This window comes from Silene latifolia, chromosome Y (genome assembly GCF_048544455.1).
Source record: "Silene latifolia isolate original U9 population chromosome Y, ASM4854445v1, whole genome shotgun sequence".
Classification (NCBI taxonomy): Eukaryota; Viridiplantae; Streptophyta; class Magnoliopsida; order Caryophyllales; family Caryophyllaceae; genus Silene; species Silene latifolia.
The window spans coordinates 323,990,908-324,135,086 of NC_133538.1; the positions used below are offsets into that span (position 1 = coordinate 323,990,908).

At 39.2% G+C, this 144,179-nt stretch overlaps 2 protein-coding genes, 1 long non-coding RNA gene and 1 pseudogene across 3 annotated transcripts; 1 reads left to right on the forward strand and 3 right to left on the reverse strand.

The window, feature by feature from the left end:
• The first annotated feature begins 15,231 nt into the window (after positions 1–15,231).
• On the forward strand, positions 15,232–28,530 carry LOC141634052 (uncharacterized). Its single transcript, XR_012538795.1, has 3 exons — positions 15,232–15,829; positions 28,089–28,117; positions 28,240–28,530. It is a non-coding gene; the product is annotated as an uncharacterized LOC141634052 (long non-coding RNA).
• Positions 28,531–51,202: 22,672 nt separating this feature from the next.
• On the reverse strand, positions 51,203–51,643 carry LOC141631318 (uncharacterized). The gene has a single exon (XM_074444006.1). It carries the CDS (start codon positions 51,641–51,643, stop codon positions 51,203–51,205), a length of 441 nt encoding a protein of 146 aa, XP_074300107.1.
• A 4,693-nt stretch (positions 51,644–56,336) lies between these two features.
• LOC141631319 (uncharacterized) lies at positions 56,337–56,669 on the reverse strand. Its single transcript, XM_074444007.1, has one exon. It carries the CDS (start codon positions 56,667–56,669, stop codon positions 56,337–56,339), a length of 333 nt encoding a protein of 110 aa, XP_074300108.1.
• A 12,687-nt stretch (positions 56,670–69,356) lies between these two features.
• LOC141631321 (uncharacterized) lies at positions 69,357–111,361 on the reverse strand (annotated as a pseudogene).
• Between the last annotated feature and the right edge of the window lie 32,818 nt (positions 111,362–144,179).

A 144,179-nucleotide genomic window follows, 5' to 3' on the forward strand; every position in this document is an offset into this window, starting at 1 on the left:
CCGCGTCAGTTTTCAAAATATCATTTCTACTTCATCATTCTTACGTAACCCTAATCTCTCCCTAATTACTCCTTAATCACCCCTTTGCTTTGTTGATTGCGAAACCTTCGGAGTCCTTACGTACATTTCCTCATCCTACTGTTGGTAAGTGTTATTCTATGTTGTTTGTATTCGTTGGGGTTACTGTGTGTTTACGGAATTGGGGAAATATGGGGATTGTGCAATGTGTAATTGTGTGATATGATTATGTTATAGGAGAAGACTTCGTAGAGGAGCCTTTACGAGTGTTCAAGTCCTTTCCCACCGTTGATTGCTAAGGTAGGGTTTCCCTACTCGCCATCACAATTGATTTGAGATTGTGCTTGTTGTAATTGTTGTTATTTGCTGATCATCGGAGTATGGGGATTGTTGTGACGATGTTGGTATGAGCGGATTGAGATGGATGTGATGTCATGTGATTGTGATTGTGGTGGAGTCACTTGCGGGAGTGGCTTCACACCCTAGTTCGCCCTCCGTGGAACCCGCCACGGGAGGGGATGTGCACATTAAGGGACAGGGATTGTTAGTCGCTCGTTGATGAGCCGGACTAGGTGGGGATGGGCATGGTCACCCATCGGCGGCGAGGATTACCTGTTGCGATGGGTAATCTGGCGGGGCTACACACTTCGGTGTGTAGTCGATTCTTGTGTGAGATCGATGATCACCGGGTTGTATTGTTGTTGTCTTGTATTGATTGAGTAGTACCGACCCGTGTTGTTGTTTTTGTAAAACCTGCGGTGATCCATTCGGGGATGGTGAGCGGATTGTGACAGACAGTAATGCGGATGTTTAGCTATGGGACATCATGGGAGTCACCACGTCAAGTCTAGCTTCCGTTGTTATGAGTTTAGATGTCTTGGATTTCATTTATATCGAGACCTTGTACGTTTATTTTGAGTTGGTCTGAGATAATGTAATCTTTAACTTATATACTTTGATAAATGTTGTTTGGAAATTGTAACTTTGATATACTAACCTCGGGAAACCGAGATGGTAACGGCCTTTCATGCTAGGGTAGTCCTTGGTAAGGTACCTTGGTATGAGGGGGTGTTACAAAGTGGTATCAGAGCCGACGATTCCGGCACCTAAAACTAATGAACTCAATGAACTTAGGGAGTCTAAATAAAATGAACCCGGGAGAGTTGTTTGGAGCTACCGCAAAGACTTGGGAGACGTCCCTGAGTCGCACTAAGGCCCTTACGATCTCAAGCCGGTCACATGGGGGGAAACTGTTGTATGTTTGAGTTATGTGTGTTTGATATCTGTAGTTTGAATCTTGTGCATGGTTGGATTAAATGAGGAAAGAAGTGGAATATGGTAGTAGTTGAAAGATGTATCGACGATTTGTTGATGTTGAAACTTTGAGCATGGAATATGTTGGCATGTTAAGTGTTGGAACATGGTAAAAGATGAAAAGTGAATTGTGAAATTGTATCTGGTTGATATTGAGCATGAAGAATGTGATCATGTTACCTGTTTAATACAATGTTGAGCATAAAGTATGGTAGTGGTACATGTGCATATGAATATGATGATTTTAATGCTTGATTGTTGGTAGAAGCATGTGATTAAGGTCATGCGTCTGTATATGTAAATGTGGTGTTTAATTTTAATGTGAATATGATAAATGTTCAACTATGTACTGGTTTTTAGAAGCATTGGGTCGTTATTGCTTGTTTTATGCATGTTAAAGTTGTTTTGAAAAGAAATTTTTGATTTGTATACAAATCGATTTTGGAAGGGTTGTCTTAAAACTGTCATAAGTCGAGTTCTAGAAAAGATATTGCTGTGATTCCAAGTTGAGGTGATAGCTTGTCCTCTTACGATTCTAACGATAGGTCACACGCCCAGATTGACCAAGTAACGAGTGAGATATGATTGTTTTACGAAAACTGGACGGTCTGAGAAACTGCGCCTATACTCGACCGAGTAGTCCCTACTCGGCCGAGTGTCTTTTATACTCGACCGAGTATTCCATATTCGGCCGAGTAATCTTTCTGTGATAATACTGTTTAGCGTCTGGAGTCGTGAACTCGGCCGAGTAGTCTTATACTCGACCGAGTAAGGTCTACTCGGCCGAGTATTCCCAATACTCGACCGAGTAATCCTTCTGCGGCAATTGAGTTGCTTCTGGAGTCGAAAACTCGACCGAGTAATATAGTTACTCGACCGAGTACCTTGTACTTGACCTAGTATGTTATGTACTCGACCGAGTACCTCGTTGGGCGGCCACTTTGAGTCGGTGGCTATGTTCTTACTTTTGTTTTGAGTCGGTGGCTATGTTTTTACTTTTGTTTTGAGCCGGTGGCTATGTTTTTCATTGTTTTGAGTCATAGGGTATATACACATGTATGTTTTGAGTCTTAACGCATTCTTTTATATTAGAGACGGTCTTGATACGTAAGTTACCTAAGGTATGACAGGAGAATGCCGGGTTATGAGAGATAAGTGTTGGATAAGGAAGACATGTGTTAATGTGGTTGTGAGAGATAGTGAAAAAAAAAAAAAAAAAAAAAAAAAAAAAATGATGAGCTAATCGAGGTAAAGAGCATGTTTTGTGAGATATGATGAGTGAAATAGTCGTGTATTGAGTAGTATAAAAGTAAGTGTATATGGGCAAGGGTGATGTAAGTGCAAAGAAGCATGAGAATGAAAGATTGAGATGAGAGATACGAATAGTGACATTTCGGGATGTGTAAGGACCTATAGAGGGAGACGGTTAGCATTGTGTTGCTTAAGGATATATGTAATGAAAGGTTGCTTTAGAGGGATGGAGAAGAGGGTTATATAGTGAACTTAGATAGAGTTATGTCGCGACGTGGATTTGTAGATGGTGACCAAGTTTGGGAATTTGGAATTTTCACGATGTGAGCCTAGTGAGTAATTCTTTGGGCAGCTAACGTTATGAGATGAATTTTGGTTTCCTAGTGATGTAAAAAGGGAGATGCAATTGTTTGAACCTTAAACGTTGATTTTATGGATAGATTAGTGACAATTGGGAGTTATAGTATAATGAGAGAAGACCCATGGTAAGAAAGAGTGAGATGATATCGACATAAAATAATGGGGATTGAGTTTGGAGCAATGTGAAGGTAACCGGAGCACTTAAGAGTTAGACAGAAATAATGAAGAGTTGAATCATTAAGGGAGTTTGTCGAGGGTAAAAGAAAAGAATAGGGGAGTAAAACTAGGAACATGTTCACTGAGGATATGTGATATAAAAGTAAGGAATCGTAGAGATGTATGATACTATCATGAGGATTTGAGTTACAATTATATAGAAGTTCCAGGACAACATGATAATCATGAGTTTCGAGGAATTAAAGAAAGCAAAAGTTGGGTAAAGAATTTGCACGATATGAGATTTTGGTGGTGAGTCGGGTGACGATACGATTACGGATGAAATTGGAAATAGTGTTGAGGTGATTTTTGTTGATATATTTGATGTTTGTCGTTTGGGATGAGAACCAAAGGGAGGAAAAGGATTGTTATATTAAGAAGTGATAGTAAGAGAGTAGTCACATGAAAAATGTTGGTGTCATAGTATTGTCACTAGTGGTTGAGGATGATGTTATTTTGGGAAGTTAGTTGTTCTAATGAGGTTGATTTTGTGAAGGTGATTAATGTTTGGTTGTGAGGGATTTTAAGGTATGGATATATGAGGTATTCGTTAGTAGTTGGGTACGATGATATGGCTACGTTACGGTGGTGATAATTGTGTGTAAAAGAAGATATGTTATGAAGGGCACCTGAGTTAAGTCTGGATAAGAGGTATTCATTGTCAAGTGGTAACTTACGTAATCAGGATTGGCTATTTGGATGTGATTATGGGTCTTAGGAGTATGTAAATGTTTGTGTGAGGTTGTGACCTCACGAGATGCGGTATGGTGTGATAGTCATAAAGTTGTTATATGAATGTTTGTAATATATGTTGGATACGGTAACTTAATGGAATGATGATCAAAAAAAAAAAAAATAGTTTGGGTGGTCTGACAAGACCGGTTATACTTGCATGTGTATTCATGATATAGGTTTAATCCATGAAAAGTATGGATGGTATGCATGAGATTCTTGTCTATTTATTCCGTATTATGTATGGTGTTGTGATCCGGTAAAGCGTTTTGAGTAAGTTTGTTGTCCAAGATGTTATATTGAGTCGGTGTTTATGGGATTGTGTATGGCACGGTATTTACTTGTTGTGATGCGGGTATTTTCGCACTGTGGTGCGGCTGTTGGTGGCAATGTTGCGATGTTGTCACCGGTTGTGGTGGAGTAGGTGAGATGACTATAATACGAGTTTTCGTAAGTGCATACCATTAAACATAGATTGTTGTTTTGTTGTTTGTCTTGTTCCTTGTGAGTTTTGGTTGAACATAAAGACTTTGTTTTGTTTTGTGATGTTTCTTACCGATTTCGATTTGGGAATGAGGGTAGAGTATGATGTGAAAGAGAGTTGTATATGTTTTCGTTGTTGTCATGGTATAGTGATATTCTGTTGATGGGACACAATTGTGAGAAGTTGTTACTGATAATTTTTATCTTGTTTTAAGATGAGGCATCGGTAGTCATAGTCATGGCTAGTGATTCGTGGAATATGTGTTGTAATGATCTCAAAGCGACAAGTGGTTCATAATCTTTTGTTGAGATAGTGAGTGCAGGATATTGGGAATTAGTGTCATGTTCGATTATGTATGAGTTTTGCGGTAATGAAAGAAAAGAACTTGAGGATCTAGTGTGAGTGTACGTAACAAGTGTGGAGTGTGAATTATGCTTTTGGTGATATGAGTTTTATATAGTTTATATAAAGATATATGTCATGTTGCGGTAATGTGGAAGAGTTGAAGTTTTGGGTTAAGTTAAGGATTTTGAGGTATAGGTTAGGGGTGTGACGAGTGAATTGAAGGATGAGAGTTGTTTAAGTAAGAGAGCCTAAGATATATGCATGGCGACTGCTCGATTATAAGTGGTTATCTTTGACATGTGGTGGTGATGAAGATAATGAGAGGTATAACGAAGGATCTAGTATTAGTGAGTTACGGGGACGTAACATTTATCTTAAGAGGAGTAGGATGCGATAAAAGAGATTTTGATGGTTGTGCATATGGTAGTATAATTGGAAGTAGAGTGTTGGTGTAGTATAAAGGACGGATATTTGTGTTGATTTTATTAAAGGTCATGACCGTGCTTGTTGTAGTTCGATGTTTAGCAACGAGAGAATATTTCAACAAAGTGTTGACAGATTGAATGATAATGATTATGAGTCTAATAGTTTTGACAGTTGGAAGATGATGCTTATGTGTTTGAGTAAACTTCGAGGACGAAGTTCGTTTTAAGGATGATAGAATGTAACATTCCGTTTTGATGATTGATCTTCTTTTGTGGATTGAGTGCTATTGAGTGTTATGGAAGTAATGTTATGGAGTCAATATTGAGAGCCTATGCTATAGTTGAGACGATATCGTGAGCCATGTTGTGGAAGGAAGAGTAGTTTGTGGAGTTGGTGTTAAGTGTCCATGTTTTATAGGTTGGGTTGGAACTTTGCGGTCGTGTTTCGTTTTGTTTGTTGTTTTGCTTTGACTCGGGATAATGATTTTTGTGGTGACTTGTATAGTTCCTTGGTGTTGTTATATGTGGTTGGTGTAGCCTTGTGGCGTAGTGTTGTGCTTTATTTTATAGTAGAGTGTGAACTTCGGGACGAAGTCCTTTTAAGGGGGAAGATTGTAACACTACGGATTTTCCTTGGTGACTACTCGACCGAGTAGAACCTACTCGGCCGAGTAGTCTTTGAGGTTGTGTATTGTTTTGGTTCTGCCGAGGAACACTCGGCCGAGTAAAGTGAACACTCGACCGAGTATGGGACACTCGGCCGAGTATACACTTACTCGACCGAGTGTCCGGTTTGGCGAAGTGTTATTTCGACGGTTTGATTAGGGAGCGTTTAAGATTTATTTTATATCCGCGTCAGTTTTCAAAATATCATTTCTACTTCATCATTCTTACGTAACCCTAATCTCTCCCTAATTACTCCTTAATCACCCCTTTGCTTTGTTGATTGCGAAACCTTCGGAGTCCTTACGTACATTTCCTCATCCTACTGTTGGTAAGTGTTATTCTATGTTGTTTGTATTCGTTGGGGTTCTTGTGTGTTTTACGGAATTGGGGAAATATGGGGATTGTGCAATGTGTAATTGTGTGATATGATTATGTTATAGGAGAAGACTTCGTAGAGGAGCCTTTCGAGTGTTCAAGTCCTTTCCCACTTTGTTGATTGCTAAGGTAGGGTTTCCCTACTCGCCTCAATTGATTTGAGATTGTGCTTGTTGTAATTGTTGTTATTTGCTGATCATCGGAGTATGGGGATTGTTGTGACGATGTTGGTATGAGCGGATTGAGATGGTTATGATGTCATGTGATTGTGATTGTGGTGGAGTCACTTGCGGGAGTGGCTTCACACCCTAGTTCGCCCTCCGTGGAACCCGCCACGGGAGGGGATGTGCACATTAAGGGACAGGGATTGTTAGTCGCTCGTTGATGAGCTGGACTAGGTGGGGATGGGCTGCGGTCACCCATCAAGCGCGAGGATTACCTGTTGCGATGGGTAATCTGGCAGGGCTACACACTTCGGTGTGTAGTCGGTTACTGTGTGAGATCGATGATCAGCTGGTTGTATTGTTGTTGTCTTGTATTGATTGAGTAGTACTGACCCCGTGTTGTTGTTTTGTAAAACCTGCGGTGATCCATTCGGGGATGGTGAGCAGATTGTGACAGGTAATGCAGATGTTTAGCTATGGGACAGTCATGGGGAGTCACCACGTCAAGTCTAGCTTCCGTTGTTATGAGTTTAGATGTCTTGGATTTCATTTATATCGAGACCTTGTACGTTTATTTTGAGTTGGTCTGAGATAATGTAATCTTTAACTTATATACTTTGATAAATGTTGTTTGGAAATTGTAACTTTGATATACTAACCTCGGGAAACCGAGATGGTAACAGCCTTTCATGCTAGGGTAGTCCTTGGTAAGGTACCTTGGTATGAGGGGGTGTTACAATTAATACTTTTTAAATTGTCTTACTTTACTTTTTTAACTACCTAATAAAATTTTAAATTATAAATTAAAATTATGCAAATTCTATCCGATTAAGGTGATAAAGTTATTTGTAGAACTATCACTAAACTTATGGAAATTTTATCCGATCGAGAGAGTTATATATATATATATATATATAGAGTCGGGATCCGGTGAGAACTCCTAAATATTTGAGGATTGAGTAACGAATAAAGTATCACACCATATACAAAACAATATCGCGAGGAAAATTGACAAACAAAACCACCTAAAACTCCAAAAATCAATCGTCAGTTTCTCTCTCTAATAATTTTACCAAAATCAATCAAACATCTCAAACGAAAACTATCACAAAATCCTCTCTAAAATCTCGCCGAAAATCCGCAAAAACTTAAAATTCAAAGACGATTTCAACTGCATTTCAACATTCTAGATGTATTCGTTCATTAGATTGATTAATCTCACCAGAATCCTCTCCAAAATCGTTGAGGTACATTTGTTTCTCATCTTTATCCATTTCTCGCGATTTTTTTCAACTTTTGTAGCATTAAATTGATTATATATTTTGATTTTGTTCGAAATTATTGTATGTATGTTGAATTAGATGAATTTAATAGGATTAAATCAACAAAATCGAACTAATTATCGAGTTATTTAGGGTTCTTTCGTGTTCTTGCTGTAAATTTCTAAATATCTTACTTATAAATGATTTTAAACGTTTTTCGTTCATAATATCGACACATTGAATCAATTACTATCATCAATTGAAGTTTTAGTTGTTTATAAGATGTCTTTTTAGTTTGAATCGCTAAAATTAGGGTTTAATATTGATCGATTGTGAAAATTAGGGTTCAACTTTGTTTAATTGTGAAAATTAGGGTTTCATATTGTTTTAATCGCGAAAGTTAGGGTTTAACATTGTTTAATTGTGCAAAATTACAGTTTCATATGATAGAATTGAAGTAATCGTTTGCGTTCAGTAAAATGAGTAATGTCGAATTACATGTTGGTTATGATAACGGAAAACTTGTGATACTGTTGTTTGTATGATGTGATACTGAATGTGAATATTCGTGGTACTCTATTTTTATACATTTTGGCAGGTTGACTACTACATAATTAAGTTGTAAAATGTCATCAAGACACTAAAATGCTATAGTATGGTGTTTTCGCTGTAAAATGTCACTGGTTTGCAGTAAAATAATGTATAATGTTGCTGTAAATGCTGTAATATGGTGTGTTTTTTATATTTGTTGTATTTTCTTTTGTCTGAAAGATGATGTTTTGTACTTTTTTTTTTCCTTTTTTTGCAGATTTCTTCGCTTTTGGAGGTTACTTAAGAGTATGTGTGCATGTTGGCGAAGTCTATAGTGCATGATCAACTAAACAAATCATGTTTTTTTATTCATTTCTCTTATAAAGACAAATTCTGTATTCTTAGATATTGTTTCAAGCGATTATAAATTTGTATTTTTTTTTTTTGCATTTTGGAGTTGGAATGTAAAGTAATGGTAACAATATTATAGTTGTATCAGGATTTGCCTCTTTTTTTTTATGTTATTAAATAGAGAATATGGTTCTTAAAGTATTTCATTTTTTTTGGTAAACAATATCACACGTTTGTTTTAACAATATCACAAGTTTTAGTAAACAATATCACATTTAATTATAAAAAATATCACCTTTCATGACACAATATCAAATGACTTTGAGAATAATATCACACTATTAGTTTAACAATATCACAAGATGTGGTAAACAATATCACACTACTGGCTTAACAATATCACAAGATGTGGTAAAGAATATCATAAAACAATATCACCATTATTGTGTTAATAATATCATATGATTTAGTTCATTCAAAAAAAATATCAAATGATATGGTAAACAATATCAAGTTATTGTGCTAATAATATCACACTATGCTATTAACAATATCATATATTTATCTTTATTTGCTAGTTTACAAACAGTTATAAGAAACAATATATATCTTCATAAGTATCACGTCATATTGTTCTAGAAGCATTACCGAACAATATCAAACTTCACACATCCCGGTATCACACTTTATCCAAAACAATATCACATTCACAAGGAATCTTGAAACACTCAAACTTTTTGCTATTGAGAAACAATATCACAGCATATAAGATAAAATATCATTGCTGATTCTAAACAGTATCACAAAATTACGACGACAATAATATTAATTTATAACGACTACAGCAGATCACTATCCTTCCAAAATTACATCAATCAGTGCATATTCAATAAAAGTTCTGTCAACACAATTTGAGTACACAGATTAGTTCCTTTCTCTTCTTCTACCTTTACCAATTTCTTTTTATTATCCTTTTTGGCATCTTTTTCCAGCACAATCTTCAACTTCTTGCTTGACGTTTGTTCAACCTCATCTTGTTTTAAACACCAGTACAACCGTTTTATATAACCGTTTTATGACCATGACACAACTTAATGCAGCCACCTGACTATCTACTCAACTTTCAGGAACTCAATTACATCAAACCATTAGTACGACACCAATGAAGAACATCATGAAAATTCATATCCCCTTGGAAAGTAACACTGATCCTTAGCTTTATTTCTGACTTGGTTTTATCAATTAGCTTCTCTGGACGCATCATGAGACTTCATATCGTCTTCAAAGTGGATCTGTCATTCCCAGTAAGCAAACATGTGAGAGAAATATACAAGGATGCAAAATAAAGCTCGTCGAGAGGAATGAACCATACTGTGCTGTGGCGTCTACTTCCACTTCATCGATGATCCATCTCAAAGAAAGAAAAGGTGGTCAACACATTTACTCTGCATGATTTTTCACCTTTAAGCCGCTTAAACAACCTGGTTTACGCAACCAACAATCTAGTGGGACAAAGTCCAACCTATTGTACCAATAGAAGAAAGTGGATTAATCAAAACTCGAATCCACCAATGAATTAAGAGCACTCACAGAAAATATGAGCAAGGCCACAACTGAAATTAGACAAATCCGATCTAATTTTTTTCAATACCTGATGAAAACAATGGAATCAGAAGAACCAACAACAATATCTTAAAATTTATGTTGTGCTTGCTGCTCAACAAGATGAAATGGTGATGGTCAAACAAAATACCGCAACTCAATAAACAAGCAGAATGTAAATCAGAAACATATGATGACAACTCAACATCAAATCTATACCAAAACCAAACATACATCAAACTTGGAGACTCATTTAGCAGGTAAATTATGCCTTAAGCCCAAAGCTTCTTAGGCCAATTTGGACCAAGTAATATCTCTGTCTAATAGGCCGCTCAAAGCTAAACAACTTTCACAATCTGACAAAAAATAGCACAAAAAAATACAATGTAAACAAACAAGTAGTAATTGATTTCTGACAATCAAAGTAAAAGGGATGTAATAAAACAATATCACACAGTCTGTTAAACAATATCACATAGTCTTCTAAACAATATCACACTGGATACTTTAGCAGCAAATACGTGATATTTATAAGATGTCAAACAATTTAGAACCTAAATCGGCGAAATATATACTACTACTAGCTAACAGTAAAGAGTAACAATGTAAAACAGATGTAAATCAATCTGACACAAATTTAAAAAAATTTGAAACAAGATACTACACATGTAAATTAGGTTTACATGACAACAAAACTCGAACAAAGTGAAAAAATAAATCGTAATCAAATAACAAGACTATGAATCAATCTCATCAAAATTATAAATCGAGAACAAAAAAATCATAACAACAGGTGAGTTTAACATAGATCAGGAAAAATTACTGAATATATAACAAATTCGTAACTAGTTCGAATTAAATTAACCTAGATATATGAGAAAGAAGACCAATAAATCATATGAAATCCTCACAAATTAAACCTAATTTAGGAAAAAAAGATACAAAGCATTGAAATCACGATGAGTAGCTACAAAATCATAACAAACGTGGTAAGATGACTAGTAATTGCAAATATATGTAGCGAAACAACAATCACATGAAAATAAAACTGAAATTAAAAACTAAAGATAAAGTAGATGTACCTGACATTGCAATTTCGATTGAAAGAGTATGATCGTTGATAAGAAATAGAAGAATGACAAATGATTGAGTTGAGATTGAATTCGAAACAAAAAAATAACCAAAACAGGAAAATTAGGGATTCATCGAAGAAGATGGAATGTAGAGAGAGAAAGACTTTGGGTGAGAATGAATGAATTAGGTTTGTTTCGATGGAATAAGGAGTATATATGTGCGTCCGCAAAATTACCATATTACCCTTACTTATCCGCACTAAATCATGGACGTTGGATCTCTTAGATCTGACAGCTAGTATTAATCCTCAATCCTCAAATATATGAGTCATACTCACATGATCCCATTCCTATATATATATATATATATATATATATATATATATATATATAAACTTTAAAAGTAAAAAGCTAAAATGATAAGAATTTTAAAACAATTGTAGACCACTCAAACGAGCTGGATGGGTGGGTCGGCTGCTGAGGCGTTTCATACATGTTAAACACGAATATGGGTCAGACTACAAAACTTAGGTAATTACCACATGAATTTGATGCAAGGTTTGCTAGACCACTCAAACGAGATGGATGGGTCGACTGCTGAGTTGGTTCATACATGTTAAACTCGAATACGGGTCAGAGTAAATATGGGTGAGCTTATACGGGTCACGGGTCGAGGAAGAATCAGAATACATGTCAAAATATAGATTGGTTTATGGTAGATTTTATTTGTCAAAAGCAATCATATTCAATAATAATAATAATAATAATAATAATAATAATAATAATAATAATAATAATAATAATAATAATAATAATAATAATAATAATAATATCTATTACTTACCATACTTATAGTGAAGAATTTATAAAAATTATTTTAATTTAATAAAATATATTTTTCAATTATTTTTGTAATTTAAAATATTTAAAATGATAATAATTTCTAATTATTCTTCAAATATAACATATAACATACTCCGTATAATATATAAGTATTAATATTGAATTAGTCAAGGCCTTTATTTAACTCATTAATTATTTATTTACATTTTTCAGATGCAAAAAAAAATTAAAAAACAGAATACTATTTAGTTACCCGTGCATGCCGATTATAACTTTTATATACACAAATCATTTAAAAAAAAGGTTAATTTATTTGTATATACTCATATTCTAAAAAAAAATATTTCAATGTATTTGTATATACTCGCATTCTCACGAGAAAACTAATGTTAAGAAAGTAAACATAACTTCTCAATTGCAAAGTTACAATTAGAGCCGAGTCAATATTATAACCCGTACAACGTACGGGCACAAAATCTAGTTCTTTATATACTCCCTCCGACCCAGACCAAAGGTAACAGTTACCTAAAATGGACGAACCATACCAAAGGTAACATACTATAAATGGCATATTTTTGGACAATATAATCCTTATACCCTCCTCATATTTACACAAATGCCATCATGTAGCCCACCCACTAACTCCTTATTTAACTCACCTAAACCCATTTAATAATACCCACTACTCATGTGGCCCACTCACCAATCTTTCCATCTTTGCCCCTCCTTTTTACCTCTTTTCTTAAATAACCCATTTTTCACCATGTTACCTTTCGTCTGGATCGGAGGGAGTATTCTTTTTGTTGTGGTAGTACAGTCTTGGTTAATGTGTGGTAACGAGTCATTCAACGCGATGTTTTTAATTTAAAGAGATTGAGTTATGAATATAAAAAAAAATAGTTTTCCAACCCTATTAAGGAATGTGTTTGACAATAGCTCTGTTATCTTAGTTTCAGTAAAGTTAATATTAAAAATATACACATCATAAGCTTTTATGGATAATTTTATGAAAAACACTATTAAATGCCTTTGCATCATCCGAGCATTTTTTTTAACATTGGCCTCAAGATAAATATTTTGAAATCACTCTACATCTTTTACAACTATTAAAGACACCGTTTTGAAATCTTTTGCGTCAAAAAAACATATCAAAGTGTTATTGATCTTTTAGCTATCACCAGTTATGTAGGAACTGTAATTAATGTATTCAAATAAAGATAACGATATAAGCATTTAAACCCATTAGTTCTATATGATGTCAAATGGTTACCAATAGTAAGTTCCTATGTACTGTAGTAAAAGTCGATATTCAATATTACGTAAATAAAGCGTCTTGCTTGTGACGGACACTATCCGTCATAAGCTTGTGACGGATAGTGCTCCTCTCACAATAAGGTAAGTGGGAGGGTAAGTGGGGGGAAATGGAGTACCCCATAAATAGTACCACTTGCATATTGTGAGAGGGGCACTATTCGTTTTCAGTTTATGACAAATAGTACCCGTCTTCAATGATAATTTGTGTTACGTAAATTGGATTACTTATCTACGAGAACAATCAACAACCTCCTCTTCACCCTTTACTTAAAAAATGTGAGAAAATTTAAAAATGTTTATTTGACTATAACTCCTTTATCTTAATAACGTACTCCGTATTAAAAATTGTTGTTGTCAGTTGTTACGGGTCATTTTAAATCAAATAAATTTCGAAAATTGTTGTTTTGCTATGACGGGTCAATTTAGAACTGAACTAAGATTGGTTCGGTTTTGTATCAACTCTAAATCTCTAATATTTGACAATTTGACTTAAACACATCAGTAGATAGTTGCTCCAAAATGAGAAGTTTTTTTTTTAATATTATACTCATGGTAATTACTCTTAAACCTGTTAAGATATGACCCGGATAATGCCCGGGCATGAATTCTAGTATAGTATAAAAGCTGAATTTTTTAAACTCTTCTAATTGTTCCCTTAAATTTAGGGAAAAACAAAGACTTTTTATTTGGTAGAAACCCCACGTTCACCTTGGGCTATCCCACTTTTCAAAATGTTTTAATTTACACAACACATAAACTAAAACGTAGTATAAGCATAAAAAGGAAAGCTGGCATATTTAGGTGTTATTTGGCCTTGATTATATAAATTAGCTTTTTCTTTTTAAAATGAATTTATTCACAAGTTATTTTTCGAAAAAATTTCGGTTGGTTTTTTTAATAAATATTTATGTTTGGCCTAACTACTTTTTTGGGCTTTTTAGACACTATTGTGAAAAAGTAGAAGTAGAAGTTAGGTGTTGTTTGGTCTTGCTTATGGAAAATGATTTTTCATTTTTAAAAGGAGTTTATTCACAAGTTACTTTTCGGAAAAAAATTAGTTGTTTGGCCATACTTTTGTAAAAGTGGTTTTTCACAAAATTTATATGTTTGGCCTAACTCCTTTAATACAACTTTTGTTTCCTTATTTGGTTCTTTATGTAAAAAGTAGGAGTAGAAGTAGTAAATATCTACTTCTCTTTTTGGGGGTGAATAATAAGTTTTTGACTTTTCAAAAGCACTTTTAAAACTCTTTAATTTACCATGTTTGGCCAAGCTACTACTTTTTCAATTACAAAAGTACTTTTTAAGCTTGGCCAAACAACACCTACTACTTCTACTTTTAGTGGTTATTTATCAACTTTTGGCTTTTTAAAAACACTATTAATCTTTCCTAATTTATATTGTTTGGCCTAATTTCTACTTTTTCAATTACAAAAGCACTTTTAAAGCTAGGCCAAACACCACCTTATTCATGTGTTAAACAACAAAATAAAAAAAAAATACAGTACAAATTAATAAAAATATTTTAACAATGTTACTCTAATTTCATATAAAAAATCACAATATTTTTTTTATAAATTGCATGGAGCAAAAGCTAAAGAAAAAATAAAATATCAGCATAAATCTCAAAAAAAAAATTAAGATTAAAAAGAAAAATCTCAAAACGATTAGATTTTCAAATAAAAACGAAATAAAATCCTATGAAATAAGTATAGAAAAAACACATTTAAAAGGGTAATTTCTTTTTACTTGGTATCAAACAATTGGAATTGATATTATCATCAAACCTCATAAAATGGAATAGAAGGCTTAAATTATCAAAGATCACGTGAAAACCGTTTCAATAAAGACGAATTGAAATCCAAAATGTTTCTTGAAGTTGAATAAGATCAAAAGTGGTAGATTAAGAGCATGTTTGGCCTTGCTTATGAAAAATAATTTTTGCTTTTGTAAAGGATTTTTTATAAAAGCTACTTCTTCATAAAATTGTTCCTGTTTGGCCAAAGTTTTTGAAAAACTGATTTTACTAGTTATGTCATGTTTGGCCTAAATTATTTTTTATCAAATTTTTTCTTTTTGTTAAAATATAATTATATATAAAAAAATAATAAATATACAAAAGAGCAAAATTAAACTTGTGAGATTTCCGACATCCACTAATAGCACTACATCCAGCTAATTGACCTGGCACCACACAAACTATGTGAATCAGCTAATTGACATCCAGCTAAAAAAAAATGACTGTTCATCTTCAATTCTAGTAACTACTACATACAATTACTTGCGAGATTTCCGACATCGTCTTTCTATCTCCTTTTTCATCTTACTCCCTCCATCATCACCTACCTCCCTTTTCACATTCTCCATTTCCACGCATGAAGTTATGGAGGAGAAGGCCTGAAACGAAACTGACGATGGATACAAGGATATGACGGGTTCGCTATTTTTTGTTCAGATCCAGTCAGAGTTTCATGCCCTTCATCTTAGCTCGCCTCTAATTCTGGTTTGCATTCTTCATCTCTATTACTTATTGTTGTTGAATAAGTTGATAAATGGGGTGATTACAAATGTGGTTTACTCTTGTTCCTTTTGATTACAAATGTGGTTTTTCTGCAATTCAAAATCTGGTTGTTCTGCAATTCTAAATTTTTCTTCAATCTAGTTTTTCTGTAGTTCAAAATCCAAGTTAGAATGTTTGCTTATTTGGCCTGATTGATGCTTAACCATCCTCCAATGGCATGCCTAATTTTTCTACTGTACTCGCAACTGAAAAAGAGATGGCAAATATTCTCTTCTGCACTTTCACAATACACAATATACTAACACAAATAAAACAATATTATTACTATGTACTCCCTCCATTCAACTTTTATCACCCCATTTCAATATAATACCCCTCACAAATTTCTGATACATGGGGTGATAAAAATTAAATGGAGGGGGTATGTATTATTTGAGCATCATACTACAGCTAGAGGTAGTGTAATCAGAAGACTATCAGACGCCCAAGGGGCGGTCAGTTTCATGATCTTAATAGCATATATACAAGTGTCTCACGCAAAACTAACAATCGCAGATAAAATATCAAACTGATGATCTACTCATAAGAGAACTAGCAATGTTATTACGAACAATAGCCATGTCATTATCATCGTCATTATCATCTGCATCTCCACTATTGTCATTCGATTGATTATCTCCATGAGTGCCTCCATCTACATCATCTTCCTCTTCTACATTAGGCATATAGTCTGAGTCTTCATCACACTTGTCAAACTCTTCATCCTTAAGTGCATTTTTCTTGATATAATTGTGTAGCGCCATAGTTACAACAACTATTTTACATTGTGTAGAAAATTTATAACTAGGGATGTTAAACAGTATTCTCCATCTATTTTTCCAAACCCCAAATGATCTCTCTATGACGTTTCTAAGAGAAGCGTGTGCATAATTAAATACTTCAAAGAATCCTGTTGGGGGCTGAGTTGAACGCCTAAAATCAGGAAGATGATAGCGTATATGTTTTCCTTTAAAAGGTGCCAAATAGCCTTTCGTATTCGAATAACCTGCATCAACCAGATAATATTTGCCTGAAAAAGAAAATGTTAGTTTAAGAATTAAAAAAAGCAACAAAAGATACTTACATGAAAAATACAGTACTTTTACGTACCTTGAGGAGGGTGCGGGAATATATTTTTCCCTTGTAACTTTTTCTGTGTTGTAGTGAGGATGCGAGAATCATGAGCGGACCCTTCCCATCCAGCTTCAACAAAAGTGAATAGCATGTCAAAATTGCAAAATGCCATGACATTTTGCGTTGCATAATTTTTTCTACCAATATAAGGGATCTCGTCCTCCTTAGGAATAATTACTGCACGAACGTGAGTACCATCTATAGCACCTATACACCCTTCAAAATGAGGCCAAAATTTATAATCTTCTCGAATCTTACTAGGAACTTCTTTAAAAAGATGATCTGGGGGTCTTATGATGTCTCTAGAAAAAGCCACCAAAGATGATAGAACCTCTTTAAATTTCCTGCTAATTGTTTCTCCTGAATGCTTGAACCTAGTCTGAAGAGTACGATTGGAATGATTATGTGCGCAAATGACTATAAATATTGCAAGTGCCTCTTCTGCACGCATCTCTCTAGTTTCATGCAACCCATAATTAGCCACTAATAAATTGGCTAATTTTATAAAGACATGGAATTCCATCCTAAATGTCCTGTAACTTTCACCAGGTGTATTTAGCACTTCAATCACAAATTGCCATCCTGAACAAATTGATGTTCTCACCTTTTGCTTTGAAAGATATTTAACATAATACTCTCTGCACACTATCAATCCAAAGGCGACAAGCACATATACCCTGAGTTTTTCATAGGTCTGTTGTTGAAGCAACACTTCCATGTCCATTTCTGAGTCTTTATTTTCTGTCTCATTCTCACTCATTGAATCTGAGTCGAGGTTTTCTTCAATATTATCAATATCCATCTCATTCATTCCACCGTCATTTACATCATCAACAGTAAGATCTTCAACATACTATGAAAAGACAAAGTACATAAACTAAAATATATTATACGATTAAAATTAAATAATTAATGTCATACTTGTTTAAATTTCATAAACAACATAACCAAATTAAGTTACTACATAAAAAATGTCATGCTTATTTAAATATCATTAACCACCTAACCCAATTAAACAACTTAAGACTACCATAACTAAAATGACTTCAAATTAAACAACTTAAGAGTAATATAACTAAAATGACTAACATGATGTCAAACACAAATGAAATTTAACGTCGAGAAGTGTGACTTTTCTCTCTTTTAAGCTCCTCTTCCAGCCAATTAACTCGAATATCATCTTCTTCCAGCGCAATAAATATTTCTCTATACTCACGCTTGACAAATAAACGTGTACCCAGCATAAATAGCTCACTTTTAGGCTCTATTGATGTAATGTTTTTTAACACAGCTATGCACTCAGTAATACTATATCCAGATTGATCACTCGCTTTGGTATTTGTATCTGTAGCCTCCATCACATTACATATTCTGTCCAGCTGACTTTGCATCAACAAGGCTGTACTAACTTTTGATTTCTTGCCCTTTGATATACTACCTTTCCCCTCAATTTGTGTCTTTTCCTTTCGTTTCTTTTCATTTAGTTGATCTTTTTTCAAAGTCAAATCAATATCTACCTCAATGTTTTCCAAATCAACATTTCTCTCATCAACCAAATCATCATTAAATTCTTCATTAGGTGCATCATATTCTTTATCAAAGTCTGACTGATTCACAACATATGGATTGAAAGAATTATTGTCAGTTGCAAATGTTTTAGAAAACATTATTTCCATTTCTGTCAAATTCTCTACACCACCATGTCGAAAATTAGCTACTTCAGGATTAACGTGCAATTTTTTTAGAATAAACCTTCTAAGTTTATAATATTGTATTACAACATGATATTGAATATTCATAGTACTTAAATGTTGTAACTAACCTTTTCCTTTTCATCCCACCATGTATCATCAGCATCAATGGTCCCTTTTTCGTGATCCCATCCTAGACCAGTCTCGGGACCAATTAATTGCTTCCATGTCTTATAATAAGTTTTTAAAGATTCCCATTTATTCTTAAGTTGAGCTTTGTCGTACCTTCGTCTAGTTTTAAGTTGAAATTTTCTCACCCCATTTTCCCATCCTACTCTATTAAAGTGTGTATTAGGCCTATTTCCAACATGAACCTCTTCAGCGCATATTTCACAAAATATCTTTGTTGTTATTCGATCCCAACTTGCCTTCTCTTTTTTCGGAACAATATTTGAAGGATCAGTAGGTCGTACTCGATGTTGACTTTTCATCATCTTTGGATGATAAATCTAGCAATTCAAGCTCACAATCATATTTAAGACCAAAATACAAAGAAAACTGATTATAGCTTAAAGCTCCATAAATCAAAAAACCTGATCATTCATGCAAGAATTCAATAATCCAGTCATAGACTGAGATGTTGAAAAATCATGTACGCCATAATCTACAAGTTGTTTCCCCTAAAATGTAAATTTTAAATAAGAAACAAGAAATTAATTCTATCACACTTGGCAAAATAAAATGGTTACTACAATTTGAAGAGGCTTACCATAGATGAGGGTGCTCTAGGAGTAACTCTGACGTTAGGGTCAGTGTTGTTGTTCTCTGTTGAATAAGGAGTTGGAGCAAATCTTCGATGCATTTCGTTTTGCCTATGGAAAAAAAATAACATCAATAAGATGCACAAGAATTGATCCGAGAACAACACCACTAACACTGACCCTTACTCACACCCATGTAAAATACAGGTGATAATGAAAAGAGTTTCTGAGAGGCCTTAAGTTAAGACCATCTTAAACAAGACTAACTATAAACTCTTTTAAACACTATCTTAAATTAGGACAATATCATAACGCTTTTTATATATCTTCCTAGTGAATTCTATAGTTACCATAAGAAAAACAAGTATCCCATTCTCTCTCTCTTTCTCTGATTCAAACCAATTCGTGTCCCTGTATATTCCTTTTCATTTCATGCTGTCAAGTAATCTTACCCCCTTGACTCATATACAAACCAAAGCTTAATCTTCAAGCAATACTTATTAATTCAATACCCATCCACACCATCTACTTTTAATCTTAAATTCCTACCGTTGTAATAATTTTAACATATTTTGAACCCTAAATCTCAAGTTCCCCTAAAACTAAATAATCAATTGATTTACTTTACGTGCTCTAACACAAACAAAACCAACTATGAAAAAAAATCATTGCAAAAGAAGGAAGATTATAAACACAATAATAATACCAATTTAAAAAATGAAGGAGAAAAAGTACAGTACCTGCTACTTATCGTAGGAATATTAGGGATGAGAGAAGAGGTGTGGATGAGTGATGAGAAGAATAAGAACAATTTTATTTTTAAAAGGGGCAAAAAAAATCTGGGAATTGGTACTTGGCGGTATTTTTTTTGGGTTTTGGCGCTCAAACAGTATAAGAGCAACGTGAAAATAGAAACAGAAGTAGCAAATAGTTATTTCTGTTTCTAGGGGTCAATTTTACAATTTCTGTTTAATAAAACTTGTTTTTAGTTTCCTAAAAAGTAGTGTTTGACCTAGTTTCTATTTTTGCAGTTGAAAAAACACTTGAAAAATAGGGCCAAACACATACTAAGAGGTTGTGAATGAGATTCATGCAACTTGGTCTTCTTTTTACTGTGAAGGAGCAATTTAGGGAAGCATTTATTTGGACTTATTTTTTTACTGCAAACAGAATGAAAAAAACGATGGAGCAATAAAGTATCACGGCCTTTTATGTTCAGCCGTTTAGGGTTATTAATTTTAATGGGCTGGTTTTTGGGAGTAGGAATTAGCCCAATTCAATGAGTTATATTCTCCAGTGATTGAATTTTGTTGTGGCTTAATTACAGTGATAACAAATAATTGTCCTTGTATGTGTTTTTGTTAAACGAGTTTAACAAATTCTCATTTAAGACATGTGTATCCGTTTAAGTTTAATACGAGTCAAAATGTCAAATAGTATGAATAAGACAGGTAATGCTTAAGGAAAAGTAAAAGTATTGTCCTATATGCCAATTGGGACGGTATTTCACCCACTTTAATATTAAAACGGATACTTCCGTTTTAAGGAAGACTAATTGTTAGTTCATATATTAACGACTTTAAGGTTAGTCTAATGTATCCCGATTAGTTATTAAATTTTTAAATTCAATTTGTTTGGGATGTATTTAGTAAACAAGTTAACTCATTGTTCCTGAATTATGATAATTGAATCTCCTTAATAGTATAGATATGTAGGTAAGCATAGACTTGGCAAAAATAACTCGATCTATACCTAAACCGACACCCGAACTTGGCCTGTAATCTGAATTAACCTCGCCCATATGAGTAAATGACATGACTCGTAATCTGAATTAGGTTTCATGCTTTTAAGTTTCTTATATGCGATAATAATAACCGCCATATGGAATTTTTTTTCCAAAATTATAATAGTGTCAGAATGTCAGTTTCCTTGTATAGATGCTTTCTTTTTCTTTACTAATATGTCCTTATACATGGTATTTTCCCTCCAATTTTTACGACTTAATTCATTTGCTTTTGGTACAAGAATTATGGAATTAAATATATATATATATATATATATATATGAGGGTGATACGAGTAGCGGAAGCTTAACGAACTTTAACAAACTTGAAACTTGTCACGTGATAAGCGTGACAATCTAACAGAAAATAACGCACACAAAAGGGGATATTTGCTCGGATTAGACCTATAATCCGAACAATGGTGAATTATAGTCAAGCCTTATTGACTATAACTCGTGTTAAAGCTTGAAAGAGCGTCAAACTATAACAATGGCGGAACGAAACTCGTCGATCCTGTACTCACTGTTGTAAACGTTAAACTGACTTTTCTGATTAATCTTTTCTGATCTCATTGAGATACATCCTAATGCTATTTATAGCTAATTAAAAACTAATCCTTAGAAAAGCGTCCTACCGTAAACAAATAAACAAACACGACTCCTAAACAAACCCAATGACAATAATTAATTCTAACTTAATCTACAAGCTAACAAATTCTAATCTAATCCTGGGTTTAGTTTTATTTGACTAAATTAAATGATTAATTAAACGATATGCTGCTGTGTAGTTATTGCAATTAGTCCCGAGTTCGAGCCTTGCCCCCAGCAACCATGTCCTTCTTTATCACACTTGTATCATCCCCTCCCTCTTGAGAAAGAATTGTCCTCAATTCTTGGAAAACGCAATCCACCGGGATAATAGACTAATACAACCAACAAACACGCGAACACTAGCAACAAACCCGCATACAAGAATGAATCACCCTTGATGCCAAGCCACGCCTTGTCCTTTTTCTCGATTTCAGAATCCTCTCGTACCACATCAACTTTTGCCTTCCACCCCTCCTCCCTCCGTGCACAAGCTTAGGTAAGATATCACGAACCTTATTATCGAACAACCAGAACAAGCATGAGGATTCTACCCGGCTGCTGTCCAAACGAACCAGAATGAGCACGGGGATTCTTGAACCTCCTTAGGATTAACCATGGACTCATAATCAGACACAAGTAGACCAAGCCCAACACCAAGAGCTGGTGCATAACACGGTATCTCAGAATCAGAATCAGTAACTACCGCTTCCTCATCACCATAATCGTCAAACAAAGGTGGACGATTGATATCAAGCAAAAAGTCCATATTGCTGTCCAGTAAATCCTCCTTATCCGGTTCAAATTCACGCCCCTCTACCATAGCCAACATTGTGAGACTCGAATTCTTCTTACGACCAGCACGCATAGCAAGTGTAGCCTCAGATGACATAGTCTTTAAGAAGATCCTCTTCTCTTTGTCCATCAACTCATACTCGTTGCTCCTTCCTCTATGCACCACATCTCGATCATACTGCCAAGGACGCCCCAAAAGAATGTGACAAGCATCCATGGTCACCACATCACATAAGACTTTGTCTTCATAAGAACCCATCGTAAAGCATACACGGACCTGCTTTGAAACTTGCACGTTCTTACCATCGTTTAACCAATGCAATGCATAAGGCTCGGGATGAGCCGTGGTTGGCAACGCTAGCTTCGCAACCATCTCACTAGAAGTTGCATTTGTACAACTTCCACCATCAATGATCACACTACACCATTTATCCGCTACCTTACACTTAGTATGAAACAACTGATCACGCTGCTCCAAGTCAACTGGAACTGAATGAGCTTGCAATGAACGAATAACCAAAGTGTCATAAACAGGTGCAACGTAAACCTCCTCGGCCTGCTCCTTCTCTTCCTCGGCCCCATTGATGTTAAATACACCTCCTAAAGTCTCGTCTTCCTCAATCAGTAACTCATCTCGAACAGCCACCACTGCCTTCAGAGTTATATTCCGTTTGTTTGGACACGCATTTTGATAATGCCCAAACCCTTGGCATTTAAAACATCGAACCTTCATTACACTTTGTTCCTTTGGAGTAGCAGCGGGTTTAGAAGAACTAGGGGCTGCTACTAGCGTGATAATAGGTGTAGAACTCGAGCCACTGGTTTCTAGGATGTCGGATCTAGACCATGTAACCGGACAGTTTATTCGCACTCGAGCCATATTTAGACTTCCCTTGAGCTTCACCTTTCAAACACAACCCACATAACGTATCAAAATCAGAATATAGTTGAAATTTTACGGTATGAGATATGTTTCGATTTAACCCTCTCAAAAATCGAGCCATCTTTTTTTTCGCTCTCCTCGACCTATCCCATTAAAGCCAATTTCTCAAACTCATCGATGTATTCACTAACACCCATCTTATCTTGCATTAAATCAGAAATCTTCCTATACAATGTAAGCTTATAAGTCGATGGTACATACCTCTTTCGTAGTTTACGTTTTAAAGACTCCCAAGATACGATCTTTGCCTTTCCTGCTCGAGCCCTTTGTGATTTCAGACTTTCAAACCAAAGGGATGCTCCTTGACTTAGCTTTAGTATAGCATACTTGCAGCGTTTTTCGTCATCCAAGTCCTTGAAATCAAACATCCGATCTATCTTACGCTCCCATTCCAAGTAATCCTCCGGATTAGATCCACCAACAAACTCGGGAAGTTCTGTCAATTTAAATTCATCCACTTGCCATGGTGGTTCCCCTCTCCTTGGCTGCCACCGTGGGTTAGTTTCATGAAGATTTTTCAAAGCCTCTCTTAGGCTATTCAAAAACTCAGGACTATCATAATCCATAATACTTAAGACCTATTGAATATTACTCGGGCTAAAGCTTGATCGCGTCAAACTCTAACAATTTTTTTATCGAACACATTGATCTTTTTTTTGTTTCATCTCAATTCTCTCTTCAATATCTCTTTTTACAAATGATGGCCAAAGGCCTCTATTTATATTAAATAACTACTAACATTGAATCTAACCCCTACTACTTGTAGTCTAAATGCAAAGGCTTGAAGAAAAGACATTGAACATAGTCCAACATCAAAAACAATGAACAAAATACATTGAACATAGTCTAAGATGAAATGGTAGCCATATTCGTATCATATGATGAGCTGGGGGCACACTGGAACGCCAGCACCATTAAGAGAGACTACTTTTAGGAAGAAGGTGACTCCCAAGGGGCAGCTGAATTTTTTTATCTTTCTTTTTCACGTTTTCAAACAAGCCGGAGGATGGTCAAGCATGTCGACGGCTCCGTGCAAAGTTGTAACTAGACTCTTTGAAGCAATGAAGTTTAAGACGTCGTAATATACATATCAGTTGTTATATGCTATCACAACTACAACTAATAGGCAGGGGCAATAGGGGGATACCCCTACGAGCGAAGCGGAAAAGAGACACCCCTACTAAAAATCTTGGAAGGGCGAAACTCATCGGCTAAGCCAAAAGAGGGATCCTCCCACCGAGGAAAGTAGGAGGGGACACCCCGCTTAGAGGGATACCCTGACCGAAAAAGTAGGAGGGGACACCCCACTCAGAGGGACACCCTGACCGAAATGAAGACAAGGCACAATGGGGGAGATGGCCATCCATGGCCTAAATTTCCCAAAAGAGGAAAGACTCGCCCAATGCCAACATGGTTACCCAGCCGAGGTAGAGTCCAGGACTCGCCCGAATTACGGATATAGCTGAGACCCGCAAACACACTAACTGGGGGCACAACCCATAAACCAGACCCGAAATGGAGGCCAGCAGTGTTAAGGGAGAGTTCCCCTAGGAGGCACTCAAATGGCTAAGGAACAAGGCAAGTTAAACAAATTACATCAGCATTAAAATAAGACAAGTCAAATGCAAACAGATGAGTTCAGCAAAGACTACAAGCCAACTAGGCTGAAAGAGTACAAAAGAAAAGGGAGTCAACCCCTACGGCCATCCGCCCAAAAAGGACCTAACTCCGCCTACATAAACATAATATTAAATAAAATTTAAGCTAAAAATAAGCAAAAGCGAATAAAGAGTAGGCAGGGACAAGGACCAGTCATCCCCCCCGCCCCCCTCCCCCCCTCCCCCCGAGAAGACGGCCCAGCCGTGTCTTGAATCTAATTCGATTGGAACCCCGATAAGCGAAGGGAGTAAGCTCCTTATTTTGTTTTGAATTGGCAGATTACCGTTGAAAATGGTAATTGCTTGGTTTCGTTGAGAAATAAATAGAGGAAGCTCTTCTATCTAAAGGGTATTCTCTGGAATCAGTCTTTACAAAGCGTCATGAGATCCGGGGCTTCCTATTCTATGTCAAAGGGCTTCTTCTATCAGAGGAGAGGTCTCGCTTCTACCTAAGATAAAGCCCGGGGGCGCGGCAGATAGACTTCTCTTTCATCGAATCGAAATGGAGATAAGGGAATTTTTTCTGCTTCTTTAAAGGAAGGATCCTCTTCTTGCACTTCATTTACTAGGGTTGGAGTTATAACATTTGAATTTCTCTATTATTCTACGTTCCCGAAACGGATTCTATCAAATATTTTACATTTTCTATGATCATTTTTATTTCAGGTATTCGGGGAATTCTCCTTAATAGACGAAATATTCTTATTATGTCAATGTCAATTGAATCAATGTTATTAGTCAGAATTCGAACTTTTGGTCTTTTCTGTTTCTTCGGATGATATGATGGGTCAATTATTTGCTTTATTGATTCCAACGGTGGCAGCTGCGGAGTCTGCTATTGGGTTAGCTATTTTCGTTATTACTTTCCGAGTCCGAGGGACTATTGCTGTAGAATCTATTAATAGCATTCAAGGTTAAACATGACTCCTAGAGAGTGACCAAAATACGAAGTTCTTTCGTTCTCTTCTTTTCTTTTTTTTTTTTACAATTTCGGAAAGTTATTTCTTTTAATATAAATAGAGGCCTTTGGCCATCATTTGTAAAAAGAGATATTGAAGAGAGAATTGAGATGAAACAAAAAAAAGATCGATGCTTTCGATAAAAAAATTGTTAGAGTTTGACGCGATCAAGATTTAGCCAGAGTAATATTCAATAGGTCTTGAGTATTCTCCGCATTACTCGTGTTATAGGTCTAGCATCGAGTAAATATCCCATTGACTTTAATTCGACACATGAATTCAAGGCAAATATCCCTTTTGTTTTATTTTCTGTTATTCCGCTTCCGCATTTTCGCATCATATGGTATCATAGCTTCGGCTCTTAATTTTCCTAAATCTAGACGGTCCTAGACGTGTCAAAGCCAAGTTCTTAGTTGAATTTCTGATTGCGATTGGAGTTCAAGGGTTAAACTCAAGCAGGTAGTTTGAGGGTTAATCGGTTTTGCATCTCAGGAGCAAGTTTCTAGTTACTTTTATTGCAGGTGGGATAGGAGGAAAAAAAAAAACTACTGTTCACGTGCAAGGTACTGTTCATCCCAAAAAAGAAACAATGTTTTTGGTTGAATTCAAGACGGTCCTAAGGCGTGTCAAAGTCAAGATGTTGGTTGAATTTCCGATTGCGATTGGAATTCAAAGGTTAAACTCGAGCGAGGTAGTTCGAGAGTTGTTCGGCTTTTGGTAACCCATATCATAGGTCCAAGAATCGGGACGATTCTTTTTGAAGAAAGTGAGTATGATATGAATATGGCTACCATTTCATCTTAGACTATGTTCAATGTATTTTGTTCATTGTTTTTAATGTTGGATTATGTTCAATGTCTTTCCTTCAAGCCTTTACATTTAGACTAGAAGTAGTAGGGGCTAGATTCAATGTTAGTAGTTATTTCTTTTAATATAAATAGAGGCCTTTGGCCATCATTTGTAAAACGAGATATTGAAGAGAAAATTGAGATGAAACAAAAAAAAAGATTGACGCGTTCGATAAAAAAATTGGTAAAGTTTGACGCGATCGAGCTTTAGTCCGAGTAATATTCAATAGGTCTTGAGTATTCTCCCTATTACTCGTGTTATAGTTCTAGCATCGAGTAAATATCCCATTGACTTGAATTCGACACATGAATTCAAGGCAAATATCCTTTTTATTTTATTTTTCTGTTATTCCGCTTCCGCATTTTCGCATCAGAGGGGCTTATGGGTTTCACGATTTCAACATTAATTTTTAGTAACATAAATCATACTCAAGTATGAAAATGAGCAATTCATAAGAACAAAACAAATAAAATAAGCCAATTCGTAAGAATCAGATTAAGTATTAAGCAAGTGCCTTTTTTTCATATTTTTATTTGAATTTTTGTTCATCTATCCATTTTTTGTAAATAAAACTTAATAAGCAAACCCGTGCAATTTTTATTGCACGGAAATAAAACTAATAGGGGTGGAACAAGGGCAAAGTGGCATCTTTATTACTACATAATTAAAGAGAAAACAAGGCAACTTGGTATTATCACAATCACAAAATTTTTGTTTACACACTGTTTTAATTTGTGGTGCTGACTCTTTATTAAATATGCACCAAAATTTGGGAGAGGCGGTCTCTCACTAAATTGAGCGACCAATATTTCGTACCCATTTATTTGTTTTTTCGTGACCCTTTTATTGTTGATCGTGACATAGTAATTTCATACCTATTTACATAATCAATGTATCCATTTTATCTTTAATCATGATTTGTAACTGTTTTATTAACTCTAGTACCATTTTTTCTTAAAATTATAAAATAGTCTCTTAATAAATTTATAAAGAGACTGTCGCTCACGGGTCCAATTTTGATTTATATATTTCTTTTGTGTAGTTCGTCGTGGAAACCAAACATCATGCTAGGTAAGTGACTTCCTCCATTATGGAGAAATTAAAGTTCCTTAAGAAGTTCTAATTTCCATGAAATGGGCAACCAAACATCATGACATTTTGTCAATTCATGGGAAGTTTTACTTCTGATGCAGGAGCATGATCAGAGGGACTGGTTAAACGGTTTCTTAAACCGTATAGTAGCTGACCATGGCCAATAGTTTATTATTGTTATTTTTATTGCAAATAAAAGATTAGGAAAGTTTAGATAATTTCCTTATCTCTAACTTTATTTAATGATTGTTATCTTTAGATTTTATTTGCTGGTTGTAATAGCTTGATGCACAAGCTAAGTTATGCTTTATATGCTAGTATAAATAGGACCGAGTTGTAGCCCTAAAAAGGCAGATTATAGAAATACAATAAACCTACCTTTTGTGTGCTTCCATCGTTGCTTCTTGCGAGATTCACGAACCAGACCTTGTGAAGTTACCCTGAGTGCTTCGAGTGATTGCCTTACAAAGTATTGAGCGAGATTCGCTTATCTATCTTGTTCCCTTATCAATTCACACGTTTTACATGTTGTTTTGTCTATTTAGTTCGTTATTGTTGCATAAATATCACAACCAGATTATAACAATTCCGCTGCACAATTACATATCCTAATTTCACGATTAAAACCTACTAATTTTACATCAAAGTGGTATCAGAGCTTCGGCTCTTGATTTCCTTTAATCCAAGATGGTCCTAGGGTTTTGATCGTTCGTTCATAGTGCTGCCATGTCTTGAAGGCGATGTAAACAACTTCTGAGGGATTGTGAAGCATTTGAGTGCGAATTCCTATTGAAGGAATTGCAAAGAGGGCTTGATCGTTTTTGTGCCAAGTTGAATAATTTTGAAAGAACACTTGTTCGATCTTATGAAACAAAGAAAGCAAAGGTCAAGGTTGAACCAAATCTAAAGTCAACCGGAGACAAAGATGAAGAATAGGAGATTCATCTTGTTGAATCGTTAATTGACGATAAACAACAAGTAGAATTGACGGAGCGCGAATTAAATCCTCGAACTGTGCAGATTAGTGAAGAAAAGATCGACTCTTTAACAGAAATTCAAGAAGCAGACAAACCAGAGGTGTAACACCCTCCCATAATAAGGTGCCTGACCAAGACCGCCCTAGCATGGGAGACTTCTACCATCTCGGTTTCCCGAGGCTAGTATATCAAAGTTACCATTCCAAAACAATAATTATTAATGTATAACGAATTAATGCTTACGTATTCCAAAACCAATTCCAAAAACAATGTTCACTAGTACTCAGACAACTAAAACTAGAAAGATAAATCTCGTGACAGCGGAAGCTAGACTCGAGTGATGACTCCCCATCTCGTCCCCAAAGTTAATCATCATCATCATCACCTATCACAATCTGCACACCATCCCCAAATGAATCACCACATATTTAACAAAATAACAACGGGGTCAGTTTACTGCATAATCAAAATAAGACAAGTACGATAAGATAAATAGCTGATCATCATCCACCTCCAACTCCCAATCACAACATGTAACTGACTAGACACTAAAGTGTGTAGCCCTGCCAATGGGGGACCGCAGCCGTACCCATCTAAGCCCCCGCTCATCAACGAGCGATAACGCTGTCCATTAATGTGCACATCCCCTCTTGTGGCGGGTTCCACAGAGGGCGAAACTAGGGCGTGAAGCCACTCCCGCAAGTGACTCCACTCAGCCGAGGACGCACCTCGCGAACATCACCAAGAACCATCACAACACCACCACCAAACTCCAATCCAACAACAGCAGATAATCATGATATCAATCGTACAAACAATTACAACACAATTTTAAATCAATTAAACAGTAAACCGAGTAGGGAAACCCTACCTTTTCGCAATCCAAGCACACACAAGCAATCAAAAGCAATTCCCCATGACACCGTTACCTACACACAATAATCATATAATTCCAATTACCATATGCCACAACTCAAATTCCATTAATTCATATCAATATCTTCGCATTCTTTCTTATCACTGATCCTCTCTTATCATACTACTCACTCACACTTGTCACCATCAAGTCCCCACAACTAACGGTTACTCTTTAATTAGTTGTATCTCCCCTTCGTATCCCTAGAAAACTAACCATTTACCTCATACCGTTAATTGCCCAAAGAATTATACAGTAGGCTCACCTCTTGATAATCCAAATTCCCAAACTCAGTCACTATCTAAAAATCCACGTTGCGACATAACTCCATCTAAGTTCACTATATACCCCTCTTCTCCATTCCTCTACAACAACCTTTCATTACATATATATTCTTAACTAACACAATCCTAACCATCTCACTCTATAAATCCTTACACCTCTCAAGTTGTCACTATTCACATCATTCCTTTCAATCTTTCATTCTCACGTTTCTTTACACTTACATCACTCTTGCCCATATACACTTACTTTTATATTACTCGACACGCAACTATATCACTCACCATATCTCACAAAACATGCCCCTTGCCTCGATTAGCTCATCAATCTTCCCTTTATTTTTCCACTATCCCTCACAACCACATATAACACATGTCCTCCCTATCCAACACATCCCTCATAAGCCGGCATTCTCCATATCATAGCATCTGGTAACTTACGTATCAAGACCGTCACATATATATAAATCAATGCTTTAAGACCCAAAACATACATGTGCACATAACCTACTACTCAAAACATGTGTAAGAACGTAGCCGTCGACTCAAAACAACCGCCTAAAGAGATACTCAGTCGAGTGCACGAGGTACTCGACCGAGTACAGGACACTCGGTCGAGTAATGATACTACTCGGCCGAGTTCACGACTCCAGAAGCTGAACAGGATTATCACACAAAGATTACTCGGCCGAATATGGGTTACTCGGTCGAGTATAAAATATACTCGGCCAAGTAGGGCCTACTCGGTCGAGTATCGGCACAGTTCTCAGCAACGTCCAGTTTTAGTAAAACAGTCATATCTCACTCGTTACTTGGTCATTTTGGGCGTGTGGCCTATCGTTAGAATCGTAAGAGGACAAGCTATCACCTACAATTAGAATTACAGTAATATCATTTCTAGAAATCGACTTATGACAGTTTTAAGACAACCCTTCCATAATCGGTCTTCATACAAATCAATTTTTCTTAACAAAACAACTTGAACATGAATAAGGCAAACAATAACAACTCAATACTTCTAAAAAAAACCAATACATAGGTGAACTTTTATCATACCCATATGTAAATTACACACAACATTCATATATGTATAGACGCATGGCCTTAATCACATGCTACTACTGTAACACCCGCGAATTTCCCATTTTGACATTTAAAATTTATTAAACCATTTGGTTACTTTATTTTATAATTTTGAATTATTCAATGTAATTAAGTTTATGTCAAATACGATTTTTTATAAACATATTATATAAAAGCTCGTTTATATAAAAATACGTACGATTAAATTATATCTTTAAGGCATGATTTATATAATAATATATGTATACGTATTTTTGGTCGGATAATAATAATGACAATAATAATAATAATTTCCGTCTCAATTTCCGTCTAGTTATAGACCGTCACATTTCTACTTGTGAGACTAACCTTTCTCGACCTATCCTATTTTGACAACACATCACACCCACCTAACATTTTACACCCCACCTCTAAAATATCTCTCTTACTATTATTATTAATATTATTATATATTATTATTATTATTATTATTATTAATTTTTGTTGTGGAGTGGTGTTGTGAACCCCACCCCCATTTCCTTCCTTCTTCCTTTTTTTCCCCTGCGTAAAACAACAACAGCAGCATAAACAAACTCAAGCTCCGTACCGCCATTTTTACCACCTTCAACCATAGATCCCTCCTTCATTCCTCAACCAAATTCCATGAATTTTGCACCAATAGCTTCTCCATCCCGTCCTCCTTCTTTATATGCAATAAAGAACCAAACTTTCGTCCTGTTTCTTGTGAGTCGTCTTTTTGGGATGCGATTTCTGAGCTGACTTCTTCCATTCGGGGTTTAGGGTCATCCTTGGACGGTTCCTTGGACGTTTAAGAGATCAAAAACAGGTAACGGTGATAGGTTACTCGACAATGAGTCGATATTCCGTCCCTTCAACTCGATTTTCTTACTCTTTTGCTGTAAAGTTTGAGTCTTTACTCTTTTCTTTCGGGTATGGTATTATTCGTCTTAAAGGGGTGTCTGAAACGGACTGTTTGAGTCTGAAACGTCGTATTGAGCACATGGACCCGTGTTTGTGACTGTTCGGGTTCGGCTTTGGGATGGGTAGGCAGTCTTTCGGGATTGTTTTGGGGTCACATTCTATTTGTGGACCTCCGTTCTAAAACCGTTTCAATGCTGATTTAGTTAGCTCAACCTATTACTGTTTTATGGCGTGAGAATGGAGTCGTAAGGGGACGATGGGTACTCGGCTTTGTGCAGAGACGAGTGCTGCTATCGCGGGTTTTCACCTTGCACTTGAGGACTGGGTCTGGGCTCGGTTTTATACATCTTTTGGTTCTGTTTTGGACTGATTTTTGGGTTGGGTTATGAAGTGGTGTGAAGGGTGGCTATGGGTAGTCGGGTGGTAGTCGCGTTGGGCTACTCGTGGCTTGCTTCTGGGCGAGGTTGCTGGCCTGGATAGTGGCTTGGAGGGGTGTATATGCATGTATAATACTCGTCGTAAGCTAGTCTCGTTTTGGTTGTTATTACACGGCTTTGTTTGTGGCTTTTTGTACAACTTTTGGTGGGTGGTCGTGGGTTGTTTGGTGGCGGGAATGGGTGGTTTAGGTAGCTGTTGGTTGGGCCGTGATTTAAGTCCTTGAGTCGTGGCATTAGTTGCCCTTGGCGCAATATTGGCCATTTGAAATTATTTAATTTCCGTCTCATATTTATATAACGCAATTCGTTAAATATTTCGTTTACTTATCATTTCAATTGGACTTGTTGAGATTGAAAGTTGGTCTCATTATATTCTAGATATTGGGCTTGGCTTGTAGTTTGGGCCATACTCATATTATGGGTGCTCTCGGTGCCAAATTTGGTATATGTGAATCGTAAATAACCGTCCCGTATTTTATATAACGTAACTCGTTAAATATCATTCATTTACATATTAATTTAATTGGACTTATTAAGTTAATTGGACTTCCCATATTTAGCTGTTTGAACTTGTCTGGCTAATTTAATTGAAATTGTCTCGTTAATTTAGTTGGACTTGTCTAGCTTACTTGTTGGGTTGAGTTTGTTCTATCCATTGGACTTGGTAGGCTTCGCTTGTTGGGCTCCACATTTTATCCCGTATAATTACCATAATTCTCACATGACGTAAATTACTCGTTATCGCTTGTTATATTTTATTTAAACGGCATGATAAATTATAAAATGGAATGTTTAGTAATATAACACAAGTATGAGTCATTATTATTAAATAGTTATTTGTGAAAGAGTCATATTCTTAATAATCCCGTCCCTGAGCCTTGGTCCTATCGGACACTAGGGGTGAGCCATAGGCCCTCTAGTTGCGATATGATCGTCGGGACTGATGTTCTCATCCGTACTTATGGTGAGATGCAAGCCATAAGTATGAGTGTGACATTAATAATCCCGTCCCATGTACTTGTTTGTTGTACTCGTTTATTCTATTTAACCGGCATGTATAATTATGAAATGAAATGTTTATTTATATGTTACAAGCATGAAAAAGTTATTATAAATAATTACTTATAAGAGTCGTATTCTTGTAGAAATGTCATATTACCATCGTATATGCTTGACATACATTTTTGCCCTGCTTGTGCTGTTCTGGCAAGCACGGGTTTGACCTACTTGTGTTGTTCTGGCAAGTAAGGTTTTGGCCTACTTGTGTTGTTCTGGCAAGTACGAATTTTGGCCACTTGTGCTGTTCTGGCAAGTGAGTCTTATCTTAGTCTTTCCGCCACTTTCGTGTTGTTCTGGCGATTGGGGTACTCGGTCTTCTTAGTAGTCGAGTCTTGGGTGCGTGCTGTGCTGGAGCACGTGGAATCGGGATGTACACCCGAGAATCTGCAGATTTAGACTAGGGCCGTATTATTATCGTAGTCCTACCCGCGGAAATTATAGTCTAAGAGTGATAAATGTCTTGCATTATTTGGATGGTTACTTTAGTCATATCTCCTTGAAATACGTGCTCGTGGCTAAGTGGCGGTGTCTGTTTCCTTGTCTTTCTTTTCCATTTATTTATTATTGGTTATGCCTTACTTGTTTATTCCATCATTTCTTTTACTCTTGTTGGTTTAAACACGTATGATCCCATGTTTAGTTATAATTCGATTCACTCATGTCTTATCCAATATGATTGTTTGTTTATGTTCTTTGTTATGTTCGTTTCGACATATTGTGGCTGGGAGAACCTTGAGTTACTCCCCACTGACTGTGGCGTTCATGTTTACATGAATGACAGGTGGTGAAGATGCTAATGTGGGGAAGACGTGTGGGCTAGCGAGAACTAAACCCTTGGGCCTTAGTTGCTAGTTTAGAAACCCCTTATATGTTTATTCGTAGGATATCTTTTCCCCGTTTTCTAAACTTGGGTTGTAATAACATAATTTTGTCTATTATTGTATTTGTTTCATTTCATTTTGCACCCGCGTCTTAGTATTTAACTAGTAATCTAAAAGTTTTTAAAACCTCATAAAATTCCGCTTTAATTTATTAGTTATATTTTCCGCTTTATCGAGGGGTGTCACAGTTGGTATCAGAGCCTATGTTGCTCCCGACGCACACACGTGTACCCCAAATTTAAATGTGAACTTGACCTTAAATAATGAATGAGAGATGGGTAGACTTAAGGACCTAAGGTGGTAGTCTGTAGTGTGTTTGCTCTTTGTTAAGTTCTAACATGTTTGTTGATTGTCATCTGTTTTTGTGGCTTTGGATTGACAAACCATGAGCTTACCCGTGTTGCGATCAAGACTTGGTGCCTATTGCCGAAGATTGAAAATTTGTCCAAGTTTTCAAGAATGCTTTTTCTTCCTCGAAGATGTTCTTTATTCTTGGTGTATCATGCCTTATTCTTTACCTTTGGGTGCTTATCCTTCTTCTAAACTCTCTTTGGAAGTTACTCTTGTACTCTCCCAACTTGTCCTTTGTTCCTTGCTTATCCTCCCTTAACGCCTTCTTGATAATTCTCTTTCTTTTGTGGAATGTTAGTCTTGGTTGGATATTTTGACTTTTGAGGAGATTGTTTGTGGTTGACCCATAACCCTAGTTTTGAGAGGTTGTGATGTTGGAAAAACTTAGGTAGTGTGATGAAAAATACTTAGTGATTTTTATACCTAATTCCTTGATAAAGTGAGTGTATTTGATTGGTGGATTCTGTGTGTTAAGTGTGAGTTGCCTATGATACTAAGGTTATGGAACTTGGCCTTACTGTTTATACTTGGGATTTGAGAATTTGGTAACTCGAGTATTGTTGCTTGGGGTTTTGACATGGTGTAGAGTTTATGATGAGAGCTTGGAAGGAAACATCTCTAGGACGTTGTTGGCCATTGGTGATGAAAGTGTTACTTGGAAGTTTGACTTGAGCTTGAAGTTAGCATAGTCGGTATACTTTTATGAGTGTTGTGATGATTACATAAGAACCATGTTAGGCAAGAGTTGTTGTTACTTTTGGAATCACCTTGGATATTCGCTTTGCGGTAATGAGGATTAATAGCCAGAGTTCTTTGGGATGTAATTATAAGTTAGAATTGATAGATGTTGAGCTGAGATGAGTTAGATGTTTTGGGTGGTGGTTTCGTAACTTGGAGAATATCACCATCTATGCTTTAGGCTTCGAGAGTATAACGAGATCTCCTTGGGATGATAGAATATGCAAAAAGACTTTTGAATTTGGATTTTTAATTGAGAGTTTTACCATTTTGAGAAACTCATAGTTGACATTAGTTGGATATGGGTATAGCGTTGTTAGGAGCTTTGACCTTGACCTCGTGGAGGTGGTTAGTAGATGTGTGAGGATTTGGAGTGGTCAAAACACACTTATTGTGAAGTACCTTGTTTCATGGAATGACTTAGGATGAAGTAACATAAGTTTTTTGAGGAAATCCTTGAGAGTGTTGTGGTTGTAAGTTTTGTTGTTAGGAATTTTTCGGAACCGTTTAGGATGATGTGGTTGTTTGAGATTTGAGTACCTGGCGTTTCCTTGTTATCTAATTCATCTTCTTCTTTGATCATGAGCGTTACCGCTCATACCTCTTTTCCTTGCTTCATCATACTCCTCTCATAAGTTTGATGTTGGTAACCTATGAAACTCCATCTTTGACATCCTTTTAGACTTGACTTAAATTCTTGCCCTATGAAATTCATCATAGCTCTTTTGAGTAATTAAGTTTGAACTCTCCTAGCGTACCTGGTGTTCATGTTGTCTAAATTACTTTTCTTTTGTCCAATTCCTAAATATTTCAAGCTATCATTTTTGATTCTTTGCTAAAAGTTGATGTTACTTTGGCAAAACCTTGCCTATTTTAAAATTTTGAAAATGAAAATTTGATTTAATTCCATATTTGTTCCTTGAATATAGACTTATTTATCAGGATTTTAATTGCTAAACCCGAGATTTCTTTAGGTTTTATCCAAATCCTGTTAACTTTGATCAATTTATAATTTCTTTGACAAGGTTTAATATCATACTTTCACAAACTTGACCCCTTTTGAGTTTAAAGGTGAAATCTTCATTTCTATTTTGACTTTTGCAAAAGAAAATTTGGTTAAATTACCTTTTTCTTTTGATTTTGACGTTGACCGGATGTTAGAACTCGTTATTGGAGACGTTTGATAACTTGTTCTACGCTTGTCGGCGAATTGATTTTGTTTTAAATCTGTCTTTGACTTGGAAAGTTAGCGTTCTTGTGTGCACGACAAGAGCGATTTCGTTCCATGAATGAGACTCATACTTTTGAAAACTCACTGTTAATGCTTTTGAAAGTGTTTTGATTTTGATTTATACAAATGATTTGCCTTTCGACTTGGTTCGGTCGGAAATATTTTAGTTGGAACTTTTGAAAGAATTTTAATTCTTACGATAAGTAACCTTTTAAATGTTTTGGTTACAGATTCCAGTTTCAGTTTTATTGTAAATAACCTTTCATTTCTACTTTCACGTTTCGAGGACGAAACTTTTTAAAACATGGGGTAATTGTAACACCCGCGAATTTTCCATTTTGACATTTAAAATTTATTAAACCGTTTGGTTACTTTATTTTATAATTTTGAATTATTAAATGTAATTAAGTTTATGTCAAATACGATTTTTATAAACGTATTATATAAAAGCTCGTTTATATAAAAATACGTACGATTAAATTATATCTTTAAGGCATGATTTATATAATAATATATGTATACGTATTTTTGGTCGCATAATAATAATGCCAATAATAATAATAATTTCCGTCTCAATTTCCGTCTAGTTATAGACCGTCACATTTCTACTTGTGAGACTAACCTTTCTCGATCTATCCTATTTTGACAACACATCACACCCACCTAACATTTTACACCCCACCTCTAAAATATCTCTCTTACTATTATTATTAATATTATTATATATTATTATTATTAATAATAATAATTTTTGTTGTGGAGTGGTGCTGTGAACCCCACCCCCATTTCCTTCCTTCTTCCTTTTTTTCCCCTGCGTAAAACAACAACAACAGCAACAACAAACTCAAGCTCCGTACCGCCATTTTTACCACCTTCAACCATAGATCCCTCCTTCATTCCTCAACCAAATTTCATGAATTTTGCACCAATAGCTTCCCCATCCCGTCCTCCTTCTTTATATGCAATAAAGAACCAAACTTTCGTCCTGTTTCTTGTGAGTCGTCTTTTTGGGATGCAATTTTTGAGCTGACTTCTTCCATTCGGGGTTTAGGGTCATCCTTGGACGGTTCCTTGGACGTTTAAGAGATCAAAAACAGGTAACGGTGATAGGTTACTCGACAATGGGTCGATATTCCGTCCCTTCAACTCGGTTTTCTTACTCTTTTGCTGTAAAGTTTAAGTCTTTACTCTTTTCTTTCGGGTATGGTATTATTCGTCTTAAAGTGGTGTCTGAAACGGACTGTTTGAGTCTGAAACGTCGTATTGAGCACATGGACCCGTGTTTGTGACTGTTTGGGTTCGGCTTTGGGATGGGTAGGCAGTCTTTCGGGATTGTTTTGGGGTCACATTCTATTTGTGGACCTCCGTTCTAAAACCGTTTCAATGCTTATTTAGTTAGCTCAACGTATGACTGTTTTATGGCGTGAGAATAGAGTCGTAAGGGGATGATGGGTACTTGGCTTTGTGCAGAGACGAGTGCTGCTATCGCGGGTTTTCACCTTGCACTTGAGGACTGGGTCTGGGCTCGGTTTTATACATCTTTTGGTTCTGTTTTGGATTGATTTTTGGGTCGGGTTATGAAGTGGTGTGAAGGGTGGCTATGGGTAGTCGGGTGGTGGTCGCGTCGGGCTACTCGTGGCTTGCTTTTGGGCGAGGTTGCTAGCCTGGATAGTGGCTTGGAGGGGTGTATATGCATGTATAATACTCGTCGTAAACTAGTCTCGTTTTGGTTGTTATTACACGTCTTTGTTTGTGGCTTTTTATACAACTTTTGGTGGGTGTTCGTGGGCTGTTTGGTGGCGGGAATGGGTGGTTTAGGTAGCTGTTGGTTATGCCGTGATTTAAGTCCTTGAGTCATGGCATTAGTTGAGCTTGGCGCAATGTTGGCCATTTGAAATTATTTAATTTCCGTCTCATATTTATATAACGCAATTCGTTAAATATTTCGTTTACTTATCATTTCAATTGGACTTGTTGAGAATGAAAGTTGGGCTCATTATATTCTAGTTATTGAGCTTGGCTTGTAGTTTGGGCCATACTCATATTATGGGTGCTCTCGGTGCCAAATTTGGTATATGTGAATCGTTTAAATAACCGTCTCGTATTTTATATAACGTAACTCGTTAAATATCATTCATTTACATATTAATTTAATTAGACTTATTAAGTTAATTGGCCTTCCCATATTTAGCTGTTTGAACTTGTCTGGCTAATTTAATTGAAATTGTCTCGTTAATTTAGTTGGACTTGTCTAGCTTACTTGTTGGGTTGAGTTTGTTCTATCCATTGGACTTGGTAGGCTTCGCTTGTTGGGCTCCACATTTTATCCCGTATAATTACCATAATTCTCACATGAAGTAAATTACTCTTTATCGCTTGTTATATTTTATTTAAACGGCATGATAAATTATAAAATGGAATGTTTAGTAATATAACACAAGTATCAGTCATTATTATTAAATAGTTATTTGTGAAAGAGTCATATTCTTAATAATCCCGTCCTTGAGCCTTGGTCCTATCGGACACTAGGGGTGAGCCATAGGCCCTCTAGTTGCGATATGATCGTCGGGAGTGATGTTCCCATCCGTACTTATGGTGAGATGCAAGCCATAAGTATGAGTGTGACATTAATAATCCCGTCCCATGTACTTGTTTGTTGTACTCGTTTATTCTATTTAACCGGCATGTATAATTATGAAATGAAATGTTTATTTATATGTTACAAGCATGAAAAAGTTATTATAAATAATTACTTATAAGAGTCGTATTCTTGTAGAAATGTCATATTATCATCGTATATGCTTGACATACATTTTTGCCCTGCTTGTGCTGTTCTGGCAAGCACGGGTTTGACCTACTTGTGCTGTTCTGGCAAGTAAGGTTTTGGCCTACTTGTGTTGTTCTGGCAAGTACGACTTTTGGCCACTTGTGCTGTTCTGGCAGGTGAGTCTTATCTTAGTCTTTCTGCCACTTTCGTGTTGTTCTGGCGATTGGGGTACTCGGTCTCCTTAGTAGTCGAGTCTTGGGTGCGTCTTTGTCTTTGGCGGCAAGCACATCGAATCGGGATGTACACCCGAGAATCTGCAGATTTAGACTAGGACCGTATTATTATCGTAGTCCTACCCGCGGAAATTATAGTCTAAGAGTGATAAATGTCTTGCATTATTTGGATGGTTACTTTGGTCATATCTCCTTGAAATACGTGCTCGTGGCTAAGTGGTCGTGTCTGTTTCCTTGTCTTTCTTATTCAATTATTTATTGTTGCTTATGCCTTACTTGTTTATTCCATCATTTCTTTTACTCTTGTTGGTTTAAACACGTATGATCCCATGTTTAGTTATGATTCGATTCACTCATGTCTTATCCAATATGATTGTTTGTTTATGTTCTTTGTTATGTTCGTTTCGACATATTGTGGCTGGGAGAACCTTGAGTTACTCCCCACTGACTGTGGCGTTCATGTTTACATGAAAGACAGGTGGTGAAGATGCTTACGTGGGGAAGACGTGTGGGCTAGCGAGAACTAAACCCTTGGGCCTTAGTTGCTAGTTTAGAAACACCTTATTTGTTTATTCGTGGGATATCTTTTCCCCGTTTTCTAGACTTGGGTTGTAATAACCTAATTTTGTCTATTATTGTATTTGTTTCATTTCATTTTGGTACCCGCGTGTTAGTATTTAACTAGTAATCTAAAAGTTTTTAAAACCTCATAAAATTCCGCTTTAATTTATTAGTTATATTTTCCGCTTTATCGAGGGGTGTCACAACTACCAACAAACCAAACATTAACGTCATCATGATCATATAGACGTACCCCACATTAAATTACATATACTCTAATCACTTCCATTCAACCCAAAAATATACTTAATCCAACATATACTTAAAGGTACAAGTACAACACACATTACTTTCTCATTTTATCCAACAATTTCACAAAATCACTGCTACAATGCAAGTACAACACACATTACTCCAAACACATAACAACTCCTAAGACATCCCCATGTTGACCGGCAAGAAATTATAAGGGCCTCAATGCGACTTCGGGACGTCTTCCAACTCTTTGCGGTAGCTCCAAAATAACTCTCCCCGGGTTCATTTTATTTAAACTTTATATGTTCATTAGGTTCATTGGTTTTAGGTTCCAGAATCGTCGCTCTGATACCACTTTGTAACACCCTCACATACCAAAGTGCCTGACCAAGACCACCCTAGCATGGGAGACTGCTACCATCTCTTTTTCCTGAGGCTAGTATATCAAAGTTACCATTCCAAAACAACAATTATTAAGGTATAACGAATTAATGCTTATGTATTCCAAAACCAATTCCAAAAACAATGTTCACTAGTACTCAGACAACTAAAACTAGAAAGATAAATCTCGTGACAGCGGAAGCTAGACTCGAGTGATGACTCCCCATCTCGTCCCCAAAGTTAATCATCATCATCACCAGTCATAATCTGCTCACCATCACCGAATGAATCACCACAGATTTTACAAAACAACAACGGGGTCAGTTTACTGCATAATCAAAATAAGACAAGTATGATAAGATAAATAGCTTATCATCATCCACCTCCAACTCCCAATCACAACATGTAACTGACTACACACTAAAGTGTGCAGCCCTGCCAGTGGGGGACCACAGCCGTAGCTATCTAAGCCCCCGCTCATCAATGAGCGATAACCCTGTCCATTAATGTGCACATCCCCTCTTGTGGCGGGTTCCACAGAGGGCGAAACTAAGGCGTGAAGCCACTCCCGCAAGTGATTCCACTCAGCCGAGGACGCACCTCGCGAACATCACCAACAACCATCACAACACCACCATCAAACTCCAATTCAACAACAGCAGATAATCATGATATCAATCGTACAAACAATTACAACACAATCTTAAATCAATTAAACAGTCAACCGAGTAGGGAAACACTACCTTTTCGCAATCCAAGCACACACAAGCAATCAATAGCAATTCCCCATGACACCGTCACCTACACACAATAATCACATAATTCCAATTACCACATGTCACAACCCATTTCCCCCAAATCACAAATTAGGGCAAAACCCTAAAAGACAAATTAATGAAACTTATGAAATCAGAGGCTTACCGACACAAGCGACGCAAGAAAAGATGAACTAGACTCACGAACGATCCACGCAAATGAGAGAGAGATTTGGAGAGGATTAGAGTTACGTTGTACTGCTTAGGTTTTGTTAAAATGATTAGAAACTGTAAATCGCGTCTTAAATAATTCTAATCCTTTCTAAATCAAACCGCGGAATTAATACCCGTCAGACCGGATACTCGGTCGAGTATAGAGTATACTCGGTCGAGTATAGAGTATACTCGGCCGAGTATCCTCTACTCGGTCGAGTATTCCCACACTCGGCCGAGTATTCCTGGGCAGTAAACTGTCCAGAAACACACGACACACTTACTCAGCCAAGTAAGCCATATTCGGCCAAGTAACAGACTTATAAAATCGTGGTACTACAAGAGGTAGAAGAGGAGCAGCCCACGGAGGAGTAGCACGTAGAAGAGCAGCATAAAGAAGACTTGATTGACGACCAAATTGTGAGTAATCAAGAGGTAGTGCCGCATCTGCCCAAGTCTGAACTAATTGATGCTAATGTGATGTTGGGTAAGGAGTTACTACATGTTCGTGATTGCTCGGAGTTTCGTAACAAAGACCTGTATCAATCGCCGCTTGATAAGCCGATTGACAAGAAACTGAATGCTGGAAATTATCGATGTTATTGGGTTTTGAATTCAGTTTCTATGGATGTTCACGGTGGTCTTACTACTTCCAGCAAGTATTGTGTCGATTCTGTGACACTTGTGCAAGGAGGGTGGCGGGGTGAAAGGCACAAGGGACAGTTGTTCAAGAGGCAAGGACACAAAAAGGACAGGCACAACAAGCATATGCATAAAAACGAAGGGAGGTGTCCAATAAACTGTGTAAGGATCGCTACTGTCATGGTCAAGATGGGGTGGTTAATATTCGATCCGGGAGGGCGATGGTCCAAGAATCAGGTCGATTATTTTTCGAAGAAGGGGAGTGTGATGCAGGAGCATGCTCGGAGGGACTGGTTAAACGGTTTCTTAAAGCGTATAGTAGCTGACTGTGGCCAATAGTTTATTATTGTTATTTTTATTTATTGCAAATAAAAGATTAAGAAAGTTTAGATAATTTCCTAATCTCTAGCTTTATTTAATGATTGTTATCTTTAGATTTTATTTGCTGGTTTTAATAGCTTGACGCCCAAGCTAAGTTAGGCTACATATGCTAGTATAAATAGGACTGAGTTGTAGCCCTAAAATTATATATATATATATATATATATATATATATATATATATATATATATATATATATATATATATATATATATATATATATATATATATATATATATATATTTATTATATTGTCATTTTTTTTTTTCGTGTTCATGATGAATCCGTTGTGAACTTGATATCGAATAATATTGGATGCAACTACAAAGAACATGTTCCTAATTGGAAATCGGCGTCATCTACTCTAAAGAAGGATTGGTGGAATTGGTTTGAGGTATTAGCAATTGTCATTTAATTTAATATTAGGTATTTTATTCATTTATTTTATATTTATTTACAATGAAGTTTATTTTCTAACTTTATTGTTTATTGAACAGTGGCGTGTTAGCTACGATCCCCGCGACAAGGCAATTGTTAAGAAGGCTTGGGAAGATGCCATGAAGACCCGTTTACGGCAAATGATTTATCGAGCTTATCATAAGGAAGAGCATGAAAAGCCGGATTGGATTAGTGTTGAGTTTCACCGTAGATTGAAGAATAGACCACTTGAAGATCCTAGTTTCACGGAAAGATCGGAGCAGAATTCGGCCAACCCTAAGTCGGGAAGTGACGAGAAAGGGAAGGCGTTGGGTACTCACCGAATGGGTCGAAAAAACACATTGCAATATATGGACTCAATGGTAATTTCTTCACTTCCTTTTTTAATTTATTACCTTTTTTTTCTTTAACTTTATTTAAAGTTAGTAATTATATTTAACAAGTATCAAAATTGTAGGTTGATAAAGATGGGAAAGGAGAAATTCCGTCCGCTTTGCAGTTGTTGGAGAAGACAAGGAAGCATAGCACAAAAGGATGGTTATCCAAAAAAGGCAGTCAATCTTCGTAAGTTACTATAATTATTTAATTTTTAACTCATTTTTTCAATCATGATTATTTAGTAGATGGTATCTAATCTTTCGTTTTTTTATTGATATAGGGTAAGATCATCTCAAACAAAACTCAACTTCAGAGTCAAGGGGTCGAGAACATCGATGATAATAAGATTTATATTGAAGAACATGGAGGATTTGATAAGAAAGGTAGAGTACTTGGCGCGGGAAATGCAGCACCACAAATCTGGGAGCACCGCCGCCGCTCGACTCGTAACCTCTTTTCTACTCCTCATACTCCGGGTTTTGTTGGTAGAGTCGCAAAAGAGAATGCCCGACTTAAGCAAGTCGAGGCCGAAAAATCTCAAAGGCTTGCGGCAATAGAGGAGTTCTTGAGCCAACAAGGTTTTACTACTCAAACTTGTAACCCCGGAGGTGTATCTCAAGCTAGAAATGACTTTGATGATGATGGTGGCGACAATGCTAGACCTACTCCTACTCCCGTGTATTGATTAGTAGTTGTTAGTTGATTAGTAGTTATCACTCCTACTCCCGGTTTATGGACTTATTTAGCTTTCTTTGTTGAACAGTTATTGTACTAAACTTATGTAAACCTTTTATTTTAAGTTAATGCGAAAACGTTGTTTGGAAATCACATCTTGAACGAGTTGTGAATTTGTCAATTGCTGGATTTTCTGTATGTTTGTAGGAAACCGGGAGTATATTTAATTGCTTTCAAAGCAATTGGGGAGCTGGAAAAACGCTGTAAACCCCCTGGTTCATTCTGCCCTGCGACGGATTTTCCGTCGCAAATTTTGACTAATGGGTTGACTTTGGGGACACGTGGCCTTTATGAACAGTGTTCTGCGACGGAATATCCGTCGCAAATCTTGACTTTTTGGTTGACTAATGTGCCTACGTGGCCTGTATGAACAGTGAACTGCGACGGATTTTCCGTCGCAAATGTTGACTTTCTGGTTGACTAATGTGCCTATGTGGCCTCCAAAGAACAGTGAACTGCGACGGAAATTCCGTCGCAAGTCCATCTTTTGCGACGGGTTACTGCGACGCTTTGATCCCTCACAGATTTTACTTTGCAACGGAATTCCCGTCGCAAAACTAAATTTTGCGACGAAATAAAGCGACAGAATAAATCCGTCGCAAGTTCTGTATTTGCGACGGGATTGGCATATTTGCGACGGAGTTTTCCGTCGCTATGGAACCTTTTATTTGTAGTGAAAGGCAGATTACAGTGATTAATAAATCGTTCTGTGTGAACAATTTTCAGCATTAAAACTTGCGAGTTTGAGTGTGTTTTGATCTTCCTTGCGAGGTTGATTGACTGATTGTTTGAGTGTTTCAAGTTCGTACCTTGCGAGGCGGAGAACGAAATTCACAATACTATCCCGGTTACTTTGTTACTTGTTACTATTCACCGTTCGTTACTGTTCATCATCATATTCACGAAAATCCCACACAAAACAGCATATCTCATGTTATTTTTTTTTTTTGGAAAATGAGGACAATTTAATTAAACAAAGACAGGAGAGTTCAATACAAATTAAGGGGGAGGGTCCGGGGATAAAGGGGTACAAATGTTTGCAAGATCCAAATTATACAAGGATAAAATAAAAGGGGGGACAACATCCCAGCTAAAAGTACCGCCACTGGAGCTTGAGTCATGCAAGGCGAACTTAGAAATGCCATCCGCCACATGATTCGTTGATCGCTTCTCATAGATAATGGTCGTTGAAGGTGAGACTTTTAAAAGTTCCCTGCACTCCAAAATGATATTAGTAAAGGGTCCACATGGAGCCGAATTACCCAAGATCGCATTCACCGCAAGAGTACAATCAGAACTTATAATGAAATTCCCAACATTGGAAGTAGCAAAAATAATACCATTCCTTATCGCAATGAGCTCGGAGACGAAGGGGTTAGGGGATAAAATTCTAGAGGACCAACCATAAATCCAAACACCTAAAGAGGAACGAGAAACACACGCAAGACCGGCAAGGGAGGAGGAAGGACATGAAGCGCATCGACGTTGATCTTAGACCAACAAGGCGAGGGAGGGGCCCAACGGTTTGGGTAAAAAGAGGTGACAGGAGTCGGGCGGGGACAAGGGGTCGGCGGTGACGGGGTCGGAGTTTGGCGCGTTGGGGGGACGAAGGAGGGAGTACAGGTGCTGATGGTTTGGGCAGCGGTCCATTGGGAGGCAAGGAAAGAAGAGAGGTTGATCCAGTTAGTGTCAAAGGGTGGGTTAGCACCAGAGAAGACAAAGTCGTTGCGCCTTAGCCAGAGGCGCCAAGTGAGAAAGGAGAAAAGAGTAATCCAAGATTTATTAGTGGAGGTGCAGTTTGTTTTAATCCAGGTTTGAAGGGGGAGGGAGTAGCAATCAGAGGGGAGGGTGAAGTTGTCCCAGACAAAGCGGGCATGGGCGCAATCGCGGAGAATGTGAAGAGAAGATTCATCAGTCGATGGGTTAGAGCAGGCTATGCATTGAGGAGAGGGAATGACAGATCTTTTGTACAGGGTGAGGTTATGTGGGAGTTTGTCCCACCAGGAAAGCCAAAGGAAGAGCTTGATGCGGGGTTGGGAGGGGATGTCCCAAAGCCAGGTCAGGTCAGAAGGGGGCAACGGGTTGTCCGGGTCACCCAAGATGAGGTCATAGGAAGTACCAATGGAGAACTTATTCTTGGAGGCAAGGGACGAAGTAATGAGGTCAGGGAGGGGGTTCGAAGGGAGGAGGATAGAGAGAATAGATTGGATGAAGGAGGGGGGGAGGTTATAGTCAAGAGCGTCAAGGTCCCAATTTCCATTAGTGATGATTTTTGATAGGAGGTCAGTGTCAGAAGAGGGGGAGAGGGGTCCGTGGAGACAGTTTCTTAAAGGTCCAAGGGGGGACCAATTGTCATACCAAAGGCGGATGGTGGAGCCATCGCCTATGGACCAAGTGAGGGAGGGTTGGAGGAAGGACCAACCATTAACAATGCCTTTCCAGATATGTGAGCCACGCCTAAAGGAGGGTTGGGTAGGATTAGTGTGAAGATATTTGCTATGCAAAGCAATGGAGGCGGAGTTGCCTTTGAGGCAGAAGATTTTCCAGGCAAGCTTGGTAGAATAGGCATCATTTAAAGGTCGGGCTCTTTTAATTCCTAGCCCTCCATTAGCTTGAGATTTCGTTACTAGGTCCCGGTTAGTGAGATGGAGTTTTCGAGAGGAGAGGCTGGACCAAAGGAAGGATCTATTGATTTTATCGATGAGAGAAGAAATAGAAGAGGGGAGGTGGAGACATTGCATGAGGTGGGTGGGGATGGAATTGAGAGTGGATTTGATGAGGCAGAGTCTTGCAGGGCGAGAGAGGAAACGAGTCTTCCAATTGGCAAGTTTTGCATTAATCTGGTCAATGATTGGCTGAAGATCGGTTTTGTTAGGTTTGCGGGGGAGGAGGGGGAAACCAAAATAAGTTCCAAGGTTGGAGGCTTTCTTAATGCCAAGAGAATCTTCGAAGAGGGAGATATTGTGGGGGGACGTCTTCTTAGAGAAGAAGAGTCGGCTCTTTGAAGTATTGAATTTTTGGCCCGAAGACGAACAAAATTGGAGAAGAACATCCTGTAAGGCACACAGGTTGTTTTCGGAAGCCCGTCCAAAGAGGAGAATGTCATCGAAAGAGAGGTGGGAGAAGGTGGCTCCCCCTTTGCCAAGAGGGAAAGGAGTCCAACTAGAGTCCGCACAAGAAGAGTGGACTTGGATTTGGAAAGGGCTTCCATGCGAGAGAATGAAAAGGTAGGGGGAGAGAGGGTCGCCGGCGAGGCCCCTAGAGGGGAGGAAAGAGGGGTAGGGGTTCCATTCAAGGTAACGAGGTGGTAACGGTGGTGACACATTCATGATGAGAGAGATTGTGTCATTGTCGAATTTGGAATCGGAAAGGCACGAGTGTATGAAATCCCACTCAAGCCGATCAAAGGCTTTTTCTAAATCGAGCTTATGGGCGAACCAGCCTTTCTTACACCTGGACGCACTCATCGAGTGAATGATCTCAGAGGCGATGATGTAGTGGGAATCGGTACCCCGGCCAGGAATAGAGCTTCCTTGGTTAGGAGAAATTATAGTGTGCATGATGGGTTTGAGACGGTTAACAATGATTTTGGTGACAATCTTGTAAACCGTGTTGCAGAGGCTTGTGAGCCGGAATTGCTTAATAGAGTTTGGGGAGAGAGTTTTGGGAATGAGGGAGATTGTAGTAGCATTAATGATGGGGGGGATGGTAAGGGTGTCAAAAATATTTAAGATGAAGGGAATGAGGTCAGGGGATATGGTGTTCCAACAATGTTTGAAGAACCCAGCATGAAAGCCGTCGGGTCCAGGGGCTTTTCCAGAACCTAAAGAAAAAAGAGCGGCGTGGATTTCCTCTAAAGTGGGTTTGGTGCAGCAGTGGAAAGAAGGGCAGGCCACGGGACTAGGCCTAGAGCACGAGTCCTTTTGAGAGGGATAAAAATTAAGGAAGAAGGAGGTTATGTGTTGAGCAAGACCTGTCGGTGAGTTATAAGTGTTGCCCACGTCATCAGTCAAGCAAAGAATGCGGTTGTGGACACGGCGGATAGTAACAGATTTATGGAAGAAGGCGGTGTTGCGGTCTCCATCATTGAGCCAGTTGACTCGAGAACGGTCCTTCGAGTAAGCACACTCAAGGTCAAGAATGCGGTTGAGGGCAAGAGAAAGAGAGTCATTAAGATCAAGGAGAAAGGAGGAGTTTGGGTGGAGGCAAAGTTGGGCTTGAGTACCTTTAAGGCGGTTAATGAGGGTTTTCTTTTCCTTAGATAATTTCCCTATTGTGGTGGAGGCCCAGGTGGAGAGGTGTGTACTAAGGAGGCCAAGTTTTGTGGGAAGGATCCCGTCTAACCCGCGCCAGGTAGTGAAGACAAAAGGGTGGAAAGATGGCTCTCGAAGCCAAAGGGATTCGAATTTGAAGGTCGGGGGGGTGGAGGTGGGTGTGGCAATGACGGTGTCAAGGAGGATAGGGCAGTGGTCAGAAGAGAGCCGGATGAGGTGTTTGTTGTGTGAGTTAGGAAAGATATCCAGCCAAGCATGGTTAACCCAAACCCGGTCAAGGCGTTCAAGAATAGGGTTGGCCCGTCTACGGTTAGTCCAGGTGAACTTAGGACCCGTAAACCCCAAATCCAAGAGATTACACAAATTCATGGTATCATTGTACAGATTGACTCTGTTAAACTTAACATTCCTGCCACCGAATTTTTCGGAAGCAGACGACACTTCATTGAAATCACCTTGGCAGACCCAAGGCAGAGACATGTTATCAGCAAGGTCAATAAGAGAATCCCACAGGAGTTTCCGAATTCTAAACTTAGGACTAGCATAAATGGCAGAGAGGAAGAAATTGAGGTTAGAAGAAGTTACATGGACCACCGCATTGATAAGTTGGCCCCCCTTGTTCACAGTCGTAACCGAGACGTCTCTCTCATTCCAGAGGATCATGATACCACCGGAGAAGCCAATAGGATCAATGATATCAAAGGAATCGAAAGGGAGATTCTGCACAATGTCAACCGCATTCTGGCCAGCTACTCTGGTTTCCGAGAGGATGACAATATCAGGTTTATGAGCATTAATGAGGTAGGAGATATGAAGTTTGAAAGAGGGTCTTGCAATTCCTCTAAAGTTCCAAAAGATGATCTTCATGTTACAATGGATAAGGCAGGAATCAATGAGGGCAGTTGGATCTGCCTCCCGCTGTTTTGGACCTTCCCCGAGAACGTCCTCTTCCGCCTTCCCTTGGAAGGTTGCAAAAATAGTCCTCGGACCCACAGTGCGGAAGTCTTCCCATGCCATTGTCAGATTTAGTTCCTTCATCTGAAGAGTTGTGTGAATCACAAACACCCCATTCGAGAAGCTTGCCACTTGGAGCTCTTTGTAAGTTAAACTCAATGGAAAGGTCCTTCTCAATCGAGGTAAGATGGGAGAGGGGTCGATGAGGAAGCTCAACTCCTGTGGAAGCACCGTAAGTGGACAAGATGGGCGCTCCCGGGCGGACCGGCCATTGGAGGAGGCGGCGAGCACGAGTGGCGATCCTTCGAGGTCGCTGAGATCTGGTAGGTGAGCAGGAATTAGACGGTGCTCGAGAGAGAAGGGGTCTACCATTTTTAGGTTTAGAAGATCTGGTGAGGGGGAGCGAGGATGGGCTAGGAGTTGGCGGATGGTGAGCTCGCAGATTGGAGGCGAGTCTAGCAGAGGATCTAACAGGTAAGTTGTTGTATTGATTGGGATCTCGGGAAGGGTTAGTGGTGGGAGTTGGAAGTAACCCAGGGAGGTGGTCTTTGGATTGATGGGAAAAAGGATGACTGGTGGTGGCGGATTTCGAGGGTAGTCCTGGAACAGGAGGGGTGTTGGAGGTCGGGTTGAGGGGATGAAGAGGCGGGAACGAGTGGCTGGGGTGCGGTTCATGGTGAGGTTGAGGGGATGCTGCGGCTTTTATTTTTTCCGGGCAGGAGGAGAGAGGTAGTGGGGGAGGTTTGAGGAAAAAATTTGAAGCAAAATTTGATTTCCCAAGACAGAAGAGGGAAGGGAACAAAGCAGGGGAGAGGGGTATAGAAAAGAGGGAGTTTAGGAGGATTTTTTCAAGAGGATTCTTTTCCAGAGGGGATAGTGGTAAAGGGCAGATGGGTGGGGTAGGGGTAATTTTTAAAACATCAAAAGAGTTGACAATAGCTGGGAATGAGGCATTAACTTTATTCTGGGGTACAATTGACACACAAGCTTTATTCTTATAAGGTATAATAGTCCAATCCCCTTTACTGACTTTTGGATCAATGTTAAGAGAAACTTTGGAATTCGTGTGTTGGGCAAGTCCCACAGGAGGACTCATGTGCTTGACCGAATGCTTAACCGGTCCGGGGTCGGGGAAGCAGGGGCCTGATGATTCAAGACACTTCCCATAACAAAAGGATTTGCATAAAGAGCATATGATTTGTTTATCAACAATTTTTACCTCCTAGCACAGAGAACCAATCCATATCTTTGACGGCGGCGGAGTAGTTTGGTCGAGGTAGACAGAAATCCTGGCAAACCTGGCATTTTTGTTCTTCAAACCATTGTTATCAAACTTAATGAACCCACCGAGTTTATCACCAATCGCACGAAGGACGTCAATACGATGGTACTCAATCGGCAATTCAGGGAGGACAATCCAGGTTGGGACAGAGGAGATGGTAGCAAAGGACGGCCGAAAATCCGGAACCCAGTCTTGGACATGGAGATAATGACCATGGACAAACCAAGGTCCATTACTTTTTATAAAATGTAACTCAGACGGTCTCTCTAATTTGCAGGAGTAGAACCCCTTGCCCAGTCCAATTAAATTAAGATTCCCATTAAATTTCCACAAGACCCGTAAGGTTGAAGCAAGATGCCCGGATTCGATGGACTTGCCCATCACTTTTATGATGAGGGAGTTTTTCCAGGGTGATTGGATTGAATTGAGCAGATCGGCGGGAAGTTGAATCGAAACCGAATTATGATCGGGTTTTCCCGAGGAGATAGGAGAAGATGAAGAGGGGTTCTGAAGAATGATGGGAGGGATGATTGAGGAGGTTAAGGAAGATTTATAGGTTGATGGGAGGAGTTTGTTTGGTGGGATGACGGTGCCGGCGGAAGGGGCAGAGGTGGTGGAGGGGGGGTTAGGGGTGTGGGAGAGTACCTGATTAGAAGGCGGCGGGTCATTATGAAGAATCTCATAGACGATCGGTGCGGAGGAGGAGGAGGGTGAACAAAGGGGTTTTTCATGAGTGTTAGGCGGTGGTCCACGGCTGGTAGGCGGAGGTTGAATTTTTTGTGGGTCGCTCATTATTTTTTTGGGGTTTTCTCTCACATCTCTCTAGTTCATCAGGATCTATTAATTACTATCAATTCCGCTGCATAAGTTTTGTTAATTAATCATGTTGCAAATCTGTCCTAGATCGTAGTTATTTTACATCAACTTCCCATGATTTAAGAGGGCAAAACAACCCCTAAATCGTCATTTGGCTTATATCTAACCCAATGGTCTTTGTAGATAAACAAAACACTGTAGGTAAATCACAAAAAGTACGCAACTACTACTTTGTTAATTCATAAGAATGATAATAACGGTAATTAGTTGTATTTAAAATAGGTCAAATATAGTAATTGAGACAAAAGGAACATGGCTAGGGCTAACAAAAGATTGTCCCATTCATCATTTAGCATTTAAAGCGAATAAAACTTACTACTATGGATTGTTTGTTTTTAAATACGGTATCTCATAAGTCATAACGACATAAATTAAAGCCCTAGTACTTATTGCAATAATATTGGTCTCCAAGTTAGGTAAACTATACTAGCATGGGGGCTGATAGTTTAATATGTCAAACCTTTTAAATAAAGTATGAAAAAGCTTAACATGGGTTGCAAATTTGAAGAGACAAAAAACAAAAGACAAAAGACAAAAGACTGTAGCATTTGTTCAACGCAATTATCCAAACACAATCTTATCACACAAGTAAGGCGGAGCAAACTCTGGTAGCCAAACTCGTTTTTTTGTCGATGCAGCTACTAAGAACAAATGCACAATAATCAATTGTGTCAACAGCCTACTCATTTATTAGTGAAGTTTCCAATTGAGCAAATTATGCCTTCTGCAAAATGGAAAGTTGGAAACATAAGTCATCAATTTAACACAAACTCGCAAAGTAAGATCATACTTCAATTCATCTGTAATTCTCGTGGTAATCGTTTTTCGTTAACAATACCATGTCAAAATCATCAAAACAAGTTCCGTATTAATGCTTGACGCTTGCTCCTTAGTAAACCATCGTTATTGACATTTCATCGTATCAACAAAACAAAAGAAATCAATTAGCAAGAAAAACATTATATACAACATCTTATATGTATAATGTATCACAGTTTGAAACTAAATATTGGCAAACAAATTAACAATTAACAATAATAGGTCGATATCGAGGAAAGGGAAATCTATCGCGGCTTAGAATATAATAAATGTTCATATATACAAATAGACTTTGTATCCTACTCAAATAGAGAGTGCATAGTTATGTATGATTCTCAAATAAAAAATACAATATATTGGGCTTTGATTTTTCCATTACGTACATGTCTTGAAGTTTAATTGTTGAGCACTACATAGTACTAACTAATAATTTTCTAAGCGTTGAGGAACAACCCTGCAATAAACATTACGTACTCCCTCCGTTTCGTTTCGATCAATAACTATCTTTGTTTCAAAATCCTCTCAAAATAAAGTCAATTGCTAACTACTTATCGGAACATAGGTAGTATATCTTTAGATAAAGATAAAACGACAATATTTATTTTCGCATGGCGTTAGTTACCTTCTTTTGTATAAATACCATGCAAACACCATGCTAATCCAAGTAATCCATATATACGACGTAAATGTAATTGTGCTGAAAAAAAAAAAAACAAAGCCATCATCAATCATCAATGTAGTACTATTAGCAACTAAAAATTTACGTGGAAAACCATCGAGAAGTTGAATGAATGAATGATGAAGCAAGGACTATATATTGGAGGAAGATATATATATTTCGTCCTGCATTGCACGATTCCAGTTTTGGTCACGGAGGGCATGGTGAGGGGATTTGGGTAAGGGTGAGATGGCGGGGCTGGCTATAAGGGCTTTTGGTTTAAAAATGCCGTGCATTGCACGAGTGGACATGGTGTGGGTGGGTAGTTTGGGTGGAGGCCGTGGTGGTGGGGGTGGGGGAGGTGGTGGGGCAGGGGAGTTTGTGGGAGAAGTAGTGGGTATGGACGGGGTAGTAGTAGCTGGAGTTGAGGTGTTTGGTTGCGGGATTGGAGGGGAGTCAGGAGGGGTTTGAGGTGGTGGGTTTTCAGGAGAGGCAGTATGGGTGTGGGGTGGCGAGTGAGCAGGTGAGTGGGGTGGTGATTGGTCAGCGTGGGGGGTGGTGAGGGGTGGTGTAACGGGTTGGGAACATGCGTCATAGAGGAGAGGGGTTGGGGTATCATGGGTTGGGTCGAGGTGTATGAGTGAGGTTTGGACCGTGACAGTTCTGCAAATGGGAAACGAGTTTCATCGTAGATGACATGGCGAGAAATAAGTATTTTTCCACTAGAGAGATCAAGGCAGCGGTATCCACGTTGGTTTGGTGGGTATCCAATGAAGACACACGGTTTGGATTGGGGAGCGAGTTTATGGGGTCGGGTTGCAGTGATGTTTGGGAAACAAGAGCAACCAAAGACTCAAAGGTGATCATAGGAGGGGTGTTTGAGGTAGAGTGCGGAAGTGGGGGTCTGATAATCGAGTGTGGTGGTGGGAAGGATGTTGTGGAGATGGACGGCTGTATGGAGAGCATCGACCCAGTATTTAGGTGGAAGGGAAGCATGGTTAAGGAGGACGAGTGTTATGTCATTGAGTCGTTGGAGCATTCTTTCGGATTTGCCATTTTGTAGGGACGTTTGGGGACACGAAAAACGAAAGACTAGGCCGTTTTAGGTAGCGAAATTCTGAAAGGATGTATTATCAAATTCTCGACTCAAATCGCATTGAAAGGATTTAATTGGCCTATTAAACTGAGTTTTGACATATGTATTAAATTGTATGAATTTGTCGAACACTTGTGACTTGTATTTTAGTGGGTATATCCAAACAAATTGAGTGAAATTATCAATTAAAACCATATAATATTTGTGACCATCTTTGCTTGGAACGGGGGAAGTCCATAAGTCACTATGGATGATGTCGAATGGTGCAATGGTGCGAGACAAAGAACTATGAAATGGTAACCTCTTATGCTTACTAATATGGCAAGAAGAAAAAGAAGGAGAGTCCAAATTTTTATTATTACAAGCAATGCTTTGACGATGTTTTACAAAATGCAAAATAGATGCCCCGGGGTGTCCGAGACGGGAATGCCATAAATCAGGGCCGTGCACAAGAAAGGCGTGAGGCGTGCTGGGAGAGGTGCGTGGCTGACTTTTTGAGGGAAAAGTGGACATGGGATAGAGCTTGCCATCACTGTCACTCCGTAAAATCGTTGTCCCAGTCGGAATATCCTTCACAGAAAAGCCAAATGGGTCAAATTCAACACTCACATTATTGTCTTTGGTAAATTGGCGTACAGAAATCAGATTTTTAATTATGTTCGGGGTGTGAAGGACGTGGCGTAGGTGTAGGGAACGGGAATTAGTGTGTATAAGTGAGGTACCCGAGCCCAAAACTGGAATGCTATTGCCGTTTCCGACATAAATAGAACGAATATTACTCGTATTAAACGGGGAAGTAAGCATACCTGGGTCAGAGGTCAAGTGGGATGATGCACCTGTATCCATGTACCACGGGTCAAATTGTGACTGAACTGATAAAGCCTGAAAAGCTTGAGCGAGATCCGTGGGCTGTGGGGGTTCGACATCGGTCACAAAAGCTTGCCCCTGATTGCGTTGGTGAGGAGGACGGTACAGGGTCCGAGGTTGACCGCGAGGGAACCATGGCTGAACCCACCCAGGGTAAGTCGGGTATGGGCACGGTGGTGGTGTCCAGGACCAGGGGTTGGGTTGGGTCCACGGGTTCATTGATTGAACAGGCGGTTGTGGGGCATTGGAATTATTATTGTTGGATCGATTATTATTATTATTAGAATTATTATTGTTATTGTTGCGACGATATGAACGATTATTATTGTTACTAGAATTACCCGAATGTTGTTGTTGACGAGGGGGACCCGGAGCAGTGGCTTGCAGTGGTGGATCAACCCAAGATTCAGCAACAGCCGCAACAGGAGCGGCAGGGGCAGGAGTGGACTCTCGCTACTGGATTGACGATGAAGTTCGAGTTCGAGCATGCTCCGTGTTGTCTCGAAATTGGGAGTAGTCTGGTTGATGTAAGATACTACCGTATCGTATTCGCGAGGCAAGCCACGTACCAGCTGAATGACGAGACGGCGGTCAGTGACAGGAGCATCGACATCTTTAAGCATACCGGCTAATTCGCGGAGACGCTGACAATACGCCTCGAGCGAAGGCATGTTGGCCAATAGAAGTGAGTTAAACTCGGATTCGAGGGCCGCGGCACGAGCCCCTTTATTGTTATTGAAGATATTTTCGACGCGAACCTAAGCCTGGCGGGCTGTGGATTCGCCCTCAAGAACACGGGGAAGGAGCTCGTCGCTGAGTGTACCGTAAATCCATTGAAGAACATGAGGGTCGACTTCATGCCATGACTCGTAAGAGGCATCCGTTTCTGGCGGGGCAGGCGTGCCATCGATGTGAGACAAGACCTTATACCCACGGACATGGAGTTTGAATAGGCGAACCCACAACCTATATGTGACTTTCGTGCCATCAAGAACACGAACCTTGTGTTGGATATTGGTGACGGTGAACACGGGATGCAGGCCGGGTTTAGTGGAGGATTCGGATTTGGAAGAGGTGACTTCCAGTGCCATTTGTGCGTGAGGCTGTGGGTGGCGTGAGGCCGGGAAGGAGGGCTATTTCGAAAAATAGCAATGAAACACAGGTCGGGATTGGAATAGATCGAAACCTATTCAGTTACTGATACCATGTCAGATGATGGAATCCCTTGATTAGGGTTTTGCCTTCGAATTCATATTTATAATATGGTACAAAGATATATGACTATCTTTACAAGATATGCACAACTATATTTAGCTATATTCTAGGCTACAAATATTTACATAATATTTGACTAACTAACATATATATATATATATATATATATATATATATATATATATATATATATATATATATATATATATATATATAGATAGATAGATAGATAGAATTAGGATCACATGAGTCCACCAAATATTTTTAAGTCCGTGAGTCCAGCGAAACAATATCACATGTTATACTAAACAATATCACGCGTCATATTAAACAATATCACTCCTGCTGAACCAGATTCGCCCTCTGTTATTAACTTCTTTTCTCATACTTTTTCTTACAACAATCAGTGACAGCACCGGAGCTCCGACAAACACCATCATCCTCGCGCACTTTCCCGCATGTGAGTCGATTTTGGCGGCGTGTTCGTCGGAGTTATCACATATTACTTCATTTATATTTTTTCCTCTATTGTTCTCTTCTTTATCTTCGTCTATTTCCTTCATCGCCGGCGATGAGACCCCTAATTTAACGACGTCAGCGTTGTTCTTAGATGGAGGTTAATGGAAGAAGGATCGTTGATTGTATGTTAGTGAAGGGTGGTAGCGATGGTCGTGAGACGGACTTGTGCGCCGTGGTGGTGGTTGTTGTGGAGGTGAACGTGTGGTGGTGGGTCGTGGGTGGTGGTTGTTGGGGAGGTGAAGGGGTAGTGGTGGGCCGTGGGTGATTGCCGTCGACGAGTAGTGTCACTGACAATAGTTTTAAGCCTTCTTTTTACTGTTTTCGTTGTATATTTTCCGCCTCTCTCTCTCTCTCTCTCTCTCTCTCTCTCTCTCTCTCTCTATATATATATATATATATATATATATATATATATATATATATATATATATATATATATATATATATATATATATATATATATATATATAGGCGGGATCCTATGAGTCCACATAAATATTTGAGTCTATGAGTCCAACAAATGTATCACGCGCTATACAAAATAATATCACGCATAAAATTGACAAACAAAACCCTCCTGACACTTCCCCCAAATCAGTTTTTCTTATCTCTCTAAAAAACACAGTCGTAACGATTCAACATTTAATCTCACAAATTTCTCAAAAAATCTCTCTAGAATCTTAAATTTTCAACTCGATTTCAATTGATTTTCAACTTTCTAGATTAAACCGTTCACTACATTGATTAATCTCAGTAGGTTTCGCTCCAAAATCGTACAGGTACATTCTTTTCTAATTTTTTTAATTTATATGATTTTAATTTAACTAATGTACTATTAAATTGATTATTAATGTTAATTTTTTTAGAAATTACTGTATGTATGATGAATTACATGAATATAATAGGATTAAATCGTCAATATCGAACTAATTGTCGAGTGATTTGTGATACTTTCATTTTCTTGCCTTAAATGTGTAGATATCCTAGTTATACATGACATTCAACAATTTTTGGGGATTATATCGACATATTGAACTGATACTGTCATTGATTGTATTGGTAATTGTTTATTAGATGTTTTTTTTTTTTTTGCTTAATTGTGAAAATTAGGGTTTATATTGTTTACTTCTCAAAATTTATAGTTTATATTATGAAATTGAATTTGTTTGACATTGTAGTTGAGAAATTGTGAGTTAGTGTTCACTAACTGAGTAATGTAGATATGCTTGTTAGTTATAAAGCTCGTTTAATGTTATTTTTTTATTTTGATAAACAAAAATATATGCGATACTGTTGTTCGTATATTATGATATTGAATGTGTACATTAGTGGTATTTAATCATCATATGGCATAGTAAGTGGATTAAACTAAAAAAAGGTCTGAAAAACAAACAAAAGGTGTGATATCATGTAATTGTGAAAATAATATCCATTGTCAAATTTTGTTTTACTCACTTGGAAAATTGTATGTGAACTCTAATTAATTCAAATAACAAAATATTTTTTTTGCATTTGATGATGGCTGGATCAATGAATTGTGTTGTTCTTTCATAGTTGATAGTACATTAAACAGCACTACTGTCACCTGTACATGATATTGGATTTGGATAACATTGTTAGTGAAATTATGTGAAATGATAAACTAATATGCAATGATCTCTTAATTATATTGTCCTACTTCCGAGTACTTGTAACAAAATTTTATACTTCGTTCAGTCTCAATTTACAGTAGAGTATGGATGAGATACTGGACAAGTGAGTCAAAAATGCTAATTACCCGACCAAATAATAAGAATCAATTGGAATTTTCATTACCAACTTTCTTATCATTATTAATTCTTGTGTATTTGGTAAACTATACTTACTCCTTTGTTATTTCTCATTTTCTCATATACTTATCAATCCCCCTTCTGTTTTGAGACATACAATAATAAGACAGAAGAGGCTGTATGGATGTAAGGCATATTGTTGGCAGGTGGATGTAGCAAAGGTGTACAAAGAGTAGCATCAAGAGAATGACAAATGAGGAAGAAAATGGAGCAACTACTCCACCTATGAGACATGAGTTTGACTGCCACAACTTCACTCCTTCCCCGACCTTATTGAGTATCCATTTGGTGCGTTGGGGATCATGTATGGGTAGAGGAAGAAACTCAAATGACTACTAAGAATAGTAATTGAAAATGAATTGATGTAATGTTGTTAGGATAAATAGTCTAATTTAAGTTGCATAAACTAGTATTGCTGCTAGTATCTTATGATATTGTTTAAGAGCAGTAATGATATCGTGTCTTGTATGTAGTGATATTGTTTCTTGAACGTCTTGTATGAACATATTCTTTTTAACTGTGATATTGTTTTTTATATAGTGGGATGTTGTTTTAAGAGAAGTGTGATATTCTTTGTTAAAGGTTCTAGTACTTCATTATCAACTAGCTGAAAAATGCAGGCTATATTATTGTTATATTGTTAGTGATTAATGGTGATATTGTTACTGGCAAATTGTGATATTGTTAATGACAAAGTGTGATATTGTTAATTCAATCGTGTGATATTGTTAATCCAATCGTGTGATATTTTTAACTACATCACGCGATATTGCTTCTTATAACGTATGATATTGTTTGCAATATCTTGTGATACTTATGAAGTTATATATTGTTTATTTAAAACTCTTATAAAACGTTAAAAAAATGACAGAGCGTGTTATAAATATGATATTTTTACTAAGTTACGTTGATATTTTTTTCTCTAATAAGCCGTACTACTTTATCAAAACTATAAGAGTAACATCGTTGTAACAAAAAAAAACAAGTTTCATTCATAAAGTTATGACTATTGTTTTGCAAAAAAGTCCTAGAAAAGACAATAAAATCTGATATCTAGGAGTAACAGAGTGTCAACCAAAAATGGAAAAAGAATACAACATTGTAACCACTTTTAAACATATCTAGAAATAAATAATTTGTCTTTGTAAGAGAAATTATTACAAAAAAAAGATGATTTGCTCATTGATGTTGTACTATATGGCCATAAAAAAATTGATTTGCTCGTTAATGTTGGCACTCTTCAGCATGGACACCCAAACGTCTTAATTAACCTCAGTAAGCGAAGAAATCTGCAAAAAAAAAAAAAAAAAAAAAAAAAAAAAAAAAACATTTAATCACCATCTTTCAGACAAAATGAAATATAAAGAAATAAAAATGGGAAACATAAATGAATAAATGACTCGTTTGATCGAGAAGTAAAAGAGTTCACATCAAAGAAGGGGGACATTTGGATCATAGTCATTATCTCTATCAAGACATTGTTTAAGTGTAACATTGTTGATACAAACATTTACCGTCGTCGACACAAACATTAACCATCATCGACATAATAAAATGTTTTTCTAGTTTCAGAAAGTCTTTGAAAGTGATTTATAAACATTTGAGTTATTCATTCCCCTATAAAACATTTCACATCCCTTTCAAAGTTTTTAAAACCAGTCAAACAAACTCCAACACTCTCATCACCCATAGCATATTCCTTACAAATCCTAAAAGTCTTAGTTGGGCTTATGTTAACCTTAGAATGATCAATGATGGTTTATTTATGAAATAAAGAAAATTTTCTAGAGACTTGCTGAAATTGTTTCTATATGAGTGAACAAAGGAGGTGGTTATGAGCATCATAAAACTAAATAACAACAAAAGCCTTACCAATAAATCTAAATTCAATCCTAGCTTTACAACAAATTTTAGAGTCTTGGTCTTATTTGGATCATATGGTATGACCATTGTCTCCTCCTTTACCATTAGAAGGGAAAACTTTTCTTTTACATTTTCCAAAGCCTTTTCATTGGCAAACAAGCAGTTTTATCGGTATATCACCACTATCACACTACTACAGATACAGGCTATAACAACGGTCAAAAACCGTTGTTATATAAAAAAGCGGACGTTGTTAAAGCGTCCGTTGTAGAAGGTTTTAACAACGGTTGGTTTTCTTAAGGAAACCGTTGTTAAAACTATTAACAACGGTTTTATGTATACAAACCCGTTGTGGAAAGTGTGACTCAATTTTGGGGGGAAAGTTATAACAACGGGTTTTAATATACAAAACCGTTGTTATAACTAAAGACAACGGGTTGTTTGTAAATAACCGTTGTTGTTTGTTCTTAAAAAATAAAAAAAAATTAAATTAAATATTACTAGATGCATGCATAATTACGGCCCGTTAGAATTCCGATGCATGCATTATTACTGACATCACTGTACATATGAACGGATAATATGGAATGAGAAGGGTTAGTAATAAGATTTGAAGCAGCATTATTGAGAGATATGATGATGATTATTATGGCACAACTTCCTAACATATATATTAATTAAAAAGCAACTCAACCCACACATTGCTTAGTATAAATACATTGCATTATCTCAACTAACATTTCCATTATCTCAATATATTCATCTCCAAACCCTAACTGCTAAAACAAACTCTACTTAATCTTTCAAAACAAACTCTAAAAACTCCAACAAAATGAATGATTTCATCCTTAAGACTCTTACCATGATCGAGAACAACAACAACTTCATCCGCCTGTTCCTCCATATTGAGGAAAGTTTCAGAGCTACCTTGCGGATGCTCGATCCGCACCGAAACACGCCAAAGAAGATGGCTTGACGGAGCAAAGAAGATTGCGGCTATATGACGATATAGCAACTGCTGAACGGAACCTCCAAATAGCCAAGGAGGAGAGGACGGATACGATAGAGCAGAATAAGATCCTCTATGAAAATATAAGAATTGCATTTTTATATATGTAATTTTTTTTTTTAATTTATGTATTTATAAATATATATATATATATATATATATATATATATATATATATATATTATAATTATGTTTATCTTACTTCTTCATCTTGCTTCTTCATTGTTTTACTAACTAATTATGCTAACAATACTTAAACAAATAACATAATGGTCGATAAAAACACATACATGCAAAAGAAATAAATAGAAAAAGAAAATAATGACGATGAAACTAACAAAGGATTTGCGAGATTTACCTCGATAAATACAGAACGTAATAGACGATGAAATCAACAAAGGACGGCGAGAAGATAAAGCGACGATGAGAAAGAGAAAAAGAGAGAAAGAGAGAAAGAGAGAAAGAGAGTGTGTGTTTTGTGTTTGTTTGTCTCTTGGTGTTTTGTTTTGTGTATTAAGGGTTGTGTTTTGTGGTCACAGCAGACTTGTTTGTGTGGTTTATAGTATGGAAGGTATTGACAACGGTTATTAAACAACAACCGTTGTGAAATATGTTTTAACAACGGTTGTAAAAAACACCCGTTGTTAAATAAGTTTTAACAACGGGTTTCAAAAATAACCGTTGTGATTACTTTTCACTAACTTTGCGCCAATTTTGCGCCAAATTATTAACAACGGTTGTGCATGTGTGACCCGTTGTTAAAACTAATAACAACGGTTTTTATAACCATACCCGTTGTAATTTATTTTAGTAAAATTCGCGCCATACATTCTACAACGTCTATTGTGATTTTCGTCAATAATCGTTGTTAAAGGGGCGTTTTAGTTGCCTGGATTTGTAGTAGTGTCACAACTCTTAAATTGTACACAATCTTGGTTCAAATCAACATGCTAATAAATATACATCATAAAACTCAATACAAGCATCTAATGTAAGAAAAGTTAGACCTATTATAGGTTTATATTTAGTGGCAAAACTCTTTATCCACTACTCAGAACTTTCAGGGGTTAACCTAAAAAAAAAGTTAATTTTCAGCATGCACATCAACAGGTCGTACATACTGTGGAGTATCAACTGATGTAATAGCAATATAAGAAGTGTTATCTGCAAAAAAGGTTGAGCTAATAGGAATGTATTACAATGTAGTTCAGAATGTGATACTGTTAAGAATAACATGTGATATTATTAATAATAATGTGTGATACTAATTTACATTAACTAGTTAAACAATCATCTATTACAGTGTATTTCAGTCTGTGATACTATTAAGAATGACATGTGATACTGTTAAGAATAATGTCTGATACTAATTTACATTAATTAGTTAAACAATAGTATTAGGTATTTATTAAAGGAAAAACAACAATGAGAACTCATACAGAAATTGTTAATCAGTAATACTAGAATGAAAACTTGATTAAAATACAAATCGAAACAAAATCGTGCTAAAGATAGTGAATATACAAAAAAAGATTAAAGAATAAAGCGTGAACATTACACGAGATCATAAGAATACATCAATTAAAAGAATATAGTAGTCATAATCCTAATAACGCGAAAAAAAAAGACATAAAAAGAAAATTATAATAGTCAGATCAAATCATAGAAAAAGAGATGACAACAAGATATCAATTGAAACGAAAAAAGATGAAAAAAATACATCAGTTAGAACGAAAATAAAAATAATGATGATCGAAGCATAGTTAACTGTAAATAATTCAAATGGAAGCAACAATAAAATTAAAATTTCTAAAAAGAAGAGTGAATGATACCTGGAATTGCAATTGCTAGAAGTAATGAAGACAAAATCATATTGTGCTTGTTTGAGAAGGAAAAAATTGATTGAGAAGAATTAGGATTTGGGTTATGAACAAGATGGAAGAAGAAGAAGAACAACGCTGTAGAGAAAGAGAGAGATCATTAGAGAGAGAAAGTGAATGGAAAGAATGAATTAAAGACTGGCTACGAGAGTATATATATTAAATTGCAAAATTACGAAAACACCCTTACTATGTTGCGCAGATCTCAGCCATTGATCTCTTTAATCTGATGGTTGATATTAGGACTCACGGACTCAAAAAGATAGGGTGGACTCATGTGATCCTAATTCTATTTATATTTGAATTATAATAGACTTCTTTAACAAACTGATAATCTTATTAATAGTCAATTTTGACCCTTGTTAATGCTTAAGTTCTATCTTTTAGTTTTATTTGCATTTGTTTAAAATTTGTAGCGGTTATATATCATATATATTACTCCCTCCTATTCTAAATAACCTTCCTCCTTTCCTTTTTTTTATCTATTCACAATATCTTCTCTTTTTCCTTATTTAGTAAAGTTTTATACTTATTTTAATCATCTCACTCCACAACAATACCCCACCTCACCCCACAGCAATACTTATTTTAATCACCTTACCCCATAACAATACTTATTTTAATCACCTCACCCATAATAGTACCCCGATAATACCTTCCCTCTCTCCAATCATTTAACCCCACTACAATACTTTACCTTATTTAATTCATCTCCTTAATTCTAGTGCCCCTTACGAATATGGAGGTTTATCTAGAACAGGAGGGATTATTTTTTATTCTACGTATTTTACAAAGTTTGAACTCTCTGTAATCGCTCGAAAAAAGCTTCCTTTAATAATATAGATATGAAAATATTGGAGAAAGTCGCATATATGTATATATATATATATATATATATATATATATATATATATATATATATATATATATATATATATATATATACTAGGTTACCCGTGAAATTCACGGGTCTGTTTTTAGACTTTAGATGAGTATGGTTAATAGTAGCAAAGATAAATAGTTTAAAGATTTACGTAGTTATTATTATTTTCGAATAATTATTCATCTTTGAGCTATATCGTATTCAGTACTATGATCAATACTTACAATAAAATTAGTACACATTTAATTATCTATTGCACATTTTTTAAAATATATAAAAATAGTCTTATATTAAAACTTGTGTATTACCGATTGTTAGAAAACTCGATTAATAAAAATATCATCACAAAGTTGTGTTAAATAATTAAATTTATTGAGATTACAATTATATCTATTAAGCCGCAGTTAGTCAAACTCTTATAGGATGAAATGTTATTTCAATTTACATTAATAAAATACAAATATTGTATAAAAAATCACGGGTAAAAAACCGAGTCCATTTACAATATTTTAATCGAATTAATGTCCGGTTACTCATTACATTACTCGATAAATGATTATTAGAGTAAAACAACAAAAACAAATATCAAATGATTAACTCTCACCGCACCTAACCCCGTTCAACTCCTCACCTAACATTTCCTAACTCCGTCTCTCACACAACTCTAACCTCTCACCTAACTCCGTCCAACTCTTCACCACACTCCGTCTCATTTATCATCGGTTTGTCTCCTTAATCGTCACACCCGACCATCTTCTACCTTCAACATCATCATCATCATCATCATCATCATCATCATCATCATCATCATCATCATCATCATATATCCTCCATAAATGGTGAGCTCTATTTATTCATCGGTGTGTCTTTCGATTTCCAACCCCAAACTCGAAACTTCAACCGAAGGCATACACTTTAGATGTTTTGGTCTCCTGCCTCGCCATACCCGTCGTCTCTCAATGATTATTGTGCATATTTTCCAACCCTATGCCTGCTATCTCCCAGCCAAGCGATTTACGACTATTCTTCATACTAAAATCTCTCCATACCATCTCACATCAGCGCATCAGCCAAACGATTTACGATTATTCCATAGGGGAGTTGTGAAATTTTCTGTTTTTTTTTTTCGAAATTTATGAAAGATGAACGACAGTGAGCAGATCATCTCGCATCAGCGCATCAGTCAAACTATTTACGACTATTCCATAGGGGAGTTGTGAACTTTTCTGTTATTTTTTTTGAAATTTATGAAAGATGAACAACAGTGAGGATCATATGTTCCTTTTTTTGTGTCCCATTGTGTGCCACTCCACTTACCTTTTGACACATCACTTATGGCAAAATAAAATATTGTAGCAAATATATAAACTTGTTGATGTGTTAGAAAGTAAGTGGTGTGACACATACAATGGGACACCAAATGGGATAGAGGATCCCATTGGATGAACGATGGTGATAGATGGAACGTCTGGGTTGATACTGAAATTTATAGTGATTTGGGAAGTAGGGTTGGATTGATTAGCAATATTTTGGGGAGGATATTAATTGATTTCATTTGGTATCTTTTTCTTTTTTTTTTCCACTCACTATCATCCCTAAAATATGGGCAATTAGTTATCAAATTTTATAATTTTAGTATTATTTTAGGGAGGATGTTAATTGATTTCCCTCAATATATTTGTTTTGAAATCACCTTGCCTTGTTTGGGAGAAATCACGTTGACCTGAATCAGGAAAATTATCATTATTATCTTTTTTTTATTATACTCACTCTCTTCCCTAAAATATGGCCAATTTGTCAAATTTATAATTTTTGCTTTATTTGGGGAAGGATATTAATTGATTTCCCTAAATATTTTTTTTGGAAATCAAGTTGCTTTGTTTGGGAAATTACGTTGCTTTGTTTGGGAATATCTCATTATTATCCCATCCATCATCATATAATCATAATCATATCATCATATAAAGATATGGATATAAAGATTGAGATTTGTACAATATTGCCACAATATTCACGTTGATAGACAATTTTTTTTAACTCATGCTAATAAGCTGCCACGTAGGACTCAGCTTGTCAATTATGATGCCACATCAGCGGATGTGACTACTGCATTAGAGAAGTATATGATATATATATATATATATATTTGAATTATAATAGACTTCTTTAACAATCTGATAATCTTATTAATAGTCAATTTTGACGTTTGTTAAAGCTTAAATTCTATCTTTTAATTTTATTTGCATTTGTTTAAAATTTGTAGGGGTTATCATATATATTATCTTTTATTCTACGTATTTTACAAAGTTTGGACTTTCTGTATTCGCTCGAAAAAAGTTTCCTTTAATAATATAGATAGACAGATATTGATAGATATTTTGTTATCTTAGTTTGTCATCTTAGGTTAATATTTATGCCCAACAAAATAAGATTTCACTTAGCTTTTCTTACCGATGTCAGCTAATTTAGCTGGTAAAATTAAGAAGGGTAATACTAGTACCCAGATTCAAATCTATTTCTGTAAAACCTGCTCATGGCTCCCTTTTGTACATAAAAATATATCATCTAAACAAGTTGTAGGTGCCATTAGCTAGTTCCGCGATTTGGGTAGCATAAGACCACCTCGACTGTACAATTCACAATAATCAGACCAAACATAGCTAGAGTTCAGTCCAAGACCCCCAAGAGTCCGACACCAAGGATGATTTCCTTTCAAAAATTTCTTTTTAACTTCTTTATAAATACTAATGCGGAACGTGACATCCTATAATTCTAATTACACATTTGTGGTCAGTAAATCATGATTTGCTTCTTACAAAAATAAGATTATCATATACTTTAACTGTACCATTGTGGGCATACATTTTTCAAAATATGGAAGGGAGATTTTGAAAAATATATACATAGTACAATTCAATGGAACAGAGTAAGTATTATGGTTTGTGGTATAATTTCGATTCTGGGTACCTCGCATAGCGCAGATGACGATGAATCTTCATATGTTATGAAACTTAAGTTTGTCTCATCACTTCACTAATCGCATTATCCTTGAGCTTTCTCCACTGATTCAGGATCCTGCCATCATTCTCCGGAAGGGTGCATGGAGGAGATGGCAAAAGAGAAGTTGCCGACTGCTCACGAAATTGCCTTAGCTTTGGTTCGGCAAAGCAAATCAAAGATTCGGTACAAAATTGGAGGAAGCTATATATATATATATATATATATATATATATATATTTGAATTATAATAGACTTTTTTAACAAACTGATAATCTATAACAAACTGATAATCTTATTAATAGTCAATTTTGCCGTTTATTAAAGCTTAAATTCTATCTTTTAGTTTTATTTGCATTTGTTTAAAATTTGGCTCCGTTTGATAAGGCATTTCAGGTACCTGATTTGGTCAAATTAGCTTATTTGACCAAAATTTCAGGTACTTTATTTTTTTGTAAGCGTTTTGCAAGTAGCTTATTTAACCAAATAAGCTACCTGAAATGAAATGCTACCTAGAGTAGCATTTGAGATTTCAGGTACCTGATTTGGTTTGATTTTCCGTTTTTACCCTTTAAATCTTTATTATTAAATAATTATCATATGCTTTTACGTCATTTCATCAAAATCAGTTAACTTTTCACTTAATTTGCCAAACATTTTTTTTATATAATCAGCTACTTTATCAATTCCTAATTTTCAGCTACCTTATCAGTTACCTTTTCAGGTTTCAGTTAGTTTTTCAGTTTTCAGCTACCTTTTCAGTTTTCAGCTACCTTTTCAGGTTTCAGCTATCTTTTCAGTTAGTTTTACCAAACAGAGCCTTTGTAGGGGACATGGGTTATCATATATATTATTTTTTATTCTATGTATTTTACAAAGTTTAGACTCTCTGTAATCGTTCGAAAAAAGTTTCCTTTGATAGATAGATATTGATAGATATTTTGTTATCTTAGTTTGTCATCTTAGGTTAATATTTATGCCCAATAAAATAAAGATTTCGCTTAGCTTTTCTTACCGATGTCAGCTAATTTAGCTGGTAAAATCAAGAAGGGTAATACTAGTACCCAGATTCAAATCTATTTCTGTAAAACCTTCTATTTCTGTAAAACCTGCTCATGGCTCCCTTTTGTACATAAAAATATATCGTCTAAACAAGTTGTAGGTGCCATTAGCTAGTTCCGCGATTTGGGTGGCATAAGACCACCTCGACTGTACAATCCACAATAATCATACTAAACATAGCTAGAGTTCAGTCCAAGACCCCCAGAGTCTGACACCAAGGATGATTTCCTTTCAAAAATTTATTTTTAACTTCTTTATAAATACTAGTGCAGAACGTGACATCCTAGAATTCTAATTACACATTTGTGGTCAGTAAATCATGGTTCGCTTCTTACAAAAATAAGATTATCATATACTTTCACTGTACTATTACGGGTATACATTTTTCAAAATATGGAAGGGAAATTTTGAAAAATGTATACATACTACAATTCAATGGAACAGAGTAAGTATTATGGTATGTGGTATCATTTCGATTCTGGGTACCTCGCATAGCTCAGATGACGATGAATCTTCATATGTCATGAAACTGAAGTTTGTCTCATCACTTCACTGATCACATTATCCTTGAGCTTTCTCCACTGATTCAGGATCCTGCCATCATTTTCCGGAACGGTGCATGGAGGAGATGGCGAAAGAGAAGTTGCCGACTGCTCAAGAAATTGCCTTAGCTTTGGTTCGGCAAAGCAAAGCAAAGATTCGGTACAAAAGCTATATATATATATATATATATATAGAGAGAGAGAGAGAGAGAGAGGTTAAGGTAAGTCCCTCATTTTGGTTGATTCGCTAAGTCCTATTCTTAGCCACATATTTTCTGAGTGTAACTCTACTGTATTATGAGTGTAACTTTATTCATTTAATGACTTTTTAGTGTAACTTTAACCTTTTCAAAACATTTTATTCACAAAAATTTAAATTTATGTTATAAAAATGAAATTTTAAATATATAAATTTGAATTTATATAATTTTAGGAGTGTAACTATACTGTCCTACAAGTGTAACTTTAGTCATTTTGAGTGTAACTTTAGTCGTTTTAAGTGTAATTTTAGTCGTATGATGATTTCTATGCATAAATTTGAGTTTGTAAACTTTTACGAGTGTAACTTTACCCCTTTTAAGTGTAACTTTAGTCGTTAAAGTCGTAACTTTAGTTATATGGTGGTTTGTAGGTAGAAACTTGATTTAATATACATAATTATTGTAACTTTAGTCCTTTCAAGTGTAACTTTTGTCCTTCAAAAATGTAACTTTAGCCTGGGGTGAAAGTTTAGTCAATATAGATGTAATTTTATCGTGTTACGAGTGTAACTCCAGTCCATATACGCGTAACTTTAGCCATTTAGCGTTGTAACTTTAATGAATAACGACCACTAGCACCCAATCCGTCATGAAACCACTTGTGACCGCCACCACCAACCGTAAATTAAAAAAAAAATCCACAAACTCCACCACTACGCCAACACTAAGAACAACCCCAGTCCCACCAACCACCATAGCACCACCACCCAGTCCCACCAAATAAAAAAAACAAAGGGGAAGGAGGCGGCAAACCCACCATCCACCACCCATCCCCCTCCGTCACAAACGACACAGAAGAAAAAACAAAAAAAAAAAAAACCCACCTGCAACAAACCCGACACCACCATCCCAAAAAATCAAAAAATGAAAAAACAACCACAAACCACCCTTTATTTTTTCGAGATCTGAAAAAAAAAGAGAAAGGAGAAGGGGAGTGAGCGGCGACAGTGGCGAAGGGGAGAACGGCGGCAGTGACGAAGGGGAGAACGGCGGCAGTGGCGAAGGGGAGAACGGCGGCACATGCGTGTGGGAGTCGGCGTGGTGGTGTGTGGTGGGTGAAGGGGAGAACGGCGGAGAAGGAGAAAGACAGAGGAGAAAAAAATCATGGTGGTGTGTGGTTGGTGAGGCGGCGGCAGTGGCGAGTGTAGGGCGGAGAGCAGGCGGCGGTAGTTGGGGAGAGGAGATATTTAGGGTTTGTAGGGTGAGGGTTTAGAGAGGGAGAGAGAGGATGAGAGAGAAGGAGGGAGGCAGAAAAGTGAGGAAAATAGTTAGAGTTTTTCTTTTTATAGGTTAAATCTAGTCCACAAATTTTGTTATAATCTAAGCCATTCATTCTCTTTTTTAGATCTAATCCCAAATTTCTTTCATCTTTTTCATCCAAAGGCTTAGATTAGACTTATGGACTCAACCAAAAAGATGGACTTACATGATCCATTCTCTCTCTCTCTCTCTCTCTCTCTATATATATATATATATATATATATATATATATATATATATATATATATATATATATATATATATATATATATATATATAGTGTAGAGGTGGGATCTCGTGAGTTGGGGAAATCAAGGGCTGAGATTAAAAGAAATCAAGGGATGAGATTAAATGATAAATTAGGAAAAAAAAAGGAAAAGTCGAAAAATACAAAAGCAGCTGAAACATGAAAACAGAAACTTCATTATTCAAACGATATTCTCTTTCTCTCTACATCTCTCTACAAATCAGAAACAGAGAAACACAAAAATCAGAACGCCGCCTATAGAAATCTCATAAAAAACCTAATAAGATTACACAAATTCGTTGATTTTTAGCCGCAATCAAATTACAGGTAATGTAAATTCGTTGATTTTTAGTGTATTCAATCGTATTTTCGAAATTAATGTAAAATTCGTGAAATTCGTTGATTTTAATTAAATTGAATACTTGATTTTACTGTTTTCAGGTATAAAAGATGGACAACGATATTAACAACAATTGTAGCGAAGAGAACAAATCGACAGTAAATATGGAAACAGGTAATACTGTTATTGATTCTTATCTCTTTATCCGCCGTTGTTTATAAATCAATTATTGATTTCTTTGTGTTTCTCAAAATTGTTATTCGATATTATTGTCTTTATCCGGCTTGTATTAGAGTAGAAAAAGAGAACTGTTATTCTGATATTAATGTACTATTATTGTAACAGTACAGTAACATGATTATATTATTGGACTGTTATTGTGATATTATTGTAATATTATTGTGCTATTATTGTGCACTAGCATGAAAATATATGGCTTGCAAAAGAGTAGCATAAAAAATACAGTATTATCTGTATGTAATAAAGTAGAATCAGAGTACTGTTATTCTGATATTATTGTACTATTATTGTAAAAGTAGAGAAACATGATGATATTATTGTACTGTTATTCTGATATTATGGTACTATTGTTGTGATATTATGGTGCATTAGCATGAAAATATACGGTTGATAAGAGAGTAGCATAAAAAAAACACATTTAGTGTTATTGTGATGTTATTGATTGTCGTCTGTTTCCCATTTCTTTGTTATCATCTTGTTATTGTCACATTACTCGCAATGTTGATCTCCCCCCACCCTTCATTTATTGTGATGTTATTGTCATTTTCTTGTCCATTGATCAGTACTCATTATAATAATTTATGTCTCGAGATCTTTCTCTTTGTCTCTATTGTTGAAGACAATGCGCCTTAACTATTGGGGATTCTTCTAATAACAATATATTCACCAGCCCAACCTGTTCGGATTTAAGAAAACGATGAGTTTGTTCCAACTCTTCATTACAACAAGACACCCGGGGTACCGAAAGCAAAGGGGTAAGGACTGTTGAGAGTGATTTTACGCCTAAACGTGGCATGTTCTTTCTTACCTTGGACGATGCAAGATGCTTCTACAACATATATGCATTGGCTTGCGGATTTGATGTGAGAAGGTACACAAATGTGAAGTATAAGGGGGCATCAGCGTCAAATCACCGGTCTGTAATGACATGTGGGTATAGAGATATGAAAACAAAATCTGCGACTTGAAGCAACAAATCACGAAGCTGGTAATTTGAGTACAACAGAGAACAAAGAGCGAAGAATTAGACAGCCAAAGAAGCATGCTCTGACAAGGTGTGGCTGCAAGGCGCACATGAGGTTGAGAACCTGTGAAAAAACCGACGACAGACCGGCTGGATATATTGTGGACGTCTTTGTAGACGTTCACAATCACTCTCTTTACTCTGTTAAAAACAGAGAGTTCCAAAGTGGTTTGAAAGCCACTTTGGAACCCTTGTCGAGTTCTGGATGAGGTACAATTCCGCAATAGAACAACAAAGGCATTCACAAAGGAGGTTGGACACTGTCAACGAGCATAGTATGCTCGAGAAAGTAGGGCCGATGAAGGTAGAGATGCATGCCTCACTTGTCTACACACATCCTATATTTGCAGACTTTCAGAACGAAGTCAAACATGCGATATGCAGCATGAGGGTCGGGGATTTGACAACAGTAGGGACAGTGGAGTACCATGAAGTTCGTGATGGACTGAAGCACAGAGACTTCCGAGTGGAATTTAACACCAAAAATAACGAGAGCAAATGTGCATGTAAGCTGTTTGAGAGGCATGACATTGTCTGTCGGCATATACTGTGGGTGTGGAATGATAGACAGGTACACAAATACCTGAGCCAAAAGTCCTTGCTCGATGGACAAAGAAATCCTACAGGCCAATTGTCCGAGATGAAAATGGAAAGGTGATAGAAGACATTGATGAAGCTGACATCAAGAAAGCTGAGATGTCAAAGGTTTGTTCTGAGATTTATGCAACTGTCGGGGTGATGGACAGTTATGCTACGGTTAAACAGATGAAAGCAAATCGCAGAAAACCATGACACGCTTCAGGAGAACATTACAGACCAATTGAACCGAAAACTAAAACCTGGAAATCGAGGCTCTTCTTGGCATCACAGCTTCAAATGATATTGACCTTCGACCGCCAAACAAGGCCAAGAATAAGGGCAGTGGCAAAATATTGAGGTCGTCGAAAAAAAAGGCCAAGAGCAAGCCACAAAAGAGGAAGTGAAGATGAGGTAACTGCAAGAAGTGGGTGAACCACAACAGTAGAACTTGTAATCTTTCATTTGCTGAAAGTCCCCCTTCTGATGACGATGATGAAGAAGAATCGGAAACTGAAGAGGTATGAATCTGAACTATTACTCTCCTATTATTCTAATGTTATCCTCTTATTCTACTGTTATTCCCCTATTATTACGGTGTTACTCGCTATTCTCGTCATTTGTTGTGTTATTCTCTTTTATTCTGCTATTAATGTGTTGTTATTTTTGAATAGAAAATAGATATTTTTCGTAGAAATGGATAGTGTCTGCAATAACAGCGGAGTAGCTGCTAAATTTGCTCTAATTGTTATTCTACTGCTATTAATGTTATTCTACTGCTATTCTGCTATTAATGTAGCTGCTAAATACTAAGCAAACATTGCAGGAATATGAATCAGATGCATGAACTAACAAAGACAAAAGAGACGCAAAAGATAGCGGCTACGATGAAGACCTCGCCTAAAAATGTCAAAGACTTTTACTATTTGTCATTGTTTGAATTACATTTTATCCTAAAATGTTTCTTCTAGATAATAAAGTGAGACCTACATTATATGAGAATTAATACTAGTTACTTTAATTTTTTTTGTTAATATTATCTGACTGTTTTTCCAGAAACCACCCACAAAATAAAACTGCATTTACACACTACAATAATAGTTGAATAATAACAGATTAGTAATATTTATAAAAATCAATTCCACTTTTCAGTTTTTATTAAAAACAATTACCTAACCTAATCTAATATAATTACAGGAAAACTGTTTGTATTCCCCAAGCCTCTATATATACTGCTATTGCGTGTAAAAACACACACACACACACACACACACTGAATAAGTACAGAAATTTTGTTTGTATTCCAGAAAAAACTCTGCATCTCCTCTGCAAAAGGTAATTTCTTATCTTTCTATACTTTATTACAGAAAAACTGTTTCTATTCCCCAAGCCCCTATAAATACTGCTATTTCTAGTAAAAAAACAAACACACACACTGAAAAAGTCTATTCCAAAAAAAAACTTTATCTCCTCTGCAAAAAGGTAATTTCTTATCTTTCTATTCTTTATTTTTCTTTGATGTTTATTTTTCTTATCTGTCTACACTACACTCGATGCTGCAGAAAAGGTAATTCTCTTTCTTCTGCTTTGGTATCCTTTTAATTTGGTTGATATATTTTAAACATCTTTTTATAATGCAACAAGTTTCATACTTCTAATACTGCAGAATGAGTGACGTAACTGACGATAACCGAAGGTCCCCGACAAGGGAGGAAATTAATGAAGCGAAACGGAAGATAGAGTCTCTTTCGATAGAGTTGATCGAGACAAGGACAAATGTAGAGGCGGCAGAAAACCGTGAAGAGGCCTTAACAAGAGAGGTCGACAATGTTAGGGCACAGTTGAAGGTTGCTGAACTTCAAAATGAACGTATGCGTAGACAGTTGAAGGAAAAGAAAAATAGGAACTACACAGAAGCCGACATGGACAATCAATTCATTGCTTTGGTGTGAATGCTTTGAAGAAGTATTACATCAAGTCTATCCTTCAATCTCTGCGATTGGACACCAGATTAAAGAAAGTCATGGAACTTATGGAAGGATACAAAAATCCTTTTCGGATGAGTCGGTGGAAGTTGAGAGCACTTTGTCCAAGGACTGCAACGCAGCGCGTAGAATAGAATAAAGATATAAAAATCTAACGATGATGGTTCAGGGCTGCTGCTTTAAAATATGTTTAAAATATTTATTGCTTTAAAAATAATGGTTTTAATAAAAGCAGTCTAAACCACTGCTTTTACACTTGACTAAATTTACATTTGAATAAAAATGAATAGTTTTAACAAAATAATGCTGGACTAACAGTGGAATAACAGCAGAATAAACTAGTCCTTTTGTGGAATAATACTTTTGCGCAATAATGAGAATAAACTACTTGTTATGCGGAATAATAGTGCAATAACAGCAGAATAACGGTGCAATAAGAATAGAATCACAGTTGAGAAAAAACAGCCATTGACAGTTGAATAGAAAATGCATATTCTTCGTAGAAATTGGATAGTGTTTGTAAACCTTAATTAAACTAGTGGAATAACAGCAGAATAAGTGTAGACTAATAGTACAATAACAGCAGAGTAGCTGCTTATTATGAGGAATAATACTGCAATAACAGCAGAATAATGGTAGAATAACAGTGGAATAAAAGCAGTCTAAACCACTGCTTTTACACTTGACTAAATTTACACATGAATAAAAATGGATAGTGCTTGTAGAAAACAAAGGTAATAAGAAAGCTTAATTAGACTAAAATAACAATCCAAAAACTGTAGACTAATTGTGCAATAACAGTAGAACAAACTCGCTCATTATGTTTGAATAATACCGCACAATGTTAGAATAACAAAGTGGGATTAGAGTAAAAATGGATGGTGTTTGAAAAAAGTACAAGTAATATGAAAACTCAATTAAATTAGAGTACACACTTTGGAATAACACTAGAATAATAGGGGAATAACAAAGACACATAAACTAGTTATTATATAGAATAACAAAAATAATAACAAAGACACTAATTGTTTAACAAACAGTTTACACTAACTTAGTCTGACTTTCCTGGATACACAACCGTCAAAGGTACAGCATTCACTACGACGCCTGATTCTTCACTAGCAGCAGATGATTGGGGTTTCAATTCTTTCAACTTGTTCCTAGCTGACCCCAAACCCAACGTCTTCGGCCTTTGATTCTCACAAGCCGTCACTTTATCAAGAACTACTTGCCTATAAATATTAATATCCGCAAAGATCAGGGAAGCCGACATTTAAACATAGAAGCTTCGACGAGCAATCTTGCTGTGAAGATTGGACTCAAACACGCTTCCACCATATTTGGTCATCGTGTACAACAAGAAACACCCCGACTCGGAATTCAGCAGTTCCTTCTTTTTACATTTAAAAGGAACATCAACGATTTCGAAATTGCGGCAATCTTGCAACTTCATAACATTATGACCCTCCATAAAAACATACATATAGTTTGCCACAATCTCGGCCAATCTTCTGTAATCAGCTAATTTGTTGGCATCGTGAGTCATGTTGTCCAAAATATCAATCGATTCATTCATAAAATTGATGCAGAAACAAGAGTAGTGATCATTGTACAGAATCGGCACAAACACAAGGTCCGAGTTCAGACGACATCTTCCATTGCAGGAATCGAAAAACACATTCCATAATTTCAACAGCTTCTTACCCGGACCGTTAAGAGGGCTTGAGTAATCAAAGTTCTCTAAGAGTGAATAAAGAGCATCCTCCTAAACAGAAAGCATAAACAACCAAAAATAGCGCATAAGTGTTAACTTTATATCAGTACTTGTGAGTAAATATGTAGGTAATAACGCAAAATAGCAAAGGAAAAAACAAAATACCATATGACGAAGTTCGAAAAACATTGAGCTTGGTTCTGAACGTTCCTCAAACTCCAACGAATTCAAAAGATTCGACCAAACATCGACTACTCTTGTTGACATCATAGCAGCTGCATCTACAATGGAAACAATATCCCCCTGTCCAAAAACACGCCGACGTCGTCGTTGTACAACACTAATATCTCACTGCATTCACAAAAAATAACATATGATAAGAACAGTGGTATAACAGCAGAATAACAGTTCAATAACAGAAGAATAACAGTAGAATAATAGTGGATTAACAAATGGAATAATAGTGGTATAACAAAGAGAATAACAAAAGGGAATTAACAAAGGACTAACAAATGAATAATAGTAGTATAACAAAGAGAATAACAGTTCAAGAATGTTGAGAATAACAAAAGGAATTAACAAAGTGGAATTACACTGGACTAACAAATGAATAATAGTGGTATAACGAGAAGAATAACAGTCAATAACAAGAGAATAACAAAGGGACCTAACAAAGGGAATTATTGATACTAGTTTGACAAAATAACAAAGATAATAATGATTAACAATAACAGAATAACAGTGGGAAACAAAAAGACTAACTGAACAGGAACACCACAATCAAAGAAATGAAAATCGACACATACTCTTCTTTCAAGTGAGCGTCTTCACGAAGAACAAAGTCCACCACTAACTTCCGCACCTTCAGCATCTTACAGAACTGTTTTTTGTTCTTCCGAAACAAATCTGACACCGCAACAAAAATACTGTCCTCTGGCCCGCAATCCATAGAGCAACCCAGCCCATCGTCTACCATACCCCTTTTACGGCTACCTAAAGCCGACTTTGGACTCACGGTGCTATCCACACCCCTGCTTCCCACTTGACGGCTGGCAGTAGGGGTGTTTGTAGAGAATTCAGTGCTATCAATAACAGTAGGAGAAGCGACGGGATCGACAATAGGCTGCGTCATCTTAACCTTCTTACCAACAGTTTTCACCCTGCCAGAACCACGACGTTTCTTACCGCTTTGAGAAACCCTCGCTTCCGTATCCTCAATACGCCGTCTCTTCAAGCACACTCAGGGTTTCCTTTCTCGTCTTGTTCAACTCCTCCAAACTTTTCAACACATCTTCCCTGGACTCGTTCATATCAGACAGCACCAACAAGGCAGCGATCTCAGCGCGGTGAAGGGCTCTTGAATCAGAATTACCCAAGTCACAATCAAAAACAGTTCCACGGTAAAAGAGCATGTGCAACATTGTATATACACCGCAGTCCAAATTTTCAATCGCAGCGGTTTGAAAGGTAAAAGGGACGTTGACAATTTTATAATCTTTAACCTCCCCGCCTCGGGCAACTCCTTTTTTGACCAGAAAATCAAACATCAAGCTCACCTTCAAATAAGCAAGGAAAAATAAAACATAATTACTAACAATACTTAAACAAACTAGGCTAAACACCAAGAGAAAATTAGGCACAATAAATGACTTACAGTAGTTTAACAATACACCAAACGTACACACGTGACTGCTGATCATCAAAGAAACATCGCCTCTGGAAATACATTATCAAGATATTCAACCCTCTTCGCATTGAAGTTGATGCACAAACAGCTGAAGTGCTCATACAAAAGAATTGGGATGAAAATCTGGGAAAATATTTGGCCAAAAAAATTGTTACTAATTATGTGGTTTTTTAAAAAAAAAGCGAAAACACAAAGAGAATAACAAAGAGTAATAGTAGAGTAACAGTAGAATAATAGTAGAATACACACAAGTACAGAAACATACCATATCAGAATTAAGATCACAATCTCTCTTGTTTTTATTTACAAACACAGTAAATGACAATATGACTTCCGCACATAAATTACTCCTGGAAGCCTTCTCATGTTTCGACGGCATACAAATTCGCCCAATGGACTCTAAACAAAAAGTGGAGAAAAGAGTTGAAACGTGATACAAAATGAAATATAAAGTAAAAGACATCATAAGTTAGAATAACTAACCGTTGCACCCATCCCAAAGAAAAGTCGACTTGGACTTCCTCTTATACAAGTATCATTAAGAAAGAGGGACCACCAGTCCACAACACCAAGCATTATCATTGAGTCTGGAACCATAGATTCCATATCCTCTCGATTCAGGTAACTATGAACACCCCAAGTGACAAGATTCTCCCTTCAAAACCGAATAAACAGGAAAAATAAAAGTCACATAAATATATTTTTGAAGAACAAAAAGCAGGATAATATATTAAACAGAAAGCGGAAATTTTTTACAATAAAAACAAGCTCTTACCCTTGCGAAATGTTATGATCATTCAAGAAACAGTAGTCTGCAACCTCTTTCCTCTTGGATAGCATTGGGTTGAAAACATGTCCCATTGTTATCATTGATTTTGACAGGACAACTAGCTAAGGATCCACAGTACCACAATCATAGGTGCATCTGAAATTCTCAGGCGCAACAAACAACATTAGCTCCTCATGTGCAGCAGAGTGCAGCAAATAACTTGTACCGATATTAAGAGCATTCAACCCAGCAACGCCATTGTCCTCCGGGGACACCTCACCAACAACAGATGCCGCCTCCAACACAACCTCGGAATCCTGTTTATCAGATTTATCTATCTCAGGCGCAGCCCCAAGCAACAAGTCTGCATGACAAGACATCACCACATCCGCTACTTCCTCTTCTGCAGTCACAAATGCTTCACTGCCAATTTGAATGGAATGTTGAGTGTCATTAGGCAATGGAATGTCAGCACCGGTATCCATCACCTCTGTCTCAGGTAAACAAGCATCAGTCTTTGGAATTTAAGTTGCTTGAACCTCTACCGGTGTACACTCAACAGTATTAGGCACGTCCTCTGGCGGACTATCAACAAGATAATCTTCAACTTGAATATTAACGTCCTCCACATCATTGTTAACATCCTCCACGTCAATGGTAATGTCCCCAACATCAACTACTTTCTCACCAACATCATCTGGCTCTCCATAACGAAACTGAATGTCAGCACAGATATCCGTTGTAATATAATCTAAACCGAGCGGTGACAATTGTGGAGTCCCCACCTTTGCACTTTGTTGAATGACGGGACTATGTTCAACACCCTTCTTTTCAGCTATAGTCGGCTGCACATCCGAAAGCCCGACACACTCCTCATAAAATTGAGAAAACAGATTAAATGATGGAGGTTCAATGATGACATCTTCATGTCTAGCTTTTTTCGAAGTTGGTTCTTTAGGAACAGTTGATCGCGATTTATTTGCCGCTTCCATAGCCAATACATGCTTAACCCGTTCGTCCAACTCACGGATAACTTGATCCGTGAAGAAAGATGGGGTGGCAACAAAATTCTCTGACCCTTCAGAATGAACTTTTTTTGTTGATCGTGCTTTCTTTACCACCACCGGGTTACTTGGTCAAGCAACTTAGCAAAGCAGTGCTTGACGCGATAGGTCTGCTGGTTCTTCTTCATCATCTTCGACTTTATTAGTTCCACCCGTTCCAAGTATCGGCATAAAATCTGAGAGTCCCTCTCATTAAGCGAGATAAGTTGATGAACATCCTGTCAAGATAAAATCCCAAAACTTTACTTAAAACTGAATTCCAAAACATAATAAAAGTACAATAATAGTAGAATAACAGAGGAATAATAGTACACTAACAAATGAGAATAGATAACAAAGTGGATTAATAGTAGAATAACAAGTAGCATAACAGTGGAGTAATAAAATAACAAAGGAATAACAGTACACCAACAGCAGAATAAATAAAAGTGGAGTAATAGTAGAATAACAGTAGAAGAATAGTGGAGTAACAATTGGAATGAAAAATAGAATAACGAAGGGAATGACAAAGGAGAAAACGAGGAATAATAGTGGAATAATCCTAAAATAATAGCAGAGGGACTAATACTTAAAGAAAATAACATAATAACATTTTAGAATGATTAGTTTGAAAACAAACAAACAGTGCTTACGTCGACACGCGATCATACTTGCTCATCCGTAAGAATATCATCGTAGATCCAAAGACAAGACATCGACGTTGACTACGTTGACCAGAGCCAACGATGTTTGGACGACACAATAGGAAAGCAACGTCCGAACGTTCCCGCCCGTGCACCAGCACCGCTTCACGCTGCAACCTCTCACTGAAAGACTTAAAATCCCAATGTTTAATGAGCGGTAGCTCATTATTCACCTGATCACCGCTAAAGAAATAACGGTGAAAATAGGTGATAACCAACAACACTAGACAACAACGAATATTTTTCCTCCCGTTAAAGGTTTCACTCACACAAGTCACCAAGTTTGAGAAGACAAACTGACACCAATTAACTTCCTTGATCCTAAAAACATCTTCCACAGCGCTTAGAAGTCTAAGATAAACCACAAAACCCGACACAGGAGCAACGAAACACGACATAGCAAACAGAACAAAAGTCTTCTTAAACTCATCATCCGCAACCAAAGACTGTAGCAGGGTCTCCTGAACTTTATTAAGTGGTATCCCACTTTTGTTAATGGCGATACCATACTTCTCACGCCAAGCACGCTTTAAAGCTTCTCCATCAGCGTCTGCAGAACCCGGAAACCCAATAATAACCAAATCCAATTTTGGTCCAGAATTTGGTAAACCAAACACATCGTGCACATCATCTGCAGTCAACTCGTACTTCTCCGTTTCAGATATTTCAAAAAACTTCCCACTTCTAAAAGCATATATAATCTCCCGGAACATGATATGGGGGAGGGAAGAAAGCTTCAACTCAAGTAAACCCCCGAATCCTATTTCCCTAACAGCCTCCTTCTACTCCTCGGTGAGGGCTTCAATAACTCTGAGAAGAAAAGCAGGTCGACAGCAGCTAACAAATGGATCGGCACTGTGCACACAAAGGGAAAAAAATATGCAATGCATTAAAACATTTAAGATAACAAAAGCAAAGCAGCAGAATAATAGCAAAATAACAGGAGAGCAACAAAAAATAACACGAAAAGTAACATATTAATAGCAAAATAACAGCAAAAAAAAGTAGAATAACAGTAGTACATACACTGGGTTATTTCCTGCGGCATCTCCAGCCTGAGGTTGGTTGCTACTTATCACAATTCCCTTCTCATGCTTAACTTTGCCAGCCAACTTACTACTAGTCTTTGGTGGACTAGACGACAACTTCGCAACTTGGGTCTCAACCTTTCGTGTATTTTTTTTAGTGGGTGGTTCGATTGTAGATATTTCTTGACTACGAGTACTCCTTATCTGAGAAGTAGTGCTCTTTGATGGAGATGTGACATGGGATTTGGATGGAGACGGACCCGGAGAATTTGATGATGACGGTTGAGTAGACTTTGATGAAGCTGCGGATTTAATTTTTAACTTCATTTTCAGCTGTACTATCCAGAAAATAAAAATAAGGATCACTTTCAATGATAAATAGGTATTCAGCTGGACTTTTTAATAATGACGGCAGAATGAGAGTTCCGTAACAGCAGAATAACAGAACACTAACTGTTCCGGGTGTAATTCCAGAGCAGTTATTTGTTGCCACCCGTGCTTGTAGAATGACGTCTTTGATTGAATCCTCCTCGCGGTCTCCTGAAACGATGAACAAACTGAGGGCTCGGCTTTGGACCGAGCGAACTCACTCCGACGCTCAAGTCAGTAAACTTAAAGAGAGAAGTTGTTACTTGGCGAAGTATATATTGTAGAGAGATAAGGAAGATATTACCAGATGAATAGTGATTCTTAGGTTAAATTGTGGATATCTTTGACCTTGCTCAATGTGTTGACTCGGTCAGCGGGTGCAGAATATGCCCCATCAATTTGCCTCCAGCGTAGTCTATGCCGTGGTATGGGCTCCGATGTGTGTTGAGCGTATATTCTGCGTAAGACAAAATCTTCTGCCCCGGCTTCTTCTACCTCGGCTTGGTTCTGCTTAGGCCGTACCATATCCCCCCTCCACATGGATGTGTAAAGGGCATCCGATGTGGAAAAGAAAGTGACGCTAGCCGAGACCAGGGTTGAGAGTGCCGGTTGTTTTTGATTGCCCCCGGCCGGTGCTACCTAGCTTGGTTGATCATGTGGCCGGCGGAGAACAGACGCTTAGGAATTTGTTGAGGAAGATGAATAGGCAGAGAGATATGAAGGGGCGTGTTGAAGACGCTTGGTTACTGTTGCATTGATTGACGTTCAACTGTTGCAACGATTGACATTCCGTGGTTGCATGTCTGACACGTGTCTGTTCGCTGATTGGCTGACGTTTTATGGGTTGTGCCCTGATTGGTCCTTCTTCATGGGCTTTCCCCTATAAATAGGGCAGTTAGTCCCTGAAATTGGCCACCAATTTCATTCTCTCTAAAATTTTCTTCTTTCTAGCCCTTTGACGAAACTTCTCTCTAGCTTTCAGGATCGTTACCCCGGCGTAGCACTTTTCTTCAAGGTAAACAAACAAATTTTTTAACTTTTTCATTGTTAAGTTTTCGTTGTGAATCATGTCTTCTGCTGATGCCGGTCCTAGTAACCGTGCGCCGGGGGGTTCCCCGTCGCGTCTTGATGAAGAGGAGGCACTGGCCGCCATCCCGCTAAGGTCCGGGGGTCCTAGGTCTCCTTCTCCCTGTAGCGTTAGATCCGTATAAAACCCTTTCTTTATAGGATTATAACGCAAAATTTATATGTAGATTATAGTCATGAAACGAAATTAACAATGAAAACGATAAAAATTATAGAAATAACCTTCGGTCCTAGTGCAAAAGGCAATGAGAGATCAAGTTAGATCTCCTCCTAATCGTTGCACCCAAGATATCCGAGTAATGCCCTTGTGCTAGAGAGAATCCCCTAATTGCCTTGCAATATCGAGGGGATTGTTTTGTGAGTTTGTGTTGGATGAGAGATCCGGGATTCAGGAGGCACAATTCCCAAAACCCTTATATTTTTTAGCAAATGAATTAGCTTCGAAGTGAAAGGAGAAAGCTCTCCTTATGGCCTCTCTAATTCGGCCAAACCGAATGGATCAAGGGGAAGTGGGCTTCCACTTCCTCTTAATTTAAACTTGTGGTCCGGTTCATAATTCGCTAAGTGTATATGACACGGTCTAATTATAAACTGTCATCGGTTATCGGATATTAAAGCATCAACCAATTACACGGATTAGTTGAATTATTTAATACGTGTCCGAAAAAAGACAATATCGTATAATTAATTTATCCAATATACATTAATCAAATATAAATCGCTTATATTTAATTTTACGAATTAACTGGTTAATTCGCCTTAGCCCATGATATTTAATCCGTATTAAATATTATATCTCAACATCACATTTTAACTAATTATTAGTCAAATAACTCAGACTAACTGGTTAGTCAAAATTGGCATCTACATGACTGTATTTTCATACCGTCACATCACTCAAACGTATCCTATAGGTGTGACTTTTAGGGACCAGTTGATCACCGCCATCTGTATGACAATAACGTCAAACTTATCTAGCAAGCCAACCGTTATTGATAAACGTGGATCAACTGATAATGATACCAAAAGTATGCCCTTTGATCCTTTTAGAGGTTTATAAGTCCTTGCACTAATCAAGCAAGGACACCAACCCCAACAAGCTCCCACTTGTCCGTACAAGTGTATGTGCAATGACGTTATCCGCACTAACTGGAGGACACGGCTCCAACAAACTCCCACTTGTCCGCACAAGTGTATGTGCGATAACCGATTCTCATATTCATTTAAAATTTCTCCCACTCACTGTAAAACAATTTGCAGATCTGGATCCACAAAGGTCGTATTTTACAATCGATCAGGATCTAGAGTGGTTTCCCCGACTAGAGAGTAACTTAACCGATAAAACGAATCCGTATCCGAGCATGGCCATGCATTTCGATTCTGACTCCTCGAGTGGCCCTGAGAAATATCGAGTAACTGATAAAGGCTGAATATTTCCTTCAACTCGAACTCCTTCCGATCTAAGCACGACATGAAATGACCCAAAACAATCTACTTGGCCCCCCGTTACGGATGACCGTGAGAAAGAAACCAAAGTCACCCAAAATCTGCCTTAGTCTCTAGAGACAATCGATAGTCAAAAGAATCGACTCTTAGGATCACCATGGAGGTCCTATCCACGACCTGGCATCGAATGTTATAAAACATTTAGGACTCCACGTCGATGTCACAATTGTGTCCTACGAAATATCCGTATAAAACGCCTCTGTGATTGGTCGGTCAACCTTGTTGACTTATGGCTAGTTGAACCCACCATCAACCAACGTCACAAAATAATTGCCAGAGTTATCAGCTCATGTGGGCAATTAAGGACTAAAAAAATATAATGTTCTTGCGATTCACTTTGTGGTGTTCAAAATTTGTCGTACAAATCCACATGAAAAACAAAATATATATATATAAATTATCAAAACGATGATGTTGTATAGAGTACAAAAGCGAATGAATCTAATCCATAAAAGAGTACTACAACTTAGGAACACGTTTAATTCCCATGGAATTAACGTGCCCTTCATGCTTATCTTGTCGTAATGCTTTAGTGAGAGGATCTGCTATGTTATCATCTGTAGCAATCTTTTCTATCACTACTGTCTTTTGCTCCACGTAATCCCGGATTAGATGAGCTTTCCGTTGTACATGTCTAGACTTGTTGCTAGACTTTGGCTCCTTAGCTTGGAAGATGGCACCACTATTGTCGCAATAGATGGTGATCGGGTCATTCGAACTAGGCACTACGATAGCCCATGTAAGAATTGACGCATCCATATCGCTTCCTTTGTAGCTTCGCACGCGGCATAGTACTCGGACTCGGTCGTAGAATCTGCTTTATGTAACAGTTTGTTTCGAACTCTTCCAAATGATCGCAGCGCCATTAAGAGTAAAAACGAATCCCGGCCGAGATTTCGAGTCATCACGATCCGTTTGGAAGCTAGCATCTGCGAATCAGGTTGCGCATAGCTTTTGTTCGCCTCCATAAGTCAAAGCCCAATCTTTAGTCCTCCGTAGGTACTTAAGAATGTTCTTGACAGACCAACCAATGTGATTCACCCGGATGCTTTGTTGGAATCGACTTGTCATACTCAATGCATATGCCACGTCGGGACGTGTGCATATCATGGCATACATGATAGATCCTATTGCCGAGGCATAAGGTATCCGTGCCATGCGCTCTTTCTCTTCCGGTGTCTCTGGTGCCTGAGACTTGCTCAAATGCATCCCTGGAGACATAGGAAGGAACCCCTTCTTGGAGTTAGTCATGCTGAATCTCTCTAGGACTTTGTCTATGTAAGACTCCTGGCTGAGAGATAGCATCCGTCGTGATCTATCTCGATAGATACGGATGCCTAGAATTCTTTGTGCCTCTCCCAGATCTTTCATCTGGAAATGGTTTTTCAACCATACTTTCACCGAAGTTAAGAGAGGTATGTCATTCCCAATCAGGAGTATGTCGTCAACATACAATATTAGGAAGACAATCTTGCTCCCACTCGACTTGATATATAAACATGGTTCCTCGACTGATCGAGTGAATCCATTTTCTTTTATCACTTGGTCGAAGCGATGATTCCAACTCCTTGATGCTTGCTTAAGTCCATAAATGGAACGCTTTAGCTTGCACACTTTCTTAGGATGTATCGGATCGATGAAACCTTCGGGTTGTACCATGTACAACTCTTCCTCCAAAAAACCGTTTAAGAAGGCGGTTTTTACGTCCATTTGCCAAATTTCATAGTCATGAAAAGCGGCAATCGCTAAGATAATCCGAATGGAATGCAGCATGACTACGGGTGCAAAAATCTCATCGTAGTGCAAACCTGGCACTTGGGTGAAACCTTTAGCAACTAGTCGTGCTTTGTAGATATCTTGTTGACCTTCCACATAATGCTTTATCTTGTAAAGCCATTTGCATTGAAGGGGACGAACCTTAGCAGGTAAGTCAACAAGATCCCATACGTTGGTCTCATACATAGAGTCCATCTCGGATTGCATGGCCTCAAGCCATAGCTTTGAGTCAGAACTAGTCATGGCACCTTTATAGGTTGCGGGTTCACTACTCGTTAAGAGTAGAACGTCATCCATATCATGTTCCTCGACCATACCAATGTATCTGTCTGGAGGAATAGAGACTCTTCCCGACCTCCTAGGTTCCTCAGGAATATTTACCGCAGCCGGGATTGAAGGAATAGGTTCTTCCAATGGTTGCTCGGTGTTTGGTTCTGGAATCTCCGACAGGTCGAAGGTTCTATCACTCTTTGCATTCTCGAGAAATTCCTTCTCTAAGAATGTCGCACTAGCCGCAACAAAAACACGTTGTTCGGTTGGCGAATAGAAGTAATGACCACGTGATCCTTTAGGATAACCTATAAAGTATGTCTTGACCGATCGCGGGCCGAGCTTATCTTCAGGTCTCCACTTGACATAAGCCTCGCAGCCCCAAACCCGTATAAAGGACAAGTTAGGGACCGTTCCCTTCCATAGTTCATATGGAGTTTTGTCAACAGCTTTAGACGGACTTGGTTAAGTATTAGAGCGGCCGATAAAGAGCATAACCCCATAATGAATCAGGTAAAACCGTGTGACTCATCATGGATCGAACCATATCAAGTAGTGTTCGATTTCTCCGTTCGGACACACCATTCAGCTGAGGTGTTCCAGGTGGAGTTAACTGTAGGGCGATCCCACAGTCTTTAAGGTGTTGATCAAACTCGTGAGAAAGATACTCGCCACCACGATCTGAACGTAGTGTTTTTATCTTTCTACCAAGTAGGTTCTGTACCCTATTTTGGTATTCTTTGAATTTCTCAAAGGATTCACTTTTGTGCTTCATTAAGTAGACATAGCCATATCTACTTAAATCATCCGTGAAAGTGATGAAATACCTATAGCCTTCTCGTGCGGTGATTGACATAGGACCACATACATCCGTGTGTATTAGCCCTAATAGGTCAGCAGCGCGCATTCCAACACCTTTGAAGGAAATACGAGTCATCTTACCGATGAGACATGATTCACACGTGCCAAATGATTGAAAATCAAAGGCCGAGATGGCTCCATTTTTAATGAGCTGTTTTACGCGTTTCTCATTAATGTGTCCCATGCGGCAGTGCCATAGATATGTTTGATCTTTATCACCTACCTTTAACTTTTTATTCATTACGTGTAATATTTCGGTCGTCTGATCTAAAACATAAATTCCGTTCAAGGAGACTGCCTTGCCATAAATCATATTGTGTAAAGAGAAAATGCAAGCATTATTTTCTATTACAAATGAAAAACCAAGTTTGTCAAGTGCAAAACTGAAATAATGTTTTTCGAAAGACTAGGAACATAATAGCAATCATATAATGATAACTCAAATCCGCTAGGAAGTTGGATCACATATGTCCCCTTTGAGATGGCAGCCACTCTTGCTCCATTCCCAACACGCAGGTCAACCTCACCCTTTACGAGAGGCTCGAGATTTCGGAGGCCCTGCACATGATTACACAGATGAGAACCACAACCAGTATCTAGTACCCAAGTTCCGTAACTTGCATGGTTAATCTCAATCATATGAATAAAAGTAGAAGAAGAAGCTATACCAACAGGTTTAACGCGACCCGCTTTTATGTCCTCATGATAAACAGACATGTCCGCCTCCAATGCCCGATCTTGTGGCGTGATGGCATTCCATGTTTTCGGTTTTGCTCTTTTGTCGCGCCCGATGAGTCGCTCGACTCACCAGGCCCACTCTTACCTGGACCCGACTTCTTAAACTTCGGTTTACCTACTGCTAGGTTTGCCTGAGCTTTGCCCTTACCTTTCCCTTTGTTTGACACGACGAGAACATCCTGTTTCATGCTCCCACTGAACTTCATGTCCTTCTCGGTCTGTACGAGAAGGGAGTGCAGTTCATGGGGAGTTTTCTTCAAATCATTCATATAGTAATTCGCTCTAAATTGCGAATAACCATCGTGGAGTGAGTGAAGTATCCGGTCGATCACAATGTTCTCGCTGATCTTACAATCAAAGGTCTCCGACTTCTCGACATTCTCAATCATGCTTTGAGAATGTGTGGGCTAACTTGTTGGCCCTTTCGGAGTCTCGCATCAAAGAAGCGAGTGGTATGCTCATAGGTCACGATTCTCGGTGCTTTCGAAAATTCCTTAGTGAGCGTGGTGAAAATCTTGTTTGCACCATGGGCTATGAAGCGTTTCCGCAAATTGGATTCCATTGCAAAAATGAGTACGTTTTTAATCGCACCCGCTTCCATACGAAATCATTAAACTTGGTGATTTCAAGCGACTCTAGCCGTGGGACTGGGTTTGCCGGAGGGGCTCCAATAGATATTTGAGCTTCCGTCGGCAGCGGCAGCATTCCGTAATGCCGCCTCCCGCTCCGGTTGGATCCATCATTCTTCGATCGAGTAGACCGATTCATCCGATTCATGAAGATCCGGCCGGACTCACGGTCCAATGTGGCACTTGGCATTGGGTTATCAGCAGAACCAGCCATTTGTTATTTTGCGCTTTAAAGAACGTGATCTACACTTTGAAAAAAAGAAAAACAAAACGAAATAAGCAACTCATCGAGGTGATTTAAGTCTATTTTAAAATTCATTTTTAAACATGTAGACTCTCGCACTTGCATAATTGATCTCCCTCAAGAATGATACAAGTGATCCCAAGACTCAATTTCTAACCGATAAGCCAACTGTTTAGCTAATTCTTCCGTAAGAACTCTTGGTCGATAGATTTACGTAAATCCTATCTATAGTCCACCACATCACAGATCGTACGAGTGACCATAGTGTTGAGATAAAATAGGTCAATCGGTTCCAACTTACCCGACGTAGAAGGGGTCATATTATGCCTACCGACGAAGAAGGGAGTCATTGAGTTTGACCTATAAAGACTATTCTCAATTTTTGTTTATACGAGGAAGATCCCATCAACTAAATTATAATTCATATTAAGTGAACGAATAACTAGCGATTGCGTGAATGAATTAATTTGGATGATGGCTTAAAATCGTGTGACATGCAAATGTCAAAGAAAACTAACTCGTGACCTCTATATGTGTCAGTTTTCATGCAATTATTAGGTGGTTTGGTTTTTAGGCGGAATATGATGCATACTATCGTTGCAATAAAATAAATAAATGAATGCAATACGTAAATAAAAATTTCCTAGTGTGGCCTATCCTAGTAAAAAGAACAAAATACAACTTTGGAATCCACCGTTGGACCCGAAAAGCTTGTCTTGATGTTCCAACTTTGTCCATGTAGCGGGAGTGAGCATCCGGTCTCCATCTTTAGTCTTCTCAAAAATTACAATTTAAAATTTACAAATATAAACCTATTTACATTCTAAATAAAAACTGTAATTAAAAGAAATAAAATGGAGATACGAGATCTCAAAATACAACCAAGACCGTGTTCCATCATTACGGTAACACGTTCTACTAAGGCCACACTAAGTTACAACTGTTTGCTAAATAATTAAATACGTAATTAAAAGGCATTCAAAACATTCAAAATATAAACAAGAACGATAAATTAAAATGCATCAACTAAAAATTAAATTTATTCGTGACATAATTCCGTAATTATGTTAAATTTTTATCCAAACCACCAAAGATAATTAAAATTACATGACAAAACCGCTTTAGTCAAGTTAATTTTAATCCGAGATAATCCGTTACAATAAATCATGTTAAAGTAACTTTATTTTACGTGGGTGAACCGTTTCACTAACAAGCGAGAGCATAAAAACGTTTTATGCATTAAAAAGGCCGGAAAAAAAAAACAAGGAATTTTTTTTTTTTTTTTTTTTCTCTCTGTACTGTACGTGAACAGTACCAGGGGCCAAAAAAAATTTTTTTTTTTTTTTTTTTTTTATAAACCGGCAGAAATGCCGAGAGCTACAAGAGGCAAAAAAAAAAAAAAAAAATTTACGCGGCTCAAAACGTGAGCAAAAAGGATCAAAACAAAACGGTTTGATAAAAACACAATTGTAGTTTTAATCTAATCCGTATAGAAGTCACACTACAATTGTTAATCTTCAACATTTTGCAATAATTATCGGTTAGAATTGCAACATGTGAAGAACGATTGAATACTTGAGATCGAACGATCTAAACAAAATGTGTAGCACGCAAATCAATGTAAAAACAGAAAAAACAGGCCGTGACATGAGGCCACACGGTTTTCAGAAATTTTCGAGACAAAAATTTGTGCCACACGAAATTTTATGCAATCATTTTGATGCATCTTAAACATATTGAAATGAATATCGATTTCAAAACAATATGCAATCAAAATTAAAACAAAACAATCATCACCGTGTAAACTAGACACGGATCCCAACACAAAAAAAACGCAGCAACATAAAAATTGCCGAGACAAAAAAATTGTGCCGAGTAAAAAAAAATTGCAGCCGAGACAATTTTTTGAACAAAATCATCGATTCAAATATCGTTTGATGAAAATCACATAGAAAAATTTGCGTGGCCTCGCTCTGATACCACTTGTAGGGTTAGATCCGTATAAAACCCTTTCTTTATAGGATTATAACGCAAAATTTATATGTAGATTATAGTCATGAAACGAAATTAACAATGAAAACGATAAAAATTATAGAAATAACCTTCGGTCCTAGTGCAAAAGGCAATGAGAGATCAAGTTAGATCTCCTCCTAATCGTTGCACCCAAGATATCCGAGTAATGCCCTTGTGCTAGAGAGAATCCCCTAATTGCCTTGCAATATCGAGGGGATTGTTTTGTGAGTTTGTGTTGGATGAGAGATCCGGGATTCAGGAGGCACAATTCCCAAAACCCTTATATTTTTTAGCAAATGAATTAGCTTCGAAGTGAAAGGAGAAAGCTCTCCTTATGGCCTCTCTAATTCGGCCAAACCGAATGGATCAAGGGGAAGTGGGCTTCCACTTCCTCTTAATTTAAACTTGTGGTCCGGTTCATAATTCGCTAAGTGTATATGACACGGTCTAATTATAAACTGTCATCGGTTATCGGATATTAAAGCATCAACCAATTACACGGATTAGTTGAATTATTTAATACGTGTCCGACAAAGACAATATCGTATAATTATATTTATCCAATATACATTAATCAAATATAAATCGCTTATATTTAATTTTACGAATTAACTGGTTAATTCGCCTTAGCCCATGATATTTAATCCGTATTAAATATTATATCTCAACATCACATTTTAACTAATTATTAGTCAAATAACTCGGACTAACCAAGGTTAGTCAAAATTGGCATCTACATGACCGTATTTTCATACCGTCACATCACTCAAACGTATCCTATAGGTGTGACTTTTAGGGACCAGTTGATCACCGCCATCTGTATGACAATAACGTCAAACTTATCTAGCAAGCCAACCGTTATTGATAAACGTGGATCAACTGATAATGATACCAAAAGTATGCCCTTTGATCCTTTTAGAGGTTTATAAGTCCTTGCACTAACTGTTAAGGACACCAACCCCAACACTCCCGAAGTTGACCCGAAAGTTTTGGAGGGTTGGGAGGATGATGATGGTGAGGAAAGGATTCCTTCTGGTGATGTGAGGCCGCATATCCTGGATCACGGCGAGGCATGCATGACTGGTCTTGATCGTGCCTGGACCAATAAATTCGCCAGTTGTTCTGGTGAAACTCTTTTCGAGGGTCATTTCTCCTTCGGTGAGGGGTACAAAATTGTTATCCCTGAGGAGGGTCAAAGGTCCGTTGCCCTCCCCCCGGTCACATCGGGCGTATATATTAGGCACCTGGAGTATGGGCTCCGGTTTCCTTTGAATGAATACGTCACGGCCATCATCAAAGCTATGAACGTCGCTGTGGCTCAACTGCATCCGTTGGCCATTAGGACGATAGTTGGCTTCGTGTGGCTCTGTCTCTTTAAGGGGGAGGCCCCTACGGTTAACTTATTCCGCCGGCTTCATCATCTTCGCCATCGACCCCGGTAAAGTGGGGTGGTACAGCGTGCGGATGCGATGGAGTCGGGCTACGCTTCCGTTGATAATCTTTCCTCCTGCAAGGACTGGAAAGAGCGGTGGGTGTACGTTAAGGTGCCGGATGACTATCCGCTGCCCCGGTCCTTCCAGCACCAAGTCAACTTGCGGTGCGAGAGTAAGGGGGAGCGTGAAAAATGGGTCTCCCGGAGTAAGCTCAAGATGGACGCCAGTAGGGTTCCTCTTAATGCGGATGAAGAGCGGCGATCACTGTTTGATGCCGAGAAGGGATGGGTGCCCCCGACTCGGATTATTCTTCAGGATGAGCTGCTTTGCTGCGTCGGCCTCATACCGGCCCTCAACCAGGGTGAGTAGGGTCGGTGTGAGGCCCATCTTTGCCTGTTATGCTCCTGTTTTTAGAGCTTTGTTTTACTTCTTTTATGTAACTCTTGTCTGGTTTCTTGCAGACCGGTTTGGCCAGGATCTGTCTGAGGGGACCTTGAAGAGGTTAGGGCTTGATAAGGATGGGAAGGTCGTTCAGCGGCATCCTCAAGCCGACGCGCGCGATCGTAGACTGGCTCCCAACGAACTCATGGACAAGCAGCTGAAGGCACTGGATCCGGCGGCGGCTCAAGCACGGGTTCTCGGAGGCGTGCCGAAAAAGAAAACCAAAGGCAGCGTCCATGTCGGCGACGGCGTCGATCCCGACTCCCTCTTCAACCCCAACAGTCCAGAAGGAGCATGTGGAGGTCATCGATGTTACCGTGGAGGTGGTGACTGTTGCGAAGGGCCCTCCTCCTCCAAGGAAGAGAAAAGAGCCATTGCCGGCTTCTACCGTTACCGGGGAAAAGAATGATTCACCCGGTCCTTCATCTAAGAAGGTCCAGACTGGTACGGACCTAACCTGTGGTTCAGACTTAGCTGGTTCATTATGCATTCCCGATGACAGACTCTCTGATGTGTCAATGAATGTTGACATGGATGCGCTGTGTGAATTTTTGTAGATCCGCCGTCGGCAGCCGCCGTTCTCACTGAGCGGCAATTAGAGAAGCAGCCTGAGAAGGCGGGTGATAGAAATGTCACCGTTGACTCCTTACTCCAGAAGGTTCCCCCCGCCGAGCTTGTGGCAGAGGGGACGAGAATATACAAGAGGTTGGCGAAGTGGACTCAACTAGCCGGCTCCCACATTATGGAGCAAGAAAAGACCATGGCCCAGGCTGCGCCACTGATCGAACGGCTTAAGCTTGATCTTTCCGCTGCAAAGGGGGAAGCCGGGAAGGCTAAGCTTGACCTCCTTGCTGCTCGGAAGCGTGTGGAGGAAGCTGAGAAGCTGCTATTGGCCGAGAGGGCCAAGGTTGAGGTGCGATGCCACCTCCGCCAAGTTCTGGAGGAGCGGGACAGGTATAAGGGCGGCTACGACGCCGTTGTTGCCAAGAGGGAAGAATGGAGGGAAATGTATTTGGCTCGATCGGAGGCACATAGGGACACTAGGGTGTCCTTGCCCAAAGGGAGAAAGATATTGAGATGCTTCAAACTGAGATCATCCCTAACATGTGCGCTCAATTCCGGGATCAGGCCGAGGAAGCGACCAGGGAGGCAATCAAGAAGCCCATTCCTGAAGGCTCCTTCCCGTGGGAAAAATTTGAACAGCTTCTGGATGAGATGGCCGATCTTTAAAAAGCGGCTGCGGAGAAGGCGGAGGCGGCGAAGGCGGCTCAGATAGCCGAGGCCAAGGCGGCCTACGATGCGAAGGTGAAGGAGGCCAAAGAGGAGGCCGAAAGGTCAAGGCACGTGGAAATGACGAGCTTTCCTGGGGCGGCCACCGAAGATGATGATCTTTCCGCCGATGGTGGGCGGCAACAAGCGTAGGGAGATGGGCGATCGTCACCGGACTCACCCGCGTCTCGGATAGCTTTAGTGTTCGGGGCCAAATCGAGCCTTTCCTCCCTGCCATCTTTTGGCGCTTCAAATGTCATGTCTGTAACCTTTTGCTTTTCTTTTCCTTGTTTTTGTAAAACTTTGGTAGGTTGCGTTTTGGCTTATCCCTATGGGGACGGCCGTCGTCTGTATCCTTCTCATTTGTAAACTCGTTATCATTTTTAACAAGAGTTTGCTCATTTTGCCTCCGGCTTGCCGAGGTCTTCTCTTGTCTTCTTGCGTTATTAATTGAGCGCTTCTCATCTTTACCTTCGGCTTGGCCGAGGTAGCTAGAATGCGTATCTCAACCGCGTTTAACGTCTTTTCTTGAACATGTTAGCATGTTGGTCGCTTCCTTTTCACTCTCGGTCTAGTCGAGGCGTCGAATTGCGCTTCCCAACCGCCGTTGAACATGTTAGCGTATCGACCGTTGTGTCCTCCGCCAGGCCTTCGGTTGGCCGAGGCGACTAGAGGTTACGGCGCGACAAATAATGTCGTTAGCGTATCGACCGTTGTGTCCCCGCCAGGCCTTCGGTGGGCCGAGGCGACTAGGGGTTACGCGCGACAGCGTCGTTAGCGTATCGACCGTTGTGTCCCCTGCCAGGCCTTCGGTGGGCCGAGGCGACTAGGGATTACGCGGCGGCAATTCGTTAGCGTATCGACCGTTGTGTCCCCTGCCAGGCCTTCGGTGGGCCGAGGCGACTAGGGGTTACGGCGCGACGGCGTCGTTAGCGTATCGACCGTTGTGTCCCCGCCAGGCCTTCGGTGGGCCGAGGCGACTAGGGGTTACTGCCCGACAGCGTCAGTATCTTTCAATCTGCGCTGGTAGTGATCGCTAGTGGCGTCTACTTCTTGGGGTGACTTTGCCGGCTTGGGCGTGGCGTCTACCTCGATATGACCGCGGAGGGGATAAACACTTTGATGGAAAAATTGGGTGATTCTTCATTAGATGTAAACATGCGTTGGGGTGCCAACAATTGTTTTGGACACCTCCGCCGCTACACAAAGTATTTCCTGAGATTGTCAGTGTTCCAATGGCTCATCAAAGGCACACCCTCCATGTCGGTCACCGTATGTACCCCGCCTCATTTCTTCAACCACTTTGTAGGGACCCTCCCAGTTGGCCGTTAGTTTACCATGAATGTTTCCTTTGTTGGTGGCGGCCGACTTTCTTAGGACTAGATCCCCTACTTTCAAATCCCTTTTGTGGACTCTCCGGTTGTAAGCTCTTCTCATTCGGTTTTGGTATACTTTGAGGCGTGTCTTTGTATCTCGGCTTTCTTCGACCAGGTCTAGGGAGGTTCTTAAGCCCTCCTCATTTTCAACCGGGTTAAAGGTGGCCGTTCTGAATGTCGGCACCGTTGCTTCAATTGGCAGGACTGCCTCGGACCCGTAGACTAAGTGGAATGGACTGCCCCGTCGCTTCTTTCTCCGTGGTTCGCAGGGACCACGGGGCGCGGTAGTTCATCGGCCCATCTTCCCTTTAGATCTTCGACTTTGTCTTCTTCAAACCGTTGAGGATTGTTTTATTGTGCTCCTCCGCCTGTCCATTGCTCTGTGGGTGGCAGACGGAGGAGTATGCAAATTTGATACCAAGTTCCTCCAGCCAGCTCATTATTGTGTCGCTCCAAAACTCTCGGCCGTGGTCGAATACCATGACTTGGGGTAACCCAAAACGAGTTATGACATTTTCCCAGATTACCTTTCTTACGGCCGCCGTCGTCTTCGCAGTATTCTGACTTCAACCCATTTGGTGAAGTAGTCAACGGCGACAATCAAGAACTTTCTTCCGCCGGATGCCGTTGGAAATGGCCCTAGTAGATCCATCCCCCACTGTGCAAAAGGAAGGGGACTAAGTACCGGCTGCAGGTCTCGGGATGGCGCATGTATCACCGGAGCATGCATTTGACAGTTGTTGCACTTTTTGGTTTTGGCTCTAGAATCCGCAAGCATGGTGGGCCGAAGTAGGCGCTCGGAGAGCTTTGTGGGCTAGTGTTCTTGCCCCCATGTGATGGCCGCAGATGCCTTCGTGAATTTCTCACAAGATTAGCTCGCGTCGGCTGGGCCGACACATTTCAAGAGTGGCCTCGTCACGGACCTCCTGTACAATTCCCCTTCAAACACCAAGTACCTTGCTGCGATCCTCTTTATCTTCTGCGAGAGACTGCGGTCCTCCGGTAATTCGTTTGTCAATTTGTATTTCATTATCGGAGTCATCCACGTCGTCTCGGTCTCTATGTTACCCACCATGCCGACGGCCTCAGTAATGCTCTTGGCATTCCTGGTGTCCACCAAAGACGGTTGGTGACATTCTTGATGGTTGAACTGGCAAGCTTCGAGAGAGCGTCGGCTCGGTTGTTCTCGGACACTGGAATGCATTGTATCTGAAAAGATTTCAACTTTGAGGTGTCAGCCTTTACCCTTTCCAGGTATCTTACCATTCCGTCGTCTCGAGTCTCGTACTCTCCTCTGATTTGGTTAGCCACTAAAAGTGAATCTGTTTTCAAAATGATGTGCTCCGCCCCGGCAGCTCTAGCTAGCTCGACTCCGGTTATCACCGCCTCGTATTCGGATTCGTTGTTTGAGGCCGTGAAGGTAAATTTCAAGGCGTACTCAAACTCGTCCCCGTTTGGGCTGATGATAAGTATGCCGGCTCCTGAGCTGTTCGTCGTGGAGGACCCGTCGGTGTATACCTCCCATACTCCGGGGTTTTGCTCTTCTTGGTATGTGCACTCGGCCAGAAATCGCGATGCTGTCCCTTTATCGAGGGCCTCGGCTTGTACTGAATGCCGAAGCCGGATAGCTCTACTGCCCATTTGATGAGCCTGCCGGCTTGCTCAAATTTTTCCAATGCTTTCTCCAATGGCTGGTCGGTTAAGACCGTTACGGGATGTGCGTCGAAGTAGGGTTTCAGTTTCCTTACGGCGACGACAACAGCGAAGGCTGCTTTTTCAATCAGCGGGTAATTTCTCTCGGCGGGCAACAACGTATGGCGACAAAGTAGATTGGGTGCTGCTTGCTTGTCCTCTTCTCTCGATGATTACGGCGGACGTGGCCGAGGTAATCGCTATGTACTGGATATAGCGTCTCCCCAAAGATCGGCCGGACGGGGTTGGGAGAGTCGAAGATGAGCTTTCGATTGCTTGAAAGCCGTGCTCGCTCCTCCCCCCCCAAGTCTTTATTTCCCTTCAACACCTTGAAGAATGGGGTGCTCTTGTCGGATGACCGAGAGATGAAACGGGCTAGAGCCGCCATCCTCCCGTCGCATCATAACCTCTTTTCGATTCCTCGGCTCCGGCAGGTCTAGGATTGCTTGGACTTTGTCCGGATTGGCATCAATTCCCCGGCGCCGACAAGTACGCCGAGGAACTTACCCGCCTTGACACCGAAGTTGCATTTCATTGGGTTGAGCTTCATCTTGTATTTCCTTAGTGAACAAAATGTCTCGTGTAAATCGGCTAAGTGCTCATTTGTCGGACTTGCTTTTTACAATAGCATCGTCGACGTAAGCCTCAATGTTCCGCCCTTTTTTATTTTGGAACACTTTGTCCACCAGCCTTGTGTAAGTTGCGCGGCGTTCTTCAAACCAAACAAACATCATTTTGTACATGTATGTGCCGTTAGCGGTGATGAATGCGCATTTAGGCATGTCTTCCTCGGCCATGAATACCGATGATACCCGAGAAGGCGTCCGGCGAGGCTCAAGATAGTGTACCTCCGCCGTCGCGTCAATTAAACAATCTATTCGAGGCAAGGGATAGCAATCTTTGGGGCATGCTTTATTAAGATTGGTAAAATCTACACACATCCTCCACGCCCCCGACGACTTCCTCACCATTATGACATTAGCTAACCACTCAGGATAAGTACAAGGCATGATGAAGCCCGCCGCGATAATTTATCTACCTCGGCTTTGATGGCCTCATCCTTCTCGGCTGAGGAGTTCCTCATCCTTTGCTTGACAGGGCGAGCGGTGGGGAGTACGTTCAGCTTGTGAACAATTACCTCTCGGCTCACGCCTGGCATCTCGGCCGCTGAGTAGGCGAAGACGTCTTTGTTCTTCCTCAGCAGGTCTAGGAGAGCGGCCCTGAATTTTGGCTCCAGGTTGACACCGATAGTCACGGTGCGCCCTGGGTCAATTTCCACCTCTTCGCCTCGGCTCCCTCGACCATGCGCGATTGAATCCACGAGGTTGCCCTCCCGTTGTAAGGATGGGCTCTTCCCCTTCTCGACTTTTTTTCCACTTTGAGGGACTGCATGTTGCATCCTCTGGCAGATATCTGGACGTTGACCACCTCGTCCTTCTCGTCCTTGGAGATGAGCTTATGCGCTTCCCCGGTCCGAGACATACATCGGTGTCGGGGCCCGTATGGACATTCTTGCGTCGGCCTCGCTCGGAGTGACTCGGCCTATGAGAACGTTGTAGGAGGACGAGCCGTCAATGACCACGAACTCGCTAGGACATTCTTAGCCGCATTCCCTCGCCGAACATCACCGGCGTCCGATTGACCCCGGGGGTACCAAAGCCGGCCCGAGAAATCGTATAGCGGATTGGTGCGGGGCTCAAGTCTTCAACCTTCGACCGAGGTTGAGAAAGCACTCCCTGAACATGATGTTCGTGTAGGCGCCTGTGTCAATCAGGCACCTCTTGACCAGGTGGTTGGATATGTCCAAGTGGACTACGAACGGGTCGCTGTGAGGGGCGATGACTCCCTCGTAGTCCTTCTTTCCAATAGTCATGTCGGAGATGTTGGAAGCGGGGATCGCTGTTTTGGGCACAAAGTTGATGGCCTGATACAGCTCGTTCAGGTGCCGTTTGTGCCCATGAGCGGACCCACCGTTCTCGTTGCCCCCGATGACAACATGGATTACTCCTATCCGTTCAAAGACGGATTTCTTATTCGAGCCGCCGGCATCAATCTTTTGGCCTTTGGCGACATATTTGTCGAGGCTCCCCTTCCGTATTAGCTCTTCGATGGCATTCTTCAGATGCCGGCAGTTGTCAGCTAAGTGGCCGGTGTGGCCATGGTACTCACAGTACTGGCTCGTGTCACCGTCACTCCTCGGCCTGGGAGGCCTTTCCCACTTCTGACCCTCGTTCTTGCTCAGGGCGAAGAACTCGGCAGCAGACACAACCAGGGGGGTGTGATCATTGTACCGCTTCCGGTAGTACGTTTCCGAACTCCCCCGGCGCCCACCGAGTTCTCATTTCTGGGGACTGTCGATCGTGACCTATTATTGTCACGGCGTCTTTCATCCGGGTTGTCCTCCCGGCGGCTCTTACTCTCGAGTGCCCGGCCTCGTCTGGCCTACCCGTGTTTTGTGGTAGTCCTCCACCTTAATGGCTTGATCGGCCATCTTTCCTCAAGCGAGTCTAGGTTCGAAAGCCGCCGCACTTGATGAGCTCATTTTTTAAGTCTCCTCTCGGGAGGCCTTTCATCAGTGCGAAGTCCGCCAGTTCGCTGTTCAGCTCACGAATCTGCTGAACCTTGGCGTCGAACCTTTTCACTTAGCTTCGGAGAGACTCGCCTCCCTCCTGCCTGATAGTCAGGAGGTCCGATGTCTCGACGGCCCTCCTCTTGTTGCAAGAATATTGGGCTAAAAATATGTCCTTTAGGTCGGCGTAACAGTATATCGACCCATCGGGTAGCCCCTTGTACCAACTTTGTGCCATCCCCTGCAGAGTCGTAGGGAAAACTCGGACCAAACCTCATCAGTCGCTCCCACACCGACATGTGAGACTCGAAAGCCTCGGCGTGGTCGGTTGGGTCGCCTTCTCCTTTGTAAGATATGGATGGCAACCTTAGCTTGGGCGGCACCGGGACCTCTAGGACGTAGGCGCTGAGGGGCTGTCTGGCCACGTGTTGAACGACACGCGGCGATCGGCTCCTCGCATCCCTAGCCCGGCTCCTCTCCCCGTGGCGGGAAGGGCTTCTTCTCCGACTCTGGTGAGTCGGGCTTCTTCTCCGACTCTGGCGAGTCGGACTTCTTCTCCGACTCTGGTGGGTCAGACTTCTTCCACTTCTCTGGGGCAGGCCTCGTCGGTGCTGCGGCGACACCGTCCTCCCGCGAGTGCGGGAAGGACTCAGGTCTACCACTAGCACTTTGGGCTCCCCCGGCGTCTTGACAGGGCCAGCTTCTTCCAGTGCTCCGTTCAAGTCTCTTGGAGTCACATTCTGGGCCCTGGTCTCCTGGACGGGTTCCGCCGCTCTTGTCGGTGTGACAGTGTGAGCCGGCGTACTATCAATTAGGTCCAGGAGTAGCTTCAGTTTTGCTGCATCAACCACGTGTCCCATGATGGTGACCTGGTTGGCGGGCAGCGGCGTATCTGGTATTATTGGCATCCCGTACTCCGGTTGAATTACCCGGCCGGTGGAGGGTTGCGCAACTCCAGAATTGTGGACGGTATCATCTTGGTAGAATTCGGTTTCGTCAGTCACGAATACCTCTTGTTGTTTCGACATCTTCTTAGCTTTTTGGGTGGGTTTTTGTTTTGTGTTTTTTTTTTTTTTGTTTGGGAATGAATGTGACTAGTTTCTAGTATCTTTCCCCACAGACGGCGCCAATTGTTCCGGGTGTAATTCCAGAGCAGTTATTTGTTGCCACCCGTGCTTGTAGAATGACGTCTTTGATTGAATCCTCCTCGCGGTCTCCTGAAACGATGAACAAACTGAGGGCTCGGCTTTGGACCGAGCGAACTCACTCCGACGCTCAAGTCAGTAAACTTAAAGAGAGAAGTTGTTACTTGGCGAAGTATATATTGTAGAGAGATAAGGAAGATATTACCAGATGAATAGTGATTCTTAGGTTAAATTGTGGATATCTTTGACCTTGCTCAATGTGTTGACTCGGTCAGCGGGTGCAGAATATGCCCCATCACTAACAATTAGTCAAACTAATAACAGAACCGTTATAATACAGCAGTAAAAACACAAAAAGAACAACACGGAAGTGTAAACAAAAACACAAAGAGAATCAAAAGAAAGCCTCTTTGAATTAAGAGTCAAAGACAGTTTCAAAATTACATACGGCCTACATAAGCCTTCATAAAACAAAATAACGTACTAAATTACAACCAGAGACAGTTTCAAATTACATAATACCCAAAATACATTCTTTCCGAGAAAGAACCAAAATGTACTTCCGAAAATACATGACATAACGTAAAAAGTCAGTCAACGTCAACAACATCGACTGACTTATAATACAATTCGTAAGCAAGATCATAAACAGCAGGATAGTCCCTGAGTGTTTAAAAGTACTCGTGAATTAGCCTGATCCGTTCAGATACAGGTGCATCAAGGATCGAGTCATGATCGTGTATATAACGGCAAGCATGCAACACCGCCTTTGCTGGCTCACTTGCAAGCATGCAACACTTGCATCGTTTGGAAACTACTTTCGAGCCCCTTGACAAAATCTTAAAACCTTCACTGTGACTTGTTGTTAGAACTTTCATATATTCGGCGTGAACACCGGGCGCACTTTTATGAAATAGGAACATTTGTGACCATTTCTTACAAATAAGACACATATTGCTCTTGTCCAAAGTAGTCTCTACATGATCGAATACTCTTTCCATTAGGTCCTGGCTATTTAAAACTGCCGACATTGATTGATTACGACGACGAACTCGTACATTAACTTCAAAGCACTTATCACTCTTATCTTCCAATAACCAACCCAATTTTTTTTCTTTTCAGTAGCGAACTCTCTAGCAAATAACAATTTATCTTCATTCACTATATTTATTGCCCATCCCTCACAAACTAAGTCCATTAGTGATGCTGAAACCTACAAACAAACAAAGCCAAACAAACAAAACCACAAGGATAACAGCTGAATAACACAAAAAGAATAACAGGAAATTAAAACAGGAAAAACATTACAATGACAGGAAGAGTAACGCTGCAATGACACCATAGGACCAGTATAACAGCGGAATAACAGAAGTACTGAAAAGTGAAGACAATACGAACAAACACAAAAACCCTAGAAAAACACATTAAACAATTAAAACATGGCAAATAACTTGACAACAAACTAAGCGATAGAATAACAGTATAATAACATAAAAAGTAAAGTGTGTAGAGATCAATAATAAAGTTCTCAACACAACTCGTCAGATAGAACATGCAAATCACTTCAAAACAATAGAAAACTGCAGAAACGACTAAGAACATGCAAATCACATCAGGAAAAATCAAAAATTCAAAAATGCAGCATAATATTACAATGGAGAAACTGCATAAACGCAATAATGACATTAAAGTACTCGATTAAGTAAACCTAACGATAATTAAACTGAAAAAACGAATAAAAAAGCATACAAAAGCATGAAATAAAACAAAATAACAGAATAAAAGAGGAAAATGTCATGAAATTACCTTCAATCGGAAGAAAGATGATGAACGGCGAAGAGAAAACAGGAGAAAACACGAAGGAGACGAACAGTTGAAGAAGAATAACACAAGAATAATAGAAGAGAGAGGAACGCTTGATATAAAAGGTTTTGCAGTAATATGGAGTATTAATTAGAGAGGGAAACAGTTAGATAGTAAATGACGGAAAGAAGAGAGAGAGAGAAAAAGAAAAAAAGAGAAAATAAACTAAATAATGTTTTTATATGACAATTAAGATTAATCTTGGTCACTCATCTCTAATTTAATCTAATGATTGAGATTCACGCAACTGAGAACTCACCATAAGAACCAAAATCACCAAATCCAATCTCTCTCTCTCTCTCTCTCTCTCTCTCTCTATATATATATATATATATATATATATATATATATATATATATATATATATATAGAATCAGGATCCCGTACGAACCAAATTATGGTGCGAACCGTACGAACTCACACAAACCATCACATTATGACAATTAAAAGGTCAAGTTTGATTCCAAAACAAGATATGTCACGCTCCTCTCCCATAAACGCATCTTCTCTCTTTCTCATTTATCATTTTACCACCACACACCTCAACCACCTATGACACCTCCGGCGACGACTGACATCACCTACATTTACCCAATCCGACGGTGACACCTCATCCACCGGCGCATCTATCACTCCAACCATTATCACACTCATAGAAGCAGTAGCCCTCCAATTCGCAGACGATCCTGAGATCGATCAATACTCCGTCATAAGTGTGGTGCGGCGAGATAGAAATATGATGACGATTAAGGGGCACGTGGTTGATGTGGTCTTACGCCGAGAGTCAGAGAGGAAATGCGAAGACCTTGATTCACTTTTTTTGTTTGAACTTTGTGATTTTAAGTTGTGGATCTACAAGTGACGAGGTATTTCAAAAATCTAAGTACGTCAGAGTTTTTGTCGGATAATTCCGTCCCGGAAAACATTTTTATTGACCAAATATAATGTAGTTGGTGTTGGTATGGTGGCCGGTGGTGGTTGTAAGCGTTGGTGTGGTGGTCGTGGGTGTGGCGTTGGTGTGGTGGTCGATCTAGTCGCTATGGCGTGTGGTGGTGATTTTTGTGCCGAGTTGTGGCTAAAATGGTGGATGGTGGGTGGTCGTTAGAGTGAGACGACGACAACACCAGTTAGTGGTGGTGGCGGTAGTGTGGTGATCAGTGGCGGTGGTGGGGCCAGTGGTGGTTGTGTTGGGTGGGGCTGGTGGTGGTTGTGGCGGTTGATGTTAATGTTTTGATGGCGGTGACGACCTGCCGGAGTTGGTGGCGAGGAGCCAGATTCGTGGTGATGTGGAGAGAGCGCTCTTTTTTACATTTGTTCTGGTGTTGCGTTTGTTGTGGTGGCAGCGGTGGTGGTGGCGACAGTGGCGGCGGGGGCAGTGGTGGTGGATACTCAAAATACTAGGCCGGATACGTACAGTATTACTACCGGATACGTATGGTATTACTACCAGATACGCATGGTGGGGGTGGCGGTGGCGGTGATGGAGGCAGCATTGGTGGATACACAAAATACCACCCTAGATACACACGGTATTACTAACGGATACATGCGTATCCGGCTGTAGTATCATGTGTATCCGATAGTAATACAATGTGTATCCAGAAATACGAACTAGTGTATCTAAAAATATTATATTGTGTATCCGGAATTATGAACTAATGTATCTAAATGTATTATAATGTGTATCTGAGAAGTATGAACTAGTGTATCTAAAAGTATTATACCGTGTATCTGAGAAGTATTGTGTATCTGAGAAGTATTATACTGTATATTTGAGAAGTATTATACTGTGTATTTGAGCAGTTCGTACGGTTCGTACGTTAAGGTAGTTCGTACCTGAACCCGCCCCTATATATATATATAAATAGGATCCTGTGCGAACTAAAAATCCCAACCCCTTACTCTATGAGATTTACACACTCCCGTCACATTCTCTCACTCTCTCTCATTACTCTAATACTCACTCTCACTCTCTCTCATTACTAATGACGACGGCGACGGATCTTCGACTGACATTCGAAGGTGGTGCTAGTGGCATAAAATCGAGTAACTTGGAGTACTCTGTAATAAGATGATACATGTAATCAGATACAATATCCATGTTCAAAGATTCCATGAAATCTTGACCCGCTTGCCCCATCGCCTCAGCCTGTTTCCACCAAAACTTCAGCATTTACTTATCTACCGTATAATCCTATATCGGTAGATTTAGGCAAAAACTTGGGCGAGAATGGTCATACAGTTGGACAAAGTTGGGACACCCAAAGCTAACTAAACTTGGAAAACTAGAGTCATTAGGAATTACAAATAGAACTTTACCTCAGAAGGGTGCGCATTACCCCACTCAACAGCGTTCTTTATATTTCGACATAGATCAAAAGGCGGCACAGGCCAATAATCTTTCTTTGGGAAGAGACCACGAGTGAAAAAATCTTCGTACTGAGGAGTTATTAGCAGTGTAAGAGAGCCACATGATATAATATATTTCAGGCTTACTGAGCAAGCATATCCTTCAGCATAAATTTTATACCTGAAAATAGTTAACAAGTGCAGCCATTAATTTTTCTAGCACAGCGATTTCTCAACTTTATGTTGGTCTGAAGTGTAATAGATATACAATGTATTACAGCTAACTGAAAATAGTTAACAAGTGTGACTTCATGAGCTCTAACAGCTAACTGTAATAGATATACAATGTATTGTCGTTGCAAAGAGTTTTAAAAACAAGAACACCGTTACATTTCAAATTACATAAATTTACTAAAAGTTGGTCATCAGTAAGGAACTAACAGTTACGGATTATGGGTTAAATTGAAGGACACGGAGTAATAAAAGAACTAGAAGAAACAATATGAAAATTGCATAGTAGTTCGCGTTGCTAAGTGTACCTTGTACATAATGCGTGCTCAATTGCATAGGACGATATACGACCCCTGTATGCACTTTTTTAAACGAAAGCCACAATTATGACGCAATGGCCTAGATTGGGGGATGATTACTGAATACCATGCTTGCGCCTTCAAACTTTTTCTTGTGTTTAACGGGGTGTCACGTATCTTCTTTGTATAACAATGATGTTCTAGATAGAATATCATAAACAGTAGCTTACCTATGCTTGCATTGGTTTGATAGCTTTGACTGCATGTATCCTGCTCTTGCTTCTTCTCCCCAGTCCTACGTTTCACAGTGGGAGAAATTAGCAAGATAAATGGATTGTAGAAACTGAAAAAAAAATTGGATGGTACATAAATATTAAGAAAAACAAGGTCACTTAGTACTCCACCTGACGGAGAATTTGCGCTCTCCATTGTGTGGTATCATTACATTGCAGTAACTCTGAACGTATTGGAGAAGCCACATCCGGATTCCCTTTCCAGTAGGCGTACGGCCATTTCTTAGTCCATGTTTTAGAACGAGAACCCCTTTTAATATCTCTGAATTCTGTATCCCAAGGCCCTATGTTCACTTCAGGCCTGAAAAATTCATGCAACAAGCATACTCAATTTGATTTGAGATGAAAATAATTGCTGATCCACAAAGAAAAAAAAAAAAAAAAAAAATTGCTGATCCTCAAAGAAAGGGAAGCTTATTACACAATAAGAAAAATTCTCTACTCTGAAACATTGCAATTTACTAACCACGGTCTTCATTTATGTAAATGAGTAAATCACAAGATCGCATCAGAAAGAATCAATTTAAAACTGCTTATATATGCAATTTGCTGTTAAAACAAATATCTGAATATAATTAACCAAAGATAATTCCCCTTGACAGCAAGTGTGACACAAAGTAAACGTCTGTGGACCTTACTATTGAATCATGGACTACTATAAAACACACAGTTCAGGCATCACATGAAACCCAAACTTCAGATCAGTATGCACCATCCTGGTTCAGTGGAATATACATAAGTAAATTCTAGGCATCACATAAAAGATAAAACATAAATTTCATATCAGTATGCGCTATCATGCTTCCGTGCAACGTACAATAAATTCTCAAAGTGCTCTGTTAAGCATGTATCACATAAGGCAGAACTATTGTCAAAAAAACAGCTTACCAACCCCAGAAAGACCAATCAGGAAATGGGATGTCAAAATGCTGGGTGGTGGTGCAGTATCTGAAAAGAGGCAGTGGCTTCACACTATGCTCAGTCTTGTTAATTGCAGGCTTGTCCATACAATCAAACATGAGATCGACATCAGGGACCATGCCAGGATATCGTTTGAGAAGTTGTAATAACCCCATACAGTAAACATCATTCGATTCTGCACACAGTCATAATACAAGTCGACAAACAAACGCCCCCTAACTATAATAACCCGAAAAGCTGCATAATCCTTGGCTTTTATCAAATGAGTGAAACTTATCCTGCTTTGAGCCCATGGCTCCAAATCATGGTAGATCCACCTGAAGAATTTTGGACACGACGATAGTTTTGATGGGTCAGGTTGTGGAGGGATGGAATTGACAGTAGAGCGACACTGAAAATACTGACATTGTACAATTTTGGTCGCTCGAGAATAGCTTGTTCCTTCATCTAGAGGTTTTGGCTCAAACAAATGCCATGGTGTCGGTTTTAAGTTGTGTCCAGCTATGGTTTTGGTTGTGTAAGCAAAATCACTAACCTGTCAAACAAAAACGCCCCATTTCACCATGTAATGCGACAATCAACCTAGATGTCATCAAAATAGTCATGTCAAAGAGCACTTGCATATCACTACAAATACAAACAACATGAAAATTCATGTAGTTATATATTCAACTCTGCGTCTAGTTAATACGTCCTCGTCCCAATGAACTATTTACCTTTTAAATTTCTTTTCAAACAAAGGTAAACAATTGACAGTGACGGATAGAGTAATTATCTAAACTGACAAACAACTTTATAAAGTTCCTTTTTGCTGATAGTGACTGTATAACATGGACAGTCGCATACTCCCTCCGTCCCAATCATGCGTTTACTTTTTTTATTCTTTGTAAGGAGTAGTTTAAGCAATGATAAACAAATAATTGGGAAAGAAGGAGTATAAAAATGCTAAACTTTATATCATCAACAATCATGGATTTGAGTTAGTCTTCTGTCATTCATTATTAAAAGCAGGCCCGTTTCTGAGTATTCTGGGGCCCTAGGCAAAATCGTAGATCGGGGGCCCTTTAAAAAAAATTATTACTGCATAATAAAAAAATTAAAAAAACATACAACGTCAATTTTATTAAAATCCATTGTTAACTCGTGGTAGATTGTAATCCTAAAAAACGGGTTCTACGAGCATTTTGAGATGCAAAATCATTGATGATAACATTTAACTTCAATGTCTTTCAAAAGTTCCTTCTCGATTGATAAATTGCAACACCATTCAATCGTTATTGTGACATTGATGACCTCAAGTAGGTTTTGATCAACTTTAATTTCGAAAAACTTTCAGTTGAAGGCACTGTCACTGGAACTGTTAAAAAACTTTTATAAGCAATAGAAGCAACTGTTAAAAAATTCTATAAGCAATAGAAGCATTCAGATAACAATCTCCACTTATAACAAACTAAAGAATTTGAGTCGCTGGCATTAGTTTATTTGGCAAGGTAGAATTAGGGATGTCAGTGGGGCGGGTTTTGGCGGGTCTCGCCCCGCACCCGCCCCACTTGGGGCGGGTGCGGGTAATGATTTGACGGGTCATGGGGCGGGGATGGGTTTCAAAAGTATCATTCGTCGCGGGTCGTGGGGCGGGGATGGTATCACATGAAACCCGCCCCATACCCACCCCGCCCCACACCCACCCCGCCCGCCCCGCTCCGCATGTCCCCGCTCCGCTTATACCCGCCTCACTCATCTCCAAATCTCCAACCCACCTATAATAAGTAGTAGTAATTATACTATAATAATAAAAAAAAGTTTATAACAAGAGGATAAAAAGCCCAAACCAATGATACTTGGTAAGTATGCTAACGGAGCTTTAGATAATTTGAGGGAACAATGAGTGAAGCTCTGTTAATTTGATCAAGCAGCTTTGTTTACTTTGGACATTCGTTTCATTGTTTGTAAAACTCTTTCATGGTTTGAAAAACTTGTGTACTAGTTAATTGAATGTATATTTTGCGAAAACTTATTTGTATAAGTAGTACGACTAGTATATTTTAGATTTTAGATTTATATTTTTAAAAATTGTTTATGAGGAGATAGGTAATTTGGCGGGTCCACGGGTCCCCGCGGGGCGGGGACGGGTTTGAAAAGTTCAACCCGCCGCGGGTCGCGGGGCGGGTGTGGGTACGCATTATAGACTCGCGGGGCGGGTGCGGGTTACCCCTCCTCCGCACCCACCCCGCCCCATTGACATCCCTAGGTAGAATGTAGCACTTTCAATTCAGAATAAAGATCATTTAAGTCAACAGCGGATACGTATATAAGTAGAGTGAAAAGTAACATAACATTCTCTCAATTCATTTTCATCCAATGACTTTAACTTACTTGAATCAAATAAAAATCCAAAAATACTTTCAGAAGTCTTTAGTTGCTCAAATCTGTTTTTTAAAGAAGAAATTGTCATATTAACAACAACCAAAAAATACTCATGCCGAAATAAATAATCAGGTGACTCACTGGTTTTGTTCACCGTCTTGATTATTTTCATCAAAATGTCTCTTTCTAATAACACGACGCTTTGTCGGAAGGGTATGTTCTACATCCATATCAAGTGCAATACTTTTAGCAATGTTCATACTAGATGTGAAACCTTCATCTCTAAATATTTCAAAATATGACAACATGCCTTGAACTTGTTCTATGGTGTATCAATTCACATGGACTTAGATTTTAATTTCTTGCTTACCATATATATAACAAACAAAATTTCATACCAGATAACAATATCAAGCAAAAACTCACAACGCTTCACTTTTCGACTTTGCATCACTACCACAAGAATCGTATAAAACTGACAAAGCCATTCTTATCGGAGGAGCTTGAAATCTAATAGATTTAACACTTTTAATTCGACTCTCCCAACAAGGATTAGATAAACATTTCAAAATAAGTTCAGGAACATTAACAAGCAAAATTTTCCTTCTTTTTGTATAACAAAAAAACAATGTATACAAGCGTTGAACAATTCCAAAAAATGAAATAGCTCTAGTGCAAGAATGTGTCATATACCTAAGAGCAAGATTCAAATTTTGACAAACACATGGCATATATAACGCACTCGGGTTTACTTCAAGTAGACGCATTTAAAATATATTTATTTTTCTTTATTTTTTTTAATATGATTTTTTCCCTTTCCTTATTTCTAATTATACTAATATTATTATAAGCCCTAGACGAATGAGCCCCTTTTTACCCTGGGCCCTAGGCCACCGCCCCTCCAAACTACCCTCAGAACCGGGCCTGATTAAAAGATCCCATTTTAGTATAAATTTGTGTAAAACCGTCTCATACGTATTTATGCATGGATTTAAAGACCCAACAAACTAATCAAAGAACAAAACATCCAAATCAAATACCCATATCTATCAAAACTCAAATCACACAACCAACAACTACCCACTTACAAAATCCTCAAAAAAAGTTCAAATTCCAAAACGCACACAACGTGTTCGACGAAATGCCGCAACGAATCAAAATCTCAAAAAATACCAAGATAAAACCTTAATAACAAAAATGGCGGAGAAAGAGAGAAAACCCAGAAGACAAATAAGAGAATAGACATGTGGAGGAGAACGACGAAGCCCAGAAACGCCATGATTATTAAATTTACAGCGAAATCCCATTGAAATAAAAATAGTGTGATGTAAAAGTCTGAAAACATGGTGGCAGCGATAGAATATGGTCATAAAATATGATCATCAAAATTTTCGGGGTACAATTTGTACATTTTCTTGATTGAATCTCCTTCCATTTCTGTGATATGATATATCTGGACTCTGGTTTGTACATGGACGTGTGCTTATCTTGTTGGTCCATGCACGGCCTAATGGCGGCAAATTCTATTTCAGAAAGGCTTTTTCAGTCTGAAATTAAGACCGCGAACGTCATTTGGTTTGTAATAAAACTAATCATTTAATAATAAAATGTTAAATGTTACAAATATTCTATTAGAAAACAGTTACGCTAACTTTTTTTTTTTTTTTTTTTTGGTGACGAGGGAACCGCAGCTGTTATCTTCGGTGTGCACTAGGTAAACACTCGGATGTACGTGATAACCTGCAAACTACGTATACTAGGTAAGCCACCCGATGGTGACAAGATCGAAATCTATTAGTCATGGACTCAGGCCAAAAACGCACTGGGTAAACCCTCTGGTGTACGTGATAGCCTGCAAACCACGTATACCAGGTAAGTCACCCGAGAGTGACAAGCTCGAAGTCTATTAGGCATAGACTCAGGCCAAGAATGCTCCGCAAGATTTTACTCTTGTGGAGGCTTGAACCTGGGTCTCATGAAAATTTCACCCAAATTTTAACCATTAAACTCCACCAAATAGTCATATTTTATTATAAACTAGGTAGTATCCCGCGCTTCGCGCAGCCTGTTTTAAAATTTAATTATTATAATTGAAGAAAAATAAAATAATTTATATATAACCTTTAATATTTTTACTTATAAATAAAAATATATTAATTTTTCTCAAATTAATTTTTTTTAGGTTTAACTTCAATGTTTTAAAATAAAATACATACAATTTTAATTATAATTAATAAGGGCTTGCTTGGGATAAGAGTAATTATTAAGGGAGTAATGTGAGCTAAAATAAGAAGAAATGGGAGGAGATTGGTGCTTTGTGGTCGTTGTGGAGGGTGGAAAAAGGAGGTGAGAGAGGAACTATTACCTCTATATGGAGGTAATAATTACTTGGAGGGTAGGTGGGTAACAATTACTCCTTTAATGGAGGGACTATTACACTATATTTCCCCATTTCTATCCATTTCTATTTTCAAACCCCATCCCTTCCCTCCATTTTTTAGTTCATTTTAACTTTATTACTCTCTTAATAAATACTCCCATCCCAAGCAAACCCTAAGTGATAATTAATTGTGCATGATCAACGTTTTATAAATTATTTTGTGACTGATCAAGTATCATATTAATGAAAATAAAATTTATTCGAATAATACAACAATCAACATTAAGTTCTCAAATTATATCATTTCACGATATGTTATGTTCCAAATCAATTAATATTTGTTCAAAATGATGTGAATATAATTTTATGTAATTCTTCATTTTTTATGTATAACGTGTGATATTTATGTATCAAATATATAAAGTTCAAACTCAACTTATTCAAATATTTTGATCGTGTCTTGCATGTGTTATGTGTCAAACATATCTATAAGAATTGCACTACCTTCTATATTTTTAAACAACTATATATAAATGATGTTTAAGATTTTACCTGTAAATAAAATAGGTTAAACTTTCTCAGATAATATTTTTTGAGATTTAACTTCAAATTATTTAAAAGATAACATATAAAATATTTAACTAAAAATAATATTTAGCTAGTCATAATCAATATTTATACTTGACATATACATCTTTTAATTGAAGATATTAAAGAAAAATGTAACATTTTTTCTACTTTTTCATGTTGTTTATAAAACTATATTATTTAATAAACATTACTTTTGTTTTGTTATTCAAATGTACTCGCGATCACTGTGTACATACATACTCGTACACATACTCGTTATCATACTATTTAAACCTATCAAAATCTCATATGTATTCAATTTCTCGCAATATACTTATTTTCATTCCCACATAAAAACTTTTCTCTTAGTAATTTTGTGTAAGTTATGTTTTTAAGAAATACAATTATTTTCATACTATTTATTATGTTTATATTTAAAGTTCAAATGTAATTAATACTTGTATTTAAAGCTGGGTTGACACGTGGCGCATCCACAACGCTTCAACCCAATTATATATATATATATATATATATATATATATAAATATATATATATATATATATATATATATATATATATATATATATATATATATATATATATATATATATATATATAAAATCTGGGTTGAAACGCTTATTTGTGCATGCGCCACATGTCAACCCAAAGATTAAATACGAGTATTAATTACAGTTGAACATTAAATATAAACATAGTAAGTACAACACAAATCTCAGTAAATATTAATTATAATTTAATAAATTTTATTATAAAATTATATTAAATAATTACGTTGATTTGATTCTAAATTTATTAAAAAAAATATTTTGATAAAAATTCTAAATTGTAAATAAAAACGTTCATTGAAAAAAATGTTTTCAATTGAGTATACTTTTCATTATATTTATTAACATATTTTGATATGTAGAGATGATTAAAGTGAGCATCTTACAATGTTTTACATTTACGTAAAAAAATATTTTGAGAAAGTTATAAAACTTAGACTATTAATTTTATTAAGAAAAATATAATTTGAAGAGTCATTGTATATATTAAACACAAAAATTTTAAAAAAATACTAAGATATAAGTTTTTATAGTGTGGAACGAAAAAATTATATTGCGACAAAATGAATACATATGAGATTTTGAGAGGTTTAAATATTGTGATAACGAGTATGTATGTACACAGTGATCACGAATGAGTTTGAATAATTAAAAGAAAAGTAATGATTATTACATAATATAATATTATATAGGGTTTTTCTACGTGGTACCCCGTGTTTATTCGCATTTTACGTGACACCCCTATATTTTTGAAAATATAAGTGGTATCCCTAAATTTAATAAAATGTTCTAAAAATACCCAATTTACTAAAAATCACGTTTTAATATGTTATATTTTGTAAAGAAAATATGTTTACAATTGAGTAGACGATGTTTATATTAATGACACGACAAATTATTGCCAAAAAAATCGATAAAAAATGCATAAATTAAACATTTTAAAGAGGCGGATTAGAGCTTTTGGGTATTTTAAGATGTTTAGAGGTACCACGGGTATTTTAAAAGTGAGGAGTATCACGTAGAATTCGAATAAATACAAGGGTATCATGTACAAAAACTCTATTATATAAACAACATGAAAAAGTAGAATACACTTTACATTTTCCTTTAATATGTATACGTCAAGAACAAAACATTAGTTATGACTAACTAGATATTACTTTTATTTAAATATTTATATGTTATCTTGCAAAAATGATATTTGAGAAAATTCAACTTATTTTATTTACGGTAGACTCTTAAACATCGTGATATATAGTTGTTAAAAAAAACAAACGGTGCAAATTTTTGATAGATATGTTTGACACATAGCACATGTAAGACACAACCAAAACATTTGAATAAGTTTAGTATGGGCGTTATATGTTTGATACATAAATATCAAACGCTATACATACAAAATTAAAAATTGCATAAAATTATATTCACATCATTTTGAACAAATCTTTTAGCTGATTTGGAACATAACGTATCGTGAAATAATATAATTTGATACCTTAATGTTGATTGTTGCATTATTCGAATAAATTTTTTTTAATTAATGTGATATTTGATCAGTTACAATTTCTTTTTGTAAAATGTTGATCATGCGTAATTAACTATAACTTAGTATTAGTTTTAATTTAAATTATATGTATTTTATTTTAAAACACTGAAATTAAATCTAAACAAATAAAATTTGAGAAAAAAATTAATTTATTTTTATTTATAGGTAAAAATATTAAAGGTTATATATGAATTATATTATTTTTCTTCAATTATAATAATAAAATTTTAAAACAGGCCGCGCGAAGTGCGGGATACTACCTAGTATATATATATATATATATATATATATATATATATATATATAAAGAGAGAGAGAGAGAGAGAGAGAGAGAGAGAGAGAGAGAGAGAGAGAGAGAGAGAGTCAAGATCCGGTGAGAACGAACACTCGGTGAGAACGACCATTAACCATCAAAATAAAAATAATTTAAGGGTCTTCATTTGAATCAAGGAGCCTTAACAAGACCTTCCCTAGCATATAAGAGCATCACCATCTCGGTTGCCCGAGGTAAGTAATCATCAAAAGTCGATAAAAGAACATATAAAGTTATTTTATAAGTGATACAACCCAAACATCGAAGGAAGATACAACTCGTGAAGCTATATACTACTACTACTACTACTACTACTGTCGATACTCGTGAAGACTCATCCCTGCCAGGACTCCAGCTACCATCCAAGACAACCCCTGCTAAGACAGACTGCTCACCATAAGGGATCACGGCAAACACAATAGAACAAACAAGACAACCACACAAGGTCAGTAACTGAGGTATGACACAAAAAACAATACCAACACATTACAAACACAACCAAACACACATACACAGTCACAACCACTCCAACCAATCTCCGTCACCGACTTTCCACTGGACCAGCCCTGCCAGTGGGGGACCGCAGCCGTTCCCACCTAAGCCCCGCTCATCATACCGAGCGAAAACCCTGTCCCATTAATGTGCACATCCCCTCCCGTGGCAGGTTCCACGGAGGACGAAACTAGGGCGTGAAGCCACTCCCGCAAGTGACTCCACTCAGCCGAGGACGCACCTCGAGATCCAGAGACAATCAATCACACACAGCTGCGATACAACCACAACTAACAAAACAGCGCACACCAACCGATTACCAAATATACTCAGTCACACGGTCACAACAACAATACGACAACCGACGCACTAAACAACCAATAGAAAATGAGTAGGCGAACCTACCTTTAACCAAAAGCAGCGATTCCTCGATCAACCATACGACATCAACCAAGCAAGCAATCCCTATACAAATAGCATACAAGCCTATTATTACCAAAACAACCCTACCAGAAACAACCAAGACAAAGATGATGATGACGACGTACCTACGCAACTCACAACGGCGTTAAGACCGCTACCCGACTCAAGCAACTCATCCTCAAGGCACTAGCTGTAACACCCCCTCATACCAAGGTGCCTTACCAGGACCACCCTACCATGAAAGTGTGTTACCATCTCGGTTGCCCGAGGTTAGTACATACAAAAAGCGTCTGAACTGAGCACATTTATTAAAGTAATGTAAAGCATAAAGTTTACAACATCCCAAATCCAAATACTAGTTTACAAAATACAACTCCAAAGTTTAACTATAAAAGAAATCCAATCTAAGACTCGACGATGCTATGACTGATGATAACGGTACTCCCAAGACAGTCCCCAAGCTCACACTAGCAATACCTGTCAAGCCTGCTCACCATCCCCGCATGGATCACCGCAGATTCCACAAACAACACGAGGTCAGTATTACTCAAACATTAAGACAAAAAAACGGAGAAATCCACTGATCATCGCCAATTCCCAATCCTCCATTCTCACACAGTAACCGACTACACACTGAAGTGTGTAGCCCTGCCAGATTACCCATCGCAACAGGTAATCCTCGCCGCCAGTGGGTGACCGCAGCCGATCCCACCTAGTCCAGCTCCTCAACGAGCGACAACAATCCCTGTCCCTTAATGTGCATATCCCCTCCCGTGGCGGGTTCCACGGAGGGCGAACTAGGGTGTGGAGCCACTCCCGAAAGTGACTCCACCACAATCAATCACATGATATCACAGCCGTCTCAACACTCTCACACCAACATCGTCACAACAATCTCCACACTCCGATGATCAACAGATAACAATAATCACAACAAACATGTCTTACAAGAACAGTAAACTGATTAGGAAACCCTACCTTAGCAATCAACAGTGGAAAAGAACTTGCACACTCAGAAAGGCTCCTCTATGAAGTCTTCTCCTAAAACATAATCACATTACACAATTACACATTGCACAACCCCCATAATCCCAATTCCGTAATTATACAGTAACCCCAACGAATACATATAACGTAGAATAAAACTTACCAACAGTAGAATGAGGATTTGTGCGCAAGGACTCCAAAGGTTTCACAAACAACAAGGCTATGGGATGATTAGGGAGTGATTAGGGAGAGATTAGGGTTAGTGTAGAAATGATGAAGTTGAAATGATGTTTTGGAAACTGACGCGCGATATAAAATAATTTTAAACAATCCCTAATCAAACCGTCAAAATAATACTCGCCAGACCGAATACTCAGTCGAGTAAAGTTATACTCGGCCGAGTATCCTCTACTCGGTCGAGTATTCACTATACTCGCCGAGTATTCATCGGCGTAACCAAAACAACTCACAACAAAAGTGCACTACTCGGCCGAGTAGGCTCTACTCGGTCGAGTAGTCACCAAAGAAAATCCGTAGTGTTACAATCTTCCCCCCTTAAAAAGAACTTCGTCCCGAAGTTCACACTCTACTATAAAACAAAGCACTACACTACGCCACAAGACTATACTAACCACATATATCAACACCAAGGAACTATACAAGTCACCACAAAATCATTACCCCGACTCAAAGCAAAACAACAAACAAAACAAAACACGACCGCGACCATCTCCTACCCCCCTAAAAATACAACGGTTACGTCCCCATAACCAAACATACCTGATAAAAAAGGTTAGGAAAACGTTCTTGCATAGCTTCCTCGGGTTCCCATGTGGCTCCTCCACATTATGATTAGACTAAAGGACCTTGAGTAAGACCGTCTCACCATTCCGGGTCTTACGAACCTTGCGATCAAGAATCTCCTTAGGAATCTCGGCGTAGGACAAGGACTCATCAAGCTCGATGTTCTCCACTTCAAGGATATGCGATGGGTCGCTCACATACTTCCGAAGTTGGGATACATGAAAGACATTGTGCACTCTATCCAAAGCTGGTGGTAAAGCTAACCTGTAGGCCACCTCGCCAACACGGTCCAAAATCTCATAAGGACCTATAAACTTTTGGCTTAGCTTACCCTTTTTCCCAAACCTCATAACACCTCGCATAGGTGACACTTTTAAAAGAACCTTGTCACCCACCATAAACTCAATGTCCTTGCGGTGTAAGTCAGCGTAGCTCTTCTGACGATCTTGAGCTGCTCTCATCTTTTGCCTAATTGACTGGATCTGCTCAACCATATCTTGAACCAGCTGTGGCCCTAAAACCACCGTCTCAGAACTATCATCCCAACAAACTGGACTTCGGCATTTCCGGCCATACAAAGCTTCAAAAGGTGCCATCCCAATGCTTGTATGATAATCATTTATTGTATGAAAACTTGATCGGATCAAGCCTGTCTTCCCAATCGCCCCCAAAGTCCATAACACATGCCCTCGATGTCTTCTAAGGTCTTAATGGTCCGCTCTGTCGACCATCGGTTGCTTAGGATGAAAGGTCAGTACTCATCTTTAAAGTCGTACCCATCAACTCTTGCAGCTCTTGCCAAAACTTGGATATGAACCTCGCATCACGATCAGAAACGATATCTTTAGGTATACCATGTAACCGAACCACATGCCTCCTATAACCCAATGCCAGCTGCATCTTAGACCAAGTATCTTTCATGGGAACGAAATGGGCTGACTTGGTTAACCGATCAACAATCACCCAAATCATGTTGTTACCTTGTTGTGACCTGGGTAACCCCACAATGAAGTCCATGGAGATCGACTCCCACTTCCACTCTGGTACATCCAAAGACTGGATCTTACCTTGTGGTCTCCTTTGTTCACCCTTGACCTTTTGACAGTCAAACATCCGCTACAAACTCAAATACATCTCTCTTCATGTTTGGCCACCAAAAAGTCTTCTTAAGGTCTCTATAAAGCTTGTCACCACCTGGGTGAACTGAATAGGGAGTGCAATGAGCCTCCGTCAAGATCACTCTGCGCAACTCTGCATCCTCAGGAACACACCATCTCCCATCAAAACGGACACTCCCATCTGGATGGATAGAAAACCTGGGAACCGTTCCACTCTCTACCCTTGACTTCCACTCCTGAATCTTAGGATCAAGCTCCTGCTTACTCTTGATGTTCGCATACAACTTTGGCTCGATCGTCAAATCCCCGATGGTATCCCCCTCTCGAATCATAAAGATCCCCAAACTAGACATCTCATCCCTCAACTTCAGCAAGGACATAGCTGTACATAGCGAATGAACGCTCTTCCTACTCAGTGCATCTGCAACAACATTAGCCTTACCCTCGTGATAGATGATCTCCATATCATAATCCCCAATCAGCTCCATCCACCGTCTCTGTCGCATGTTAAGCTCCTTCTGAGTGTATATGTACTTTAGACTCTTATGATCAGAGAACACCTTAAAAGTTGCTCCATAAAGGTAGTGTCTCCAAATCTTAAGAGCGAACACAACTGCACCAAGCTCCAGATCATGAGTAGGGTAGTTCTCATATTGCTTCAGCTGCCTCGAAGCATAGGCTATGACTTTCCCTCCCTGCATCAAAACACAACCAAGACCATTCTTTGAAGCGTCTGTATATACCTCAAAGTTCTCACAACCCTCTGGCAAGGCTAGGATAGGAGCTGTGGTCAAGCGTTCCTTTAGGGTCTGAAACGCCGTCTCACAACTCTCATCCCAAACAAATCTGACTTCCTTCCTCATCAAGGATGTCATAGGCCGCGCTATGGTAGAGAAATCTTTCACAAATCTCCTGTAGTAGCCAGCAAGGCCTAAGAAACTCCGAATCTCAGCAACATTCTTCGGCGATTCCCACTTGGTAACGGCCTCAATCTTACTAGGATCCACGGATACCCCCTTCTTAGATATAACATGGCCCAGAAAAGCCACTTCATCTAACCAGAACTCGCACTTGGATAGCTTGGCATAAAGCTGATTATCTCTCAAAGTCTACAGAACTATCCTCAAGTGCTCCTCATGCTCTTCCTTAGTCTTATAATAGACTAAGATATCGTCGATGAAAACAACCACAAACCTATCCAAAAACGGTGTAAAGATCCGATTCATCAAATCCATAAAAGCTGCTGGCGCATTGGTCAACCCAAAAGGCATCACCACGTACTCGTAATGACCATATCGAGATCGGAACGCTGTCTTAGGAATATCCTCATCTGCTATCCTCAGCTGGTGGTATCCCGACCTCAGATCAATCTTGGAAAACACACCTACTCCACTTAGCTGATCAAACAAGTCATCAATCCTCGGCAACGGATACTTGTTCTTCACTGTGACACGATTGAGCTCTCTGTAATCAATGCACAGCCGCATACTCCCATCTTTCTTCTTTACAAAAAGAACTGGAGCTCCCCACGGTGACACACTAGGCCTGATGTAACCCTTGCCTAGCAACTCATGTATCTGCTTTTTCAACTCTGCCAACTCTTTAGGTTCCATACGGTATGGTGCTTTAGATATAGGACCCGTTCCCGGCTTAAGCTCCACGCTGAAATCAACATCCCTCTTGGGAGGCAAACTCGGTATCTCTTCAGGAAAAACATCTTCGAACTCTCTCACCACGGATATCTCGGAAGGCGCCGGTGGCTCTACTCGGTGATCTCTCACATGACAAAGAATCAAGGGACACTTCTTCCTCAAACATGACTTTAAAGTCATCACAGCTATGAACCTACACTTAGGCTTTACCACAAACCCTCTATAGGACACCCTAACACCCTTGGGACCCTTTAAGGACACCCTCTTTTGCCGACAATCTATCCTGGCATCATACTTACCCAGCCAATCCATCCCGACTATCACCTCGAACCCATCAATAGGAAACTCTAACAGATCTACTGGTAAATCTACCCCTCCAACTACCATGGATACCCCCTTATACAGCTTGAGACACGACACGGACTCCCCTGAAGGTATGAATACATCATATTTTACAACCTCAAACTTCCCCAAACCCATAGTCATAGCATGACTCTTAGACACAAAAGAATGTGTAGCCCCGGAATCAAACAAAACAAAAGACGGTACATTATGAACAAGAAAGGTACCGGTAACTACATGAGCATTATCCTGTGCTTCCTGCTTGTCCATCATGAAGAGCTTTCCACTGTTTTTCTGTCCTCCACCCTGAACTGAAGCATTGGAGGTACTTGGCTTGGCTGCCGAATCCTGAGTGATGCTATTGTTCTGGCGCTGATAAGATCCACCACCACCGCGGTTGTAACCGCCCTGGTTGCCCTGTCCACCTCTGTTGCCCCATGAACCTCCCGGTCGGTTACTAGCAAAACTCTGAGTCGGCCCCTGAGAAAAATTCCCTGACCGAGCTCCTGAACCATTGCCGGGCTTGTAGCTCGTGCATTCCCGTCTTTTGTGGCCTATCCTACCACAGTTGAAGCATGTAAGATTAGAGTTGTCACTCACACTCCGACCCCCATTCTTTCCCCAGCCACGAGATCCTCCCGAAAAACCAGCTCCCCCAGAAAAAGCTTTAGCATGACTAAAGTTCCCTTTCTTGTTGGCCGACTGGCTGTTGTTTCCACCATCAGCCTTCCTCTTTTCAAAGAAGAGTCCTCTCATCGATCTCTCTTGAGAGATCCACCATTATCTCGGCTTGACCCGCTCTCGGGTACACTTCCTTGAGGTCGTAGCAACCCCACTGGCATACGACTCACTATCTTAGCAGATAAACCCCTCTCAAAACGGAGAGCCAAACCTCTCTGTCCTAGCTGCATGTCTTCAACATAACGAGATAGCTCCAAAAACCGATGATAGTAGTCAGTGACCGTCATCTCCTCGGTCATGGTGAGGGAATCAAAGTCGGATCTCATCTTGTGTCGGATATGCTCCGGCACAAACTGCTCTCTCATAGCACTCTTCAACCCAGACCAAGGAATAGCTCCTTCCGCTTGGTAATAAGCTCTAGCATCTTCCTTGACATTTTGCCACCAAACTGCAGCCTCACCTCTTAGGTAGTACACCACCTGCTCAACAATCATGTCCTCGGGGCACTTAACCATTTCCATGAGAGCTTCAATCTCACGGTGCCACTTCTCGAGTAGCTTTGGTTCACCTACCCCGTCATATGTGGGAGGGTTGAAGCGAGCAATGATGATGCTGAGCTGGGTTGCATCCACCGACTTCTCGTTCCCCTTTCCCACATTTTTGAGAGCTTCAAGGAGAGCCTCTTGTTGCTCAATCATACGAGCAACCTCATCAAGAGTCATCTCCGAAGCTTGGATCTGCGCGGGAGTTCTTTTGGGCGGCATACTGAACTGACAAGAAACACGAAAACGTAAACACAAAAGCCTACAACTCAAAACGCAGTAACCTCCGCCAAAAGAACACTCGCCGAGTATACAAACATACTCGGTCGAGTAACGACTACTCGATCGAGTATCATAGATACTCGTTCGAGTATTTCGACTCCAGAAGCGAACTTCAAAAACTCAAAAACAACACTCGGTCGAGTAAAACAACACTCGGCCGAGTAGCCACTACTCGGTCGAGTATACCTCTTACTCGGTCGAGTTGTCGCATACAGTAGCTACTGGTAATCACTGCCAAACAATACTCGGTCGAGTGCTTGGTTACTCGGCCGAGTGCTCCCTACTCGGCCGAGTACCTGCCCTGCTCGGCCGAGTCACAGAATAGACGGGTATACAGTATAAAGTTCTCTATCATGCTCACTATTCCCGCAACGAACACATAACATCAAGGACTTTAATGCCACGTTAAAATCACATCAGCATACGATTCAAATATCAAGAACTTTAATGCCACGTTATAATCATATAAGCATACAAATCATGCATACGCTAACTCCAACAAGACAAACATTCACACACCCGTCACATCCTCCATTTTTTCCATCACCACATTTACAACTCTCAACACACACCTTCAACTATCACTATTACCAACATGCATCTTCACATACATATGCATACCAAAACCTAACTCTCATCACACCTCCCCATGTTACCGGCTCGAGTTAGTGAGGGCCAATTTGCGACTCCGGGACGTCTCCCGAGTCTTTGCGGTAGCTCCAAACAACTCTCTCCGGGTTCATTTTATTTAAACTCCCTAGGTTCATTAAATTCATTTGTTTAGGTGCCGGAATCTTTAGCTCTGATACCACTTTGTAACACCCCCTCATACCAAGGTGCCTTACCAGGACCACCCTACCATGAAAGTGTGTTACCATCTCGGTTGCCCGAGGTTAGTACATACCAAAAGCGTCTGAACTGAGCACATTTATTAAAGTACTGTAAAGCATAAAGTTTACAACATCCCAAATCCAAATACTAGTTTACAAAATACAACTCCAAAGTTTAACTATAAAAGAAATCCAATCTAAGACTCAGACGGTGATGCTATGACTGATGATGACGGTACTCTGAAGACAGTCCCCAAGCTCACATTAGCAATACCTGTCAAGCCTGCTCACCATCCCCGCATGGATCACCGCAGATTCCACAAACAACACGGGGTAAGTATTACTCAAACATTAAGACAAACAAACGGAGAAATCCACTGATCATCGCCAATTCCCAATCCTCCATTCTCACACAGTAACCGACTACACTCTGAAGTGTGTAGCCCTGCCAGATTACCCATTGCAACAGGTAATCCTCGCCGCCAGTGGGTGACCGCAGCCGATCCCACCTAGTGCAGCTCCTCAACGAGCGACAACAATCCCTGTCCCTTAATGTGCACATCCCCTCCCGTGGCGGGTTCCACGGAGGGCGAACTAGGGTGTGGAGCCACTCCCGCAAGTGACTCCACCACAATCAATCACATGATATCACAGCCGTCTCAACACTCTCACACCAACATCGTCACAACAATCTCCACACTCCGATAATCAACATATAACGATAATCACAACAAACATGTCTTACAAGAACAGTAAACTGAGTAGGAAACCCTACCTTAGCAATCAACAGTGGAAAAGAACTTGCACACTCAGAAAGGCTCCGCTACGAAGTCTTCTCCTAAAACATAATTACATTACACAATTACACATTGCACAACCCCCATAATCCCAATTCCGTAATAATACAGTAACCCCAACGAATACAAATAACGTAGAATAAAACTTACCAACAGTAGAATGAGGATTTGTGCGCAAGGACTCCAAAGGTTTCACAAACAACAAGGCTATGGGATGATTAGGGAGTGATTAGGGAGAGATTAGGGTTAGTGTAGAAATGATGAAGTTGAAATGATGTTTTGGAAACTGACGCGCGATATAAAATAATTTTAAACACTCCCTAATCAAACCGTCAAAATAATACTCGCCAGACCGAATACTCGGTCGAGTAAAGTTATACTCGGCCGAGTATCCTCTACTCGGTCGAGTATTCACTATACTCGGCCGAGTATTCATCGGCAGAACCAAAACAACTCACAACAGCAGCACTACTCGGCCGAGTAGGCTCTACTCGGTCGAGTAGTCACCAAAGAAAATCCGTAGTGTTACACTAGCATCCTCAAAGGCTATCATGGAAGGTATTTGGTGAATGGAAAGGAGGGAGGCGACCTATAGATCTGAAGGAAGGAGGCGGAAATGATTTGCGGTTTTAACAAAACACGATTCTGAACCCTCGCTGAAAAGACGCTACTCGATCGAGTAACCCCCTTACTCGATCGAGTGGCCCCTACTCGATCGAGTACCCAAGTTACTCGATCGAGTAACCTCTACTCTATCGAGTACCACTCACTTCTAAAGGCAATCATGGCACAAGGTAACTCTGGCGCGCATCACTAAGGGCTATTACGTGCTCCCAAGGTTGGTCAACGGGTCCCTAAAAGGATGGGTATTACAGTCTTCCCCCCTTAAAAAGAGCTTCGTCCCCGAAGTTCAACTCATCCTCCCCCACCCATAAAACAAGACACCAAGGTCGACATCATTTTACTCCCGACGCAGGTCACTACTCTCTAGAAGCATTACCCCACTATGTCATCATCATCACTGCCCGACACATTATATACACCAACTTCTACAACCCACAACTTGAAGTACAAAACTCACAACATGTACCAACACGACCAACGACTATACTACTACACCAAACCCGTAGCCACGCACTACGGGACTATACTTTCACTAGTACACAACTATCAACACCAAAACATGCCACACAACGATCCTGTTACACTGTATGATTCAAACACTTCGTTACCGTTCCCGACACACTCATCTCTTTATGACTATCTTTTCATTGTAAATTACTCAACTTTTACTTAAACATGCAAACTACTCATCAAAACAATTAAAATAATTACAACTTCATGCTAGAATTATAACAGAGACGATAGCGAGCATTACAAACAAACAACGGAATTAGTATAGTATACAACAAAATTATTATAATATCGGCCTTTTTATTTTGCGACATTACTCTTCCCCCCTAAAAAGGAACTTCGTCCCCGAAGTTCACCATCAAATAAATTTTCTAACACAAACTGCACCTTGTCGACATTACTCATTAATCACGACTAACATAGTCTTCTATATATATGTATACTGCCTTACGAGAACAATTATCAAAAACCATAAAAACATGCACATATCAATTGTATATAATGTAGTTATGGAAATTCTGCGAAATAATTAACAAGTCTTTTCGATAATAAATAAGTTATGCCCTATTGTAGATGTTGGTAAAATAAAAAGAATGCAATAAAAGAACTTCTGTGTCACATCTACACCCACCTAATGTAACACCCCCATACTCCAAGTGCCTTATCAGGACCACTCAGGTATAAAGATGTCACCATCTCGGTTTTCCGAGACAATGATAATCATAAGACAATAACGAAACAATATTTAAATAGTATAAGTTTAGTGAATAAATACAGTCCAAAACCGAATACCCAAAATACGGGTTACAAGTACTCAAACAACTGTCTAATTAACTAAATGAAATGTCTGACAAACTACTCAAGCTACAGCGGAAGACTCTATCATCTGAAGGTGACACATCCCAGCTATCCCATGTATCTCGACTCATACCGCTCAACAACTCGCTCACCATCCCCAATGGATCACCACGATTTTTAAAATAATAAACGGGTCGAGTACTAATCACACAATTTATATAACTCAACAATACAACAAACAACACAGCTCAATCGTCACAGATATACTCCGAACTCCATCATCAACTCCACAACACTGAGTACACACTAAAGTGTGTAGCCCTGCCAGAGTACCCATCGCAACAGGTTACTCCTCGCCGCTAGTGGGGGACCGCAACCGTTCCCACCTAAACCCCACTCATCTCCGTCGAGTGATAAACCCAAATCCATTAATGTGCACATCCCTTCTGTGGCGGGTTCCACAGAAGGCGAATAATAGGCGTGAAACCACTCCCGCAAGTGACTCCACTCAGTCAGGGATGCACCCCGAAGAAACACAGACAGATACAATCAACCACAACTACTATCAACAATCAAAACCAACAACTGTCATAATACTCTTATGATAATATTCAACAATCACAAAGCACAACCAACACATCATGTGACTAATACTGAGTAGGGAAACCCTACCTGGAATGCAAAACAGTCAGACGGTCTCAACAGATGTTATCAAAAGGCCTCCTCTACGAATCCTCCTCCTAACATATGATCATACAATTACTAACAATCATAAAAGACAACAAAACCCCCAAACCCCCAAACCCCCAAATTAGGGTTTTAACAACCTTAACGAAATGCCATAAAAACAGTATGTAGATCTTACCCTCGACGCAAGGAACACAAGAGTGTAAAGAACGATGAATTCCGACCTCGCAAGCTCCGGGATTTGTCAATAATGCGATAGATGCGAAGTACGTAGGTTGCAATCTCTTTTCAAAGTAATTAAGTTTTTAAAAGCGTTTTATAAAAGTGGCGGAAAGGTTTAAATACTAAATCGCATTATTAACAAAACCCGTATAAATACTACCCGTAAACCGGGCTACTCGATCGAGTAACTGATATACTCGATCGAGTGCCGCCTACTCGATCGAGTACCAAGGCTACTCGATCGAGTACCATACAGGTCAGAAACTATTTTAAAATGCAAAACACCCTTACTCGACAGAGTAAGGCCCACTCGATAGAGTACTCAGAGACTCATAAAACCGTAGTATTACAGTCTTCCCTCCTTAAAAAGAACTTCGTCCCCGAAGTTCAAACCACAACAAAACAAAGACATACTACTACACTCCCGACACAACAACCAAAACAAAACTCAACATGAAAGCATGCTACTAACCAAACTCAACCACAACAAAACATACCGACACAACACAAAAAGGGTGTAAAATCTCTTAAAAACTCTTGCGATCATCTCCTACCCCCCTAAAAGAAACAAGGTTACATCCCCGTAACCATACATACCTGATAAAAAAGAAAAGGGTAACACTCTCTCATGGCCTCCTCTGCCTCCCATGTAGCTTAATCAACCTCGTGGTTAGACCAAAGGATCTTAAGCAAAACTGTCTCACCACTCCTAGTCTTCCTAACCTTCCGGTCAAGAATCTGCTTAGGCACCTCAAGATAAGACAAGGACTCATCTAGCTCTATGCTCTCTGCCTCTAACACATGTGACGGATCGCTCACATACTTGCGCAACTTAGATACATGAAACATATTATGCACTCTCTCCAACGCAGCTGGTAAAGCCAAACGATAAGCAACCTCTCCAACTCGATCTAAGATCTCATAAGGTCCGATGAACTTCTGACTCAACTTGCCTTTCTTCCCAAATCTCATAACCCCACGCATAGGAGACACTTTCAGAAGAACCCTGTCCCCAACCTGAAACTCTATATCCCGGCGATGTAGATCCGGATAACTCTTTTGCCTATCCTGAGCCGCTCTCAACCTTTCCCTGATCATCTTAATCTGCTCAACCATCTCATGTACCATCTCTGGTCCTAGAACCACTTTGCTTGAAAGACTGCGTCCCAACAAATCGAACTCCTGCATCTCCTCCCATATAAGGCCTCAAACGGTGCCATGCCTATACTGGTGTGATAGCTGTTGTTGTAAGAAAACTCAATCAAATCTAATCTCAGTTCCCAGCTACCACCAAAGTCCATCACACAAGCTCGTAACATATCCTCAAGAGTCTTGATTGTTCTCTCAGTCTGACCATCTGTCGCAGGATAAAATGTTGTACTAATCTTCAAAGTTGTTCCCAAAGATTCCTGCAACTCTTTCCAAAACTTTGAGATAAACCTCGCATCTCTGTCAGATACTATGTCCTTAAGGACCCTATGTAACTTTAGCACATTCTTCCGATAAGCCATAGCTAATTGTGCCTTAGTCCATGTAACTTTCATTGGCACAAAATGAGCTGACTTGGTCAGTCGATCCACTATAACCCATATCATGTTGTTACCCTGTTGACTCTTTGGCAAACCCACGATAAAATCCATAGAAATGGATTCCCACTTCCACTCAGGTACCTCTAAAGACTGAATCTTACCTTGTGGTCGTCGCTGTTCCCCTTTAACTCTCTGGCATGTCAAACAACGAGCCACAAACTCTGCTGTCTCTTTCTTCATCCCAGGCCATTAGAACGTGTTCTTTAAATCCTTGTATAGCTTGTCACCACCTGGATGTACTGAATATGGTGTACAATGTGCCTCTGTCATGATTGTGTTTTTCAGCTCGTCATCATTAGGGACACACCACCTCCCATTAAACCTCAAACTACCATCTGAATGAATAGAGAATCTAGACACTATCCCTTTCTCTACTCCAGCTCTCCACTCTACCATCTTAGGATCCAACACCTGTTTACCTCGAATATCATCATAAAGATCAGGCTGTACTGTCAAATTCCCATGGCATCCCCTCTCTGCAACATATGTATCCCAAACTTCTCCACCTCATCTCTCAACCTCGTCAAAGATAAAGCTGTACACAAAGAATGTACACTCTTCTTGCTCAAAGCATCTGCAACAACATTGGCTTTCCCTTCATGGTAGATAATATCCATGTCATAATCGTCAATCAGCTCCATCCACCTCCTCTATCTCATATTCAACTCCTTTTGAGTGAAGATATACTTGAGACTCTTGTGATCAGAAAATACCTTAAAGGTCGCCCCATAAAGGTAATGTCTCCAAATCTTGAGAGCAAACACTACTGCACCCAACTCTAGATCGTGTGTAGGATAATTCTCCTCATAAGGCTTCAATTGCCTATAAGCATAAGTAATCACTTTACCGTTCTGCATCAACACACATCCCAACCCACTCTTTGAGGCATCTATATAAACCTCAAAGTTCTCACTCCTTTCAGGCAATGCTAAGATAGGAGCTGTGTTGGAGCTGTGTCCTCCAGTTAGTGCGGATAACGTTATTACACATACACTTGTACGGACAAGTGGGAGCTTGTTGGGGCTGGTGTCCTCTACAGTTAGTGCAATAACATTTAAATCTCTAAAAGGATCAAAGGGTATACTTTTGTATTATTATCAGTTGGTCCACGTTTATCAATAACGGTTGGCTTGCTAGATAAGTTTGACGTTATTGTCATACTGATGGCGGTGATCAACTGGTCCCTAAAAGTCACACCTATAGGATACGTTTGAGAGATGTGACGGTATGAAAATACAGTCATGTTGATGCCTAATATGACTAAGCAGTTAGTCGGAGTTATTGACTAATAATTAGTCAAACGCGATGTTGAGATATTTTATTTAATACGGATTAAATAATAATGGCTAAGGCGAATTAAACAGTTAATTCGTAAATTAAATATAAACGATCATATTTGATTAATGTATATTGAATTAATTATACAATATTGTCTTTGTCGGACATGTATTAATATTTCGACTAATCCATGTTGTTAGTCGATGTTTTAAAAACCGATAACCGATGACGATTTATAATAAAATCCCGTCATATACATTTTAGCATCGGACCACAAGTTAAAATAAGGGAAAATGAAAGCCCATTTCCTCCCCCTTGCTCACGGTTTGGCCGAATGAGGAACAAAAGGAGAGCTCCTCTCCTTTTGTAACCTAATAATTCATTTGCAAAAATATTAGGGTTTCGGGGCATTTTCCTCTGAAATTTCTAGATCTCACATCGTAAAAACTCACAACAACTCTCTCAATATTGCAAGTCAATTAGAGAGTATTTCTAGCACAAGGGGCATAGTCTCAGACGGTCTTGGGTGCATCGATTAGGAGGAAATCTACTTTGATTTCTGTTCTTAGGCCGCATTTCAAAGGACCCAAGGTTGATTCTTGTTCTTTATTGCTTCTCTATTGTTTTTCGTTTATGACCATAAATCGCTTGTTAAATTTACGTTATAGTCCTAATTTTTAAGGGTTTTATACGGATATTTCCCCACAAGTGGTATCAGAGCGAGGCCACGTAAATTTTTCTTTGTGATTTTCATCAAACGAAATTGAATCGTTATTTTTTTTGCATAAAAAAAAACGTGCGGCATCATTTTTTTGTCAAGGCTGGTTTGTTTTTTTTAACACGGCTGATTTTTTTGTGCATTGGAAAACGTGCCATGTGACGATCTTTTGTTTTGTTTTCGATTTGTTCTTTGCATATTGTTATTTTAAACGATAATCATAGCAATATGTTGAAGTATTATCAATTGTAGTTTCAATTCTATACGGATTAGGTTAATTTGCAATTGGTAATTTTTGTCAAATCGATTTTGCGAGGGTTTTTGATGTTTGGGAATTTTTTTTTCCCCTTTTTCTTGCTCTCGGCAATTAGCTGAAAAAAAAAAAATTTTTTTTTTAAGTACTGTTCACGGTTAGGCCGTGAAAGAAAGAAAAAAAAAATTTCGTGTTTCGTTTTTTTTCGGCCATAACAAATGCACAATACGGATTTTGTGCATTTGCTTGATAGTGAAACGGTTCACTCACGTACCATTTAGTTATTTTAAAGCGATTTAAAGTAACGGACTATCATGGATTAAAATTAAGTTGATTAAAGCGGTTTTGTCATATAATTTTAATCATTAAAGGTGGTTTGGATAAATTTAACATAATTACGGAATTATGTCACGAATAAATTTTATTTTAGTTGATGCATTTTATTTATCGTTATTTTGAATGCCTTGAATGTTTTTATTACGTATTTAATTTTTACAAACGGTTGTAACTTAGTGTGGCCTTAGTAGAACGTGTTACCGTAATGATGGAACACGGTCTTGGTTGTATTTTGAGATCTCGTATCTCCATTTTGATTTTTTCCTTGTAATTACAGCTTTTATTTAGAATGTAAATAGGTTTATTTTTGTAAATTTTAATTGTAATTTTGAGAAGACCAAAGATAGAGATCGGATGCTCACTCCCGCTGCTTGGACAAAGATGGAACATCAAGACAAGCTTCTCGGGTCCAACGGTGGATTCCAAAGTTGTATTATGTTCTTTTTACTAGGATAGGCCACACTAGGAATTTTTATTTACGTTTTGCATTCTTTTATTTATTTTATCGTAACGATAGATTGCATCATATTCCGCCTAAAACCAAACCACCTAATAATTGCATGAAAACGGACTCATATAGAGGTCACGCGTTAGTTTTCTTTGATATACAGATATCACACGTTTTTATAAGCCATCACCTAAATTAATTCATTCACGCAAATGCTAGTTTTTTCGTTCACTTAAAATGAATTAAAACTAACTTGATGGGATCTTCCTCGTATAACCAAAAATTGAGAATAGTCTTTATAGGTCAAACTCCAATGAATCCCTTCTTTGTCGGTAGGCATAATATGACCCCTTCTACGTCGGGTAAGTTGGAACTGATTGACCTATTTTATCTTAACACTATGGTCACTCGTACGATCCTGTGATTATGGTGGACTATAGATAGGATTTACGGAAATCTATCGACCAAGAGTTCTAACGATAGAACTAGCTAAACAGTTGGCTTATCAATTTACGGAAATTGAGTCTAGGGATCACTTGTATTATTCTTGAGGGAGATCGATTATGCAAGTGCAATGAGTCTACACGATTAAAATGAATTTTAAATAGACTTAAATCACCTCGATGAGTTGCTTATTTCGTTTTGTTTTTCCTTTCTTTTTCAGTGTAGATCACGATAATTTAAACTGCTAATAACATAATGGCTGGCCATGCTGACGACCCAATGCCAAGTGTCACATTGGACCGAGAGTCCTGGCTTCGGATCTTCATGAATCAGATGAATCAGTCTACTCGATTGAAGAATGATGGATCAAACTTGACGGGAGGAGGCAAGATTACGGAATGCTTCCCGACGACGGAAGCTCAAATATCCGATCGAGCCCATCCCGCCAAACCCAGGTCCCACGGCTGGAATTAACGAGATCGACAAGTATCACGATTTCGCCATGGAAGCGGGTGCGGTAAAGAACGTACTCATTTTTGCAATGGAACCCAATTTGCAGAAACGCTTCATAGCCCAAGGTGCAAACAAGATTTTCACCACGCTCACTAAGGAATTCTCGAAAGCACCGAGAATCATGACCTATGAGCATACCACTCGCTTCTTTGATGCGAAACTCCAGAAGGGCCAACCGGTTAGCTCACACATTCTCAGCATGATTGAGAATGTCGAGAAACGGGAGGCGCTTGATTGTAAAATCAGCGAGAACATCGTGATTGACCGCATGCTTCATTCACTCCACGATGGTTTTGCGCTCTTTAGAGCGAATTACTATATGAATGATTTGAAGAAAAGTCCTCATGAACTACACTCCCTTCTCGCATGCACGAGAAGGACATGAAGTTTAGTGGGAGCCTGAAACAGGATGTTCTCGTTGTGTCAAACAAGGGCAAGGGAAAGGGCAAAGTTCAGCCAGGCCTAGCAGTAGGTAAACCGAAGTTTAAGAAGTCGGGGTCAGGTAAGAGTGGGCCTGGTGAGTCGAGCAACTCATCAGGCGCGACAAAGAGCAAGACCGAAAACATGGAATGCCATCACTGCCACAAGACTGAGCATTGGAGGCGTACATGTCCTGTTTACCATGAGGACATAAAAGCAGGTCGCGTTAAACCTGTTGGCATGTCTTCTTCCTCTTCTACTTTTATTCATATGATTGAGATTAACCACGCAAGTTACGGAACTTGGGTACTAGATACTGGTTGTGGTTCTCATCTGTGTAATCATGTGCAGGGGCTCCGAAACATCGAACGCCTCGTAAAGGGTGAGGTCGACCTGCGTGTCGGGAATGGAGCACGAGTGGCTGCCGTCTAGAGGGGAACATACGTGATCCAGCTTCCTAGCGGATTTGAGTTATTTTTATATAACTGCTATTATGTACCCAGTCTTTCTAAAAACATTATTTCAGTTTCTGCACTTGACAAACTTGGTTTTTCATTTGTAATAGAGAATAATACTTGCATTTTCTCATTACACGATATGATTTTTGGCAAGGCAGTCTCCATGAACGGAATTTATGTTTTAGATCAGACTACCGAAATATTACACGTAATGAATAAGATGTTAAAGGTTGGTGACAAAGATCAAAGGTATCTATGGCACTGCCGTATGGGACACATTAATGAGAAACGCGTAAAACAGCTCATAAAGAATGGAGCTATCTCGACCTTTGATTTTCAATCATTTGGCACGTGTGAATCATGTCTCATTGGTAAGATGACTCGAATTTCCTTCAAAGGTATTGGAATGCGCGCTGCTGACCTATTAGGACTCATACATACGGATGTGTGTGGACCTATGTCAATCACCGCACTAGAAGGCTATAGGTATTTCATCACTTTCACGGATGATTTAAGTAGATATGGCTATGTCTACTTAATGAAGCACAAAAGTGAATCCTTTGAGAAATTCAAGGAATACCGAATCGGGTACGTAACCTATTGGGTAGAAAGATTAAAACACCGCGCTCGGACCGTGGTGGCGAATATCTTTCTCACGAGTTTGATCAACACCTCAAAGATCGTGGGATTGCCTTGCGCTTAACTCCACCGGAACACCTTAGTTGAATGGTGTGTCCGAACGAAGAAATCGAACACTACTTGATATGGTTCGATCCATGATGAGTCACACCGTGTTGCCCGACTCATTGTGGGGTTATGCTCTTCTCGTCACCGCTTTGCTCTAATACTTAACCGAAGCCCGTCTAAAGTCATTGATAAGACTCCATATGAACTATGGAAAGGAACGGTCCCTAACTTGTCCTTTATACGGGTTTGGGGCTGCGAGGCTTATGTCAAGTGGAGACACGAGGATAAGCTCGGCCCGCGATCGGTCAAGACATACTTTATAGGTTATCCTAAAGGAACGCTTGGTCATTACTTTTATTCGCCAACCGAACAACGTGTATTTGTTGCGGCTAGTGCGACATTCTTAGAGAAGGAATTTCTCGAGAATGCAAAGAGTGATAGAACCTTCGAATCGCTCGAGATTCCGGAACCAAATACCGAGCAACCATTGGAGGAACCAGTTCCTTCAATCCCGGCTGCGGTTAACATTCCTGAGGAACCTAGGAGGTCGGGAAGAGTCTCTATTCCTCTGGACAGATACATTGGTATGGTCGAGGAACATGACATAGATGACATTCTACTCTTAACGAGTAGTGAACCCGCAACCTATAAAGGTGCCATGACCAGTTTTGACTCAAAGTTATGGCTTGAGGCCATGAAATCCGAGATGGACTCCATGTATGAGAACAACGTATGGGATCTTGTTGACTTACCTGCTAAGGTTCGTCCCCTTCAATGCAAATGGCTTTACAAGATAAAGCATTATGTGGAAGGTCAACAAGATATCTATAAAGCACGACTAGTTGCTAAAGGTTTCACCCAAGTGCCAGGTTTGCACTACGATGAAATTTTTGCACCCGTAGTCATGCTGCATTCCATTCGGATTATCTTAGCGATTGCCGCTTTTCATGACTATGAAATTTGGCAGATGGATGTGAAAACCGCCTTCTTAAACGGTTATTTGGAGGTAGAGTTGTACATGGTACAACCCGAAGGTTTCATCGATCCTGAACATCCTAAGAAAGTGTGCAAGCTTAAGCGTTCCATCTATGGACTTAAGCAAGCTTCTCGTAGTTGGAATCATCGTTTCGACCAAGTGATAAAAGAGAATGGATTTACTCGATCGGTCGAGGAACCATGTCTATATATCAAGTCGAGTGGGAGCAAGATTGTCTTCCTAATATTGTATGTTGATGACATACTCCTGATTGGGAATGACATACCTCTCTTAACTTCGGTAAAAGTATGGTTGAAGAACCATTTCCAGATGAAAGATCTGAGTGAGGCACAAAGAATTTTGGCCATCCTTATCCATCGAGATAGATCACGTCGGATGTTATCTCTCAGTCAGGAGTCTTACATAGACAAGATCCTAGAGAGATTCAGCATGACTAACTCCAAAAAGGGGTTTCTTCCTATGGCTCCAGGGGTGCATTTGAGCAAGTCTCAGGCACCAGAGACACCGGAAAGAAAGAGCGCATGACACGGATTCCTTATGCCTCGGCTATAGGATCAATTATGTATGCCATGATATGCACACGTCCGGACGTGGCATATGCATTGAGTATGACAAGTCGATTCCAACAGCATCCAGGTGAATCACATTGGATGGCTGTCAAGAACATTCTTAAGTACCTACGGAGGACTAAAGATTGGGCATTGACTTATGGAGGCGAACAAAAGCTATGCGCAACCGGTTACGCAGATGCTAGCTTCCAAACGGATCGAGATGACTCAAAATCTCAGTCTGGATTCGTTTTTACTCTTAATGGCGCTGCAGTCAGCTGGAAGAGTTCCAAACAAAGTGTTACAGCAGATTCTACAACTGAGTCCGAGTACTATGACGCGTCTGAAGCTGCAAAGGAAGCGATATGGATGCGTCAATTATTACAAGGACTATCTGTAGTGCCTAGTTCGAATGACCCGATCACCATCTATTGCGACAATAGAGGTGCCATCTTCCAAGCTAAGGAGCCTAAGTCTAGCAACAAGTCTAGACATGTACAACGGAAAGCTCATCTAATCCGAGATTACGTGGAGCAAAAGGAAGTAGTGATACAAAAGATTGCTACAGATGATAATATAGCAGATCCTCTCACTAAACCATTACGACAAGATAAGCATGAAGGGCATGTTAATTACATGGGAATTAAACGTGTTCCTGAGTTGTAGTACTCTTTTATGGATTAGATTCATTCTCTTTTGTACTCTATACGACATCATCGTTTTGATATTTATATATTTTGTTTTTCATGTGGATTTGTACGACAATTTTGAACACCACAAAGTGAACTGAATAAACATTATATTTTGGTCCTTAATTGCCCACATGAGCTGATAACTCTGGCAATTATTTTGTGACGTTGGTTGATGGTGGGTTCAACGAGCCATAAGTCAAAAGGTTGACTAACCAATCACACAGGCGATTTATACGGATATCTCGTAGGACACAATTGTGACATCGACGTGGAGTCCTAAATGTTTTATGACATTCGGTGCCAGGTCGTGGATAGGACCTCCATGGTGATCCTAAGAGTCGATTCTTTTGACTACCGACTGTCTCTTGAGACTAAGGCAGATTTTGGGTGACTTTGGTTTTTTTCTCACGGTCATCCGTAACAGGGGGCCAAGTAGATTTTTTCTGGGTCATTTCATGCTGTGCTTAGATCGGAAGGAGTCGAGTTGAAGGAAATATTCAGCCTTTATCGTGTACTCGATATTTCTCGGGGCCACTCGAGGAGTCAGAATCGAAATGCATGGCCATGCTCGAATACGAATTCGTTTTATCAGTTGAGTTACTCTCTAGTCGGGGAAACCACTCTTGATACAGATCGATTGTAAAATACGACCTTTGCGGATATGGATCTGCAAATTGTTTTACATTGAGTGGGATAAATTTTAAATGAATATGAGAATCGGTTATCGCACATACACTTGTACGGACAAGTGGGAGTTTGTTGGAGCTGTGTCCTCCAGTTAGTGCGGATAACGTTATTACACATACACTTGTACGGACAAGTGGGAGCTTGTTGGGGCTGGTGTCCTCTACAGTTAGTGCAATAACATTTAAATCTCTAAAAGGATCAAAGGGTATACTTTTGTATTATTATCAGTTGGTCCACGTTTATCAATAACGGTTGGCTTGCTAGATAAGTTTGACGTTATTGTCATACTGATGGCGGTGATCAACTGGTCCCTAAAAGTCACACCTATAAGATACGTTTGAGAGATGTGACGGTATGAAAATACAGTCATGTTGATGCCTAATATGACTAAGCAGTTAGTCGGAGTTATTGACTAATAATTAGTCAAACGCGATGTTGAGATATTTTATTTAATACGGATTAAATAATAATGGCTAAGGCGAATTAAACAGTTAATTCGTAAATTAAATATAAACGAACATATTTGATTGATGTATATTGAATTAATTATACAATATTGTCTTTGTCGGACATGTATTAATATTTCGACTAATCCATGTTGTTAGTCGATGTTTTAAAAACCGATAACCGATGACGATTTATAATAAAATCCCGTCATATACATTTTAGCATCGGACCACGAGTTAAAATAAGGAGAAAATGAAAGCCCATTTCCTCCCCCTTGCTCACGGTTTGGCCGAATGAGGAACAAAAGGAGAGCTCCTCTCCTTTTGTAACCTAATAATTCATTTGCAAAAATATTAGGGTTTCGGGGCATTTTCCTCTGAAATTTCTAGATCTCACATCGTAAAAACTCACAACAACTCTCTCAATATTGCAAGTCAATTAGAGAGTATTTCTAGCACAAGGGGCATAGTCTCAGACGGTCTTGGGTGCATCGATTAGGAGGAAATCTACTTTGATTTCTGTTCTTAGGCCGCATTTCAAAGGACCCGAGGTTGATTCTTGTTCTTTATCGCTTCTCTATTGTTTTTTGTTTATGACCATAAATCGCTTGTTAAATTTACGTTATAGTTCTAATTTTTAAGGGTTTTATACAGATATTTCCCCACAAGCTGTGGTCAAACGCTCCTTTAATGTTTGGAACGCCGTCTCACAACTCTCATCCCAATGAAACTTGTTCTCTTTCCTCATCAAAGCTGTCATAGGTCTAGCAATCTGGGAGAAATCCTTCACGAACCGTCTGTAATATCCAGCTAAACCCAAGAAACTCCTGATCTCACCCACATTCTTTGGTGCTTCCCACTTGGTCACTGCCTCAATCTTTGCCGGATCCACAGCTACCCCATCCTTAGAGATCACATGCCCCAGAAAAGCAACTCTCTCTAACCAGAACTCACACTTGGACAACTTAGCATATAACTCATGCTCCCTCAAGATCTGCAACATAATCCTCAGATGCTCCTCATGCTCCTCCTTAGTCTTGGAATAGACTAAGATATCATCAATGAACACCACCACAAACTTGTCCAAAAACTGACTGAAAATTCTGTTCATCAAATCCATAAACACAGCCGGTGCATTAGATAACCCAAAAGGCATCACCACATACTCATAATGGCCATACCTTGACGTGAAAGCTGTCTTTGGTATGTCCACCTCTCTAATCTTCACCTGATGGTACCCCGACCTCAAATCAATCTTGGAAAAGACTGATGCACCACTCAACTGATCAAACAGGTCATCTATCCTTGGCAAAGGATACTTGTTCTTCACCGTCACTCGGTTCAGCTCCCTGTAATCTATACACAACCTCAAGCTCCCATCTTTCTTCTTCACAAAAAGAACTGGTGCTCCCCACGATGATACACTAGGTCTAATGTATCCCTTCTCTATCAGATCATCTAACTGCTTCCTGAGCTCTTCTAACTCTTTAAGACCCATCCGGTACGGTGCCTTAGAGATTGGCCCCGTCCTCGGTTTCAACTCAACCGTGAAATCTATCTCCCTCTTCGGTGGCAACCCCGGAATCTCCTCTGGAAAAACATCTGCAAACTCATCCGCCACTGGTATCTGATCTACTGTCGGACTCTCTATCTGGTCATCTCTCACATGGCACAAGATCAAAGGGCATCCCTTCCTCAGATAGGACTTCAAGGTCCTAGCTGCAATCAACTTAACTTTGGGTTTGACCACAAACCCACGATAAGACGCACTAACGCCCTTAGGACCTCTTAAAGACACTTTCTTTTGATGACAGTCTATCTTAGCTTTGTACTTTCCCAACCAATCCATCCCGACTATCATCTCAAAACCGTCTAAAGGAAACTCTAGTAAGTCCACTGGTAGATCAACCTGCCCAACTATCATAGATACATCTCTATACAACCTCCCACATGATACAGACTCACCCGAAGGTATAAAAACTTTCTCACTTATAGACTCATATACCCTCAGACCCAACCGTTTAACATGACTCGAAGATACAAACGACTGAGACGCCCCCGAATCAAACAAAACAAAGGTATGAATACCGTTAACAAGAAAAGTACCAGTGATAACATGTGCGTCGTCCTCACCTGCTTTCTTGTCCATCATATACAGCTTTCCACTGGTCTTCTGTCCACCTCCCTGGACAGTACTGGCTGAAGTGGTCGGCTTAGCACCCGACCCCTGATTGTTGTTGTTGTTCGTAGCTTGTTTCTGATAAGAATTACCGCCATTGCGGTTACCTCCACCCTGGTTGCTCTGACCTCCCCGGTTAGACCATGACCCAGCCGGTATGTTACTCGCATAACTCTATGCCGGCCCCTGAGAATAGCTCCCCTGAGCCGATCTCTGAAAAGCTCTGGTTACACTCGTGCACTCATGTCTCTTATAGTTAGATTGTCCACCACCCTCACTCTCAGCCTTTCTTTTCTCACTTCCTCTCTTCCGGGCCATCTCCACCAACCCCTTAGCTCTCCCAACCCTCTCATAAGCTTCCTTAACATCAGTAAGGACTCCCACGGGTAACTTGTCCATAATCCTGGGAGTTAACCCCCTCTCAAATCTCAGCGCTAAGTTCTCCTCACTCAAACCCATGTCCTCAGCATATCTAGACATCTCATTAAATTGCTTGTAGTACTCAGCAACCGACATATCAGATGTCATCCTAAACCCATCAAACTCCTCCCTCAGCTTACTCCTCACATGCTCAGGTACAAACTCTCTTCTGATAGCCGTCCTGAACTCTTCCCAAGGTATAGCAGGCAGACCCTGCTTCGCATACATCTCTCTAGCACTCGCATTCACCTTGTCCCACCACTCACCAGCCGCTTCCCTCAAGTAGAACGCATTCTGTTCAACTTTCATCTCATCAGGACAATGTACCAGGTCCAGAATGTTCTCCATCTCACGATGCCAATTGTCAAGAAGAATTGGCTCCCCGTTCCCCTTATACTCTTTTGGGTTAAACCTCGCTATATAAAGACTGATCTTAGAGTGATCAACCTCCTTATCCTTCCCCACTCTCTTTAGGGCCTCCGTAAGAGCATCTTGATGCTCCAACATCTTAACTATATCGTCGATGTTCATGCTTTCAGCTCTCGCATACAAAGCGGTTTTCTTTGGCGGCATCTTGAAACTATATAAGAAAAGGTAGATATAAACATACATAGCATAACCCAAAACACGAAAACAACCTGCCCAGAACCCACTCGATCGAGTGCCTAAACCTACTCGATCGAGTAGAGGCTACTCGATCGAGTGCCCCACGTACTCGATCGAGTGCCCCGACTCCAGACCCAAAACAGACCTTCTGATCTCTGACATACTCGACCGAGCAGCCTAGCCACTCAATCGAGTGACCCCCTACTCGATCGAGTGCCCCTATGTACTCGATCGAGTACCCAAAAACACGATTCTGATCATAAAAATGTCAAATACCCACTCGATCGAGTCAGACCCCCTCGATCGAGTACCTCACCCACTCGATCGAGTAACCCCTACTCGATCGAGTCATGCAGACTCGTGAATACTACCCGCATGTTATCTCACATAGCCCAAAATACTATGCAGCTTCATAATTTCAACATTATAATATAACTACGCATGCATTTCTACACAGTTTCTCATACAATCAACAAAATTAGTCTACTTCATGTTATTAAATGCCACATAATAAACAACCATCATGGTTCTTTATGCAAACTAACATATAAACACATCCCACCAACTTTTCAATCACAATTTCAATCCTCCACTCCCAACATCCAAAAACTCACAACATATACCGTTACTTTCACATATAAACTGACAGACACCACATACGACCTTGACACATACCCCCCATGTGACCGGTTCAAAATTGTAGGGCGAGTTCGCGACTTTAGGACGTCTCCCAAGCCTTTGCATTAGCTCCTACAACCTTTACCCCGGGTTCATTTTAATTGACTCCCTATGTTCATTATATTCATTAGTTACAGGTTTTAGGATCGTCTCTCTGATACCACTTTGTAACACCCCCATACTCCAAGTGCCTTACCAGGACCACTCAGGTATAAAGATATCACCATCTTTGTTTCCCGAGGCAATGATAATCATAAGACAATAACGAAACAATATTTAAATAGTATAAGTTTAGTGAATAAATACAGTCCAAAACCGAATACCCAAAATACGGGTTACAAGTACTCAAACATTTGTCTAATCAACTAAATGAAATGTCTGACAAACTACTCAAGCTACAGCGGAAGACTCTATCATCTGAAGGTGACACATCCCAGCTATCCCATGTATCTCGACTCATACCTACTCAACAACTGCTCACCATCCCCGAAAGGATCACCACAGTTTTTAAAACAATAAACGGGGTCAGTACCAATCACACAATTTATATAACTCAACAATAAAACAAACAGCACAGCTCAATCGTCACAGATATACTCCAAACTCCATCATCAACTCCACAACACTGACTACACACTAAAGTGTGTAGCCCTGCCAGAGTACCCATCGCAACAGGTTACTCCTCGCCGCCAGTGGGCAAGTTACTCCACTCAGCCAGGGACGCACCCCGAAGAACACAGACAGATACAATCAACCACAACTACTATCAACAATTAAAACCAACAGCCGTCACAATACTCGTATGATAATATTCAACAATCACAAAGCACAACTAACACATCATGTGACTAATAATGAGTAGGGAAACCCTACCTGAAATGCAAAACAGTCAGATGGTCTTAACAGCTGTTATCAAAAGGACTCCTCTACGAATCATCCTCCTAACATATGATCATACAATTACTAACAATCATAAAAGACAACAAAACCCCCAAACCCCCAAATTAGGGTTTAAACAACCTTAACGAAATACCATAAAAACAGTATGTAGATCTTACCCTCGACGTAAGGAACACAAGAGTGTAAAGAACGATGAATTCCGACCTCCCAAGCTCAGGGATTTGTCAATAATGGGACGGATGCGAAGTACGTAGGTTGCAATCTCTTTTCAAAGTAATTAAGTTTGTAAAAACGTTTTATGAAAGTGGCGGAAAGGTTTAAATACTAAATCACATTATTAACAAAACCCGACAAAACACTACCCGTAAACCGGGCTACTCGATCGAGTAACTGACATACTTGATCGAGTACCGCCTACTCGATCGAGTACCAAGGCTACTCGATCGAGTACCCTACAGGTCAGAAACTATTTTAAAATGCAAAACACCCTTACTCGACAGAGTAAGGCCCACTCGATAGAGTACCCAGAGACTCATAAAACCGTAGTATTACACCTAATGTCATTTATAAGTAAGAAGTTAGCCCAAACATGTTACTTTTCTTCAAAAACCATTATAACTATCGAAATATGTAAAAATAGAAACATTCAAACAATTTTATTTTCGAAAAAAAGTGTCTGTAACAGTGCTACTCGATCGAGTGGGTTAGGCACTCTATCGAGATAGCCCTACTCGATCGAGTATCTTAGCTACTCGATCGAGTAGCCCGAGATCAGAATACCCTTTTTACTGGCACACCTGCAGCTACTCAATCGAGTGAGAGGCACTCGGTCGAGTGGCCACAGGTCAAATGCTACTCCACAACTTTCCTAACACAACACAATATATATATATATATATATATATATATATATATATATATATATATATATATATATATATATATATATATATATATATATATATACGATCGCATAACCGCGAGTCGGGATGGTAACCCGACCAGAAATCCTGCAAACAAGTCTAGGAAAAGCAAGTACGGCCTTATGGCCACCAATACAAACCGAACATAATAAGTACAAAATGAAAAATTTCCAACCAAAGCAAACTAACATCCGATAAAACTACGAACAAGATAAGAAAAGGAGTATCACTCATGCTGCTGCTGCTCATCCATGACATAATCCTCATCTCCACCACCACCCGAGGTACCTGCTCCTGATGCGCCCAAACCCACATCACCACGGGCTCCAGCTTCTGGTCTCACGTATCAAGGGCTCAAGCTGCCGTAAGGGTATGACTGAGGTGCTCCTTATGTGGACCCATCCACCCCGTAGGAGTGGAAAACCCCGCTGTAGTCTCCGATTCCCCTACACCAAACCGGATGTGGTCCCTCGGTCCCAATACCCTGAGTATATGGCATCTCGTGCATGTTCCGGAGCGTCAAGGTAGAGGACACTCTCTCTGCCAGGTAGCTGTCATGGGTCACCGGGGTATCAAGGTAAGGGTAACAAGGAAATGGGTGCTGTGGCGGTGCTGCCGGTTGTGGCTGTGTCTCAGCCATCCTCTCCCTCACACGACGTGGTCCTCTCCCTATCCCGGGTCTATCCTCCGCAGCTCTCACATTCTCCCCTTTCCTCGGCTCAGGCATGACTCGGAGAATCTTCGGGTCGATGAAGTACGTCTGCCTCGCAGGGCACGCCGTAGTCTCCTCCTCATCAGAAT

Bases quoted from the DNA above. Each gene is read 5' to 3' on its own strand.
- LOC141631318 (XM_074444006.1), bottom strand. From the start codon at position 51,643: ATGGGCAAGTCCATCGAATCCGGGCATCTTGCTTCAACCTTACGGGTC.
- LOC141631319 (XM_074444007.1), bottom strand. From the start codon at position 56,669: ATGGCACTGGAAGTCACCTCTTCCAAATCCGAATCCTCCACTAAACCC.